Genomic DNA, 144,179 nt, shown 5'->3' with positions numbered 1-144,179 from the left:
CAAGATTATGATTATTATTTATTTTTTTTTTGCATCATATTTTGCTTCATCATTCGTATTCATAAAATACATGTAGCTCTGAGTTTTAACATTAATACCGATTCTCATTTACGAGAGAATTGTCAATATTTGTCATATTCAAAACTTTCTTTCTTGTCAGGTTAGAAGACGGGGACTATCACTGCAAACAACATGACTACCAGGATGAAAATGGTCCACATTTGATCAACTATACAGAGAAATATGTCAGGACTTCATACTAACTATTAATACTAAATTTCCGTATTTTACAGGGGGATAGGGAAAAGTCGAGTCTGACTTTGGTCTCGAGCCCAGGGCATTTGGCGTAGAGAGCCATTTCTTTTACCTCTGAGCAAACCTACCAAGACTTAAGTTACCAATAAAACAAATGTAAATAAACCCGTTGGCTTATTCTTTCCTTGTGAAAATTCGTTATTATCTCTCTCCGTATATTACGGAGTGACATGTCGGGTAAATGATTGAACATTATCAAGCAGCTAGCCGTGCATTTTTTTTTTTTTTGCCTTATATCGTTTTTAAATGGTTTTTGTTGTATATCATAATGGTTTTTTTTAATTAAATGACCAATAGGTGACGAAAAAGACAACCGTTAGAATATGTAGGCTACAGTTACAGTAATCATAACTACACCTAATGCGAAAGTTTATATTCCTAATGAAAGGCAAGCAATAAACATCCGTGTTAAAACGCAAGAACTTTCGCTCCCGAATTTTAAAATTTCGCTTTTTTTTTTTTAATTTTGACAGTCGTTAGTTATATGAAATAACAGCAATAGGTCGGCGCTTGCGATTTTAATTTGCTGCAATTTGATACAAAAAGGTAAAATCATGTAATTGATTAAGTAAGCGCGTAAAATAATTAAGTTTTGTACAACAAATTAAATTGATCACACCTAATTAAAGAGGCCGAGTAATCGGCAAGTACCCGACAAATCTACCTTAAACTTTTATAATTGATTTTTTAAATTCATTATGGCATTAAAATATGGACATTTGCCTATATTTTTATGCAGAGCTTTTCATCTACAGGAGGTAGATATACCCAAATAAATAAGCATGGCTATATATTTAGCCGTCTTAAGATTACCCATTGCTTATCATATCAATTGCTCACAACGTACCTCTGCAAGCAGGCACTGCCTCAGAAGCCGCAGTGTAGGGCAGATCCAGGAGCTCGAAGCCGGCGTCGCATTTACACTTGGAAGTTACGCATTTCGCATTATCGGGACAATTGGCATCAGCAGTGCAATCTTTGAAAGCCAAAGAATATTTGGCTTGTACGCAAAGTACTGCAAAAAGTAAAAACAGTCGTAGCCCTTCCATATTTTTTTTCTCTCTGGATGACAACTTGCCTCAAGACGATCGGATGCCGATGTGCCTGCCTATCGTGCTGTACATGGCCCTTTTATAGCAGTAGCTTTGTCATGACAAACTGTTTTTTTTGTACCGCAATCCACCCTACCTCGTTAACAAATAATGCGCACGCATTTCCTTACCAAACCCCGAATTGGAAACCCAATAGGAATGTCCAGGTAATATTAGGTTTAACACCGACACGAATCGACGGTTTTGTTAGATATTCAGGCTATATTTTTTCTATTCATAACACACTCTACTATATAGAAAGCTAACTCGGCATCGACATCAATTCAAGGAACTGAAACAAATGAATATTTTGGTTGGTAGCATGAAGCGTGAAAAATCCCATAAGCCAACAAAAGTGTGAGAGAGGGTTAGATAGAATATAATTTGTGTTGAGCAACAACTGCAAGTGTGGATTTACACCAAATTTTTGTGCGTCGTTTACACATGCAAACTTAAAAATGATAACTTGGAAAAATGATATTGCTCTCTTTGGTCTCAAGGTATGTTCGAACCTATTTGACGTAATGATTTCCGAATACAATTATTTTATAGATATGATATAGAAGTGTTTAAATAGATGTTTATACATTTGCTCATAGAAAATTGCATGTGTATATTAGATGCCGCTCAGGGTAGAAAGTATTTGTATAACTGATGCTGATAAACCGACTATTGTAATTGAATAACTAGTAATACCTCACCCAAAACTTTTTTTATCGATATGTATAGGTGATATTGAGTGTTATCCATTTTACCTCGAAGCTCGAAGCAAATGAATCTTCAATTTAAACATATTTTATTGAGTAATCAAATGGATTAGGCAACAGGCAAAGCCTATATAAACCCTCTCCAAATACAAAGTCAAGAAGTGGTGTTATAAAGTAATAGAATATAGTATATAGTATGTAGTATAATTTACCAGTTTACAGAGTGATATATTTGTATACAAGACAAAGGATAATTGGATAATAAATAATAAGCTTGACTTTTGTCATATGATGATAAATTAACTTGTTGTTTTACATATACACAACTGTACATCAACACATTCATTCCTACATTTATAAACCCATCATCTCATTCATTCATACCGACAGACAGACATAGAATATTGGTGTCATGATCCAGCCCATTTGAAGAAAGAAAAAAAAATCAAAAACGCTTAGAAGCTATAATATAACTATGAACATAAGAAACAATTTTACAATTTAAGTTGTATGAAAATTCAGAACTACCATAAAGAATATAGTTAATATGAAAAGGTACACTAATATCATTAAATTGATTAAAAAGTTTAACTCTTTGTTGAGTGTATCTTGGACACTCAAGAAAAAAATGTATATTATCTTCAGATTCAGACCCACAGTTTGTACATTGACTATCAGCAGTTAAAAAATCCTTAAATAAATGAGCATTTAAATTGCTAGCTTCTTGAATCTTCCATTAAACATAAAGTGGTTTAAATGCAAATTCTAAATTATTTCATACTGATTCGAACTTATTTGATTGTAATATAAATACAATGGAATTGGGCACAAGTTCTAAAACTTAAATACGAAGCCTCCCCCTTAAACAATAATTAAGGTTGTTGTTAACTCAGGGTTAGAGTTTGGATTGTTAAAAAGTTCAATTTAATGACTAAAATTTGTTCTAAGCACAAAAGGTATTTATGAAATGAATTATTATTGGCATAATATTCAACATTTTTACTTTATTATGGAATAAGGCTCAAACAAAAATAGACTTTTAGCCAAACAGAAGAAATTCGGACTAAATTTTTGCAGATTTTGGTTTCCGCTTAAACAATTTTGGCAGTACTCTATTATTAAAAATTAAGGTTTCATATTTTTGTTTATATAATTTTGCATATTTTCTGTTGGTTTTACATCACTTATTCATTAAAATAATCGTATAACACGAATAGCAATAATATTGAAAAATGCTTAAAAAGGATAAAATACACCATATCTCAAAATTTTGATCATTGACCTCGAATATATTTTATGTCGAGAGAATAAAGGCAATGTAAGTTGTTCAATACTATAAATGTTTTTGTAATATCATCATTCAAATTTTTGTAAAATTGGATCAAAAGTGGTAAAGGATTTTAAAACTGATAGAGGAAATTCGGACTTGAATATTTTTTTTTTAAATTGTTGCTGATATCTTTTAAAGTGATTTGTTATTTGTAATATTTTTACAAATAAGAAAATCTCAGTCGTAGTGAAAAATTTAATGGGTTTTTTCTTGATTTTTCCAAAAATATCCAGTGGCATTAACTCAAAAAGAAGGTCATTGGTAAGAGTTGATCCCTCACCTTTGAATTCAAAGGATAAATTTTAACTATGTTTAAGCATTAAGCATTGCTTTTGATATTATTTTACATTTTGTAATACTATATAATCTGTTAATGTGATAAAGTTTATAGTCATTTTGTTTTTATTGACCAATTTTGATTCATCTATGGGTTTTTTTTTTTATCATTTTAGAATCAAGCAAAGCAGTGAGAAAGATGTTATTTGTTATTTAATTTTCATTTCCTAATACATGTACCAATATACTGTTGAATAAATTTCAAATCTTATCATGTTGTTGTATAAAACAGTTTTATGAAAATGAATTGTTAAATATACAAAGGCCAATCCATGAGGAAGGCAAAGGACACATTGCCACAATTTTTGTGCCGCATTTGTTTATAAAAGTATATGCAATAGAATGAATTTTACACTATACGATCTTGATACTTGTGTTGGCACCTGAAATACTAGTAATGTCAATCATCCAAAAACTACTTTGAAATAAGAATGGGGACCTAAAATGTCCATTTGTTTTATTTCTGACCCATGTCACATGCCACTTTGAAAATATTGTGCCCCGAACAGACATGATCATTTTCCTAAATTTATTCCTAAAATTTGGCATGAATGTTGATTGGTTGAAGAAATCAAACAAATACTAATAATTTGAACTATAATTATTTAATTATGATTTCAATACACTATGAAGTTGAACACATGTAGTGACTATAAAAGTAATATTTAAGCCAAAGTTTAAAAAAAGCCTTGTTTTACTGGTGGCTTCAAACTCCAGTACATAATTAACACAGCAGTAGATGTTAAGATTGAAACAAAATTTGGGAGTTATCGAATTAAAACTCAAATAAAAAATATTTTGAGTGCCATCTTTCCAAACTTCACCTACAAATAGACATACTTTTAATGTCTCATGTAAAAGCAAACAAAAGTAGGGGTCACATCTTAAAAAATTAAGATATGGCATGAAATAAGCTAATTTCGGGCAAAAACGGGAGTAAATTTTTTTAATTGATTTCTATGAAAAATAAGCTAAATATGTCATAAAATATCAATAGAAATATCAAAATATTGATCAGAACAACATGAAAATATCGTATTGCTCAAACTATCTGGAAGTTTGGTCTGCATTGAAAATTAGGAAGCTAACAGTACTTTAAAACTATCGAGTTAGGAAAATTTTCTTCTTGAAAACCTTCCGCCACAAAATATAGTCCCTTACTAATCTCTGTAAATATGTACTAGTAATTTTCTTTAAACAATTTTATTTAATGTGGTTTATTTGGCATTGTAAAATATACATGTACAAATAGAAATAATATATGATACAGAATTTCTAGAGTAGAGGTAACATAAAACAGTTGTCCTGTATATATTTTACATGTAGGTATGGAGTATATGTTAACATCTCTACTAATAAACTTGTTTTTCTTTCATTGTATTTTCGTTTTGTTAGATTAGTTTTTGTTGCTGTATGGCATGCCATTTGTAAAACCGCCAAATGCGCCTATTGATTTTTCGTAAGCTTTCGTTGCTTCATTTGACCGGGGAAGGCTTGCTAGCATTTGAAAAGACTGGCGTGGAATTCGTCGTTTATTCAAATCTGGCAGATAGCCAACGGTTAGATAATGTATTGAGATGAAACAATCACGATAGAATCGGAATATTCATTGGTAGTATGCAGTGACTGAGCAACTGATAATTCATTACGTTATTTGAAGTTTACTCACTCTATACTACACAACTTTGCTCATATGTGACTGCAAGTAAAATATGAGAGAGACTGCAGAATGCATAATTAGGCTATCATTCTGGCAGATAAAACTATTTTAAAATTTTGTGGAGAAATTACTTTAATGTATTCGTAAGCAGAATATTTCTAAAAAAATCCTATGTTCATTATTTTCCAACAAAACAAAAATACCAATACAGTCTAGTCGACGCTAATATTGGTTCCATCTTTCGATTGGATAGTCTGCCATTGATTTCAAAGCTACCGCTGAAGAAATGGCGCTTATTTAATTCTGGCGACGGAATACATACTACTACAAAAATATCTTAATTGTTCGTACCATCAAAAATCTGTCTGTTTTCAAATATTTTAAATATAGTTACGTTTCTTTTGAAAAACAATGTTTCTGAATACATCATCTACTTTATCGATTATTTTCAAGTCTTTTTGGCGGCAATGATCTGCCCTAAGGCCCAAAGACTGTTTAACTTCATAGTAACAGTTTACCAGGGATATAACAATGATTTCTGTTATCGATTTCAAAATATTTCATATACATGTTAAAATATAAATAGTGCCTGTTTGGAAAGGTAACAGTTGACATTCACATGCCCCGAGAAAACATACGCAAAAAGGAGGTTGACAATGGTTTCCAGGGGGTGTTAAATTTAACTGCTACCTTCTCAAACAGGCACTATTCATTCTATTTTACTGAATGTCTTACTTCTAAACAAAACTTATAAGACTTCTTGGGGATTGACGTTGATTCTACGGCGAACTGTACGTGCAAAATTTACGCGCATGCAACAATTCGTTGTGTTACCCGTTGCCAAGTTTTTTGCTAGCTAAAGGTAATAGAACGGATTAAAAACTGCCTCAAAGCCGATCAGATTTCAGAATTTAACATGAAAGTATAATAAAACACAATGTTTTACAATTATTTAACGATAAAGTTGATTCTTATATTAAAAGCAAAATTACAGGAGTTATTTTGAATGGATTATATTTTCAGGAATCATCTGAGCAGTCTCTCTGATAACCAGTTTAAACCGGGTTTGAAACAGCTGTTCTTCCTGTTACTAATTTTAGTTACTCCCTCTGTGATCTGCAATTTATACCCATTCATTTAAAAAAAGAATAAATTTCTTGAATAAAATAACGTTAATATAAGCATTAAATAATTTATTGCTGACGTTGTCCTGTCAATAAGTGCCGTCAGGTGAGCAAATTATCATAACGCGCTATATAACACGCGTTGTTCAATTAGCCCGTTGATACGACGACGTCAAAATAAACCACTCAATGCTATAATAAGTGAACAAAGTTGCAGCAAATGTTTTCAAAGACAATTTGAAAGTTGAAAATAACAGTTTTGAAGAGTTAGTTTGCATTCTCACTTGATTATCGTTCATAATCAGTTCAGTAGCAAAGTAGATGGATGGATACAAAATCATGAAAAACCTGAAAATTTCAAAACGTAAACACAACATTACATGAACTTTGTTAATTATACATATCAGAGAATTGTAAGCTTTGTAACTCACTTATAACTTATACAATGTATATATGGAGAAGGCTTACACAGGCATTGCCTGCTGCCTAATCCATATATGTAAATGTATATTTACATAATAAAATATGTTCAATTAAATAACAATTTATACAATCAATTGGTTTTAAAAAACCATGATGTATTTCCAAGCGACGAAACTACATAAAATGCAGGTTTTGACATACACGAAATATTTCATCATAATCTGGAAAGATATTGTGGAAGAACAACACAAAGTCTTATAGAATGCCTAAAATAGAATGAACATATCTTGAACATAACTGTTAAACTTTAGATAAAAGTGATGGGTTTTAAAAAACAAAACATTTTGTATTAATGTCAACGAAATTTCCAAAAAAAAATCTGTTTTCAACTCTAAAAAACCGGAAATTGTTATAGTTTGTGGACATACTGTTAACATATGTATTAAAGAAATAGAGTTTATAAGATAGATACAAGCTGATTACATCCAATTTGAGAAGTTTCCAATTACATTAAATTACTTTTTCCTCTTGTTATCATTATTACATTTGATTACTTTAGATTACATTACCAGTATTTGGTCCGAGGGGGGGGGGGGGATGATTTCTTGTTGTTTGTTAGTTGAATGTTTAGAAAAGAAACGATGTAATTTTTTTAACAAAAGTTTTAATTCTGATATCAAGTTTTAAATTTTTACAAGCTTTTTTTCATGTCACGATATTTACATTTTGATAAAGGTTTTGTAAGTGTGTGTCCGTTGCCATTTGAAATGGGATTTGTGAAACCATCTTTTTTAGAAGCGGAAATATCCCTGTCTTTGTTCTAAAAAGAAAGACGTGCCTTTATCTATCAAATAATACACAATTTTTTTTTTAATTATATAACAAAAATGAAAACCGTTTACACATAATTGAGCATATTGACATGTGTTAACATATGTTATTTCTACAATCAACACAATGATTGACTAAGCATGCTTTTATATATTATATAATAGGTTTCAATGGTACCTAAGCTGACTTAAAACACACTGTATTATTTTAGCTGCTAAAAACATATTACATTAATGATGTACATTCCTTACTGAAACAATATCTTAGATTATTCACCTAAAAACTCTGATGAATTTTTATTTCAAGTATTTAATTTTACTCTAAAGACTTGTAATCGTAAAAGTACTCTAATATGAATCATGATTACAGGCTTTTTTAAAATAATAATCGATTAAATTACGATTACTTGTAATCAGAAAACTGGATCATTATCGATTATTATTACTCACTGATTACTTATTATTACTCAGGAACTTGTAATCTATTACAGTTGATTACGATAACTGATTATGATTACCCCATTCCTGATCATAGTAACAAAATATCACAACCCTCTGTATATGACTAAAGTAATATTTAATCAAATATTTAAAAAATTAATGATGAGACATTCATTAATTTCAAATTTACAGGATATATAATCCCTATCCTCACAATTCAATTTTGTTAGATCAATGGTAAATTTCCGTTATCATAGCTGCATAATGACCAAAGAAATAGTTAAAGCAGAAATGACATTTTACAGGTGTTTGTACGTAAATCAAAGTAGAATGATGTGCTTATAATTATGTTTATAATAGGAATATTTCAAAAAAAAATTCCCTTAGCTAGTTTTTATACTAATGAGCAATTAAACTACATGTTAGCTCTTTTTTTCATCTAAATTCTATAGCTTTAAAATTGATGAATTTTTTTTAAAAAAATAACACGCATGTTTATTACCTACTTAGAAAACTATTACATTTTACATATCTATGCATTATCACAACTGTAATTACCACGACAAATCAAAGGATCTGAAAGAATCCATCTAAAAATATATAAAAAAATTTCCCCATATTATTTATGATTCCATGAATGTTAGATGTACATACATACGTTATCTATACAAAACAACAATCATTAAAATATAACACTAATGTATATACATTTAAATTGTACTTTAAAAATTTTAGGGTAAAGGCATTCCTGATGCTGTCTCTTTCTTCTTCCTCATATATTGACTGCAGTATTTCTCGCAAATGGTCATCTTCTTCTGGTTCATTCTTGATATCCCTGGCTTTTGCATTCAGAGAAAGAAGGATATGCTCTTGGGGTAGTTGGTATGAGAAAAACTGCTGGTAACAGCATAATTCTGCAAATGCATTTAGCATGATGTCAATTTTCATTCAGCCACTGCCGAAAATTATGAAAAACAAATTCAGTATTTTATAGCTCTGTGAATTTATTTATATATGATAAAAAAAACCGCACCTTTTTTCAATACTACCGGGTTTTTTATCAACAAGTATGCATATGATTTTTAAAAAGTCTTCCTTTTATTCAGTATTTTATTTTCAGGTTTATATTTTTTCGCAGCGATATTTGAAGCCAGGAGCTATACACTAGTGTATTTCTTGAAAGACTGGTTTTATCTATCTGACCAAGATCTTGCCTGATCTGGACCTTACCTTGTTTTTGCTTTACTTTGAACTTGCTTGACCTTGACCTTGATTAACCTGACATTGCTATGACCTTGCCCCTTGACGCTGGAAAAATAGCTATGGTTACCATCAACGAAATAACTTGATAGATTATTATTCTTTTCATCGATTTCAATTGTTTTGTATAAAGCGTTTTAAGTCGAAAGACTATTGGTTATTGAGACTGAGTATGAGTAAATAATTTCATAAATGAACATTCTTCAGAACATAGAATTGAATGCTCCGTAGCCTTGAATATTGCGTGTAATGTGTTGTATTATTGTCATGCGGGTTATGAAGGTAGTGATCATTGCAGAAAAAAAGGTTTACCGGGTTATATACGTTTCTGCAATGTTGCCACCTTCATATCCCGCATGGATCACCAATGAAAGCATTTTATTGTTTGAATAAACGGAAATGAACAATAGATGAACAATCTTTTTTTTTTAATAAGAAGTCAATCTTTCTGTCGTGAGTGTGATTTAAAACTTCTTATATCTCAATTTGTGAAAACATGTAAGCTAGCTTATATACCAATAGTCTGGTTGCTTCTACAGTTGTAGATATTGATATGTAAAACATAAAATCGTTGCATCTGATGGGTTTTCTATAGTAATTTAGCGAAGTGGGGGTCAACTGGTTGGGTTTATTTAAGGAATGAATTCAAGATTTATTTGTTTTATACGTTTTAAACCATTTTATATCGAAAAGAACTAATAAATATTGAATTCATTCCTTATAATTTAAATTTTTTTATTCTTAATTGTAGATAAAAACGATCATTTGACCTTTAAAATGAGGTAAAATTGTACAAAATTCAAACGTAACGTCAGGCGTATTGATACTTTTTTGACGTTAGTCTAACTATGACGTTGGCAACATTCTTTATACGATATAAAATAATTTTTTAGCCAATCAGAAAGTTCGCTACTACCAGAATTAAATTATTTATCTTTAAGAGAGTTAGATGGTTGTGGCCAATTTTAAAGAAAAATTTACCTCCTTTTAGACGAGGAGCTTTGCATGTAGATATAAGAAAATATTAAAAATTTAAAACCAAAATATTTAGATTTCTGAATGTGTCTTATATAAAAGAAAGTTAAACACTGATATGACGTGTAATGTGCAGACCAGAGAGAGAGAGAGAGAGAGAGAGAGAGAGAGTGTTTAAAATCTTCTACACTACAACAATTCCTTCTCGTTTATGCAACGACTGGCATTATTTATTTGGCAAAACAGCTGGAATGATGGTGCTGATCTTCTCATGTCCAGTGGTTATGTATTATATGCATTGGTTAGACATTTGGAAGCTTTCAGTAAGAACTTCTACTCAGATGAGGACTTTGCGGCAGCATTCAACACAGTTTAATGAGAATCAAGTGATCTAACATTTAGTAAACTCAACCTTTTAATTAAAAAAAATATATCTAAGGAATGAATTCAATATTTATTTGTTTTATACGATATAAAATGGTTTGGGGCAGTTTACGCTTTATAAACCGCGAAGCGGTTTATAAAAAAGCGTAAACTGTTTCAAACCATCTTATATCGTATAAAACTAATAAATATTGAATTCATTGCTTATAATTTAATTTTTTACTCTGCATTGTAGATGAAAACGGTCATTTGACCTTTAAAATGACGTAAAATTGTACAAAATTCAAACGTTTTTGACGTTATTCCTACTATGACGTAGGCAACATTCTTTATACGATATAAAATAATTTTTTAGCCAATCAGAAAGCGGGTTACAACCAGAATTAAATTATATTCATATAGTTAATTTTTAGTTCATCTGAGCCAGAGGCGAAAGTGAGCTTTTCTGTTAAAACTTTATTTTTTATGTATTCAATTTTGCTAGCTTCTGGGATTTTTTTCTGACAGTTTTTGTCAATAAATTTGGAATTAAAACCGATTTTTTATGCAGTATTTTGTCCCCTTGCTCCTATGCATGTAGCTCCTGAGAGTTTTAAGAATATTTATTCCTACATGTATATGGGTAAACCTTTGAAAAGTTGAAAACTATTACCGACGTTTTAAGCCGAAACTGGCTCAAGATCTTAAATCCTCTTCGCCATCTCAATAATAAAAAATGGCGTCCATACAGTGTACATTGTGCCTTTATATTTCTATATTCAAAGCTGTACAAAAATCATCTACACAAAAAACTGCCTATTCATTTATTTCAAATTTCATTCAGTGACATAGTCAGAATTATTTGTTGTAGTTTGAGGATCTTGAAGCCCTTGAGGACATCTATCCAGATATGGACGCTAGCGCTGCAGCTTCTGCAGCCAGTCGGACTAGGAGAAGTGCCCCTCCCCCAATGATCGGAGTGACGACTCCAGATTCTGACCTCTTGGTCGTGCCAGTAGTAGCAGTTGTAGGCATTGTTGTTGGTGGCATTGGCTCTGGATGAAATTAAATTCATTATAAAACATAAGATTTCTTTACTATTAAATAAGATTTTCTACAGACACAGAAAAAACATAGATGTTATCATCTGCATTTTATGAAGATGACTGCGTAACGGTGTCGATGACATTCGATTAGACCTCTTTTGCAATTGACCATTATTTTCATGTTTTGAGTACATATAATTATAGAATATATCGTCAAAATATAAGCCTTTCTGTGGCCTCTCGACTAAAAACATATACAATTTGTAGATTTTAAGTATTCAGGTGATAGCTCTACAAGTTCTATTATATTCAGACAATGATTATCGTACCATTTACATGAGCTCCATAAACAGAAAACACACACCGCTGTGTGACATATGTCTAGAAAGACGACAATCTCATAGTGAAAAATCAATTTTAGCTCATTCCTTACACGTGTCAACCGCTAATAGTGGTCTTAATATAGATTCTCATTTTACAATGTTCCCTGTGAAACTGTGTCTTTCTTTATTTTCTCTCGTCCGAAGGCGTTATTTCACTGCCAACAGGCTGACCAAGTTTTGGTTTCGACGTCTTATGTACGTTCTAGAATTAGCTTTTCACAACACGTTCATATTTATGCGCGAGTCAAAATTCGCGTTTACTGACTGACTCAATCAGAAAATAAATTAAGTAGAATTTTTATTAAATATTTTTAGATGCATTTGATTAAAACTGTTTAATTTGCAGAAAGTTTATAGATATTGTAGCTAATTTTAAAAAAAGCAAACATTTCCTTCTTTTAAACTTTTATTTATAATGGCATATTAACCATTAAGTCTTCATCATCTTTTAAATTCATAATAATATTATTTGCATTTTCTTCAAAGAAAAAAATGTAAAACGTTGAATTAAATTAATAATGAATTAAATGTAAAAAAAAAAATGTAAAACGTTGAATTAAATTAATTACTGAATTAAATCATTACGAAAAAATTGAGTGTTTGTGTAATTATGACAATTGTTATTTAAGGAATAAGGCATCATTCTTTGAGTATTATGATGTGATAATTTTGGTCGAGCGTGATCAAATCCAACAAAGCCTGAAGGGCTTTATGCTAGATTTGATCACGCCCCGACCGAATTTATCACCTCACAATATTCAAAGAATGATTCCTAATTGCATTTATATAATTTTAAGCCATCGTACGATTGAATATTTAAATATAAATAAGCAAACCCTGATGGCGCCTCAATTTGACGTCTTTTGAAGTTATGGGTTTTATAGTACAAAATCGATGAGTAGTGTTATCACAGGCAAAGACACATGAAAACGTAAATATAAATATATATACACAAACTGTAAATTATGAAATGATCACAGTGGGTTCTAATTTCGCCCTGTTCACGATGTATCATTTTCCCACGAAATTTTACACAAATGTCATTACCATTGAAAAAAAATGTTCAAAGAGAAAGAGTCTCTATAACTCTATTAATTAGAACAAAAATTTTCATCGCTTGGATTAGGATTTCCCTTTAGAATATTTTGATATCATTATTTTCTATAACAATTTCCTGTTAAAAATCAAAGCCAATTGTAACCCTAATATAATGTTTAAGAATTATGTTTGAACCCAACAGTGCAATCTTTTCTTTTCTTTTTAAACCAGTCATATCTGACCGGTGAATTTTTTTTTTAAAAAGGGTAACGATTTACGAAAACTGAAGGTAAAAGCTTAAGGAGGCCAGCTGGTCAACAAATTAACCATCATATCTGCCTTAATCTATTGAAAATGATATTTCTTGTAAAAAAAAAATCCAAACATTTTAGGTTTAAAATTTGAACATTTCTTGGTATCTTTATACAAAGCTCTTTGTCGTGTGGAGGTAAATATACAACCTAAAAATGTCTGCGACCACCCAGCCCTCTTAATAATAAAACTTTAAACTTTTAATTGCTTGGTTTGTGGGGATTATTTTTGCATCATTATATTTACTTACTGTCGCATTTTTTCTTCATAGTATCCCTTGTCGCATATGCAAACGGCTACATATCCGTATTCCTTCTCGTAGCTTACACATTGTCAAATCACACACTCATCCATTTTGTTGTCGTATGGACTACAACTTCCGATATCTAGGAGAAAGTAAAGAGAGAGAAATATTTCTACTTATTGTATTCTTTTTTAATCTCTTATTGATAACAATAGCCGAGTTCTAGCTGAAAGTAAAGAGGGAAAAATATATTTTTACATATCGCATTCCTTTTTTATCTCCTATAAAATAATGTTATTGAAACATCATGAAATGGATATCAAAATTGTTTTTCCAATTTAAAGTCAGAACAACTGAGAGCATGAATTATTTGACTTGTTTTCTCTTTTGATTTTCGCCTTACCATTTTCTGATTACTCGATAACAATTAAAACCTATAGAGTCTTCAAATGAAAAGAACATTTATTCAAAACCATATGGATCTACATCAAATTTCTACACTATTATTAAATTGATATTTTCCATACCACAGCAAACCGTCACAGCTTGACCATCCTTAGTTACTCCGGGGACATCGATCTCATCAAAGCCCTCCTCACACCTGCATCCAAGATCTGCTCCAGTTGATTCCTTTTCTGGTATTACCTCCACACATTCTGCATCGTCTGGGCAGCTGGCATCATCTTCAGCATCATTACATGTGCCGAATGCGTCAACAGAAGCCGAAGCCGAGTAAAGAATGGCGCAGAGTAAGAGACATTGAAATCCACGCGTTTTGTCAGCCTTACGTGTATTTTGAAGGAGATCCCACTGTACACTGGGTTTTTTTTCTCATTCAAAGTTTCGGGGTTTTTTCAGAAGTGCAAGATACTGTGCAAAATATTTGGAAACTCTTGAAAAGCGCAAAATTAATTTTTGAAAATTGTTTAAATAGAAAGGCATGAAGAGAAGGAAATAAAATAAAATAATATATGAGGGCTGCTCAATAAGATAATCAAGATGAGGGCCGTTCAATAAGATAATCAAGATGAGGACCGCTCAATAAGATAATCTAATCTATGAGGGCCGCTATGAGACCGTTCAATTTCAGTCATGTAATCTATGTTGGCTGCTCAAATACATAATCTATGGTGGCCGCTAATTGAGATAATCATAATCTATCAGGGTCGTTTGTTAAAATTAATTATTAATTAATTAAATAATCAGTTAATCAACACAATTTTCAAGTCGTTTATCCCATTTATAAAATGCACGTTCATACAATTATTTGTTAAGTTTTGAATATTGTCTTCTGTGGCATATCGTATTATTTAGGTCCAAAAATCTCTGCCCACGCAGTTTTGACTTTATATTTAAGGGAATGAAAGCGACATCCATGGATACAAGATCCTGTTTGGGGGGTTGGGGTGCTAAAAGAGCTCAAAATATCAATCTTTAATCCTCTGTGATTTTAATTGTAAAACCTTTGTTCTGTAAAAATAGCAGCATCTAAAGACCTTTTGGTCTCCATCGCAGATTTTCCTGTATGCAAAATAAATTATACGTTTTTGACTCATTTGTCAAGCGTAGTTCGTCCATATTAGGCGATAAAACATTCAGAAATTCTTTTATCTAATCCAAACTTTCACAAAATGACATTCCTGAGTTATTGTTATGTAATGAAATATAGTTGACTTTTATGTGCTTAAACGGTACATTTTCTCTATAAGAAAAATGCGAACAAAATATAAAAAAAATTAAAAATGACATGCTCCGTGAAGCATATCTTATCAAAAAAATTAAGCTCTATGTTTTTGTAGTGGGTTCAAAAAATACCAATATTTTAATATTTCTTAGAAAATACGTCAAAGGACTTTATATGATATGGGCCTAAAATGGCCCACTAAAATGAACATCATAATTTTACTGTAATTCTTTGATTTTTTAGTTCAGATATATATGTGATGTGTTTACATTATATTCATTTTGATTCAAGTGCCCACAATACAGAAATATGACATCATAAAGACAACCTTTTCCCGCCATGCATTTTTAGCATAAAACAGCTGGTTTTCAAGCAGTTTTTCTTTTAGAAAACATAGAGCGCATGCTTGTACAAACAAAATATTTTAATCAGAGATGTATCTAGCCAAAACTAATAAGTGACAAAAAAATTATCTTGTTCAAGCATGCGCTCTATGTTTCCCATTCGTAAAAAGATAAGAAAAATGTCAATTCTTGACTGATTTTGATTGAATTCTAAAAATAGCGTCACTTCTGTCGTCATATACTGCCAGTAAGAGCAAAAAAATCAAAATATGAAAAATAAATTTTATATCAACTCTTCTAAAAAAGAAGTTAACTTTTTATTGTACCCGAAACACTTAAAAAATGGCGAATTATGGGGGCCAAATTTACCTCATATCATATATAGTTTTTTATATCTGAAAAGTTTCGCTAGTAACATGCGAATAGTCCGCTCACAATCGAACTTTTCTAACAACCCTCGTACAGGGAATATAATTGTTAAACATACAATTAGTTCCGCATACGCCTTTTAAATTTCTTTTTATGTCATATAAATTATTATACATTTTCATACTTTTTTTACAACGGGTAGAGTTTTTTCCAAATAAATCTACACTTTAGATAACATTTTTATAACTAATGATCCGTAGAGACACATATCAATACAAATTTGATTTACCTTTACCTAAAATTGCTATTGAAACTTTGTTAACTTTAATGTGAACCACATGTAAAGGGTTTTTTTTCACTTTATCAACCCTTTTAGAAATAATCACTTTTTGATATATTCGATTTATATTCGATGTTTGTTTATTATTTATTTAAGATATATTACTCACACAATTGCTCAGAAAAAAATTCTAGTTCTATTCATGATCACAAATTCAACATTACTAAAAATGTTTAGAATATCGATGTATATCTATTACGTAGATTAAGAACAAAACTAATTTAAAATTATTTTCAAAAAAACAACCTTCTCTCAGAAATGTAAGTAAGAAGTATTCATATACCTACGCTACCTGCATTCCTAATCTTTTTTCACGAAACTTATGTCATTCTTCGATTGACAATTCAGTCACCTATGCCCATTGCTTATATTATTACAACGGTAATTACTTTCATGTGGTTATTGTTCGTTAATGATCACACAATTTCCTTTCAGATTATGAAGGTGTTTTTCATTTTCTTTTTAAATTACAAATCAGTTATGCAACATCTGCACAGGTTTTTGACCACACTCGTGTAGACCTGGCAATTTCGGGCCGATGCAATTGTAAAATCGCGATAAAATTTAGTTTAGCAAGCTGTGCATAAATTTTGTAAATCAAATATCGTTTCTAATAAATAAACTATATAAAGTGTTGTTAAGAATTATTCATGGTGAATTTTCAAGTACAGTTCAGAAGATTCCTACGCTAGTGCAGCGTCATTTTCCCGCCATATGTCGACGAGAGAAGACGCATAACTTTTAACAATCAAGTTTGTGGCAATGCATTTGTGTGTGCTTGTTTCGGATGTAAAAAAAAAAAACTATGTACAGCGATTTCTTAACAAGTTCGGTGTTTTAAACTTCAAAATCAGCTAAGCAGAATGAAAAAATCAACTAATTTCAAAGTCAGATATCCCGAAGACGGGGTAACCCATTTCTTTTCTTGTTTACAGTGGGTTTTCTCTTTATAGTTAACGTGACGAAAAATAACCCGATGATATTTTTTCTTCAAAGAGTCCAATATTTCTACAACTGGGGGAGGGGGGGATGGGCATTATTCCATGCCGGAAAAATGAGCATTATTACTTGTATAATGGTCATTATTCTTCTTTACACCGGATAATTATGCCAGTGCCAAGGTGACATAAGCTGTATCTATCAAAAAATTCAAACATGCCATATGATAGACCATTGCTTATAGAGTTTTTAAACACTATTGTTATCAATGTATCTCGCCTGTCAGGTGAGATATTTACCTTTAAACAGTAAGTTCCAAATTGAGAATAAATTTTCCAATATAAAAAACAAAATTTCCCATCGGAATAAAGGAACTTCCTAATATGTGATACCAAAATTCGCTAGGATTTGAACAAAACTCCCATAGAATTTTAAACTTTTGATTTTTAAATAAAAACTACTTGTCTGAATGAAGTTCCTACAGGAAGTACTTCTTTTTTATAGGAGATATAATTTATATAGGACTTTTTAAAGAAAATCCTATAGGATTTCATTATTTCCTGTCGGAGAATTATTTCTCCGATGAGAATTATTATTTTCCTATAGGATATTTATTTGGAGTCCTACATCATCATGATTATTTCGTGCAGTCTGTAATTTTTCTTAGGTTGCTTAAGATTTCAACCTTTCGATAAACTTGTTAGACTTGATCACTTAGAAATCAGCCCTGTCAATTTCTATAGAGCTATGAATCACAATCTTTTTTTTTCAAATCGCATTTGATATCGATATATTCAGTAATTGATTCCAAAATTTGAAAATAGCACGAAATGTGGTAATCCTTCCTTTAGAAGGACAATTGTTTACGAATGTTAAAAAGAAAAGGGAAAAACTGTAATAATCAAAAACTAATTTCTTTATAAACAAAAATGAAAAACAATTGAAAACAGAATATTAAAAAAAAGGTAAATTTTCTGTAAAAAGCGTCATTTTAAAGCTACTGGGCGTAATATTTCAATTTGTGAATACCAAAAAAAGCATGTTTGCCATATTAATTTAGTTTGGTTGTTCTTGGATTTGAAAATGTAGACATGTAAAGCATAGCATGTGTTTTCTTTGGTAATTCATAGGGGATTGACACGAAAGAGAGAGTTAATCGGTTATGAAACGTTGGATTTTTAGCTATATAAGGATGGTTATGGTGTGGATATTATAAGCTATTTAATTTCCTTTAATCAAAAAACTCTGTATAGAATTCTACAACAATTATTGCCGAGATCAAAGAGATGCCACGGACATTATTCCCCAATATACCACGAACGTCATCAATAAATTATCAGATCTTAAACATATAACAAACTCGAGACGATCATGAGTTTATAACTTAAAAACTTGCTCTTTATAAAAAAAACATTGATAACACGGGTAAGTGTCCTGTTGAGCGATGTGTACTCCATTTAGTGTTTATTTCAAAAAGCTTATCGCGGCTGTTCAGAGACCCTCACCAAACACATTTTTCACTGCTTGTTCGTCCAATAAAAAAAAATAAAAATTAAAGGTTAATTATCGAATTCATCAATCTAAATTAATAAAAGAAAATTATAAAAAATTTAAGTGTGTTTTTCATTCATCGAAAAATATATCGTCTGCATTCGATTCCGATCGATAGTTTGCGATCGATGTACTTGTAAACAAACATGCCGATGTACAAACAAGCTGATGATCCTCTGCCTATTGGAGAGCGTTTTTAATATAAATCAGAACGGGGGTACAGATTATATATAATTATCATTAGCCTAATCGTACGTTTGCTCGGCAATATGTTATTGTCTCTTTGGTAACCGGTTAAATTTGCCGTATTTCGGAATGAGTTAGAGACATCGCTAACAAAACCTTTGGGGTTACGCGGAACAGCCGTCTCAACCAATCAGATTCTATGACCTACTTCCTCTCTCTATAGATAAACCGATCATGCAGCTGAAAGTCGGAGCTGTTAGTAGAAGAAAAAAGTTCTTGTTATCGTGAATGTTGTAGAATAACCTCCGAGGTCGAAAAATGTCTCGGCTTTTATATTTCTAAATAACATTTATTGACCTCGGAGGTTATTCTGCAACATTCACGAAAACTCGTACATGTACTTTATTTCTTGAATATAAAAGGTAATGCTCAAAAATAATTAAAGCTAAATATTTTGATATTATCTTTATAACCAAGTATTCATGAATTCAATTTTGTTTGCGTCTAAAAAAATTTTTTTATACTTTTTGCCAAATAGTTTTCGAATCAAAACCGATTTTATGTGCAGCATTTTGTTACCTTACGTAGTTCTTGAGAGCTTGAAGATTTTTTTTGTGTGTGTATATGAGTAAACCTTTTAAAAGTTGAAAGGTTGCTTCTCAATGCAATTATCTGCATTTTCAGCCAAATCTCAAGATTTTAAACACTTTTCGCCATTTCAATAATAAAAAATGGTGTTCATACATGAGGCCTTTATCATTCGATATTCAAAGCGATACAAAATTATCTACACAAAAAACTGCATATTCATTTATTTCAAATTCCATTCAGTGACATAATCAGGATCATTTGTTGTAGTTTGAGGATCTTGAAGACCTTGAGGACATCTATCCAGTTGAGGATGCCAGCGCTGCAGCTCCTCCAGCCAGTAGGATTAGTATGACTATGAAAAATGCCCCTCCCCCAATGAACGGGAAGAGGGCTCCATATCCTGACCGCTTAGTCGTGCCAGTAGTAGTAGTTGTAGGCATTGTTGTTGTTGTTGTTGTTGTTGTTGTTGTTAGTTCTGAAGTGAAAATTCATTCTAAAACGTTACATTTCTTACCATCAAATGAGATTTCAGTTTTTTCTAAATGCATTTATTGTTTGTTTTCTGCTTGATTTTTTTTGAAGTTTTAAAATTCTTTATTAAGTATTATATTTTTATTTTCATTATGAAGAAAGAAAAAGAAAGTTGATAAGCATTTAATTGAATTATTGCTAACAATTTGTTTTTGTTTTAAGAGATAGATAGATAGATAGATAGATAGATAGATAGATAGATAGATAGATAGATAGATAGATAGATAGATAGATAGATAGATAGATAGATAGATAGATAGATAGATAGATAGATAGACATATTTTTTTAATAGAAATGATATAAAATTCATAATTGAATAAAGACAGACATCTAAAAATGGTAGGAACGGGGCATTGTTCTTGGTTAAGTCGGGTTACCCTAAACACACAACATTTTTTTTAGGCCTAATGTATACCGCATATATATCTTTTGCCCATTTTGCAAGGACGTTTACGGAGGAAGAGTCTATATTCATATGGATAAACATTTTCATCACATGGAATAGAATTTCCCTTTAGAATATTCTAAAAACAATTTTTTCTGTAGCAATTTCTTGTTTAAAACTGAAGCCAACTAACAATAAATATGATGTGTAGATTTTTCGTGCAATCTGTTCTTATACATCATTTGCTGGAATGTCGAATTTTCTAAAGGGTAACAATATATAAACTGGGGTGTAGAAGCTTAAGCAGGCTGAATGATCAACAAATTAATCATTATATCTGTCTTAAACTTTTCAAAATGATATTTGTGCTAATAAACTTGCATAAAGTAAGAATTATCCAAACATCTTAGCTTTCAAATTTGAACATTTTCCGGAATCTTAATACAATACAAAGCTCTTTTTTATTGGAGGTAATATATAGCTTAAAATGGTCGCCACCGTCCAGTCCTCTGAATGATGAAAAGTCTAAACTTCTGAATTGCTTGATTTGTTTGGTTTTTTAATTATTATGTTTACTTACTGTCACATTTTTCTCCGTAGTATCCCTCGTCGCATTTACAGATAGCTTTATATATTCCATGTTCATCCTTGATTATGACACATTGTCCATTCCCACAGTCATCCACGTTGTCTAACGGACTGCAAACGCCGAGATCTACGAACAAATTAAACAAACAAATATACATTTACTTTATTTTTATCGCTTTCTTTTATAATTTATCGATGAAAAAGCAGTAGAATAAATTTAACGTTACTGAAACTTCATGAATGGCAATGAAAATTGTTTATCCTATTCAAAGTCAGAATATTTGATAGCAAGGAAAACTTGATTTGTGTTTTTCTTTTGATTTTCCCCTTACAATATCCTATTCATTCCATATCATTATATAAACTGTAAACTGTCAATAAATAAATGTAAAAATATTTACTAAAAAACTATAGTTCATCAAATTTTTCTACTTAGGCATTGAATGCTCCTATAACACAACAAGCAGTGCAAACAAATTAAACACAGCGCGTAAGGGCGTCATGATAATTTGTCTGCACCGCTTGGTGTGTTTTAAGACCGACGACATCCAAAACTAAGCACTCAATGCTTATATTTATATTCATACTAACGTCTATCATATATGAAATTTTTGTGCATTGTCGCTTTAAAGCCATAATATACATTCATAGACGGGAATATGAAATCCATATAAACAGCCATATTAACATATTTTTTTGTTCGCTTCCGCGACTGAAAATATGGTGCTAGAAACTTTATCGACAAAAAATCTTTTTAACTGAAAAATTGATAAAATTTAGCGATAATTTTCCATTAGTACATATCAAATTGATTATGTAAATTGGAACGTTTCCTTTTAGTCTTACAATAATAAATATACTCAAAACGCGTGATGACGTTTATATTTGTGCTCGTGGTGCATGAATTACTAAAGTCTATTCAAATGAAATAGAACGTCGCAGATATCCAATGCAAACATAAGAGGAAATGTACATTGAATGGAAATATATTAGCAAAAAATTTATATTTTCCATACCAACACAAACTGTCACTGCGGTTCCACCAGCAGTTAGGCCCGGTACATCGATCTCATCGAAACCGTCCTTACACTCGCATTCAAATTTGGCGTCGCTATCTTCATCCTCACATGTGGCATTGTCTGGACAGCTTGCATCATCATTAATATCCTTACATGTTCCGAACGCGTCAACGGAAGCCGAGTAAAGCAAAACGCAGAGTAAGAGACATTGAAATCCTCGCATTTTGTCAGCCTTGCTAGTAATTTCAAAGAGACCCCACGGTGCACTGTTGTAACACTGTGCTCTGCGTGCATTTATATACACATGTCACCACAGCGGTTATTGGAGGAAAATATTAACTCAGTTTCTCTCCAAAAGGGCATGTAATATTTTTACAAACGCATATATACCAAACCCTTTTACCTGTCATCAAGTGTACATTTCTACGTATTTGTACATATTCATCTGCTTATGTAAACGTAATCTTTATGTAGTTTTGCAATGGGTATACGTAGCATTTATAATGTCAGAGATAAAAGGATAAAATTATAAGTTTTTATCAACCAAAGGTCTTTTGGTCGGTTGGGTTTTTATGAAAGTGCAAAAAAATTCAAAAAATCCTCATAGGAGTAAAATTAATTTTTTTTCCGGTTATAATAAAGGAGTTTTGAAGAGAGAAATAAATTATGCAATATGAAGTTCAATATTAAATAATCAGTATGTGTGTTGCTTGATAAGATAATCTACCAGAGCCGTTGAACAAGCAACTCTATGGAAGCCGCTCAATTGATAATCTGTGGCGGATGTTCCACAGAAAAATCCATAAGGTCGTTTAATAAGATAATCTATGGTGGCTGCTCAATAGGATTATGCATTTGTTCGCTCAAAAATGTAATCTATGGTGGCCACTCAACAAAATTATCTAAATCGAAAGTTTGATAAGATAATCCTGCGGTTAATCTATGGTGCTCGCTAAGTAAAAAAATCTTTTGTGGTCGCTCAACAAGTTAACATATGAAGGCCACTCAAAAAGATATTGCATGGGGGTCGTTTATTAAGATATTTTATGATAGCTGTTCAATAAGATAATTCACGAGGACCGTTCAGTTCCATACATGTAATCTATGTTGGCTGCTCAAATCCATAATCCATGGGGGTCGCTCAATGAGACAATCATAATCTATGAGGGTCGTTTGTTAAAATTATTATTTTCCTATAGGATATTAATTTTGGAGTCCTACACCATCATGATTAATTCATACAGTCCGTAATTTTTCTATGTTGCTGAAGGTTTCAACCTTTCGATTGACTTGTTTGACTTGGATCATGCAGAAATCAGTCCTGTCAATTTCTATAGAGCTATAAGTCACAATCTTTTTTCAAATCGCATTTGCTATCGATATATATATATATTATACAAATATTGACTGGGGTTGAGGGCAACATTGATTATATTAGCCCCCGAGGGACGAAATATTGCCCGACGCGAAGCGGAGGGCAATATTTTCGTCCCAAGGGGGCTAATATAATCAATTTTGCCCGAAAACACAGTCAACATTTGTTTTGTTATATGAAGAAACAAACCAAAATTTAAGAAATTAATTGAAAACAGATCGCCGTAATTTTCTCAGCTCAACAAAGAATTCACGAATTCAATTTTGTGCAAAGTTCATTTCCAAAATATCATCAGCATCAAATGGTCACTTGTGATATTCCGCCGACCGTAAGAATTATCAGACAGGTGTTCTACCTGATTTTACTTCACAGTAATTCGCAAATCCTTATATCCGTTATGATAGCAAACCGTTGCATTGTGCGTTCGTTGTTTACTTGCCTTGACGACTGTCTATTATGACGTCACCTTGTTTTGGAGTCGCGAAGAATTATTTACGTCACCGTTTACGAATCAACAAATCAGAGGCGATTATTTGAAATAGAGGGAATGTTCTCTAGATATTATTCCTAGCCGGTCAATATCTAAAAAATATTGACCGGTCAATATTTTTCGGACGAGCTGATATTACAATTATTGACTACTAGTATTCGTCTATATAGAGTTATATAGTGAGAATATACTACTGAATATAACATATATAAATATATATATATATATATATAGATATATAGATATATATATATATATATATATATATATATATATATATATATATATATATATATTTATATATATATATATATATATATATATATATATATATATATATATATATATATATATAGATAAATAAAGACTTGGTACAGCAAAAAATACTTAAATAAATAAAACACAATGCGACAGTCCAAATTCTTGGTACAGCAAAAAATACTTAAATAAATAAAACAGAATGCGACAGTCCAAATTACTTGGTACAGCAAAAAATACTTAAATAAATAAAACAGAATGCGACAGTCCAAATTACTTGTTACAGCAAAAAATACTTAAATAAATAAAACAGAATGCGACAGTCCAAATTACTGTCTGAAGAGCCGACATGGCTGAAAGCGCTAACAGTAAACAATTTATTTAATTTGGACTGTCGCATTCTGTTTTATTTATTTGAGTATATATATATATATATATATATATATATATATATATATATATATATATATATATATATATATATATATATATATATATATATATATTTTCAGTGATTGATTGCAAAACTTGAAAATAGCACGAAATGTGGTAATCGTTCCATTAGAAGGACTATTGTTTACTAGTGTTTAAATAAAAAGGGAAAGAGGTAAAAACAATATAAAAATTCCGTAATAATCAAAAATTAATTTCGTTATAAACAAAAAAAAACAATTGAAATCAGTATTTTAAAATAAGGTAATTATTCTGTAAAAAGCATCATTTTAAAGCTACTGGGCGTTATATTTCAATTTGTGAATACATCGAATGGGTTTTCTTTGGTAATTTATAGGGGATTGACGCGGAGGAGAGAGTTAATGGGTTATGAAATGTTGGATTTTTTTAGCTATATAAGGGGTTTATGGTGTGGATAGAGTGTCATAAGCTATTTCATTCCGCAATCGAAGAACTCTGTATAGAATTTTACTACAGTTATTGCCGAGATCAAAGAGATACCACGGACATTATTCTCCCATGTACCACGAACGTCATCAATAAATTATCAGATCTTAAACAAATACCAAACTTGAGTCGATCTTGAGTTTAAAACTTAAAAACTTGCTCTTTAAAAACAAATTGATAACACAGTTAAGTGTCCTGTTCGGTGATGTGTACAGTATTCCCTTAAGTGTTTATTTCAAAGAGTTAATCGCGGCTGTTCCAAGACCCTCATCCAACACATTTCACTGCTTGTTCGTCCAAATAAAAAAAAAATAAACGTTAATTATCAATTTCTTTAATCTAAATTAAAAAAAAATAATAATAATTTGAATGTGTATTTCATTCATTGAAAAATATATCGTCTGCATTTGATTCCGATCGATAGTCTGCGATCCATGTACTTGTAAACAAACATGCCGATGTACAAACAAGTTGTCCCTCCACCTGTTGGAGAACGTTTTCATTATAAATCAGAACGGGTACACATTATAGATAATCATAAGCCTGGTCGTTCGTTTGCTCGGCAATATGTTATTGCTTCTTTGGTAACCGGTTAAATTTACCGAATTTCGGAATGAGTTAGAAACATTGCAAACAAAACCTTTGGGGTTACGAATCAGATTCATCTCGCTTTAAAATATGATCTACTTCCTCTCTCCATAGATAAACCGATCAGCTGATAGTCGGAGCTGTTAGTAGAATAGAAAAAAGGTTTTGTCATCGTAAATGTTGCAGAATAACCTACGATGTCGAAAAATGTCTCGGCTTTTAATTATATTTCTAAACAACATTTTCTTTCTAACTAGATATTCATGAATTCAATTTTGTTTGCGTCTGAATTTTTTTTAAAGAATTTTTGCCAATTAGTTTTCGAATTAAAACCGATATCATGTGCAGCATTTTGTTACCTTATATGCTACTATGCATATAGTTCTTGAGAGCTTGAAGATTTTTTTGTGTATATGGGTAAACCTCTTAAAACCTTTTAGAAGGTTGCTTCTCAATGCAATTATCGGCGTTTTAAGCCGAAACTCAAGATTTTAAACCCTTTTCGCCATTTCAATAATAAAAAATGGTGTTCATACATGAGGCCTTTATCATTCGATATTCAAAGCGATACAAAATTATCTACACAAAAAACTGCATATTCATTTATTTCAAATTCCATTCAGTGACATAATCTGGATCATTTGTTGTAGTTTGAGGATCTTGAGGACCTTGAGGACATCTATCCAGATGAGGACGCCAGCGCTGCAGCTCCTCCAGCCAGTAGGACTAGCAGAAGTGCCCCTCCCCCAATGATCGGAATGAGGGGTCCATATCCTGACCGCTTAGTCGTGCCAGTAGTAGCAGTTGTAGGCATTGTTGTTGTTGTTGTTGTTATTAGTTCTGAAGTGAAAATTCATTCTAAAACGTTACATTTCTTACCATCAAATGAGATTTCAGTTTTTTCTAAATGAATTTATTGTTTTCTGCTCGATTTTTTTTGAAGTTTTAAAATTCATTATGAAGAAAGAAAAAGAAAGTTGATTATCATTTAATTGAATTATTGCTTATGAATTGCTTGTGTTTTATGCCAATATATTTATACGCAGTCCAATTGTAAACAGGAAAACAATGATGGTTTTAATCACACTATGTTCATGATGAATCATTTCCCCGTTAAATATAACATAAACGTAAACATTACCATTTTTCAAAGACGTTTAAAGAGGAAGGTATATTAATAAGAATAAATATTTTCATCACATGCAAAAGGATTTCCTTTTGGAATATTCTTATATCATAATTTAATGTAGCAATTTCTTGTTTAAAACTGAAGCCCACTAACACCTAATACGATGTGTAGAATGTTTTTAAAACCCAACTGTGCAATCTGTTCTTATACAGCACATGCTGGAGTGTCGAATTTTTTAAAGGTAACAATTTATAAGCTAGGATAAGGAAGCTTAAGCTGGCTGAATGATCAACAAAATAACCATTATATTGTTTTAAACTTTTCAAAATATCCAAACGTTTTAGATTTCAATTTTGAACGTTTTCCGGAATCTTTATACAATATAAAGCTCTTTTTTATTGGAGGCAATACATAGCTTAAAATGGTCGCCACCGTCCAGTCCTCTAAATGATGAGGAGTCTAAACTTCTGAATTGCTTCATTTGTTTGGTTTTTTTTTATAATGTTTACTTACTGTCACATTTTTCTCCGTAGTATCCCTTGTCGCATTTACAGGCAGCTTCATATATTCCAAAATCATTTTGGAAGATTACACATTGTCCATTCTTACAGTCATCCACATCGTTGTCTAACGGACTGCAAACGCCGAGATCTACGCACAAATGAAGACAAAAAATATTTAAATTCTTTTATCTTTATTGTTTTCCTTTATATTTTATCCATGAAAAAAGCAGTAGAATGAATTAATGTTACTGAAACATCATGAATGGAAATGAAAATTGTTTATCCTATTCAAAGTCAGAATATTTAATAGCAAGGAAGAATTGATTCGTTTTCTTTTTTTGATTATCTCCCTACAATATCCTATTCAACCCACATCATTATAACTGTAAACTGTCTTTAAATGGATGTAAATCATTTACTCAAAAACTATAGTTCATCAAAATTTTCTATTTAAGCAATGAATGCTTATTTTTGAATGTCGTCGGTTTTTTAACACACCAAGCGGCGCAGACAAATTAGATACCGCACGTAAGCGCGTCATGATAATTTGTCTGCAGCGCTTGGTGTGTTATAGGACCGGCGACATCTTATATTCATATTCATACTGATATCAATTATATATTAAAAAAAAAATTGTGCATCGTAGCTTTAAACCATTATATACCCTCTTAGGCAGGGATATGAAATCCATACTAACAGCCGTATTAAAATTTATTCTGTTTGCTTACGCGACTGAAAATATGGTGCTAGAAACTATATAGAAAAAAATCTTTTTAACTGACAAATATATAAAATTAAGCAATTATTTTCCATTAGTACACGCATATCAAATTGGTTATGAAAATTGGAACGTTTCCTTTAATCATACAATAAGAAATATACTCAAAAAATACGTGATGACGTTTATATTTGTGCTCATGGTGCATGAAACAGCTAAGTCTATTCAAAGGAAATAGAACGTCGCAGATATCCAATGCAAATATGATAAGGAAATACACATTGAATGTAAATATATTAGCAATAAATTTTTATTTTACATACCAACACAAATTGTCACTGCGCTTCCACCAACAGTTAGGCCAGGTACATCGATCTCATCGAAACCGTCCTCACACTCGCATTCAAAAGTGTTGTCTGCATCTTCATCCTCACATGTGGCATTGTCTGGACAGCTTGCATCATCATCAGTATCTGCACATACACTGAACGCGTCAACGGAAGCCGAGTAAAGTAAAACGCAGAGTAAGAGACATTGAAATCCTCGCATTTTGTCAGCCTTGCTAGTAATTTCAAAGAGACCCCACGGTGTACTGTTGTAACACTGTGCTCTGCGTGCATTTATATACACATGTCACCACAGCGGTAATTGGAGGAAAATATTAACTCGGTTTCTCTCCAAAAGGGCATGCATATTTTTACAAACGCATATATACCAAACCCCTTTTACCTGTCATTACGTGTACATTTCTACGTATTAGTACATATCCATCTGCTTATGTGAACGTAATCTTTATGTAGTTTTGCAATGGGTATACGTAGCATTTATAATGTCAGAGATAAAAGGATAAAATTATAAGTTTTTATCAACCAAAGGTGTTTTGGTTGGGTGGGTTTTTATGTAAGTGCAAAAAAATCAAAAAATCCTCAAAGGAGTAAAATTAATTTTTTTCCCGTTATAATAAAGGAGTTTTGAAGAGAGAAAAACATTATGCAAAATGAAGTTCATTATTAAATAATCAATATGTATTTTGCTTGATAAGATAATCTACCAGAGCCGTTTAACAAGCAACTCTATGGGAGCTGTTCAATTGATAATCTGTGGCGGATGTTCCACAGGATAATCCATAAGGCCGTTCAATAAGATAATCTATGGTGGCTGCTCAATAGGATTATGCATTTGTTCCCAAAAAAATGTAATCTATGGTGGCCACTCAACAAAATTATCGAAATCGAAAGTTTGATAAGATAATCCTGCGGTTAATCTATGGCGCTAGCTAAGTAAAAAAATCTTTTGTGGTCGCTCAATTAGTTAACATATGAAGGCCACTCAAAAAGATATTGCATGGGGATATTCTATGATAGCTGTTCAATAAGATAATCCACGAGGACCGTTCAGTTTCATACATGTAATCTATGTTGGCTGCTCAAATCCATAATCCATGGGGGTCACTCAATGAGACAATCATAATCTATGAGGGTCGTTTGTTAAAATTATTATTTTCCTATAGGATATTAATTTTGGAGTCCTATACCATCATGATTATTTCATACAGTCCGTAATTGTTCTATGGTTGCTGAAGGTTTCAACCTTTCGATAAACTTATTTGACTTGGATCATGCAGAAATCAGTCCTGTCAATTTCTATAGAGCTATAAGTCACAATCTTTCTTTCAAATCGCATTTGCTATCGATATATATATATATATATATATATATATATATATATATATATATATATATATATATATATATATATATATATATATATATATATATATTTATATATATATATATATTCAGTGATTGATTGCAAAACTTGAAAATAGCACGAAATGTGGTAATCGTTCCATTAGAAGGACTATTGTTTACTAGTGTTTAAAAGAAAAGGGAAAGAGGTAAAAACAATATAAAAATTCCGTAATAGTCAAAAATTAATTTCGTTATAAACAAAAAAAAACAATTGAAATCAGTATTTTAAAATAAGGTAATTATTCTGAAAAAGCATCATTTTAAAGCTACTGGGCGTTATATTTCAATTTGTGAATACATCGAATGGGTTTTCTTTTGTAATTTACAGGGGATTGACGCGGAGGAGAGAGTTAATGGGTTATGAAATGTTGGATTTTTTAGCTATATAAGGGGTTTATAGTGTGGATAGAGTATCATAAGCTATTTTATTCTGTAATCGAAGAACTCTGTATAGAATTTTACTACAGTTATTGCCGAGGTCAAAGAGATACCACGGACATTATTCTCCCATGTACCACGAACGTCATCAATAAATTATCAGATCTTTAACAAATACCAAACTTGAGTCGATCATGAGTTTAAAACTTAAAATTTGCTCTTTATAAAACAAATTGATAACACGGTTAAGTGTTCTGTTGGGTGATGTGTATTCCCTTAAGTGTTTATTTCAAAGAGTTAATCGCGGCTGTTCCAAGACCCTCATCCAACACATTTCACTGCTTGTTCGTCCAAATAAAAAAAAAATTAAACGTTAATTATCAATTTTTTTAATCTAAATTAAAAAAAATAATAATAATTTCACTGTGTATTTCATTCATCGAAAAACATATCGTCTGCATTTGATTCCGATCGATAGTCTGCGATCCATGTACTTGTAAACAAACATGCCGATGTACAAACAAGTTGTCCCTCCACCTGTTGGAGAACGTTTTCATTATAAATCAGAACGGGTACACATTATAGATAATCATAAGCCCGATCGTTCCTTTGCTCGGTAAAATGTGATTGCTTCTTTGGTAACCGGTTAAATTTACCGTATTTCGGAATGAGTTAGAAACATTGCAAACAAAACCTTTGGGGTTACGAATCAGATTCATCTCGCTTTAAAATATGATCTACTTCCTCTCTCCATAGATAAACCGATCAGCTGATAGTCGGAGCTGTTAGTAGAATAGAAAAAATTTTTTGTCATCGTAAATGTTGCAGAATAACCTACGATGTCGAAAAATGTCTCGGCTTTTAATTATATTTCTAAACAACATTTTCTTTCTAACTAGATATTCATGAATTCAATTTTGTTTGCGTCTGAATTTTTTTTTAAAGAATTTTTGCCAATTAGTTTTCGAATTAAAACCGATATCATGTGCAGCATTTTGTTACCTTATATGCTCCTATGCATATAGTTCTTGAGAGCTTGAAGATTTTTTTGTGTATATGGGTAAACCTCTTAAAACCTTTTAGAAGGTTGCTTCTCAATGCAATTATCGGCGTTTTAAGCCGAAACTCAAGATCTTAAACCCTTGTCACCATCTCAATAATAAAAAATGGTGTTCATACATGAGGTCTTTATCATTCGATATTCAAAGCGATACAAAAAATTATCTACACAAAAAACTGCCTATTCATTTATTTCAAATTCCATTCAGTGACATAATCAGGATCATTTGTTGTAGTTTGAGGATCTTGAGGACCTTGAGGACATCTATCCAGTTGAGGATGCCAGCGCTGCAGCTCCTCCAGCCAGTAGGATTAGTATGACTATGAAAAATGCCCCTCCCCCAATGAACGGGAAGAGGGCTCCATATCCTGACCGCTTAGTCGTGCCAGTAGTAGTTGTAGGCATTGTTGTTGTTGTTGTTATTAGTTCTGAAGTGAAAATTCATTTTAAAACGTTACATTTCTTACCATCAAATGAGATTTCAGTTTTTTTCTAAATGCATTTATTGTTTGTTTTCTGCTCGATTTTTTTAAGTTTTAAAATTCTTTATTAATTATTATATTTCTATTTTCATTATGAAGAAAGAAAAAGAAAGTTGATTATCATTTAATTGAATTATTGCTTGTGAATTGCTTGTGTTTTATGCCAATATATCTATACGCAGTCCAATTGTAAACAGGAAAACAATGATGGTTTTAATCACACAATGTTCATGATAAATCATTTCCCCGTTAAATATAACATAAACGTAAACATTACCATTTTTCAAAGACGTTTACAGAGGAAGGGTCTATATTGATAAGAATAAATATTTTCATCACATGCAAAAGGATTTCCTTTTGGAATATTCTTATATCATAATTTACTGTAGCAATTTCTTGTTTAAAAACACCTAATACGATGTGTAGAATGTTTTTAAAACCCAACTGTGCGATCTGTTCTTATACAGCACATGCTGGAGTGTCGAATTTTTTCAAGGTAACAATTTATAAGCTGGGATGTAGAAGCTTAAGCTGGCTGAATGATCAACAAAATAACCATTATATTGTTTTAAACTTTTCAAAATATCCAAACGTTTTAGATTTCAATTTTGAACATTTTTCCGGAATCTTTATACAAAATAAAGCTCTTTTTTATTGGAGGCAATATATCGCTTAAAATGGTCGCCACCGTCCAGTCCTCTGAATGATGAAGAGTCTAAACTTCTGAATTGCTTGATTTGTTTGGTTTTTTTATTATTATGTTTACTTACTGTCACATTTTTCTCCGTAGTATCCCTCGTCGCATATACAGGCAGCTTCAACTATTCCAAACTCGTTTTGGAAGATTTTACATTGTCCATTCTCACCACAGTCATCCACTTCGTTGTCTAACGGACTGCAAACGCCGAGATCTACGCACAAATGAAGACAAAAAATATATACATTTATTTTATCTTTATCGCTTTCTTTTATAATTTATCGATGAAAAGCAGTAGAGCGATTTAACGTTACTGATACATCGTGAATGGAAATGAAAATTGTTTATCCTATTCAAAGTCAGAATATTTTGATAGCAAGGAAAACTTGATTTGTGTTTTTCTTTTGACTTTCAATATCCTATTCATTCCATATCATTATATAAACTGTTAACTGTCAATAAATAAATGTAAAAATATTTACTAAAAAACTATAGTTCATCAACATTTTCTACTTAGGCATTGAATGCTCCTATAACACAACAAGCAGTGCAAACAAATTAAACACCGCGCGTAAGCGCGTCATGATAATTTGTCTGCACCGCTTGGTGTGTTTTAAGACCGACGACATCCAAAACTAAGCACTCAATGCTTATATTTATATTCATACTAACGTCTATCATATATGAAATTTTTGTGCATTGTCGCTTTAAAGCCATAATATACATTCATAGGCAGGAAATGAAATCCATATAAACAGCAATATTAACATTTTTTTTTTGTTCGCTTCCGCGACTGAAAATATGGTGCTAGAAACTTTAATGAAAAAAATCTTTTTAACTGAAAAATAAATAAAATTTAGCGATAATTTTCCATTAGTACATATCAAATTGATTATGTAAATTGGAACGTTTCCTTTTAGTCTTACAATAATAAATATACTCAAAACGCGTGATGACGTTTATATTTGTGCTCGTGGTGCATGAATTACTAATGTCTATTCAAATGAAACAGAACGTCGCAGATATCCAATGCAAACATAAGAGGAAATGTACATTGAATGTAAATATATTAGCAAAAAATTTATATTTTCCATACCAACACAAACTGTCAATGCGGTTCCACCAACAGTTACGCCAGAATCGATCTCATCGAAACCCTCCTCACACACGCATTTTAAATTGCTGTTGTCATCATCCTCACATGTGGCATTGTCTGGACAGTCTCCATTATCTGTACATTCCGGCAATTGACCGAACACTTCAACGGAAGCCGAGTAAAGCAAAACGCAGAGTAAGAGACATTGAAATCCTCGCATTTTGTCAGCCTTGCTAGTAATTTCAAAGAGACCCCACGTTGTACTGTTGTAACACTGTGCTGTACGTGCATTTATATACACATGTCACCACAGCGATAATTGGAGGAAAATATTAACTCGGTTTCTCTCCAAAAGGGCATGCAATATTTTTAAAAACGCATATATACCAAACCCTTTTACCTGTCATTAAGTGTACATTTCTGCGTATTAGTACATATTCATCTGCTTATGTAAACCTAATCTTTATGTGGTTTTGCAATGAGTATACGTAGCATTCATAATGTCAGAGATGAAAGGGTAAAATTATAAGTTTTTATCAACCAAAATGTTTTTTGGTTGGATGGTTTTTTTTGTAAGTGCAAAAAAATTGTGCAAAAAAAAATCAGAAAATCCTCATAAGAGTAAAATTGATATTTTCTCTGTTATAATAAAGGGGTTTTGAAGAGAGAAAAAGAAATTATGCGATATGAAGTTCAATTAAATAATCAATATGAGGGTCGCTTAATAAGAAAATCTACTAGAGCTGTTTAACAAGCAAGTCCATGGGAGCCGTACAATTGATAATCTGTGGTGGCTGCTCAATAGGATAATACATTTGTTCGCTCAAAAGGGTAATATGTGGTGACCAGTCAACAAGATAATCTATTAGAAAAATTTGATAAGATAATCCTCAGGTTAATCTATGGTGACCGCAAAGTAGGAAAATATGTTGTGGTTGCTCAATAAGTTAATCTAACTAATAAGTTAGTATGAAGGCCACTCAAAAAGATATTGCATGAGGGTCGTTCAATAAGATATTCTATGACGGCTATTCAATACGATAAGCTATGAAGTCTGCTTAATATGGTTATTTATAAGGTCGTTTTACAAGATAATCAATGATGGCTGATCAATGTATAATCCATGGTGGCCACTAGATAAGTAATTTATTGGGATCGTTTATTAAGGTAATCTGTTGGAGCCATGAAGCGAAAGTTAAATCATTTGTGAAGGCATTTTATTCAAATAGCTAATAATAGTCGCACGATTAGATTTCTAATAAGATCATCTATGAAAAAATGGGGAAATGTTTTAATTAGATCAAAAATTTGTATATGAAAATTAAGTCAAAAATTACTATGAATGGCTTATCCTCCGAACCTTTTAGCTGTAATGTTGGAGTACATCACGGTGAAATTTTGACGCCATTTTTTTTTTTGTATCTAGAATATATTAATTACTTAGAAAAAATTCTTGAATGGTAAAAAATATAACTGGGTTACATAGTGTTTCTAAATGTATAGATGATGAACTGTTTTTGTATTTTAAAATATGTATTCTTTTTTTATGTTGACGACACTGTAAATCTTCCTGAAACGCCTGATGATTTACGAAATGTTCTGAATGAATTAAGATATTATTTATATTGTGAGCAATGGAAGGGTATTTCCTAAAGGTTCAATGATAAAAGGGGTATTTCACTTCAGAAATGAAATATAATTGAAAATATGAAAGAGTTTAAATTCCTTGGATTTTTTTTACGTTCAGGGTTTTTCAAAAAAGCAAGAACACATCTATGTGAACTGGCACAGAAGGCCATGTATGGGATCATCAGGAAAAGCAATTTAATTTACATGTCGACTGTCAATTAGACCATTTCGATAAAGTAATAATGCCAGTATTATTATATGGATGTGAAGTACATGTATGCGGCTATGGAAACATAGAAATTATAGAACTTATTCACTTGAAATTGTTAAAACACATACTGAATTTAAAAAATTGTACTCCATCGATATCATGCATGGTTTGTGGAGAAACCGGAAGGTTCCCGTTATCTTCAAATATTTATTAGGTCTTTCCACCTTTCAGGTGAAAGACCTTTTGTATTTCTTATGTTTTTTATTTTTTTTTTTTTCATCTCTTTTTTCCAGGGACAGCTTTTTTATTTCTAGAGATATTGAAACAATTTTTACTTAATGTGATTGACCATTAAAAGTTCTGGTACCGAGTGACCCTTTGCTTGTTGCCATTTTTGTACGAAAAGCTTGTTATCGCTACCCCTCTGAAACCGTAAGAGATAGAGACTTGAATTTTTTACTCACGTCTGTAGTTCACTTAGACGCTTTTTCAATCTGTTCATACCAAAAGGGTCAAAGACCCCCTTCTATCAGTTATTGCCCCTGAAATTTAAATTTCCATAAAATCACTTCCAACTTTTTTACTATTTGTCATAGAGACTTCGGACCACTTGGGATGGAAGCGTCTACATTAACCGATCAAAATGACATAAAGGTCAAAGGTCAAGGTCATTTAAACTCTTTTGTTTAGGGTGATATAGAGAAATGTTATCAAGGATTTAGTAGGATGTCTTAAGACATTTCAAAATGTAGCCCTTCAGCTCCTACATTGAAATAGTTAGTGAGTTATTGCCCATTTTGTACGACATGCTTGTTATCGCTACTCCTCTGAAACCATAAGAGGTAGAGACTTGAAACATTTACCAATGTCTTCAGTACACTTAGAAGTTTCTTCAATCTATGATCCCAAAAGGATCCAACGTCCCCTTCTGGCAGTGATTCCCCTTTGAATTTCATTGATTTCACAATCACATACGAATACCCCCCCCCCCTTTTTTTATATGTGACTTTGACCTTTGACCTCTTAGAACTGGTGTGTTATAGGTATCTGCAATATATATATATATATATATATATATATATATATATATATATATATATATATATATATATATATATATATATATATATATATATATATCTATATCTATATATCTATATATATCAGATTCATTTATATGTACAATAAGCTCTTTCAAACACAACCCCCCCCCCTTTAAGTTAAGGTTTGACCTTTGCTTTTGACCTGACTTTGACCTTGACCTTTAAGTAGTGATGTGTATGTACAATTAGCTCTTTCAAACACACATAAACCCCCTCCCCTTATTTTTAGGTTTGACCTTGACCTTTGACCTGACCTTGATTTTTTACCTTGACCACTTAGAACTGATGTGTAATAAGTATATGCAACATATATATCAGATTCAGTTATATGTACAATTAGTCCCCCCCCCCTTCCCTTCTTTTATACAAGGATTGAATTCTTATATGAACTTGACCCTCGATATTTGAACTTGAAATTTAATATTTCTTTCTAAAATAACACCAAACAAAGTGTTACAACCGTTTGACAGAATTTTTTAAAAGTCTGAAACTCTGACTGCGTTTTGACTCCAGACAGCGTTTTAGACTACGCCTCCGAATAAAAATTCCAGCTCCAGTAAATCTCTAAGTAGAACTTGGCGAAAATTCATGGGATTGTTCCGCACACCTGAATCTGAGTGCCTGCCAAATTTCAAACGAAATGAACCATATTTCAGAAAGTTATCCACTCCAGCGGCATCAAACTATTATCCCGGGAAACGAAATTTCAACGCTTCTATAATTGTATCTAATAAATTCATGCTCAAATTTTACTGACAATTTGTGTTTACTTTTTAATCAGCAACCTGCGACGATATGTGTTGAAGTTCTACGAAAGATAACTATTCCTTCCCAGGCCCCGATTTTATATAAGGAATAAGGAATCATTCTTTGAGTATTATGAGGTGATGATTTTGGTCGGGGCGTGATCAAATCAAATAAAGCCCGAAGGGCTTTATGATAGATTTGATCACGCCCCGACCGAAATTATCACCTCATAATATTCAAAGAATGATTCCTTATTACTTTTATTTATATAATTTTAAGCCATCGTACGATTAAATATTTAAGTATAAATAAGCAAACCTGGCACCTCAATTTGGCGTCATTTGTATTATGGGACCTTATATAGTACAATCTTATCACAGGCAAAGACACTGGAAAATGTAAATATATGAATTTAGTTTACATTTCTTTCAGTTTGTTCATTTCCCGACTTGGCTGAAATACATGATTAGCCTTAATTCAGTTCCGATTTTCCGTACTTGTAATCCACAAATGCAGGACAGGAAATAGATTTCTGAGCACGTGCATTTCAAATCAACAGGAGAATGCGTGTCAGTAGAATGCGTGTCAGTTAATCCGACGTGGCCTTCCAACATCTTCAAATAGCCGCTCGCGACAAGATTTTGACATCGAAAGTGGATTTCTTAGTCGATGCTATCCGGCCACATTGTTTACAAGCAGCACTGATTTTTATTAACAATTTGATAAGAGGCTGTAGTAAAGTTACGATGGATTTCACACTTAAGAATCTCGTAAGAATCTTTGTGAAACCCGACAAAATCGTACGTTTTCTCTTACGATAGATATTAATCGTAAGAATTTTTGTGAAAAGGGCTACTGAACCAATCGCTTAGTGCCTATCTATTCATTACTCTTCTCAATGTCGTATTAACACTTTCCGGAATGTAAACAATTTTAACACGGCGGATCTAAACCATACGGGTGTGTATTGTTTTGCATTGCATCACATTCAATTGACAGCCTATAGTATTTAAAACACGCATTTGTTAAAAGTCGCCGTGGCCTCGTGGTTAGTGTACAGGTATTGAAAGTTATTGGTCGCGGGTCCGAAACCCGTCGTGGCCGTTTTTTGTTTCCTCTTTAAATTGAGTCAGAAATTGTTTTTTCTCTAATTACTCTTTAATTATCAACATTTTAAGGATCTTTTAAAACCATTTTAAAAGGTGGAAAAGCCTCTAATTGTTCCTTAAAGAATTAGTCTACTAATGTAGAAACAAGCCTTATCTTTATTAGGTCTTTCCACATTTCAGGTGAAAGACCTTTTGTATTACTTATGTTTCTTAATATTTTTTTCTTTTCTTTTTTTCCAGGGACATCTTTTTTATTCCTAGAGATTTTGAAACAATTTTTTCTTTATGTTATTGACCATTAAAAGTTATGATGCCAAATGTCCCTATGCTTGAAAACTCTCAGAACTTACAAAGTAATTGCCCTTGTGTACGAAAAGCTTGTTGTCGCTACTCCTCTGAAACCATAAGAGATAGAGACTTGTAACTTTTACCAATGTCTTTTGTACACTTCAATTTCTTTCTTCTTCAATTTCAAGTTTTTCAATCTATTCATACCGAAAGAATCTGAGGCCCCCTTCTAGTAGTTATTGCCCCTGGAAGTATTTGAATTTCCATAAAATCGCTTCAAACTGCTTTATTATTTATCATAGAGACTTCGGACTACTTGGGATAGAAGCGTCTTCCTTGGCCGAACAAAATAACATAAAGGTCAAAGGTCAAGGTCATTTGAAAATCTGTTAATTAATGAGTTTAAGATCTCTTATGTTTAGGGTGGTAGTGAAAAACCTTTTCATGGATGTAGTAGGACAAAATAACATAAAGGTCAAAGGTCAAGGTCATTTGAAAATCTGTTAATTAATGAGTTTAAGATCTCTTATGTTTAGGTTGGTAGTGAAAAACTTTTTCATGGATGTAGTAGGACATCTTAAGACATTTTAAAATATAGCCCCTTGGCTCCTACCTGTAAATATATACAGAGTTATTGCACCTATTGTACGAAATGCTTGTTATCGCTACTCCTCTGAAACCATAAGGGATAAACTTTTACCAATGTCTTTATTACACTTAGAGGATTCTTCAATCTATTTATACCGTAAGGATTTGAGGCTCCCTTCTAGTAGTTATTGCCTTGAAAGTATTTAAGTTTCTATAAAATCACTTCAAATTTTTTTTATTAATTGTCATTGAAATTTCGGACCACTTAGAATGAGAGCGTCTACCTTGGTCAAACAAAATGACATAAAGGTCAAAGGTCAATGTCATTTGGAAATCCGTTAATTAATGAGTTTTTAGATCTTTTTAGTTTAGGGTAGTACAGAAAAACCTTTTCATGAATGTAATAGGACTTCTTCAGACATTTCAAATATAACCCTTCAGCTTCTACCTTTTATCAATTATAGAGTTATTGCCCCTATTGTACAAAATGATTGTTATCGCTACTTCTCATAAACGGATAGAGGTAGAAACTTATAAATTTTACCAATGTCTTCAGTTCACTTAGAGATTCTTCAATCTATTCATACCAAAAGGGTTCGAGGCCCCCTTCTAGCAGTTATCGCCCCTGAAAGTTCCCTAAATTTGTTTAAAAAACCTACAACTTTTGAACCTTACATCGTAGGGCCTTCAAACCACCTTAAATTGAAATGTTAACCTTTACCAGTCAATATGACATAACGGTCAAAGGTCAAGGTCAAGCATAAAAAATTGCATATTTAAGTTTTTGATATTTTTGTAAAAAGTAACGCAGAGAAAATGTTTTAATTAATTATATTGAAACAAAACATAAAAAATAATAAGGTGGAAAGACCTCTAATTGTTCGAGAACAATTAGCCTACTAGTTCTAGAATGATTTCATACTGGGCAAAATTGTTCTCCGGTCAAGAAAATAAAAGTGTTCATATACTGTACAAGGACTTGTTGACTCAATATAATAATGACATTTTTAAGAACCCATGGATTGATTGTATACATTCTAGTTTTGATAGCTGGGGGTTTTCGAACATATAGAATGAACCATATATTGTAAAGGTGAATTGGATTACAAAATGCTGTCAAGCAAAGACTCAAAGGCCAATTTGTGTAGAAATGTTCGGCTGAAATTGCAAATTCTTCCAAAGGTCACATATATAAAACTTTTGAATTAACTTTTGATTATGAGAAGTACTGATTGTGTATTTCACCATCAAAACTTCAAAAAAATAAAAGTAAAATTTCGAACGTTAAATCACCGACTTCCAGTTGAAATTGATAAATGGTTAGGCATTCCTCTTAATGAAAAATGCAGTACCTTATGTAATAATAATCAAATAGCCGAAAAATGCATTTTATTTAGAATGTTATGCTCTTTCAAGTATCAAATAAAAATACTTGGAATCTAGATTTTTTGAAAGAACAAACACCTTTAAATTTTGTGAATTATTGTCTACTTTAAAAATTTAAAAACTCTATTCATACATGAAATGTTTGAATCAGTCTCCTTGACATTTGTACTTTTTTCTCATTTTTCCCCTCTGATTTGTAATGTGCATATACCTCTGACACTGTATTTAAATTTGCAAATATGTGTGTATATGCACCTACCTCCTGTAATTGGTGGCCGCTCATTAAGACAATTTCAATCTCAAATATAATCTTTGATGGCCGCTTGATAAGATTATCTACATTTATGAGGGCCATTCAATTACATGTAAATATTAATTAAATGAATTCCTGTTAGTTGTAAGGAATTTATTTATTATTGCCATTATTTGTTTTTGACTTCATTGGCTTACTCACATATAAAACTAAAAAACTCCTGGGTTGACACCATCAGAAAATGATTAGCTGTAACTTAAGAAACCTGGGTTAACACCGTCGGGTTAATAATGGTTCCCGGGTTGACACCATCGGGGTTAAAGAGTAGTTCCCGGGTTGACACCATCGGGATTTAATGGAATGGAACCGGGGTTGACACCATCAGGTTTAAATGCAGGGACCCGGGTTGACACCAGCTGGTAGATATAACTAATTACATAATGCATAGAAATTTATCTGAATTGGGGGTAACCAGGCCAGATTAAAAAAGAAAGTTATTATAATTGATTGTAAGAGCCCCAACGACTGCATTGAGAACAAATTAAAATACAAATGTCTTATCTAATGCATACAAAAGGTGAAGCATGGGGATGGTGGGTGGGATAATTAAAATTACAATGCGTCTGCTTAGCTAGGGTCCAGACAAAGGAATGATGCTACAAGTAGTTACTGAAACTTAATACAGCTTAGATAAGAGAATCACGTGGTGGCTGACCACCAGAGATGTAGCTGCCCATTACGCAATGCATTACCTAATTTGGACACGGAATTTAGGTATCTGCAATAATTAGGGACCCATTGTCTGGTCTAAAAAATATTACTCACAGAGTGACCATCATGCTTGTTTGCATATAAAGTATAAAACAAAATCCTACATTGTTGACTATAAAATAATATCCAGCAAATGATTGTTTAAACCTAAATACATGTAGACTACACATTACATGAAGAATGAAAATATACACAATAAAAAATCCACAAGAAAATAATTGGTTTTTGTTATACTTTCATGTTAAATTCTGAAATCTGATTGGTTTAGACGCAGTTCATAATTTTTTCTATTACCCTCAGCGTTAGCAACGCACTTAGCAACAGGTAACAGTAAAAATTGTTACATGCGCGAAAATTATGCGCGTACGGTTTGCCGTAGAATTCACGTTATTCCTATGTAAAAGCAGTTAATTTTTCTTTAAAATTAAGACATTCAGTATAACAAAATAAATAGTGCCTGTTTGGGAGGATAGCAGTTGAAATTGACACCCCTCAAAAACCATTGTCAACCTCCGCTTCGCGTCGGTTGACAATGGTTTTCTCGGGGTGACAATTTCAACTGTTACCCTCCCAAACAGGCACTATTTATATAATATGCATTTAAAAAAAATTTATACATAAAAAAAATCATTTTATACATATATCAAGAGCAAATCAAAGTATGTTGAACAATTTATTAAACCTAAACATGAAAATACTTTACAATTATTCAACACCAACACGCACAACACATAAATCTACTGACAAAGCATAGATTAAAAAACATCACACCAAAAAAAAAAACATATTTGGCCTTCTCGGGGGCTACTCACATATAAAACTAAAAAAAAATTCTGGGTTGACACCATCAAGAAATTATTAGCTGTAACTTAAGAAACCCGGGTTAACACCGTCGGGTTAATAATGGTTCCCGGGTTGACACCATCGGGATTTAAAGAGAAGATCCCGGGTTGACACCATCGGGGTTAAAGAGTAGTTCCCGGGTTGACACCATCGGGGTTAAAGAGTAGTTCCCGGGTTGACACCATCGGGATTTAAAGAGTAGATCCCGGGTTGAGACCATCGGGATTTAAAGAGTAGTTTCCCGGTTTAACACCATCGGGATTTAAAGAGTAGTTCCCGGGTTGACACCATCGGGATTTAAAGAGTAGTTCCCGGGTTGACACCATCGGGATTTAAGGAATGGTTCCCGGGTTGACACCATCGGGATTTAATGGAATGGAACCTGGGTTGACACCATCAGGTTTAAATGCAGGGACCCGGGTTGACACCAGCTGGTAGATATAACTAATTACATAATGCATAGAAAATTATCTGAATTGGGGGTAACCAGGCCAAAACGAATAAACATCATATTGTAGTGGATACTGATATTTGATGTGAGCGAGTTCTGGAAAGAACAGGGGCGTACAAGGCGTTGTATATCCCCCACTCGGAGCAATGAAGACGATAGAAGTTCAATTCAAGTTAGAATATTAATTTTTGACTTCTATGCATTGTTTTCATTATGAATTACACGATGGAAGTCAATATTGTGATTTCATTCTATTAACACGACAGGTATAGGTTTCAAAACTAAGCTGCACATCGCTTTTTGCCTAAATCTTGAACCATTCACTGTTCTTAATTGCAAAAGTAGGTATGAATGGGTCCTGACTCCATCCTAAAAGTACTTTTATTCAAAGAATTAGTATATATTGATTTTTATTATAGATTTATTAAAATGGAGTATAGACCCATAATGGGTCAAATTTGTGATTTTCACCAAAAACGTTTTACTTTATCAATAATTGTCAGAGTTAAATTTATTCACACGTACTCTAGTGTGTCAACGTAGCTCACTGTGATAGGCGGAGGTTAGTAGTCCATCCTTCTACATGAGAGGGTGTTCGAATCGTATAGACGGCGTTTTATTTTTAATTCGTTTGCTTTTAAGTAAAACATGTTTTGCTTTTTTATCGGATTATTATGAAAGAAAATATTTAATACCATTTATATAATGACAACAATTACGTAATGTTCATAATCTGTACACATAATGTCGGATAAAGATAGCGCTAGCATTGGTGTGAGATCATGCTGTAATACTTATAAAGCATCAAATAAAACAAAGGAGATAAGTAACAAGTGCATGTATCATTGTATATTATGTATTTGTAAGAGAATGCAGTTCCATATTATACATGTGCATGCACAGTTTCAAATATAAAGATTTTTTATATGTTCATATGCCATTTCCAAATCCTGGGTACGGGGGATTTGTCAGGCCTTGTACGCTCTTGTCCTTTAATGAGCAATGTTATTTTTGCGTTGCAAACTGGGCAGTTCGGATAGTGATGAATACGGTGTACATGTACTTTACGTCACTTCCGTATTCACATTGAGATGACAGAAGAACAGTATTGTTTAGTTTTTTGGGGGTTTTTTTCATGTAGCGACTTTTAAGAGATGTAGCGCATTTTCCCATCACTTTGCTCGCATCCGTGTTTGAACGGAAAGTACCTTAAACTAAAATTAGATACAAACACATGTACCTGTCGCTTCTTAATTTTCAATTTTATAATAGAGAAAGTTATCAAAGAATTGCAATTAATTAATTACGGAAATCTACACCGAGAAACTGTGTATATTAGAAGCATTTTAACAAGAGCTTGGACTTTGGGTAGCTATGTCAAACAGTATTTGTGACGTAGGCCTGTCAATTTCATTGTTGGCCACTCAGCCATGACTCTTTGACATCAACGAGATTTGTCTGGCTTTTGAGATAAGACTACACAGTCAGTGTATATAACTATATTTCGTTTGAAACCAGCGTCATTTTGAACTTTTTTTTTGACGTTACAAATAGATTATTACATCCTCGATTCCAGCATATGAGGAAGTCAATTCCAACGTATGGGGGAGTCAAATCAAGCGTATGGGGGGGGGGGGGGGTCGATTCCAGCTTATGGATGAGTCGATTCCAGCTTATGGATGAGTCGATAATTCCAGCTTATAGGGGAGTCGATTCCAGCATATGCGGCAGTCGATTTCAATGTAGAGTTGAGGAATCGGAGTTGAGACCAGCGTATGGGGTAGTCGATTTCAATGTATGGGGAAGTCGATTCCGTCTTTTAGGGGAGTTGATTGAAGCATATAGGGGAATCAATTCCAACGTATGGGGGAGTCGATTACCGTGTATGGGGGGGGGGGGGTCGATTCCAAAGTATTGGGGGAACCAATTCCAGCGTCTGGGGGAGTCGATTCCAGTGATAGAGGTGTCAATTTTCCCCGCCCTTTAGACAGTACATATGTAGGTATTCAGAACATGCCTTGTGTAGGTATTAAAAACAAGAATTTTCAAAACATATATACCGAAAACAGCGATAATCAAACTTTGAGTTGATCATAGATCCAAGTGCGTCTAGTAGTCTCAAACCCTGCGAAACTATGTTTGGCAGATTTTAAATCCCCGGTAATCAATTGGTCAAAATATGTCTGATTTGTAAAATGTACGATTTGCTTTGGGTTACAGACATTTGAAACAGTCGAATAAATGCTCATCCTTGTAAGTGTCATAATTAAATTCTAACAAGTTCAAGTTCAGTTTATTCGCTCAAAACAAATTATTTGGTACAAGAGGAACATATATATAATACACACAAATACAAATCGTCAGAGGTACAGACAAGCAGGTACATTTTCATACAGGGAAAAAATATAAAAAAAAGGACAGACTATAGAATCACTACCTATGTAAGATTTTGGTATAAAGGATCATAATAGGAAAACAACTAAGAGGAGCAGACAGCATCAAAAATATTTGAAATAAATACACATAATTTTCTTACCGATTTACAATATATAAATAGTGCCTGTTTGGGAGGGTAACAGTTGAAATTGACACCCCGAGAAAACCATTGTCAACCGACGCGAAGCGGAGGTTGACAATGGTTTTCGAGGGGTGTCAATTTCAACTGTTATCCTCCCAAACAGGCACTATTTATTTTGTTATACTGAATGTCTTTTTTAAAATTTTTAAGAAAATTTTACTGCTTTTATATAGGAATAACGTGAATTCTACAGCGAACCGTACGCGCATAATTTTCGCGCATGTAACATTTTTTAATGTTACCCGTTGCCAAGTGCGTTGCTAACGCTGAGGGTAATAGTAAATTTTATTAACTGCGTCTTAACCAATCAGATTTCAGTATTTAACATGAAAGTATAACAATTGCAATTGTTATACTTTCATGTTAAATACTGAAATCTGATTGGTTAAGACGCAGTTAATAATATTTACTATTACCCTCAGCGTTAGCAACGCACTTGGCAACGGGTAACATTAAAAAATGTTACATGCGCGAAAATTATGCGCGTACGGTTCGCTGTAGAATTCACGTTATTCCTATATAAAAGCAGTAAAATTTTCTTAAAAATTTTAAAAAAGACATTCAGTATAACAAAATAAATAGTGCCTGTTTGGGAGGATAACAGTTGAAATTGACACCCCTCGAAAACCATTGTCAACCTCCGCTTCGCGTCGGTCGACAATGGTTTTCTCGGGGTGTCAATTTCAACTGTTACCCTCCCAAACAGGCACTATTTATATATTAGTCATGAGTTCAGAAAACTTAAAAAAAAATTGGTCTTTTCCAATATTTTGTGTTTAGGTATTTTTTCCTTATTTCTTCTAGTGCCGAACATTCTAAAATATGATGAAATTCATCACCAATGAGACCTTTATTACACAAAAGACATAACCTCTCATTCAAAGGAATGTTATACCATCTGCCTGTCACTACAGGAAAACGATGGTTTGATGTACGAAATTTAATGAATTGTTTTCTTAGTTTTACAGGTAAAATATCAAGATACTTCTCAAAGCCAAAATATGGTTTTAAAATTTTATACACATGACCTCTGGAAGAACATTTATATCATTGGACCATATTTGCATAAATTGATGTTTTAATCTTTGGTTTACAGTGGCAGATAAGCATTTTATATTGACAAAATTATGGTTCTGCCAGACATATTGTAGCCCGCACATGTTCAAAATTCTTTGAATACAATCAATCCATGGGCTTTTACAATCGCTATTAAAATGTTGTGAAAATAAATATCTGTACACTGTATATACAATTTTGTTCTCAGGGCTTATAAGCATTTTTCCCCAATATGTAATTATTCTTGTATAAACATTAATATTCAACGGGTAGCGCCCTGTTTCTCCATATATCATAAAATTCGGTGTTGTGCTTCTTAAATTAAGTTCTCTTTTCAAAAATTTCAGATGTACACGTTCAATAATATCTAGATTTTCAAACCCCAAATTTCGCAGCCGTACAATAAAACTGGTAAAACAACCTTATCAAACAAATCAAATTGACAATTTACTGGTGAATTAAAATTTCTAATTTTTCTTATAACACCATACATAGCCTTTGAGCCCGTTCACACAAATGCTTTTTTGCTTTAATAAATGAACCAGTTCTTGACAGAACGATACCCAGGTATTTGAATTCTTTAACATTTTCAATAACTTCTCCTTTATAATAAAAAAGCTTTTTCGATGTTGGACCTTTGGAGAAAACCATTATTTTTGTTTTATTAACATTGACATTAAGCTTCCATCGAGTACCATAACTATAAAATTCGTTGAGGGCATTTTGAAAGTCTTCCGTAGATTCCGCAAATCTTAGGGAAAATAAATAATCGGGGCATTTTCTACTCAGATGTTTTGTAGTGAGGGATGTAATTAGTACCGGGGATTACTAAGTATTTTTTTTACAAAGGGACCAACGCAAAGTTTGAATATCGCTGTCGTCCGTGCGGTCAGACACATAAATGACAGAGATTGGAAACTGATAGAAATCTCGCGAAATCTCGCGGTCCTTATTATATAAATAGTGCCTGTTTGGAAGGGTACCAGTTGAAATTGACACCCCGAGAAAACCATTGTCAACCGACGCGAAGCGGAGGTTGACAATGGTTTTCGAGGGGTGTCAATTTCAACTGTTATCCTCCCAAACAGGCACTATTTATTTTGTTATACAGGGCTGCGTTTTACAAAAGAACTTACGACTTATGACCAAATGAATGAATGCTAATTATTCCTAACTAATCAATGTTTTATTTTAATGATCGTAGAATATAATTATGAAAAATAAAATAGTTGTAAATAAATGGTTTTATATAATTTTTTTAATGAAAGACCATTCTATGAGACTGACATTTTTTACGACTTTGTCGTAAGTTATTTTATAAAACGCAGCCCTGAATGTCTTAATTTTTAACAAAATTTTACTGCTTTTATATAGGAATAACGTGAATTCTACAGCGAACCGTACGCGCATAATTTTCGTGCATGTAACATTTTTTAATGTTACCCGTTGCTAAGTGCGTTGCTAACGCTGAGGGTAATAGAAAATATTATGAACTGCGTCTTAACCAATCAGATTTCAGTATTTAACATGAAAGTATAACAATGTAAATTATTCCCTGTTTAAATCAGTATATCTTTCTAATCAACAATTATATCGAAATACATGTATAAACAGCTAAAACATTTACCAAAACATTCAAAATATTACATTTTCATGAGTTTATGTCTTATAAACTTTCGGTTGGCTGTAGTTACCATGGTGGTAACTTTCACAAATATGGGAAAGTTGGTTGTTCCTTCTCGGTTACGTTTCAATATACAATTATAATAAACTTATTATAGTTACCTACACACTCGCACAAAGCACCAAAGAAAGAATATTGATGTTTAAATATGTATGTGATTCAATACACGTCGGAAATGATATATAATACAGTAATTTTATGCGAGGACTTAAAGGTTTCTCCCCGCGGGGTTAGGAATTTACATGTAGTACTGGGGATGGCTAGTGTACCGTTTACAAGAGACCTGTTTTCAGTAATTTACCAGGGCGGTCCGGACCTTTATTGCATATCTTAAGAGAATGCGAGACGTATTACATACACAGTTATAGATATGTGTCAGATTGAACAGGTATTCATAACAATTAACCCAATGTCATATATTTTTTAATCGGGGGATTGATCAACATTAAACTTTCGTTTGAATTCACTATAGATTTTGGAATGTTATCCACTTCATAGTCTTGAAAATGCAATGTACTCGCAAATGTTCCAGCTTTCCTGTATTGTAATACATGTAGTCGTGAAGTCGAATAGTAATCATTAAATACATGCAAATGATTCATCTGATGTTACAATTTTTTCTTTTCCACAGGTCCCTATCCTACTCTACAATATCACATCAAGGTAAGGCGGTGCGATTGCCTTCATCTATCTGACTCACTCAGAAAAAAACATTTCCATCGAAAACGACTGCGCAGAAAAAGGGGTGCACGCAAAGGAATGGAAAAAAAACGAGTCGAGCAGGCCACCACAAAGATGATTGATGTGAAATCGTGTTGGTTTATTGTATAATCGTGTACGAGTGATTGATCGGCGTAAGATCATCCTCATACCCTTATACTTGGTACATTATGAAAGGTAGTCAGACTGTCCTAACCTCTTCGTATAGGACTGGTGTGTGTGTGTGTCTCTCTGTCTCTGTCTCTGCCTCTCTCTCTCTCTCTCTCTCTCTCTCTCTCTCTCTCTCTCTCTCTAAAGGCCACTTTGTCTTTCTTCTTTTTTTTCTCATATTTTGTTGAATTTGTTACATATTTCTAATCTCATTTTGCAAAAATAAAATTAAAACAGCATAAGTAGACTATTCCTCTTCCAGTGAAAACTGCACATATAACGTCTGTTGAGTGGGGGGGGGGGGGGTGATGTCAATAGCTTACACCTATGCCATCCGCAGATCTAGAGGGTTAGGAGGGGGTCAGGTAGTCCGGAACCAACTTCCTGTCCCTGAATAATTCAAAATATTTAAATCTACATCGTAAAGTAACCAAAGATAAGCATAGAACCTCCCGCAAACAAACTTATCCATCGGAACAACAACCCCCACCCACCCACCCACCCCCCCATCCAATTCTCGGGGGAGGGGAGGGTTCCTAGATCCGCACATGCAAGCTCAATATCGCTGATGAGTAACTTCCCTTGGTCTTTATCTCTGCCTGAAAACAGTCAATATGTGAAGACGCTAGCAATAATGACCGAGTAAAGTTCTGGCTCTAAAAAATTTCGATTGAATTGGTAGAATAAAAGTATTACAAACAAATAAAGTCTTACACACTTTAGTTTTTAACAGAGCAGATCAACCAATTACACATAATATCTCTTCATAATATACCATCGAGACTTGTGTACACTTTATCCTTCACTTCATCCTCTTCTTTCAGTTGCTTATAGATTAATGAATATTTTCAATACGAGAGAAAAATCAAAGTCAAGTTTGAAGATGCTACCTTTCGTTATAGATACAAATGTATCTTTTTTTCTTATATTGCTCAAATGCATTGCTGACCAAACAAACAATGTGTGCATACAAAGTCTGCCTAATTCACCACTATACACGTCACTTCCCAACAGAAATCAAAGCACATACTAACTTGATATCAATTTCTTTGCCTATTGTTTTAACGAACAAAAAGTACATAGTAGTTTCGACGTCATTTCTTAAATTCGAGTTATATGATATACAAACATGCAAAAAAAAAAACCCACCGAAAACTGTGTCTTCAATTCATCTAGAATATCAAATATTTGCCATCCACTCAAAATCAGTCAGTGATAATAAAACTATCTAAACAATCTTTGTCGGTTTAAATGTGGAATCTCGACGTCTAATTTCATTTCCTTCTTCTTTAAACCAACGTTTTTAAACAAATGTCTTTTGCTAATTAACAAGTTATAATTGTCAATACGTTCCTGCCTAATTAATTAGTCATGAACTCAATGGTAATTAAAAATTGTTAATTAGTAAAAGACACAGACAAAAATTGTCAATAAAATGCAAACTGGCTTTCTGACTTTGAAAAAAACAACCTCAGATATCATACGTATTGGTATAAACGTTAAAATCAAGATAGGAAAACCATCTCCCTTAAAATTTTTCAGCTAAGCTTTATTTATTGCAATAAAACATATACTTCAGAAGAAACATATGACCCTGTCGAGCTTACATTGCCAAAACTGGCGGTCAGGTGGAGACTCCATTTTGTTCCAAATGTGTATAACATCCGGTGAGGTAAATCTTTCGCGGTGTTTCTCCGAGTTCTGCCGAAGAGGCACGACAAAAACCGAGTTAAATTGACGAGAACGAACTATCCTTTCTGATATATTTCATTTTATCAAATAAAATATACAACATTTTATAAAATATATTTATTTGATAAAATGAAATATATCAGAAAGGACAGAACGATAACATATTTTGTGAACAGACTATTTTTGTGAATCTGAATGCGTGTTATTGGAGCAAAAGATTATTTAATCTTTCTTTGTATGTTTAGACGATGCCATTTTAAAACTTCATTGTGAGATCAAACATAGTTTAATATTAAAATGTGCATTTTTTCCCTTGAAATAACCAATGGTCAACAGATAATGTACAAAGGTTTGTATATAAATCTTCAAGTACACAGGTAATAAAGAACAATCCCAAGCTAAAAATTCCTCCATGTTGGCCGACGGTCTTTGAGCTGATAAAAAAATTGTCAAAGACTTTCCAGCTCTGAGGCTGGCTGCATATAAAAGCGGTGTCGGTTGATTGGTATACATTTACAAGTATTTGGTTTTAGCATAAAGTTTTGTCGTCACTTTAATATGTGTGTGTGTGCGTCTGTGTGTAAGTGCCTGTGTTGGTGGGGGGGGGGGGGGGGGTATTGTTGGCTTGATATCACACTGCATAATATCAATTAAAAGTAGAAGTGGTCAGTAATGATGACGTCATCCTCCTGGTAGAGGGATCAAGCTTCAACAACGTGACTCGTGCTTCCGGTATCTTGAAAGTTTGTCGTCAGAACGTCTGAAAATATTGAACATAAATGGAGTTATATTGAACCTAAAATTGTACACAACCTTTTTCTTCCTCTACAACCTTACCTATACAGGTGTTTGTACTAATACACCTTTCTCGAAGAATGTTGTTTATTCTAATTCACTAAAGGGGTATGTTGGGTGCAAGGGTCGCGTTTGATTAATAAGTTAATACGTAAAATAATAATTAGGTTAATAAACAAATAAGAACAGGGTATATAGCGGGTTGTATATATTTCCATAAATTAGTTTATGTAAACATGAATTTCGTGATGTAAAATGATTCTCTAAGGCGCAGATCTACCGATATTATACACTTCTGAACAAATCACGGAACAGTATTACATCATATGCAAATTCGCGATCGGGAGTTCTCGGCCGAGTTCCAAGTGGGAGGGTCCGAGGACTTGCAAATGTGATTTGCATAACAGCACTTGTGCTCCTCCTACCTCATATAAATACGCGATGGTTTCTATCTAGAGAGAGAGTGTGTGTGTGTTGGGTTTTTTGTTGATGTTGATTTTTTTTTAAGTACATAATGGAAATAAAAATGTTGCATGATTCTAGACACGGTATTGTGAATTTGTTACGTTAAATTTTTCGTCTAAAAACATTTTTTTTATACTTTAAAAAATGACTTTACTCTGTTCTTATGGCGTTAACCAAAACTTTACATATTTTGGGTTTTTGTGGGTTTTTTTTTTTAATTTACTTCGATGGTATTCTTTAAGTTTTTATTTTCTTTAGTTTTATCTCTATGACATCCTTTAGAATTAATTTTTCGTGTTCAAATATTGTACAAAGTGAGACTTTTAAACGGGTGATAGCATTATAAGCAAGATGTACTATCGGGCAAATGAATAAGTCGAGGCGCATGTCCTATGCAACCTTAAGCGGACTCGATTGTCGAGGCCATATTTAGACTGTATTGATCTGCTTTAGAAGAAAATCTCTATATAAAAATATAGGTAAATACCCGGATTTAAAAGGAAAATTTTACGGACTTTATCTTAATGATTTGTTTAAGATAAACAAACCATATCTTAAACTGTTAGGTACATCTGAAGGTTAATTTGTCGACCATTTTGCCGTTTTTAGGTGAATCACAGATGTCGACAAATATACACAATTACAGCACAAATTTCGCACCCAAGCCATCAAATTAAACAACAGCACAAACATAAATACTACTAGGCCGATTTTTACAATAAATTCAATGCGCATTTGCACCATTATATTCAACAATATTCTTTGCGGAATCTTGAAAAGTTCCCAACCCATTTAAACCAACGTCAACGTATTTTGTAAGGTGTAATTCGGGAAAGGGGGCCATGAAACACCAATGGCAAAGAAAATGATCGCTTAATTTCTCTTGTTAAGAATTAGATGACGTGTTTTACTTTTCACCTAGATATATTGATAATGATTATTTAAAAAAAAACGTACATGTACCATAATATTGCATCAATTTAGATTTAATTAGAGGACGATAGAAGTTCCAAAGCTTGCTTTCAATTCCTCACTTATAAAAAAAAAACCAATGAAAATATGTTAAAATCTTGAAAGTCAACCCAACTTATGATTTGGTGGTTAACATCTACAAGGCAATGATTTTCAACAGCTAACAATTAACATGCGCGGATTCAGAAAAAAAAAAATTCCGAAGAGGGGGTTCCGAGGGATATTTAAGTTTGCTCCAGACGGGGGGAGGGGAGGGGGTCGGAGAAATATTTCGGTAATTTAAATATTAAAATTTAAGGAATTTGAATTTTCCAAAGGGGGAGGGGGGTCCGGACCCACTGACTCCTTCCTCTAGATCAGTGCATCATTTACAGCAAACTATAGTACTTGTATTTTGCTTTGGAACCATTATTTACAAAATAATGAATTTTGATTTTCACTAAAAAAAAATTAAGACTGCTTCATATATATATATATATATATATATATATATATATATATATATATATATATATATATATATATATATATATATATATATATATATATATATATATATAGATCTTGACGTGAAATCAAAGTTAGTGGAAAATAAAACAAAGGAATCAGAAAGATTTCATAATAACGAAATGAAGTACCAAAAACTGTTACTTTTTGGTCAATTTTTCAAGCATAGATAGTGTCATACTTTTATGGCTCGTTTATTCTCAAACTATATATAGTACAAATAATCAACTATGTCAAAATTATAACAAGGTTGACAATGAATATTCGCAATACGGCACTTGATGCATATTAAATGTAATATTATTATTAAAGCTGTGTCTTTATTGTCGACAAACACACTTAATAATGAATATCATGTTAAAGCACAGGTAAATACTCAGTACATATTAGTTAGTGTATTGATAATAGACTTAGATTATGTTAAAGCACAGGTAAATACATACTAGTTAGAGTATTGATAATAGACTTAGATCTTACAAGCTATTCGATACCTGTGCATATATAAGTACATGTATTTCAAAGTGACTGGGTATCCTTTAAGTAATTTCATTCAAGATATCTCGAAAATTCTTGCAATATCTATTATCTGTAATGTTTGTATAAAAAAAAAAAGTTTTGAAATTCAAAAATAAAGGGAAACCCAGACGGAAAAAAAGAAAGGAAATTTTCAAATTAACGAGAAAACAATAATTTTCACGAATTACATACATTTGAAACTCTCTACTGAATTTAAGGAAAATTAGGTACCTCTATTTTGTGAATACTCCTTTTTTTAAAATTCCAGATATTTAGCACAATTTAAAATTCAATGCGGTCTTATCGTCCAAATGACATGACGCAGATTTAGAAATAAAATATAAATAAAAAAGCATTGTCTACATTCACTGTACTTTACCTTCAGTTTTTGAAATGCATTTTTGAAAGAATTTTGAAAATTATGAAAGTTTTAAAACAAGGACTATGTTAAATCTGTGAAGATTTTTTTTTTTGGGGGGGGGGGGGGGTCATTCTTGTCAATATTTCAAAATCTACCTTTCCCTCTAAATCATTAAAAAAAACCTTTCCCGGGGGGGAGGGGATTGATCCGAGGGATAATTTAGTTTTTCATGGGGAAGACTATTTTTGGTTACCCTCCAATATTATTTTACCCCAACCTGTTATAATCTCTTTTATAATGAAAGTATTCCCTCCCTCCCCCTCCCCCCAGAGCAATGAATCTTTCAATCGGAACTTCTCGAGGTTTTCGTACAGGCGGAAAAATGTACAGGACAACTCTCTTCACGGACATTGAAATAGATAAACTTGATTTAATATATGTTGAGGTAAAAGCTAGATAAACATCATTATACATCATCATACAGATTAAAACATACCACAGACATGTGCGGATCCAGAAATTTTAATTTTCTCCCGAGGAAATGGAAGAGGGATAGAAAAGTAAAATTGGAAATGTTATTAAATGAAATATTAATAAATAAGATATTCCAGAAATATTTATACGCCTCTAGTTATTAAATATTTCAAATTGATGGGATGGGGGAGAGGGGCTACATTTAGTACAAAATTCAAACACCCAATGATGTTAAAACTCCTTGGAAAGAAGAAAATTACAGAAAAAATTCAAGTTTATTAAAAATTATCACCTTAACTTTTTATTACAAATTAGTTTGACATAATTCATAATAATCTTTATTTGAAATAAAGACAATACTTTTACTGCCTCTCCAAGCCTTCTTTCTGTGTCTAAGTATCTAGTATATTCTTATATCTTTTTACAGAACTTAATTTTAGATATTGAAAAATTCTAGATGTGGCTATAACCATCCAGCCCGGCCTCTATTCAGTTCAATTTTTATTCACCTAATGTCGATTAATTTAATTTACTATAAGAAAGTAGGGTTTAAAAAAAAGACTATTATTACGTAACCATTGCATTTCAAATCCAATTTTAGCCCCCCACCCCAAATCTAACCCAATTACCGCACCCACCCCCACTCAAACACACGAAAAATACAGCATTTTCAATACAATATCATTAAAATAGTAACGATTTCTTCTGAAATTTACACAATTTTTGATGAAATAAAGACTAACAAATTTGAACTTTAAGGGAAATAAACATCCACTGGAATTTGTTCTCTAAAAAAAAAACGTAAAAATGAGTTTTAAAGCAAATTAACTTATAGAAACTTAATTCGTACAAACCTAACTCTAGTCTACGTCGGGGAAATGGGAAGAATATAAAGAAAATACAATCTGCCCTTATATCTAAGCGATTGTCACATTTCTTATGAAACAACATTAGACCAACGTGCGTAGATTGTTCACGTGTATAGAAGAATTGCGTAGTTTTTGAATAATTCATATATCTTTGCGGTTTGATCGGGATGCATGGCAAAGCCCCGCACAGAAAGAAGGAAAGGTATCTTTTGCGACTGTTTTGAATAGGAAATGCAAATTATTGGGAACAGGCCACGAATAATTGGCTGGCTGCTGAGACTTGAAAAGTATATATATGTACAAAAAACCATGCAACGGAGTACCGTAAGATTTAGAGGTGAATCTTTTGTTGGCGAACTGCACCGTGAAAAAAGTATTCACCCAAAAAATAAGCCACCCGCGCAATTAAAAATGAGGGGATTCCAGTGGCTTTTAGTATGTGCTATATTATGTGTACAGCTGAAGTACTACTCCTCGCAGCAGGTTGTAGAATTCTTTGGTACTTGTACTAACGATGACGAATGCCCCGATTATGCTCAATGCGAAAATGCTGGCGGTATTGGAAACCAATGCCGATGCGAAGATGGCTTTGATGCTATTGATGGAATAATAACTTCGGTCGGGAATGCTGTGACTGAGTGCAGAGGTATCTGATATTTCATATTATACATTCTGTACATTTCTACGATTCTGCCGTTTTGTATCAAATCATGATGTTATAAAATTGCAAATAACGAACTTTTATTTTTATTTTTTTTAATAGTCTGAAGTACGTGGAGTAAAACAAGATACATTATGTACAACTGCGGATGTTTTAGTATAAAGTCAAGAATGCTGTCTTTTTTTATTTCAGACCTTGGGCCTTGTTCGCCATATGACAACAAAGAGACAGACTGTGGCACAAACGGACGATGTGTAACATACACTGATAATTACAACGTAGTCAAGGCCGCATGCAAGTGTGCAGTCGGCTACACCGGAATCAATTGCGAAAGTACGTATCGCAGGTCAAAGGTCAAAACATGGACCTAAATACCCTAGAAACATTTATATTCGTATTATAATATATATTTTATTGTCATACCTCATAAAAATAAGTTTACATGTATTCAACGCGTTATCTGAATGGTTCTAAAGAATCACGTGTCAGGGCAATAAAACTTCATATTTCCCTGTCATCATCAACTTTTCATCGCATCTCGTTATTGCTTTACTTTTTGCTTGATATTTCAATAATCGCTCAAACTACGTTCATACACTAACATGAAAAATGTCCAGATTATCCGTTTTGAAACGCCCCCGGCCCTCTACCGCTTCAGGTTTCAATACCCATCCAAAAATACAAAGTCTAAGCGCGGGGATTTTGCATTGCATCAGCCATAAATAAGTCCGGATGATAACGTTGAAAAATTGCGCGAGGTATCCCGAGAACTTCCGAATGGAAAAAAGATGTAAACATTTCCCATTATAAATCTCCGTAAGAAATTTGTTTTCGTTCATGTGAACTTTATGAGTGAAAAATGATAATTGTTCAATGAAGATATCTTGGATATATTCCCTTTCATCGATTTCAACTGTATTTCTTTCACAGGTATGTGTATTTTTATTAAATATCAAAATTAAGTGATGGAAGCAATATCTTGGGACAGACTATAGAACCCGATGTATCATAAATAATCCCCGTCGTTCGGTATAATAAACAATTAATTGCAGGAACATTCAATAATAACATGCAAACATTTATCTAAACCAAAAAAAAAATAGCTTTTTTGTGAATTATGCGGGATATGAAGATCGGCATTGCAAAAAAATACAAAACCCGCGTTAGCGGGCTATGTTAATGTTATTCTGCAATGATCGCCGCCTTCATGACCCGCATGAACCATCAAAGAAAGCATTTTATTGTTTAAATTTACTGCTCTCTTTTTTTAAAAAAAAAATATACATTGATTGTAAAAAAGTAAATTAAATTAACTAAATTATTGCTAATGTACAACAGTACGTTAGATAAAAGAAACAGCAAAATCGTCTCCTAAGGAAATCTTGGGTCTTATTTCGTGCAGTCCGTGATTTTTCTAGAGTCGCTGTAGGTTTCTACCAATTGATAAACGGGGCGTGTAGATTCCAGTCCTCTGAGTTTCTGTTGAGCAATGAATTAACAATAATTTTCCGTAAGAAAAGGGGGAAGCATACTCGGTAGATGTAAATATATAATTATAATAATAATAATAATTACACATATACAATAATTGAAAATATATATCTAAATACTGTATATACTTTAAAAAAAAAAAAAACATGCAACACTGCTTTCAAACTTTTCAGGGCCTGCAACTATTTTGCCCCCTATATTTACTACCCGGCGACCATTTGTAACCACCAGAAGACCGGGATCAAACATCGGGGCCATCATCCCAGCCATTGGAGGGGGAGTCCTTCTGCTGGCTCTACTCGCCGGAGGGGCCGCCGCCCTAGCTTCCTCCACTGGCTAGATGCCCAACTCAAGAAAGATCACTCTGCTAAAATTGCAACAAACGATGTACGCGACTGTTTTCTTCTGTTTCTGTCACTGAAAGAAAATTAAACTCATGAAAAATATAAAATGTTCTGTTCTTAATTGTAGTGTTATGTGCATTTACATGTTCATGTAATTACATGGATTACAGGTTTATGTAATCAAAGTTTTTCGGAAATAATTTCCCCAAACGGGCCAAAGCTCCAAAATGTTGATAGAAATGCATTAAATCTGCTGGATGTTTCATTTTGCTTAATTTTCCGGTATCATCTATAATATAAAAAATAATTATAATGCACCTTTGCTTATTTTATTATATATTGCTTACAGAGTCATCTTTGAAGAAAATTGAAAGCCGAAAATTCAAATGTAATTTTAATGGAACTGGAATCAAAAACGCGAATTTACACATGCAGAAAAAAGGTTAAACGATATTTTCTGAAATTCTTGAGGATATGGTCGACAAATTCTTCAATCACGACCAGTTCTATTCATCTATCAAAGTTTTAAAAGCTACCATGTCCAATTTCATACGGTGTGGTGTTCTCCTTCCGGTTTCTGATAGAAGTACTTACCCGTATATATGTGAAAGAATCATTAATTTTCTTATCAGTATAGAGTTATGTCCCGTTGCTTTCTTCTGTGTTTCCACTAAAAGAAGTCAATGATTCTAAATATTTACATTTTCCAGTGTCTTTGCCTGTGATAACACTATGTACTGATGTTGTACTATAAAACCCATAACATTAAATGACGTATAAATGATGCACCAGCGGGGTTTGGTTATTTATATTTTAAATAATTAAGGTACTTCACTACACCCAGACATACTTTTAAAGACACTACGCTACAAGATGGCGATTTAAATCTTTTGTTAAACTGTTTATATTCGGTTGTATATCGTCGTAGATCAGTGCCTAAAGTCTTGGGCTTTTTGAACCGCAGATCATGAGTTCGAACCCACCTGGAGCTTTTGTTCATGTTTTTCGAAAATGTAATTTTTCATCCAAAAGTGCATTTTTTTTTTGCCTATTTGACTTAAATACTTCGAATCCATTATGATATCTATCATAATCAAGAAATTTTTCTGCTGATATCAGAAAATATTTCAAGGTGTACTGAGCCACCTTAATCGTACAATAGCATAAAATTATATAAATAAAAGTAAAATGGTTTCTTTGAATGATTCCTGATTCCTTGAAGAAACACAAGGGATGAGAGTGTTTATCAATTACATCTACAAAAAGAAGCGCTAGAAAAGTGGTATGCCCCGAATACAGGTATAAAGACCGGTTGAGATCTATACCACAATAACCTGTACTATGATTGTAAACTGTCACACTATTTAGTTCATTACTTTTAAAAAAGGAAACCAATTCGAAATCAATTTTAAAATATCATACTGGAAAAATAAATACAATTGGCGAAGAGCCATGATATAGATGCCCAGTGGGCAAGCAAAAGCTTCTTTTCAATGAATGAATCAAATTTTATTTTTTATTTTTTTTCTATTTTGTTAAAGTTTCAAAAATAAAGAACAGCGATAACTTAGAAGAAAAGAAGAGGGGTTATATAAATTGAGATTAAAAAATAAACAAACCATAATTGCATTATACATATATAGGTAAATTATGTCCCATTCACTGCCTCATTTTGCTTTTAACATATTCTACTTTTGAATTAATTGTTCTATAATGTGAATATAGAAACATGCACTCCCATTTCACCCCCTAAAAATGGTAAAAATACGAATAATTCTAAAACATCTTCTCTAACATTCCAGGTGCTTGAGGACAGGCCCGACCCTTACTCATTTTTTTCCTCATTTAATTATCCTTGTATGATATATTTCTAAACTAATTTATACCTTTGTTCCGAAAAAATTACCTAATACCGGCATTTGAAAAAAAAAACCCATATCCATCGATATAAAAAAGATAAATACATGTACCTAGCTTTCCTTACAGTTATACTAGATAATACTTGCAAGCTAAGGAAAAAAAATAACACGATATCTTTTCAGATAAACAAGAAGCGATTGATACAATGCAGTACCACACTAATGTACTTATTTTTTTTTTCATGGAAAAGCCCGATTGTTATTAACAAATAAACGACAGTCAAGTGGAAAAATGTATGCCAAATCACAACCAAAGCAAAGAGCAATTGCTATTGCAGTCCAATCAAAGCAAACAGATTCTGGTATCGGCATCCGCTGTGTGGATCATTATATAGTTAACACAAAGAGTTCCTAGTAAATAGCGAGTCTTTAAAAGTTCAGAAGGCGTGGATACAAACTATGTAGACTTTATACCAACAGATAAAAAGGCTGTGAACAGTCAATCTATACTACTATATTAAAATGATAGACTCGAAAATCGGAAGAGTACTGTATTTTGTTTTATATACTTGTATTAATTTTTTAACATCATTGGTACTTAGAGATTACCAATAAGATTTTATTTTTTTCTAAATAAGGCTTCGCTAATTAATAATCAACGTAAATTCCTTTTAAAAATCCGGAAATCGTCTGAATCATTCGGATTTTACAATCTTTCGCATGCGCATTACATTCACGCTAAATCACGGGATGCTCTTTAGTTTATGCTTCTACAATATCACATGTACATGGATAAACTCAAAAACGATAATACAGATACGTGTAAATTTTCATTAAAAATGTTCATGAAGAAAATACGGGAGATAACTCTAATTCAGTGCGTTTAATATGAAAAATTCCGAGAGTTCTGAATGTCAACATGGTGTGCGAATTGGTGTATCTATTTTGTAAATGCCCGACAGAATATCATTATGCAATGTCAACCCGTGCACGCACGGGTCAAAGTCTAATTGAATTAATTAAAAACAAATTAACAAAAACAAGACGTCCACAGGCAGTGACGGTCACCTGAGTACCATAGCCGTAGATCTTTGCTTTATTTTGAAGACAAAACCCTAATATAAGACCCCCCTCTCTCTCTCTCTCTCTCTCTCTCTCTCTCTCTCTCTGACTGTTATCCCGCTTTCAAAAAAACATTCATTCATGAAAAGGGAGAGTAGGGGGGGGGGGGATTAAAAGAGTCTGTGGAATATCTGATTATCTATAACTTAGCTCTAGGGACAAAAAATGTAAACTTTGTAAAAAAAAAATGTCACCCCCTAAAAATGGTAAAATACGAATCATTCTAAAACATCTTCTCTAACATCCCAGATGCTTAGGATAGGCCCGACCTTGACTCATTTTTTTCCTCATTTAGTTTATCCTTGTGTATCAATATATATTTCTAAACTAATTTATACCTTTGTTCCGAAAAAATTACCTAATACCAGCATTAAAAAAAACCCATATCCATCGATATAAAAAAAGATAAAAACCTAGCTTTCCTTACAGTTATACTAGATAATACTTGCAAGCTAAGGGAAACAAAATAATACGATATCTTTTCAGATAAACAAGAAGCGATTGATACAATGCAGTACCACACTAATGTAATCATTTTTTTTTTCATGGAAAAGCACGATTGATATCAACAAATAAACGACATTCGAGTGGGAAAATGTATGCCAAAATCCAAAACAAAAGCAAAGAGCAATTGCTATTGCAGTCCAATCAAGCCAGACTCTGGTATGAGCATCCGCTGTGTGGATCATCATATAGTTAACACAAAGAGTTCCCAGTAAATAGCGAGTCTTTAAAAGTTCAGAAGGCGTGGTTACAAAATATGTAGTTATACTAACAGATAAAAGGCTGTGTACAGTGTATTTTATTAAAAATAAAATAAACAAAAACAAGATGCCCACGGGCATTGACGGTCACCTGATTACCATAGCCTTTACACCGACATGTCAAAGAAGTTTGTTTGGATTTTAAGCTTCGCATCATTTAGAAGACACAACCCTAATCTAAGACTCCTCTATACTCTGTCCCGAGTTTTTGCTTCCACCACTTTTTGCTTGATATTTCAATAATAATAAATACCTTTGTGCTCAAACTACGTTCATCCACTAATATAAACAATGTCCAGATTATCTGTTTTGAAACTCCCCCTCTACCGCTTCAGGTTTCAATACACATCCCGAAATTGAAAGTCTACGGAGATTTTGCATTGCAACAGCCATTACTAAGCCCGGATGATAACGTTAAAAAATTGCGCGATGTATTCCGAGTGTATTCCAAATGGAGAAAAGATGTAAACATTCCCCATTATAAATATCCGTAAGGAATCTGTTTTCGTTCCTGTGAATTTTTCTGAGTGGAAAGGGATAATTGATCAATGAAGATATCTTGGATATATTCCCTTTTAACGATTTCAACTGTATTTCTTTCACAGGTATGTGTAATTTTATTAAAAATCATCAAAAAGCGATGGAAGCAATAACTTGGGACAGACTATAGCTCTCCGATTGTTACCCCACTTTTAAAAACATTCATTCATGAAAAGGGGGAGTGGGGGATAAAGAGTCTGAGGAATCTCGGATTATCTATATAACTTAGCTCTAGGGACAAAAATGTAAACTTTAGGTAATAAGAGACCCGCAGACCTTTAATGGTCCGTCTTTATAAATATTTACAGTTCAATTTATAATTCACATAAAACGCATACAGCTATTTTCTAGAAGTAATTTATATTATTATACTTTCATGTTAGATACTGAAATCTGATTGGTTTAGACGCAGTTGAAAATCCGTTCTAATACCCTCAGCGTTAGCAACACACTTGGCAACGGGTAACACAACGAATTGTTACATGAACGTAAATTATGCGCGTACGGTTCGCCGTAAAATTCATTTCATTTCTATATGGAAGCTAAAATTTTCTCTAAAATTAAGACATTCAGTATAATAAAATAAATAGTGCCTGTTTGGGAGGGTAACTGTGGAAATTGACACCCCGAGAAAACCATGCATTTCATAGGTATTTAAGAAAACAAAAACGTTTTCATTTGATAATTTTCTTCTACCCATATAGGAGGAGCCAAGTAGCACATGGCATATGTCAACCTCCGCTTCGCGTCGCTTGACAATGGTTTTCTCGGGGTGTCAATTTCAACAGTTACCCTCCCAAGCAGGCACTATTTATATAATGTGCAGGATATTAAAGATTTCCTAAAACAAAACACATATTTAATTCCATACTGCCAATTGACAATTTACCATATAGTTTGCAAAATGATGCTAAAATTGTTAATGGATAACACACAGCAATTACCCTTCATACAAAAAATTCTACCCCATGGCCTGGGAAGTGGATTTCACAATTAAAGATTATGACATTTTGAACTTAATAACAATGCATGGCTTTATCTCCCGCAACTATGATCATGCACAAACAAAATTTAAATCAATACATTTTCACTGTGTGGCCACATTGGCCCCGTCCTAAGACATGCGTTCGTGTAACAGGAACCATGAATTACACAGTTTATGTAGAGGACTCCACGGATATCATAACCATGTATATAGTTTTTCTCAGATATATTTATAGGAGTAGGGAAAAATTTTTTCTAAGATTTAATACATTTTACTACATGTATATAACCATACTTGCCCCGTCCTGCAGTCTTAACCCCTGGCCCTGGGACCATAAATTTCACAATTTTGGAAGAGGTCTACGTGTTTATCATAACCAGTCCTTTTGTTTTTTCTTCTATATTGCCCCCCCCCCCCCCCAAAAAAAAATGGCGCCCGGGAGTGGTATAGCCATAAATTTCACAATTTAGATTCACCTTACCATAGCGATGCTTCACACCAAAATGGTAACAATAAGCCATGTGATTTTCAAGAAGTTAAAAATATAAAACTGTTAACGCACGACGGACGGCACACAAAGACCAATTGCAAAGGTCACACGAGTGACTCAATTGACCTAAAAATGATAAATAATAAATATTAGGAATGACAATCTCTAACCGATTAACCGGTCGGAACAACGATAACCGGTTACCAAATCAGTAATCGGTTAGTCGTATAGAAAAAAATAATGTATATTTTCATGCAATTTCAAAATAAATTCTACTTTTTTTCAAGACCTTTATATATAATTAAGTTAAATAAGAGACTGTTAAAGATCCCAGGGCTAAGCTCTTTGAGGAAAAATGGTCAGCAAGCGTTAATTTTCATTAATAAGCAAAACTTTGAATGACAAGAAACGTTTGTACTGTTGTTTCGTTGACTATAAAAAGGCGTTCGACAGCATTCAACACAATAAACTGTGGCATGAATTGGTTAAAGCTGGTATTAATGGAAAATTCTTTAAAATTATTAGATCTATGTACATAGTGACATCAGAAGCTGTGTGAAAGTTAATGGTCAATTTTCCGAATATTTTCCTTTACAGTCAGGTCTTATACAAGGTGATGCACTCTCACCCATGTTGTTTTCATTATTTATTAATGATCTAGAAAATGAATTATTTTCAAACTGTTGTCAAAGCATTGAGCTTCAAGATTTGAATCTATTTTTACTTTTGTATGCTGACGATACTGTGTTATTTTCAGAAAGTGTAGAAGGGCTTCAAAAAATGTTAGATACACTAAAAGCATATACAGATAGTTGGAAGCTAGAGGTAAATGTTAGCAAAACAAAAATGGTTGTTTTTCGAAATGGTGGTAAAATAAAAAGCTCTGAAAAATGTTTTTATGATAACACAGAGCTCGAAATTGTTGACGTATTTACTTATCTTTGTGTTAATTTCAAGTATAATGGCAAATTTGACTCTACAAAAAACTCAATTGCAATACAAGCAAAAAAAATGTTTGTTTTTACTGTTGAAAAGGGTTAAAGAAAATAGTCTAAATGTTGAGACCACGCTCTCTTTATTTGATACATATATTAGTTCTGTTCTGAACTATGGGTGTGAAACTTGGGGTTTTCATAAAGCCCCACAAGTTGAAAAAATACATACTGATTTTTTTAAAAGAATTATGTCGCTTCGAAAATCTACAAATAATTTTATGGTTTACTTTGAATTTGGTAGATATCCTATGTATGTACAAAGAAAACTTCGTATTTTGAAATACTGGTGTAGCTTGCTGACAACAAATAATTGTATACTTCAGAACTGTTATAAGGAATTGTTATATGAATATGAAAAACAACAGCAAAAATGTAAAAACTGGGTAAGTCTCGTTAGAAATGAACTTTATTGTCTGGGACTTGGAAATTATTGGGAACAACAAGAAGTTACTAATGTTAAACAATTTGTTCTACTAGTTGAAGAGCGCCTTACGGACGCGTTCATACAGAATTGTTATAGTGTTTTTGAAAATTCTTCAAAATGTATAGTGTACAAGGAAATAGCTTCACATTTTTGTTTACAGAAATATCTTTTGAAACGACTGTCACATAAAGAAAAGTCTCTGTTATGTAAATATAGAATATCAGCGCATTCCTTAAACGTTGAAAACGGAAGGTATAAAAACATACCTAGAAATGACCGTAATTGTACTTTGTGTAATTCTCAAGAGATAGAGGACGAATTTCATTTTGTTCTGATATGTCCTGCTTTTTCGAATATTCGAGAAAAATACATAAAACCCTACCACTATAAGAAACCTTCCTTTTTCAAATTTATACAGTTGTTTAGTTATGATAATTTTAAATCTACTCAGAAACTTTGCCAATATTTATTGAAAGCTTCGAAGCTGAGAGAAAACTTATTATGTTAATCACTTATGATGTTATCTGTGTTACGTATATTTACATATCTATTATATATTAATAATATTGTACACCATTTGATATATATATCATGTAGAATCCCCCGCCATTCGCCTGTTAATTGTATGTATTATATGCCTATGAGCCACATGGCTCCTTTGGTCAATAAAGAATAAAGAATAAATTATAATGATTGTTAAAACAATAATGATTGTTAAAACAAGATGTCACTGCCTTGGCTAGTCTGTTCAGCTTTCCATACATCATTATATGTACTAAACCGTAATAATAGCACTATTGAGTATCGTTACAATTCTCATTATTGTATCTAGGTATATAATGTTAATTTTTTCCCCTTTCATTCACGACACCAATTTATTACTTAAAATGCAACAACTGTTGTAAGGCGAACACTCATTCATTCTTTATTTCTTTAAGCTTTGCGGGTCATCATATTATACAAATAGGGTATACACAAGTAATACAGGGCATGTCTGGATTCGGCAGATCATTTGTACCTTATGGAATATTTTAAAAACACAACGAGAAAAGCATTCAGGGTACAAGCTCATTTTCGGAAATAAAATGCAAATGTTAACGTAAACGATGTGAAGGATTATATCTATATATATATATATATATATATATATATATATATATATATATATATATATATATATATATATATATATATATATATATATAAAAGCAACGTCGCAATGGCTGGAAACGATGTCGTATATTGCGCCGAATGGCAAAACTCGTTACTTATTTTTTTTTTCTTAAAAAAAATAAATAAATAAATAAATATAGCATGGTTTTTATTGGTTTTCATGGGGGGGGGGGGGGGGGTTGACAAGTTTTGTGTTCTGTCCACGTGATTTGGGAACAACCCTTTTATATATATATCTGATTAAACTTTAGAATTCTGTATAAAATCGTTTTCAAATTAAAGTCTCTGTTATTCAAAAGACAGGTTGAAGGTATATTTTCTATCTATTACCACTGAACTTAATTAAAGGGGCATGGTCACGATTTTGGTCAAAAATTATTTTTCCGATTTTAATATTTACAATGCTTCAGAAAGGCATTTTAATAGGCAACCGAAGTTTGAGTGTCATTTGTTGAGTTATAAGCGAGTTACAGAGCTTGAAATTCTTTGTTATGTAAACAAAGCGTTTGTTTACATTTTTAACGTTGAAGTAAAAATTTCATTTTTAAACCTAAAACGAATGTATTAAACGTTAGGAACTGTTTATCTATGCTTAAAATGAATAAAAAGATAGACAAATAAGCCGGAAAAAGATTTTTTACTGGTATATTGAACCTATGTAAACAAAAACAGGGCACGAGCCTTGTTTACATGACGAAGAATTGTGAGCCCAGTATCTTGCTTATAACTTTACAAGTGACTCTCAAATTTTATTTGATCATTAAAAATGCATTTCTAAAGCATTGTAAATAGTAAAAACTTAAAAATAGAATTTGACCAAAATCGTGACCATGCCCCTTTAAACTAAATACTGGAATGGGTATTATGGTGGCATAGTTCTGCCACCACATGTCAGATCTTGATGTCGACTTGTCAGATCTTTATGCCGACTTGTCACTTATTCACGTGTTTAAAAATTCAACACTAAAACGTTTACATGCCAAATTTGTGCTGTCGTGTTGACATGACATTTTCTGACAAGTCGACATAATCATTTTCAAAGTCGACATCATTATTTGACAAGTTGGCATAATTATCTGACAAGTCGACATAATTATTTGACAAGTCGATGTATGATTTTTTTTCTTCAAACTATAGTGGCCATTTTGTTTTTTCTGTCAGATAATTATTTTTACTTGTATGATCTTTATGACGACTTGTCAGATAATCATATTAACTCGTTATATCTTTGTCTACTTGTCAGATATTATGATGACAAGCAAATGGCAGTTAGTGGCACCAACATGCTTTGACAACAAAATATTTCGAGCCAATATGCATGATTAATAACTGACAAGTCAACATAAAGATCGGTTAAGTTGACATAAAGATCAGTTAAGTTGACATAAATATCTGACAAGTCGACATATTCATCTGACAAGAGGTGGCAGATCTGCCACTGTAGATTATGTAAAACTTCAGGGATATTACAGGTTATTTGTTAAGAGATTTGCAAAAAACACCCCACATTTACTTCAATTCTTTCCCCCAATATTTCACTTTAAAGAAGGCCTGGCTCTACCGTCACCAAAATTTTCAAATCACTCAACTACGTTCTCAACTCAAATCCTTAACAGAAAAGTGTTTACATTTGAGGTAAAAACTACGACTTGAGGCTGAGTATTGACTTGAGGAAAGTTGGTGAAGGTGGGGACTGGTCCTCTATTTGAACAAACTTGAAAGACCCTCATCCAACGATGCTGTGCCGAGTTAAAATTGGCCGAGTCGGACCGCGGGTCAACTCATTGAATTTTTCTCGTTTTCGTGAATTTCTTACCGTTATTTTATGAGAGGACGCAACCTTTTCTTTGCATATATTACACAAATATATCATCACAATTACGTAATTTAGATGCATGCGTAAGGATTTACACGATTTATTTTTTTTTTATTCAAGGATAAAAATATAAAAGAGCTATTCGGAAAAGGTCATTAGTAATTTTTTTAAAATCCATGTCTGACCCACAGGCACATCGTTATACATTCTTTAAGTAATAAAAGATTTATACTATACCCCCAATACAGAGATACACTTTTATTATGAAAAAAATATATATTAACGTCCGATGCCTGTGGTCTGACTATCGGTGTCTGGCGATTATATGTACAGAAAACAGAAGCGTAAAATGATATCAAAGAATGATTTATTCCAAATTCAAAACTGATTGAGTGGAATGTCAACAGTAATGAAAGGACAGTGAGTACAGTACTGAAAGGCATATACAAGTAGAGGACCATCTCAGTATATTTTTTTACTTCAACAAAAATGACAAATTAGTAAAACTTTTTTCATTATTTATGTTACATATATTAAGCCACTTTGAGCAAGTGAATCTTACGTATTTTACATTTGCTATATCAGCTCTTGAATACAAAAAGTTGTTAATACTGGAATATTTTTCTTGTAAATAAAAAAAAAATCATACTCAAATAATTGATAAAATCACAGAAAATAGAATATAGAACAGTTACTACAAATGAATTCAATACACATGTAGAAACACTGCTACTGCAATCTCCTATGTCCAAAATGTATTATTAAGGTTAACATTTTATCATTTAAAACATACATAATTATAATCAAATGACATGTTTAACACTTCAAATTCTTCTTATTTATAGTTAAAATTAAAACTTCTGGAGTAAAAACCAAAATCATCCCAGATCTCCTTTTGAAAAAAGAAATTGGAATCGCAAAAAAAAAATGTCCTTAAATTTTGATGCATGTACGGTAAGTCTTAAGTATATTGTGTTAGAAAATCTACTGCACAATTTACTGGAGAACTCGATCCAACAAGTTTTTCTTGTGCTCTTCTTTGTGACGAACTCTCCAATCAGAAGCTGAAATATAAAAAGTCACTTTTATTTAGTAAACAATGCAACTCGGATGGAACTGCTTTATTAGTTAAAATGAGGAACTAGAAGAAAAAGTCTACAAAACTTACAACTGTCAATTGCTACAAAAAGCCTACAAAACTTACAACTGTCAATTGCTACAAAAAGCCTACAAAACTTACAACTGTCAATTGCTACAAAAAGCCTACAAAACTTACAACTGTCAATTGCTACAAAAGCCTACAAAACCTACAACTGTCATTTGCTACAATCATTTAGGTCGGATTTTACCCCGGAAAATTTTAGGGGTAACAAAAAGTAAGTGCAGGTCTATACAATGTAGCTCCAGGTCTGAAAAAATGTGGACTGACAACCTCTGAGCAAGTTCCTTACACTTTCAAAAGTTGTTATTTATGGCACACAAAAACTCAGAGGGAGAGTTTTGTATTAAAATAATTAAAAGAATAGTTTTCAAATCTCAAAGCTAGGATTTATTTCAACTAATAGATTATGGTAAATAGGAAACACTGGTGTCTGAAATCTTTAGACAGATTTAATGTGTAAAACTTTGACCATCCACCTTCATGCACAGAAGATCAAAAACCAAAAGCATTGAGGGAAAAAAATCCACTATGTTCTTGAAAATTGTTATTTTTCTACAAGTTTGTTAGCTGTTACAAAGTTTTCCTAAATCTTTCTCCCTTGATAACTTGAAAAGAATATTCTGAATCAGCATTATGTATTAATACTTACTCTGACACACTTTCCCACAGTAATACCTTGCACTAGAGATTCCTTCCAGCTTACACCTAGAACCAAACAGAATATGTGGATAAAAGACAGGCCATGTCAATACAGTAAAACAGTGTTATAGCTAACACGCTTGTAATGAATTGATGCTTACAGCGAAGTGATTTTCATTCCCTGTGACTTTATTTCATGTTGTTAACTTAAAGTATATAAGGAATTAAGCTTATAATGAAGGAAATTCCATTGTCCCTGGCACTTCCTTATAAGCATAATTTACTGTATCATATACAGAGTTTCTTCACATCTTTTTTTGAGCTACATGACTGTAAATATATCTAAATACATGAATAATTCATTTTTTTTGCACTGTTAATTAGGCAAATCCAACAAAAAAACAATTCATCTTATGAATTGGTATATGTAAGTATTAATTCACATTGGGATTCTAATTTGACAATCTTTTATTTCATTTTATCACTTAACAGTACGTGTACAGAAACATCTGACTGAGAGACTTTACAATTGGTCTTACTATAGCTGTAATAATGTAGCCCTCTCTGGTTGTTTTATCTGACTTTTCTCAACCAAAAAAAATAGATAAAAAGGGAGAGTGCTACATTTAAGGTACTTCACTACACCAAAACTTTTACTTTTTAAGACACTATGTCACAAGATGTAAAATTGCACATTTTTTCGCCTATTTGATATATATACTTCTTATCCACCATGCTTTCTATCATAATCAAGTAATTTTCTGCTGATTTGAGAAACTATTTCAAGGTGTAGTGAGGCACCTTAAGCAGATAATGGTCTTACTTGAGGCACTTTTTGTAGGCTTTTGGGGCTGGCTCCTCAGATCCACAACATGAACACCTTTTTAAGCTCCTGTTGGATTTCTCGCATTGTTCAGGGTTGGGTTCCAGAGGGTGAGGGATTTCTCCTTTGCTGTTGGAGTCTTCCTTATTTTTATTTTCAAGGTCTGGTCCACCATTAATTGCACTGTTTTCTGGTTCTGTACCAGTGTTAAAGTTTGATTTGTCTCCTTTTATTGCCTCAGGTTCCTTGATGTCAGATGAAGTTGCTGATTTCTCTTCTTCTCTTTTGTTTTGCTTACTGTCATTTGAAGTATCTGATTTCTCTTCTTCTTCCTCCTCTTTGGGTTGCTTGATGTCATTTGTTGTTGCTGATTCTTCTTCTACTCTGGGATCCTTGATGTCAATTGATTTCTCCTCCCCATTGGGTTGCTGGATGTCATCTGAAGTATCTGATTTCTCCCCCTCTATGGGTTGCTGAATGTCATTTGAAGTATCTGATTTCTCTTCCTCCTTCTCTTTAGGTTGCTTGATGTCAGTTGAGATTGTCAATTCTTCTTCTACTTTAGGATCCTTGATGTCAGATGAAGTTGCCGATTTCTCTTGTTCCTCTTTGGGTTGCTTGGTGTCATTTGAAGTTGCTGATTTCTCCTCCTCTTTAGGTTGCTGGATATCAGTTGAGATTTTTGATTTCTCTTCTTCTTCCTCCTCCTTACATCTCAAATTTTGTACATTTTTCTCCAGCTTTTCCTGGCCTTGTTCTAATTCTCCATTCTCTGTGGAAGATGGTTTACCATGATCCCCTATAACAAGTCCATTTTCTTTTGGTATCTCTTCTGAACTCTCTTGGCCTGATAAGGGTGATTCTTTGTAATCCTGGTCTATGGAAACCTGTGCAAGACCTGCAGTCAACTTCTCTTGGCACTCCCTGTTTTCATTTCTTTTTTCCAACATGGTGGGTTTATCATTCATCAGCAGACTTGACTGTTCTACTACATGACCTTCACCCTGACCTTTGTTCTTATTCAATTGATCTTTGTCTTCATCTGTCTTTGCAACATCACTTTCAACCTTGCCCTTGACCTCCTCTATTTTAGTAGCCTCAATTTCAACCTTGACCTTGAATTCCTCTGTCCTAGTAGCCTCTTTTTCAACCTTGACCTCCTCTGTCCTAGTAGCCTCATTTTCAACACTGACCTTGACCTCAAGCCCTGGTACATCTGATTGTTCCATTAATTTAGCAGGACTTCCCACTTCTGCTTCAGAAGAATCCCTACCCAGTCCCTCATGTCCAGCGCTTTGGTTCTTAATGCTGTAGTCATGATTCTTATCAGTCTTTGATGTAGCTTTTTTTGCAACAAAACAATGGCCGAGTTCCTCATCAGCTGACTCGGTTTCAGTGCTTTCCTCAGTCTCCTATTCAATAATAAAACTACATTTATGTAAGGGTAAAGAGGTGTGAAATAATTTTCAATGAAAACATTATATATAGTGTAAATATTTTATGCACATTTTGTGTAGAAAACATATTGATGATAATTCATCATAATAAATAGGTTGAAAATCTTTTTTTTCTTAAATTAGATAGAGGTAAAAATTCTCAGCATTTTTGAAATAGAAATAACTATAATTACCCATTCGTCATCATCATCATCATCATCATTGTATATGGTATCGAAGCCTACTCCTTCCATTCCCAATATTCCACTCTTATCTGAATCCTCCTTTCCTTCATTTCTTTTTGCCTTAGCATTGTCCACAGCACCCTTTTCAGTCAATCTAACTTTTGAATTTTTGCCCTCAACTTTCACCTGTGACTTCCCACAGATTTTCCCTTTTGCATCACTGTATTCTTTCTCTTTCACTTTTCTGCCATTTCCAGATTTCTCTAATGGTTTCCTTATAACCTGACTTAATTCATTCTTTTGATTTTCTGATTCCTTTCCTTTCTTCCTCTGTGCTGTCGTATCTTTTTGTCTATCTCCTTTCAATTTATCTTCATTCTTGTCATTCACTTTAACATTTCTTTCTTTTTCAACTTTCCCTTTCTTTGCAGCGATATCATTAACACCATTCACTTTACAACCCTTTCCAAACCCAGCAGCTCTTTCTGAATCCCTTGTCACTTCCTCATCATTCTGAAACACTATTTCCTGTAAATCTTCTTCATTCATAACGTAGTTGATTATATCGTACAATTCCTCCCTTGCCTCGTTCACTTCTTCCACGCTTTGCATTTTGGCCGTGATTTCCTTCAGCCTCTGCTTGTGTTTTTCTTTTAATTTCGCGTGATTCTCAAACTCCTTGAGCAAAACCTCTTCAAAAACTGGTTTCCTGTCGCTGGCCCCGACTCGCAGATCCATGCCTTCTCCTTGTGACATCTGAAATGCTTTCATTCCGCATCGGTCGAGCTCGATGAACCTCTTGAAGGTTCCACACTGACAAAGTCTCCTGTTTTTTTTACACCTCAGACAGAACACTCTTTCCCGTGGCATTATGTTGTTCATGGGTTCTTTGTCAAAGAATCCGTGGTTAACAGTTTCAAAACCTATAGACTGAAGACCTTCCTCTGTTAAGAATAAAACATTTTAGTGAACTAAGATATTGTCTTCCAATAAACTGGCAAACTTCATTATCTTGAAATAGATGGGATTGTTATACCCCTGTAAAACAGTTACTATTAATATAACTCTATACGAAAAAAAGTCCAGCATTTTGACCGTTGGACTGGAACTGTTGGATTGGAACTGTTAAAATCAACTGTTAAAAAAGACTGTTGACCGGTGACTTCACATTCTGCGAAAACATGTTATTGATTAGAAGGGGTATAACAAAACAGTTGTTGACTGTGTCTCGAGCAACAGTTGATCTGTCGGACCAGCTCGCAAACTGTTGCCCGCGGCCTTCAGCAACAGTTTGCTAGCCGGTACGACAGAACAACTGTTGCCCTCAACCCGTGTCAACAACTGTATATTGTTATACCCCTGTAAAACAGTTACTATATAACTCTATACGAAAAAAGTCCAACATTTTGACTGTTGGACTGGAACTGTTAAATTGGAACTGTTAAAATTGACTGTTAAAAAAGACTGTTGACCGGTGATGTCACATTCCGCGAAAACGTGTTATTGATTAGAAGGGGTATAACAAAACAGTTGTTGACTGTGTCTCGGGCAACAGTTGATCTGTCGGACCGGCTCAAAAACTGTTGGCCACGGCCTTCGGCCTTGGGCAACAGTTTGCGAACCGGTCTGACAGATCAACTGTTGCCCTCGACCCCAGTCAACAACTGTATACTGTTTAAAAACCTTCAAGATATCTGAGTATTTGAGACATCGAGGGAAAAATATTTCTGATAAAGAATCAATTGCAAAAAACCAAAGAATGAATGAAAAGTTTACCATTTTCCTTGGGTATTTTGAAAAAGAGCTCAAACGTTTCTGGTTCTTTTTCAATTTGACTCCAGACAGGGGGCTCCTATAAATATACATATTAATTATAAATAATAAAATCATTACTATGCTGACTGTTGAATTACATGAACAACACATCTATGGAACACAGAACAAGGAACTTTCTATCTAAAAACTTTGGATGTATAACACCATATACCAGATTTCCAGTACTGTAAATTCCTAATTAATTGCAAGAAATTAATATCCACGTAAAATCATGAGAAGCCTGTCTCACAAATTCTAAAATCTCGCTTTTAATTTTCTGGACACATTTAAACTACATGAAACTATGACAAAATTTTGGCATTTGCGACTTAATGTTCTAGCGATTAGATGGAAAATCGTTGAATCACGGAATTAAGTACTCGCGTAAAATAAGGAATCTACAGTAGTTGGCACCAGAGGACTACCATACAATTATGTGTCGTTACAGAAGTGTATCATATACAGTATACTGTAAAACGAGAAAATATGGCACACAAATTTTAGTGCTTTGGGGCTACAGCTCTTGAGCTCTAATATTAGTAGTGCGCCAACAGATTCCATTTGTATTCATTTTTTTCAATTTTGAAAACTTCAGTCCTTACGTGTGCTTTTACTTAAAGGGGCATGGTCACGATTTTGGTCAAAAATTATTTTTTCGATTTTAATGTTTACAATGCTTCAGTAAGGCATTTTTAATAGGCAACCAAAATTTGAGTGTCATTTGATGAGTTATAAGCGAGTTACAAAGCTTACAATTCTTCACTATGTAAACAAAGGGTTTGTTTACATTTCGAATGTTGAAGTGAAAATTCCAGTTTTATATCTAAAATAAATGTATTAATCGTTAGGAACTGTTTATTTATGCTTTAAATGAATAATAAGATAGACAAACCAGCTTTAAGAAGATTTTTTACTGGTATATTGAACCTTTGTAAACAAAAACAGGGCACGAGCCTTGTTTACATGACGAAGAATTGTGAGTCCTGTATCCTGCTTAAAACTCAAAGACTGGCTCCCAAATTTCATTTGATTATTAGAAATGCATTCCTAAAGCATTGCAAATAATAAAAACAGAAAAATGAAATTTGACCAAAATCGTGACCATGCCCCTTTAATATCGGACAGTTGATTCTGTGTGTAAATATACATAGTTAAACAGTGTTACAGGGTAATCAATTAAGCTCTGTCCATAAACTTATTAATAAGTTGAATTTTATTGTTTTATTAAATCATTATCACCTTTAATATGTATACGCCAAATTTTCTCGCTTTACAGTATCCACTTTTTCCGCATGTCACAAAGTTTGGGAAAATTGGGAAAATGTGTAGCTTTTTTCATTTGTGTTTGTCATTCTTTTTTATAGTGTCAATAGCAGCTATAATTTGTGTGTGAAATATTTTGCCATCAATAAAAGTGATCGCAAAATAAGCAAAACTTGGATTATCCCGAAAATTTCTTGATTTTCAATAATGTATCAAATAATGTATCAATTTTATAAATATTAATTTGTTATCTCCTTAAAAGAGAAACAAACAATTTTATTGCTTTAGATATATATAATATTTCCTTAAAATGTCATTAAAATGTGTAATAAAAAAAAAAATACTTACTGAACTTGCTCGAACCACGTTTTGATCAATTCTGCAATAAAAGATAGGTCCTAGATTAAAGGTACTGATACAGTAAAACACGCTTATAACGAAGTCCCAGGGACGGCCAATTTAACTTCGTTATAAGCGTAATTCGTTATATCCGTCAAGTTTACAACATGAAATAAAGACTTGGGGAATGAAATTCACTTCGCTGTAAGCGTCATTTCATTTTAAGCGTGTTTGCTATAACCGTGTTTTACTGTACTGTGAAAACATCATTGTTCATGGGGGACCAATGTTCGTAACTTTCGTGGAAAACCCTTCCCCACAAATTTACATCCCCATGAACGTACAAATAGTTAGTCTAGCATTTGTTCAACATTAATAAAGATCATCCTGAACTTACTACCAATTGAAAGAAATAACCTCCTTACAAATTAGGAAAATTTTGGCTACCCTTAACCAGAGACATAAATAACAGAGATTGGCAGCTGATCGAAATCTCGCGAAATCCTGCGGTCCCTATTGTAAAGTGTTCCGTTTATAATTAAATCAGTATATCTTTCTAATACACAATTACATCAAAATATAAACAGCTAGAACCTATTACCATAACATTCAAAATATTATATTTTCATGAGTTTATGTCATATAACCTATATTAAAAGAGGAATTTTAGGAGGCAGTTGGCTACTCGTCGTCTGAGATTTTGCCGATGTTTTATAGCTGGCCAATATATTTTCTATATATTAATCTCATTTTTCAATTTTTTGTTTCAAAAATGTCTAAAACATATGTACACTTTTCATTAAAGATTTTCAGATCATTATGTCAGTTCACTAAAATGTAGTTCTCAAAGTAAGGTTGGTCCCGTACCATTTTTCAACAACAAAACACGCTAATGGCGGAGTTGCCAATCTACATTATTGATGTCTCTGCCTTAACATTGGCCCCCACAAATAAAAATGATTCCAGCGTAAAATTAATATATAACTACAACTATGACAAAGTTGGAACAAAATACGAGGAAAACAGTTGCACTTTGTGACAAAATTGCACATGATAAGCACAAGAAAGCTAAGCAAAGTATTTGAAACTACTTAAACAATTTTACCTGTTTCATTAAAATTCGTCAAAGTGCCCCTGAGTATGATAATTTCAAATTTGTTGAATTCTAAAGAAATCTGTGCATATTGATGTTCAGCACTGTTGGACAACATTAAAATCATCTCCTAAAATTGCATCTATCAAAACCTATTTCTATGACTACTGTAAACCAAGTTTTATTCACTACAACTTTTAGTTCATAATTTACCAGATAAATAAACTGGTTCACGGCGACTTATTTTTCATGACCAAGCCTTATTCACACTCATGTTGTTATTTTACCAACACTTGTACAGTAAGGATTCACCACGACGAGGCTGTTGTAAATTTCGCAAAAATTTTTTGGCATTCCAAAAAAACTTTACAGTGCAACAAACTTCATTCTCATTGCTAACAGTTTCCTTCTGCCTTGATTTTGTTAACTACTTACATGTATGATGTTGGCTGGAATGAGCTCGGATTTCCCTCCGGATTTGATTTGGCTAACTCCTGTAGAGAAAACAAAAGATGTATTTCAATCTCCAATTCTCGTCCTTAAATTCTGATGAGCAAGCTAGGTATCCCCAAGAATTTTAAGTCCCAACAGACTCAAAATATGACTGGACCTAAAATGATCTCTATGCATGCCAACTATCCTCATCATTAAAACAATCTTCAACCCTTTTTCTCTCTTTTTATCAAAATATAGTTTAATTTGGGCAGAAAAGTGCTCTTTCATTGGGTGAAAAAAATAGTTTATATCATGTAACAAATGTTGCCTTTGTCACAATAAGACTATTGCTAAAATGTATCAATCTGCTAAACGTAATTAAATTAAAGGTTAAATGAGGGTTTTTTCTACAATCAATATCAGAGAAATAAATTATAAGGAATGAATTCAATAGCTACTAAATCTATACTAATCTTATATAAACTGGGTTGGGGCAGTTTATTAATAAGCTTTTTAATAAACCATTTTAAAGTTTATAAAACATAAACTGCCCAAGCCCAGTATTATTCATATTGATTGGGAAGTTATGGAATGAATTCAAATGCCACAATCCTTTAACCACCCTGCCCTTCTAGCCTGCTCCCTCAGCCTCCCTGGCTCTCTTTTCTCTCCCATCTAAGATCTTTATCCAATTTACAGAGCCTCGATCTGTTACAATATAATCTGAATCAAAGCTTACATTGCCATAATTAGATAAGTCCAGTAACATTCTGAAGACTTCCCTTCCATTTTCATCCTGTGGAGAGAGAAAACAGAAATTATATATTATGTATAGCATGAAAATCTAATCCATAATATGCTTACCATTTGTTAATAAAGTTCTACAGAACAAAATTTCTGTTACAAGTTACTGTAATTCTTCTCATGGCTTTTAACATAATTTACCATCTTACTTAGCCTAGATTCAATGTCTAGTAGAGCAATTCTCTTTTAAATTTTGTCATTTTTCACCTCTACTGGGCTCCAAAATTTATTTTTGCAACATGATTTGTTGTAACCGTAATTTTTGCAAGAATTTGTTTTAAGTTCTTCCTAGAATGCCACAAAATTTCCCTGTATCTGAGATTTCACTATAATAAAAATGTTTACAAAATGAGTTTCACTGTATTATTAAACAACAAAACTACCAACATTCATCAGTCGTTTGATGTTTTCGCCTTTGATGGTCATCAACACTCTCTCTGGCTGTTTAGCGACATCTTCTCCCTGAAAGTTAATTACAATCTCTTCAGGTTATGTCATAAGTCAAGATATTTTTAAATACATCAAATTAATTCTAAATCCAGCATTTTTGGATGCTTTGTAAGGAACTGCTTAATCCATAAAATATGATTACAGTGGTTAATTTCTTTTTTTTAACAATGTAAAAAGGAAAAAATAAAACCTGCAAAAAAAAACTACAGAAGAAACCTGAACTTCTCTTTACTGGAAAAACCTATCCTTAAATTAGAAAATCTTCATGTTGTCTATGAGTTGATACTTCAAGTCAGCATTCTTTTAACTTAACAGAAACTCATCAGTTACACAAGTGGACAGACAAAAGCCCTGTTTTTCTTGGTCAGTATTTCTTATGGAATAAAGAATCATTCTTTGAGTATTATGAGGTGATAATTTTGGTTAGGGTGTGGTCAAATCCAATAAAGCCCAAAGGGCTTTATCATAAATTTGATCACGCCTCGATGGAAATTTAAAATCATGTCATAATAAAAACTCCTTATCAATTAATTTTACATAATTTTCAGCAATTGTACGATTAAATAAATGTGAGAATACTGACATAGTTTAAATATCGATTCTCAATTCTTTTAATTATGTAAACTCCTCTTGCACCAAAACAATATGTCACTTGAATTTATTAGGGCTGTGACGATACTGTACTTTCGATTTGGTACATATCACGATACATGAGATGCGGTATGATATATATCACGATACATTGCAACTAAATGATAACATGAATAGGGTTAAAAATGTATTCAATCTGTTGGTGTAGTACCGCATGTTCAAAGTTATTTTGAGATATTTTAAATGAGCATTGCACAATTTACAAAGTACTTTAGTCTGATATACACTACTTTTTCATAAACAAGTAATCCAAAAGTTTTCCACAATCCAGATTTAGCTTCCTCACAGTTTTGACAACTTTACAAGGTTTTCCGCCATCTTTGTACTTTCATATTAGGTGCGGACTAAAAATAGCAAATATATGAAGCTCGGATATTTTTGGAAAGTAAAAAAAAGTTTGCTTAGGTATCATTGTATTAATGGTAAATGTATCCATCCAAATATCGTCAAAATAAATACCGTGATGCACTGGTGCATCGGTGGATCGTCCCATCTCTAGAATTTATTATACTATGCATTTCAAAATCAAACCTTACACTGAAAACTGTAAATAAATAATTTTGATAGAGGGAAAACCCAACAATGAATGCCTGTAAAATCTTGCCTTAATCATGGATTGTTTCTCTTGGTCTGTGAGTCTGTCCTGGAAGTTGAAGCCCTTGATGATGACAATGGTCAGCCCGTCCTGGGGGGGACAGTCGTCTGGGAGGATACAGGCGACCACATCATCCTCCTCCATCACCCAGCCCGGGCACGGGCGGGTCTTACGCCTCCCCACATAAAACAACACTGTAAGGTATTGGAGAATATTGAACAAAATGGAAATAATGTAAAACAGCGCTGCAACATAAGGGATAGTATTTAACAAAATGAAAATCATGTAAAATAGCACTGTAACATATCGGAGAGTATTGAATAAAATGGAAATCATGTACATGTAGAACAGCGATGTATTGAGTCATAGGGCATTGTACAAAATGGCAACTTCACAAAACAGCACTGAAAATATGTCTTAAAGCATTTTACGAAATGACATCGCACTGGAAATAGGTCCTAAAGTTAGAGCACATTTTACAATTTTTTTTGTGGTGGATTTGCAGTCCAACATTATGTATACACAGTAAAAATACTAGTAATTAGCATGACGACACCTACATTTAAACATGGTTCTCTTCGCGATGTCTTCGTCAGGGCCCGTAACTTTGATGGTGAAATTACTGGGATTTTCCTTCTCCTCCGCGGAGTAGTTAAGCACACTGGCACACCAGCAGTCCCCCTCGTACCACTCCATACGGTCCGGAAGGTTATCCAGATGTTTCCGGATCATCTGAGCGCTCAGGGGGAAGCAGTTCTGAGAAATGACTACCCTTGGTCTTGGAGATCGGCCCTCCTCACCCTGAGATTAAATTCATTAATTGATAATATTAATTTTTGATCAAGCCAGAAATTCATTATATCATATTTTTTCAAATCAAGAAACAATAAGACACATGCAGTTGTTATAAATATCCTCTATCAGTTATAAATACCCAGTTTTTTTTTTATTTTGTTAACAATTTTAACTGTTGGTCAGAATAAACTAACTTCATTGTAACATTGTTTGACATGATTGTCTACTCAAGAATTAAAACAATTTTCCTACAGAAATCCAATTTAGGACTATGTCCAGGGTGGTTACAATCAATGTTGGAAAAATAAACATGTGTTGGGAAAACTTGGAAAATCAATTTGATCAAAGTACTATTAGTACATGCTAGATGTCCTACATGACCCTAAATAAAACTTATAGGCTGATTTTCTGCTGAACATGCCTCCATTAAGGAGGAGATTCATCCTTCTTGTCCATCATATTTCTCTTGGATCCACCCCTATTACTTTAGCCCTTATGAAAGCCTCTGATCTCTTTACAGTTCAAAGTAATTTGCAGTACAGACCTCATTTGTATTGACACACGACTTACATTGTTATTATTTACTCCGTTGCAATGAAATTTGAAATATGGCCTATAAAAAAAATTGTGTGTTTAGGGTAACACTGATGAAAAAATTAGGTTAGGTAGGTAGGGATTTTTTTTATATTTTATCATATTTTTTTCTGCATGAATCCTAAGAATGTTTGTTTGTGCCATGTTTAAAAACGGATTTTTTAATAAAAATAATATAAAATTCACAATCGGATAAAAACAGACAACTAAAAATGGTAGAATTGGGGCACTTTTGTAGGTTTGGTCAGGTTACCCTAAACACACATCTTTCTTTTTTTTAGGCCTATATGATACTGTGGAATCATTAAAATTTGTGGGGGCCAATTTTTGTGGATTGCTTTAATTTAACACGTAATTTCTTGTATTCTTGTATACCTTCACAAGGAAATATGACTTTATTGCCTTAATTTATAAATTCGTGGAGGATGTTAATTCATGGATGAGAGGTACCAACGAATTCCATGAAAATTGAGCCACCATGAAATCTAATGGTTCCACAGTATGCAAAATCCTATGAACATGATTAACGATGTGAATGTCCAAAAAAAAAGAAAAGGAACATGAATTACACCAGTCAATGCATTATTTACACAAACCAACTGAAAATGTACAAAACCGGTAAAACATCCTGGTAAATTTATACTATGGCAACATAAGAAATACTACACATCGATCATGGGTGCTCGGTATGCAATCGAGAGTAACAAATGAGAAAGGGATTACATGCCCTTATGCCGATATATTGGTAATAAGAAAACTAATATCATTGCGAATGGCTACTAGTATTTATGAATCAACATTGGCTCCCACGTAAGCAGTGAGCAGGTGTCCCTGATTCCTTACAGTAATGAACTTCATGCAATTATCACCATGCATGCAGACAAAAACCATGGACATTCTTCTTACATTTTAGGAATATGTAACTAAACAAACAGCGGACCCCGATTACTAGGGGGAATTAAAAAACCCTGCCTCCTTAATCAGTTATCATAATCTTAAAAATCATGAAAAATTCAAAGATAGAGGCTGGTTTGTAGACTGTACAATATGATAATTTGAATTAAGCCATAATCCACTAGGATTATTACCGGTACCCATTATAATCAATTAATCAGGATTTTCTAGAACATGCTGCAGACCTTACATGAACTCTGTGCCATGATTCTAATATTTCAGGCTTCAAAGGCAATGGACTCCTTCAGTTGTCAGTTAAGAAGCAACGATTACCAACAGCATGAGATCGTGATTACAGACTGATACTGTCAGATACAGAATCTTATTCTATGGATAATTCAGAGAACAGATTCTGTGGGCAGATTCAAAGAGATCATCTCTCAGGTTTGGTAAAAAAAATCTCTTTTTGAAATTTTCATGAAATTAATATAAATTTTTTGTTGTTGTAATGGTTATTTTCATGTTGTAAAATAGCCTTGAAATTACCTAGTAGTTATACAACCATAAATTTTAAAGTTGAATATATACTGCTAACACTATCTAAAGAAATTTCACTGCTCTATAGAAAGTAAATATTACTGTTCAGCAGATTTATTTGAAAATATTGCTTGAACTGATTGCACAGAGCTTCATTTGAGTACTGGTGTACTGGTAATGGCGGAAATTAACTTCAAACTTAAATAATAAATCATTCATAGTCACCAGCTGTATTGATCAAGGTCAATGCAAAGCTTCACAGAAAAAAAATTAATTATTTCAGCACCGAATCAAACCTGCATAACTTTTTCAATCAATCTGAACTAACTAATTTTTGATGAAATTCATCTTGTTGAAAATCAATAAACCTACAACTTTGAGATTGGTCATGATCATAAGATATTGAACTGATGGTTTGATATGTACTGAATTTTCAATGTGCCATTATGATTAAGTTTTGATAGAATAGCAGATAATCAATAAAGGTTTCTTGGCTTCTATTTATCAATGCTCTCATTCATATGGTTTTTTTTAGCAAAAAAAACAACAACTTATAAATGCTGTTTCTGTAAGTAGAAACAAGATGTTTGTTAAAAAATAATAAAGCCAAGGGAGGAAAATATTATTTTAACTTTGAACTCATCAACGACCTTGACACTATATAATTGCTTTTGACCTCATCCATGACCTTGGCTCCATAAATTAACTTTGACCCTACCAATGGCCTTGACCCTACAATTTCAGTCAAACAAATAAACGGCCTCGTAAAGCCCATATCTTGTCATTAAAAGAATTACAAATATGGAAAATGAAATGAACAGTCAGTACTGTATCTGTGGACGTGAAGCAATTGGGTTATAACTTACAGATTACATGTGGTACATAAATGACACTAATTAACTTACCTTTAAGGCTTGAACAGTTATTGTCAGCTCTCGTTCTCCTGTAGCCTCGTTTTCAATTAAACGAGCTCTATATCCACCAAACCGGCTATTTTTTGGTAAATCCTCTCTGGCCTGCATCATACCAGCCCTATAGTCTTCAAGGGACTTGATCGTATCGGCTGAATTTTTTTTCTTTTTCGGGCTTGGGCTGTTATTAACACTCTCTTCCTCTTGTTGAAGGGGCACTACTGATTGCGGCCATCTTGCTCCGGCCACCGTAGACTGTGGCATATGGACCATTTCTTTTTCACCCTCGATGTGCGCCACCAGATCATCTATCTCATTATCCACATCAATACCTGCCAGTTTTGCCTTGTTTTTCTTCTTGCGCTTTTTCTTCTTTTTATGCCCCTCGGCTTTGCACTCTGCAACTGAAATGCTGTCCATAGGGTCACCTTTCCGGCTACTCAAGATCAAGCACTCCTGACACTTGTCTGAATCTGAGCCATATGCAAACTTAGCGTAATGCAAAAAGTCTCGAAAATTATCCCCAGTCAGTGAATCTCTCCAATCCGACAACTCGTCCATGAAGGGGGCATACAGAGGATTTTTATCGTCATTAAAACGCGGATCCCCTAGACTCCAGTAGCTTACAAAACTTGGACCGTTTCTTTTGCCGTTAAATTTTTCATGAAAATATTTGGTGCTGCAATCGTCCAGGCATTTTTCACACATGATCACATTGCTGCATTTGTTACCGTTTCCATTAATAAGGATTTCCGACGGAACCCAATAAGACTCATCTCCCTCGTCCAAAGTTGGAGCATCCAACCATCGCCTCAAACAACGAATTGCCGATCCACCAAATCGTAAATAAATGGGGCTGACCACATAAACCTTCAAAGCAACAAAAAGTGCTTAGTTTAGCAATACCTGTACTTGAAAAATTCTCTGATAAATTTCTTCATATAAAAGCTACATGGTAAACTTAAAAAAGAACATGTAGGGATATTCATTTTTCATTTTTCAAGGCATGTGCAGGTGTAAAATTCTGAGGTAGGAATCCCCATGATGATATAGAAGATGCTATGATAACAGCACTGGTTATAACAACAATAATCATTAAAAATCTTATTTTCACTTTTACATAAATCTGTTAAAAATGTTAAAAAGGTAACTCCTTGGGACTTGAAATTTATTATTTCTTTATAGCCAAGATTCTTCATAATATCCAGATACATATAAGCATGTATGTTTCAAATTCAAAATATTGGGGATGTTGAAAAGACAAAGTGGAACCGTCTTTATGACAAATATATCATTTATAATTCATATTTCCGAGTTAACTTTGAGACCTATATAGCTGAGATAGGAATTAATGAAACTCATACCTTTAGATAGGAACTTTTTTGATCTGGTGGACCAAAGAATCTCCTGAATAGATCCCTGAAAATAAAATTAGAACTCAGATGGAGAAAAAGGTCCATGCTTATTATTTCCTCAGAGAATGTCACAATACTCTGGTTTCATCAATTTTCGTTGAATACCAATTTTCGCGGATTTCGTTGTTAAGTTGATCCACGAAATTTAATGTTCATTGAAGTTCAATTTCAACTAACATTTTGTATTGATAGGATCATTGGCCACGAAATTACGTATCCTTGAAACTGTGGTTTTCAGAAAATCCACGAAAATTGATACCCACGAAAATTAATGAAACCACAGTACCATATTTGTGGTAGAATTGAAAGGATGGGGTGGTCAACATATGAACCTATAAAACAGATCTACCTTAACTTTTTTAGACCTGATATTTTTAGCTATCAAGTATTGGGCCACTCTTAAAAAATGTTTGTTTGGAATTGCCGCCTGGGGTTTCTAGACGCAGGAGAAATAGACAGATTTTTTTTCCAATTTTTTCAAAAATTTAACTAATTAAAAACTTGTAAAAAATAAAAATCTCCAAATAAAAAAAATTCTTTGTTTTTTGCTAATAAAAGTTTTTCAGCAGGGGATATTTCAATGAGGCGGGAGGCAGTTCCAAAAAAATAATAATTATATTTTTGCCTTATTTAGTAAGTTTGAAGTTTCATAAATTTTGAACTTGATTGTTTTCTTAAATCTTTATACAAAGCTCTTATGCGAGTACTTAATTCCGAAATTCAACCATTTTCCATCAAATCGCGAGAACATAAAATTGCAAATTATATGCCAAAATTTTATCATAGTTTCATGTAGTTTACATATGTTTGAAAATTCAAAGCGAGATTATGAAATTCGCGAGACGGGCTTGAAGCGAGATATATATTCCTCGCATTTAATCAGGATTTTACAGTAGTCTAAATATGGCCACAACCATCCAATCCCCTTAAAAGAAATTCGTAACTGTATTTGAATCATTCATTTCAATAACACATTACAAACCTTGTATCTCTCAAGTAGAATGGATCTTTGGCTAAAAAAATAAAATAAAAGTCAAATATTCGTATGACAGGCTATCAGATAAAATTAAACTACAAAAACATTATCAACCAAGTTAACCTCTTGAAAAGAGGTTTAATAACCTCTTAAAAAGAGGTTTAATTCTTCAAAGTTCAAACTTAAGGATATACACTTGCCAAATGATTTGGAATCTAAATCTTTGAATCTTTCTCGATTCTGGGCCAGTTTAGCGATGTCATCAATGAAGCTTCTGGCTTTTCCCTCTCTGCCTGAAAATTACACAGATGAAAATGTTCCATTAAATCTTTAAAAAAAAAAAAATAAGTACATCACAATCTCCCCCCTTCCAAAACATCCTTAATATATACACATTATCAGAAACTTGGAATAAGCTGTTCACCTTCCTCTAACAAAACTGGATATGCTGAATGAAATAATAATAAAAAGAATACAAACTGAAATCAATCAATCAAACTAACCTTCTACAAAGTTTTCATGAATAAAAATGAATGCTTGGTCTATGAAATCCTCGAACTTCGGAGAGTTGTTGGAGATTTCCTTGATCACGCCGTGCCGATTGGTAAAACTGCGAAAGGTTATGGTAAACTTTTTCCAAAATGTCACTCCCTGAAATTAGAAATCCAGCAGTTTTATTACTTATTACATGTAATATTAAACATGTTAAAGAATTTCAAGCCATGAATTTTACAGTGAAGACTGCACACCTTTGGCAGGTCTGTAAAAAATTCATTCAAGATTATTTAGCTGCTTACACACCACCAACATATGAGTAGTGAAAACCAATTTGAATGGACTTTATTTGCATTCCAGCAAACTATGCAGGGATCAAAAGAACATTGTTGTTGCAAGTAATTCAAACTATGAACCAGTTTTCTTTTGTCTCTTGTTTTTAAGCTTAAAAATATATAGACTTAATCATAGTAATTAAAGCAATTCATCACCATTTATCCACAAAGTAAAGTTGTTGCAAATAAATTAAAGTTATTCAACAGTACTATTATAGCATTCCTTACCTGTTCTTTCCACATACATCTGAAGGCTTCTTTGTGCTTACTGAAGAATATGAACTCCCCTGGAGATATCTCCATATCGAAGAGGTCAAAGTCGGTGTCCGACAAGCGTATCTTCTTCATGGTTGACCTCACTCACTACACAGACTGAAGGTCACTTACTAGGTTCTTCTTACAATCACTATGTGTACAAAGGGTCTTAATACATGCACCTGTAAGATGAAAATAATCTTCTTCTTGAAATGTTGATAACGCTACCTTGAAATCTATAGTCTGTGACTCTGTCCCAAGTTATTGCATTTCAAGACAGATAATCTGGACATTTTTCATATAAGTGGATGAACATAGTTTGAGCTTAAAGGTATTTATTATTATCAAAATATCAAGCTAAAAGTGTTGGAAGCAAAAACTCGGCATAGAGAAAATTCCTGGCAGTAATTAAGGACCAATTATTATCAAGTACCAATTTTTATCCCTGCATTGAAATGTTGCATCTTAAAATGAAAATTAAATGATGAATGTAAAACTAATTTGCAAAAGAAATGTCATCTTCCCCATTTTCTTACAGAGAAAGGAATTTAATATATTACATTATATATATTGCTGTGGGAAAGGGGAGAATCTATTCACCTCAACCTTCTTCAGTTCCAAAAACGGACTTGTATCCGGGCTTGCAGATCAATATAAAAGCCCATAAAAATTTCATACAATGATCAAAAAAATTGAATCGATAGTTCATTTTTTTCTACTATTGATTTTTTTATTTGAGTCTTTAATTCCTAGAACTGACTAAAACATGTAACGCACGTGTTCGCCAATCTTCTAACAAGAAATCGCATTTAAAATGATTACCTAACATATTAAAATATAACTCTTTATATCTCAGCATAGAACATACAGTTTAATTTACCTGTCCTCCTTGCCGTGGTCTACACTTTCTTTATTTTCATTTTGTGTCTCTAAGACTGGGTTTGGGGATTTCCAGTATGACCCGGAAGTTCTCCTAAATGAAGAACCGTAAAGGAAAGAATTTCATTTCCGGTGTTTTATTACTATTTGTGGTTTCAAAGTGCAAAACTTAATGAAATTTAAGTTTATGAACGGAAACGCAACATCAACATTGTCATTTTATGGACAGATATATTGAAAAATCACACAAGCCTGTTGGATCTTTTTCTAAAAATAAAATATGTATTCCATTTTTAACACACACTTACGTACATGTATATATATTAGGCACTTCCAATCTAAATCGATGTACAAAAAATTTTCATCTCTAACTATAAAATTCCCATCTAAAAATATCTTCCTTTATTGTGTTTATAGTGTATGGATTACTTTTTATACACTCGATTAGGCCTAGATGGAGAGCCCATGTATCGGGGGGGGGGGGGGGGGGTAATTACAAGTACATGTAGATTACGTGATTCAAACCGTCTCAATGTAAATGTCTTTAAGGCCTAGTTTCTGCGTATTTTTTCTTGATAGATATATATATTTTTTAATCTATTTCTTTTTTTAGCATTGCTGCTTCATGACTTTTAGAAATCCGGCAGAAAACGTGATGCGGGGGAAAGGAACGATTATGACATCACAATATAAGTAAACAAATTATTGACGTCACGATAAACATACAACAACACCATAGAAACTTACAGGCAAAGTAAATAGCAGCGCGTTCATTTCAAAGCATATCATTTCGGAGTTTTAAAAATGGGGGTTGCAATTTCGAAGAAGAAAGTGGTCAATTCGTTTGAAAGATTAACGAAACAGACAGCGACAGGCTATGGAACGCTGGAAGGCAAGTGTGAAATGATTGGATTTAAATACTACGATATGATTACCAAAGAACAATTAACTCTGTACCAAGCTCTTGATGATATCATGGCTTATACACGTTCACACAACATGAATCCTAAGGAGGTCCAATACTGTTGGCTATCCCTTCATCTGGGACTTGGTTTGTGTTTCCAGCTTAAAGTAACGGACAGTAAACCCATTCGTCGATTTTTGTTGGAGCTTCTTCAGTACAGTCGCGGGATCGACATGGGCCTATTCATGAGAGATTTCATGTACTACGATAATCTGTCAGTGTCTAACGAAGCCCTGGACAAAGCTTACTACGTCATTAAAATGGCTGCTGGTTTTGTTGTGGATTTCACGAACAACGAGTTAGGAGAGAAACTATTCAAGGGCCCGGCTAAGACTGCGTATAAGGAACTGATTCAGCAGCGTCGGGCGTATTATCTGGATGTCCCTATCGGTCACCCAACTCTTCTGATGACCAGCAATACCTCATCTGATAACCATATCGGAACACAGTGTCTTACTTTGGCGTGCGAGAATTTGAAACCGGAAGTTGTTCTACTTCTGCTCCAATATGGCGCCTCTCCACACGGAAAACCACTCGAACACGTTCTCCGAAACCTCGGATCCCAACAGATTATCGAGGAAGCGATAGGACAGGGCATATCCGATAATCCCATGGAAATGTTAGAAAAATGTTTAAAATACCTGCTGAGAGCGGTCAAAAACCTTCACATAAACTTCGATGGTCAAACCGTGGCGGATTTGAAGAATAAGTCCCCCCATATTTACTACATGCGGGAGAGCGCCGCTAGATATCTGCCAAGTGACTACTATAAATCGCCTCGGAAGCTGAAACAACTGTGTCGATGTGAAATTCGAGATAATCTCCTGAAAAATGACCAGTTGCCTTCAGGATTTTCCAAACTTCCTGGTCTTACGGACCATCTAAGCCAGTATTTACAGCTTGTGTGTTAGGGCAATCTCAGTTTTACACCAGTTGTCGAACACAAATCATTCATTAAGTCCAAATTATCTTGTTTTAAAGTTTGAAAGGGACATGGTCACGATTTTTTGTCTAATTTTACTTTCCAAATTTAATTTTTTTTAATGCTTAACTAATGTCGGCCAAAAGTTTACCTTCAGCTTTCATGTTATAGGTGCAAAATACAAAGCTCACATTTCTTTGTTGTCTAAACAAAGTTCGTGCCATGTTTTTTGTTTGAATAAGATGTTCATTTTAATTTTTCTATCTGTAAGTTATTTATGAACATAATTTAATCGTTTCATGTGTTTTTGCTTCTTATTCTGCTTTAAATAATGTACTTTCTTTTTACAAATCTAGATGTGAACGAAAAAAAAAACATGGCACGAGCCTTATATAGTTGTTTGTAAACATAATGAAGAATTGTAAGCTATGTGTCTCGCTCGACACCTGACGCTATAAGTTTGGCGGAGCATTGACAATTCAAGCATTGTAAATGTTGAAATTTAAAAAAGTAAAATTCGAAGAAAAAAATTACCATGCCCTTTTAATTCTTTTTTTTTTTGGTAAAAAGATGTATTTTATAACGATAAGAATAAACTACAGCAGATGTGTAATTATGTTTTGGTTTTTCCTTAAGAAATTCCGGCCCGACAACTTCCGTCCGATATTATTAAAATTATATGAACATCACTAACAATTTTATACATAACAATCTCTATACAATATGAGATAGATCTGTGTGAATCTTTATCGATGTCAAATTTGACCCAGTCTTTTATAGGTACCCGAATCAATGGAGATTCGACTTAATTACGTACCTCTTATTGCCACGCATGCAGTCAATCATGTACGTGAATATTGAACGAGAAGAAACACAGCGCTCACGCGAATTTCACGGAAAAATCAATTTGCACATCACGTGGGAAAAATTATTCTGTGAGACAACACAAAATCATATCAAACGTCTAATAGTGTATATATACATGTACAGTCATGTATATGGAGGAGAAAATGCTGAATATATGCCTTTGATTTTCAAGTTTTTCTTGAGAAATACACGATTATATCGATAAGCAGGTTTTTTTGTTGGTTTGTTTAGTGTGTTTGTTTGTTTGTTTGGTTTTTTTTTTTTTTTTTGGGGGGGGGGGGGGGGGTCCTCAAAATTGACATTTATTTTTGGGTTATGCATAAACATCAACCTGTATTTATAACACCTCCATGCGCTTGCATCTATCTTTTGATAAATCAGAAATATTTTTTTTTGGGGGGGGGGGGGGGGCAGACTGCTACCAGTCACTTGCATTAACTTTTCTTTTTGGCTGTAATTGCACAACACAGAAGAAGAAACTTTGTAGATATTTCTACATCTATCCTGCACAATGATTCGAATGTTGGTCAACAAAATTCTTCATATACATGCGCGGGAAATTCGAATTTCTTGAATTAACATTGCAAAATTACCGAAAATATGCCTCTGACACCCCCGGCAAACTCATATATCTCTCTGTCACCCACCCCCCAAAAAAAACATTTTTAAAAAAATGGGGTCCGCGCATGATACAAGATTTATTTCGGTGCAGTTTCCTATTCATTGAAAATAAGATTAAATCATTTTTATGATAAACATTTATAATACACATTTTTAACTTCACCGGACAATTCATGGGGAAAATATGATTCCAAAGGTGGGTTAATTTCCTCTATGATGTACATGTATAATGAGTAGAAAACCCTGTCGAATTTGAATGCAGAATATTATATTTCCTATGAAATAAAAGGGAATTCCTATAGAATAATTTAAGTCTAACAATCAGGACATAAATATTGATAAATTTAGAATATAAACAATTTACCAAAAAATCCAGATTTACCGGGGGGGGGGGGGGGGGGGGGGGGTTATAATGCAGTCAAAGATAGCTTATTTTCAACTCATTCCGTTTTGGAATTTTTTCTAAAAATAAACTTAAATAAACTCAACACATTTTCAAACCAGATTTCAACATCTAAGAGAACTGAAAAGCCAAGAGGCCCGTGGGCCACATCACTCACCCGAATAACATTATCTGAGTTGAACAAGCATCCCCTTCCAAAATTACAAGTATTATTAGTCTCTCTATCCCCACTCAAATCACTAACCCTCCTCACGTTAAATATTCAGCCATAAATCTGTGTATTGGCCTCAAATTTTTGCAACTGGCTTTTAGGATTTGAGTCGAGAGTTGAGAACCAAGTTGAGCGATTTATAAATGTTGGTAACGGATATAGATTTCATTCAATTGTTAATATACAATACTGTAAAAATTACACTTTTCAATTTCTAAGACATTGATAGTGACTTTCAACAGTAATTTTTTTTTATGTTCTATTTCCAAAATAATACAGAAAGTTTGTATTCTTTTGTTAATCATTTAAAAAAAATCCATCAAAAGAAATGTAGAATGCAGATCGGGAGAGGGGAGTTACCACACCTATCCCCCTCTGGCTATCTCTAAATTTTGGAACACAAAATATATTTTTATACTTTTCTACCAAAGATTTATTTTGGTACATGCAATAGAGAAAAAATAATAAATTATTACATAAAAGACAAAATCATACAAAGAAAATAGTAAATTATTCATTGCCGCATCAACAGGTCACAATACATTATAGAACCGTTACAAGAGGTATACAGAACATGTAAATGGATACAAAGCAAGCATTATAAGTTATAGACAAGTAATATCAATGTTTTGAGCAAATCACTTACAAAAATTACAATGTAATATAAATTCATTAGAGCATTTATCATTACTAACTTTCAACTGAATGCTTTCCTCTCACTTATCTCATCAGTCAATAAAATGATTTAGTATTTATAAAAGCAATGATATATTTAGATTTTTAGGCATTTGTTTTCTTGCCTTGTAATTTGAATTTTATTCCCAAAGACTTCTTAAGCCATGTTTTAAAATACATGTACCGGTACTATTTCCAGGATCCATGCAATTTTTCTCTGTAACACTGCTTTTAAAAGCAGGGAAACAGAGAAAAATTAAACAGGTTCCTGTGTTGATAAAAAATACAAGCACTATGTAAACATATAAATATAGCAACAATAAACGACTAGACAAACAACTAAAAAGATCTCTTAGAAAAGTATACATGCAGGGAAATAGTAGCAGGTTTTTTTGTTTTTTGTTTTTTTTTTTTTTTCATGCACCCCTCATTGTTAGTGGGCAAACTTTAGACTGGGCGAAATCAAAACAATTTCTGGACCACTGTGTTAATTAGCAAAGAGTATATATTTCTTACTAAGCCCAGGCGAATTTAAGAGGGTCAAAATCATTTGGAAGTGTAGAAGGGCGAAACTAATATGAGGCAAAAATAACTATATTAGATACTGGCTTAAACTAAGAAAGGTAGCTAAAGGGTGAATGCAATTACATGTACTACATACGAACACCAAGAGAAAATACATTATGCATGTATAATAGCAACATCTTTCTGAGAGTAAGGGTTGTGGCCCTTGGCTAGCAAGAATAAAATTATCATAATCAATTATTTTAATTATCAATCTCATTTGACCAAATTGAATATAACTAAGGTCATATACCAGAATTCATGACATGACTTTGTTATATTTCTTTTTTTTTAAAATGCACCATTCATTGCACAAATCACAAAACAAGAAGTTTATAACATCCATATTATATCCAAAGAAATATAATCAATATCATAAAATTGAAATTATTAACACCTTTATCAAAAAATAAAAAACTTTCCCCTGACTTATTTTAAAAACATTGTCTTATTTGCAATTGTACATGTAACAAGATGAACATTTAATTGTCAATTAAGACTAGAAGATTTTACAATTAATGACACATAATGAATATTAAACAAATTTACGTAAATTTAATACACTGTGGCAATGTATAGATACATGTACATTGTATGTTGACCCTCAAAGTTTGAAGACAATAACAGAGGAAGATGACAAAAGGAAATTGGGTGAATTCATGTAAAAATTTATGATGTTGGCAAAATACAGCACTGCCCGTATGATATAAGTTTTGATTTTTATATGGCATTCTACGGTAAACCTTGTTTGAATGGAATAATTTTGACGTCAAGTGGAATAAAATCTTTGGAACAAGAATTCACTATTCCCTTTATAAAAATGAAAGTCTCCAAAGTCTCCCTGCTTAATCTGTTGAATATTCACATAACCTTACATGTATATTCATAAATTAGAAATTTTCCATCCAAAAAATAAAGAGACTAGACAAGTATTAAATGTAAAAATCTGTAGAAACATTAACGAAAACGATCTTACAGTTGTAACCATATAAGTTTTGAATAAACAGTCAGTCTTCTTTCAATCCTGCATGCCTATTTGTTAAATGAAAGGTGGCACTTCTCCCTTACTGGAACACCCCCTCCCCCCTAAAAATACCTCTACTCAATACATGGTAGATTTATAGCATGGATCAAAAAGATTGTTAGCATTTATTAATTACTGAAAAAATAGACTTGGAATTAATGCATAACTACATGACACAATGACACATGCAGTTATTTAAACTGGTTCACTATAGTTTTTTATCATTCAACAAATATTAAAAAGTCCCATACACATACAATTTCAGTGGATGATGCACCAATAATTTGGATCACAGCTGTATATTGTGCCCGTTAAACAGACATATTCTTTGTAAATGACTATGGTACCTAGAACTGAATGTACACTGTGAGCTCCAGATATACAACACACCATATTCAAAATCAATAATGTCAAGCAAGCATAAGTTATCAATACAATGCCCAGGATATTAAATTTTAAAAATTCAAATTTGCATGACACAATTATTCATACATGTAACAAATTGGTATATCAATCCATAGGCCAGGACTTTTTCTGAGATGTATCTTTAGAAGATTATCATTAACTTGATTTGCCTAGTTGAATTTAGAATAGCATAAACATTTTATCTTTGGGAACTTATATAATACCAGTCATTTAGCAGTAAAATATGACTGAATTCTCCATATTACATGCGATCTTGTATAAATCTTAGAATAGCGATGAAATTCTTTCTTTGGTAACCTTGACGCTGGGTAAAAGGAACATAATTGCTTACTTAATTGACAGCAAAGATATGTGTAACTTATCTCATTTAATCCCTCTGCATTAGTAGATTTTTTCTTTTCTGCAGGGAACTTTAGATGAAATTTGCAAATAAAATACACCTCAAGTCAATCTAATGCTTGGATAGTAACCAACGTAAATGGAAGACTAAGTAAGAATTTAAGAAATAACCTTGCTGTAAAAATACTGCACATGCTTAAACAACTTTCTGTAGATTAATTAAGTTCATTACATTTGCAATACTTTCATCAACAATATATCTACCGGTAATAGCTGCAGGTTATTTGATGGAGTGCATAATTTTCTCTTATTTTAGAAGAGAAGACCAGATTGCCAAATTTAAGTTGCTGAAATTAAACTTCTGTTCACTTGTCAAAACTAATGGGTTAATTAAAGTTACCTTCTTGATCGATGTAAAAAGCAATCTCATAATTTGAAAACTCAACATGCTCAATAAATGAACATTTTACTACTATGAGCACAAAATTGAGTGAGGAAATTTCTGTAATAAACATATATTTTACTAATAATGATAATTTCAATTTTTCTAATCAAAGTAGAAGCATGTTTATAATATCATGGTGATTAGGAACACTGCTAATTAAAAGCTTTGGATTTTTGCTAAATTTAAATGACTGTATAATAAGCTCACATTCTCTGGTAACATATAATGCTTGAATTGGCTTCATTTGGTGATAATACACTTGAAGCATTGTATGTTACCATGCAGCCCCAATGTATTATTACAGCTGTTAAAAGTACATAATTATTCATATATACTGACAATACAATACCCCATGTGTCTTTAAACACTAAATTATATGAACTGGTTCTTTCATTAGCCACATATATATACAAATATGTAGTCATATACATCATGTACATTATTTAGTAAAATGTAAAAAATAGTAAGATCATATCATTCTTTTATCATAAGGAAAATTTGTAGTTAAGGATTTGTTAAGTACATAAAATTTTGTGTAAAAATTCATATCATTAAGTAACAAGCAACAACACTCAAAAACTCTTTAACAAATTCAGCTTGCGGCAAGATTGCTTGAATTGGCATTCAGATATTTCTCCCCTAGGATGACCCGGACACACCCATAAGAATACATGGGGACTGGGATAGTTCCACACCTCTTCCACTCACTCTTCACGGGATCGTAGAACTCGATGATGTCTGTGTACAGGTCAGACTGGGCCCCCCTACGCCTCCCCCCAAAGGCGTACAGTTTCTCATCGAGAACCGTCAGACTGACAAAGTCCCGCGGACACGTCATGTCAGGGAGAACGTCCCACGTCTTGTTGTCTGGGTGGAATTTGAATGATCCTTCCAGTCCAACTACGTATATAAGGTTATTGAGAACGGCCGCACTTACGCACATGTCCGACGCCGGCAAGGACTGTTCCAGAATTGTGGCTTGGCCGGTCCGCGTATCGAAGCACTGGACTGTGTTTGTCACAACCTCTTCCTGGTTTTTACCACCAAAGAGATAAATACATGTTCCATAGGCGACATACCCCATGTTTTCCACAGGATTTGCAAGATTTCCATACAATTTCCATTGGTTGTTTCCGGGTTTCCAGACCTCAATTGAGTCCAAGACGCTGTCTTCATCGAAGCCCCCCAACACGTAGATGCTCTCATCCACAGCGGCCATTGCATGGCGTCGTCTGGGCTGCAAAAGAGTGATTCCACGAATCCAGGTCGCAAAGTCGTAATCAAACTTCCAGAACTCTCCGCTCCTTAGTCCCCCAGAAACGTAAATATCGTTTCCAACCACACAAGCTGCAAATTCGTTTCTTTTCTTAAATGGTAGCTGCTTCAAGGCAAAGAATTCCCTGGTGTCTGGCTTGTAGCACTCCACATCATTGCTCAAGCCATCCGCGAGGCGACCTCCCAAAAGCACAGCAACCTCCATGTGTTTGGAGGACCTCGGAGTGATTTGGTATGAAGGCAGCAATGGCCTTCTGGAAGGCAGGAGGTGGTAAATCATGGCATTTTCTAGTAACTCTTTCCCCTCGTCATCCGCCAGATAGGCAGATTTGGCCACCACACTTGTGAGATAGCTTGTCTTCATCTGGGGAAACTTCACACAGCTGAGAATTTTGTAGATGTGATGTTTCCTCTTCTCTCTCTCTTCTTCAAAATCCAGCCATCTCACAGCAAACTCAAACACTTGCTCCTCTCCTTCACAGTCCAGCTTTGGGTACGAGAGAATGTCTTTGATACAATCGGCTGAAAGTCTACAGATGTCTTCCTCTTGAGACACAACACCAAAGTTCATACAGACGTACTCCTTCGCGTAATTGTATAGATCTTTATGAGCATGAGAATCGGCTAGAGTAAGCGCAGCCAAACAATTATTTTCCGTCATGTGCAGGCGGAAATGCCTCACGCACAAGTCAACCAGCGCCGTGACCTGAAACATGCAGGACTGTCCGAAAAGTTCCTGTAAAATACAGGATGTGATTTCCACTTTCCCAGTGTAAATGAAATGAAGAATCTTCTCAAACACGTTTTCGTCCACCTCCTTCATCTCAATACAAGATTTTCTGCTTTCCTCCATTCCGGACTCGAACATGGATTTGAAGTAAGGTGAGCCAGCGGCTAGAATGATTTTGTGACAGGGAAACGACTTCTGGCCGACTTTGAGCATGACATCACTGTAGCCTCCCTCGCGCCTGAAGTACTCAAAGTTTTTGATGAGGTTCCCGGAATGTTTTTCACTGGAATAAGACGAAGAGACTTCCTCCTCTTCTTCGGAATTCATCGAACACCGGGATTCGGACCGATCCATGGTCCCGAATTAATCTACAATATATAAATTTCTAATTGTGTAAAAATGTTTGTCAGTACAGTTCATCTCTTATTGTCTTAATGGTTTCAAGTTGTCAGGAAAAATGTTACTTTGAACGGTTTAATACGCATACATGCAATTTAAACAATTGTTGTCTGATCTCTCATTGTTCGTAATAAATGTACACATCCAATGATTGAATGAATGTATAGACCTATATACAAGGAAATCGTTACATACATGTAGTTTTATCCCAATGCATAAATTTATAGTTCCTTTTAGATGAATTGCCTCAATTTATAAATATGAACACTTTTCAATAAATTTTATTCACTGGTATCTTAAATGATTGTGGTTTTTCAATAGTAAGATTTTATCTGCCTGGGTGTAAATCTTATTGGCAAAAATGATTTATAATCTTAAAATCTATAATCTCAGCATGCTCAAGACAAGGTCTGTATGCAAGGTCTTTCAATTGCCGGCCTGTTTTTGAGCAATATATCTAGTGCAATGTAATGCAACCTAAGTTAACAATGGAGTTCATAATACCTGTGAAAAGTTTTAATTAAAATAATTTGAGTAAAAATGCATTTTTATATTAGAATTTTTTAAAAATATTTAAAGGAAAATATTGTGGTATGTACTAGTATACCTATTGTTACACAAATATTGTGATATGTACGTATTGATAAAGAATTCAAAATAATGTTTGTCCCATCCCTGGTTTTGGAGGTTGTGAGTTCAAACCCGGCAGAGCGCTATACGGCTGAATACAGCAATTTGAAAGTTAATGCAGAGATGCAAGAGATTAAGAGACCAAATTAATCTCCTACCCACTTCAACTTCGAACATTCCTCTAATTCTCTATTATTACAAAATGTTTGTGTGTTACCTTTACAATACATGTATCACCAAAAAGGCAAAATATCAAGTGGTTATATGTTTATTGCTTGATGTCAGGCATATCTAAGGTTTAAAAGTTGCATTCTCCGAAACAGTGCAGACAACGGGACAAGCAATATCATGATATTTCATAAAAAAGATTAACCGATGCATGTTTAAGATGTTAGCATTTACATTCACAATTGATGAAAATGTTTAAGGCATGTAATAACAACAGCGAGCAAGAAGGACGTTCACCATGCAGTGCACGTGTGTAATCCTGATTTAAAAATAGATCAGCATTCCACTATATTTGAACGGTGAAAAAGGGGTAGGGGGTCATCGCAGCAAGTTGTAACATATTATCTATTACGCCCAATACGGTACAATGTAATTAATAATTGGTGTTGGATTATCAATTTTTCAAAGGGAGTCATCAGTTTGGATTAAAACAAATATATATTTACACAGCTGGAATGTTTACTGGAGGAACTAAATCGCCGAAGCGGGGTGTGACCCGATTTTCGTTCAGTTGGGCGATTTCATTCATCTTCAAAAGGGATCATAACTCGCGTGTCTTACTAAATGTACATTATTACATTTAACAATTACTAATCAAGTGTGTTTCTTAATTCGTTAGATTTCTTCCAAAACATCCGATCCAAAGTATAATATACATGTATGTAGCTATTATAATACAAATGTCAAAAAATTCATCTGACCCCCTCCCCATGGAACTCTGCCAATGGATGAGTTCATTTGTTGCGTGAACAGTAATAGCAGGATTTCGTGCTATAATGTCTCATTCATAGTTTTTGCGCACCGATTAGTTGACGAGTCCGTTGAGATCATGCGAATACTCCAGAGCACACCATGTGTTTACATCACAGGCACGTAGCATCGGGGGTTGGGGTGAGGGGGGCTGCTTCCCCCTCCCCACTTTTTTGCAGCTGTCACTTTTCTTAACTTTATATGATAAATGGAAATATCATGGATTTGCCTATCAAGATGATTTTGATGAAGCTGCCCAAACACATTCGAAAACAATACGTGTTTGTATACCATCATATTTCATATGGTTGGAAATTTTAAAAAATGCCTTTTAGTTGATTTTGCATCTTAATATCGATATAACAAATACAATTTAGAAAAGAACGACTATTTACTCTCCAGCTTTCAAGCTTACACGCACATATATGATATGTGTACATTCCTAAAAAATTGAGTTAATAAAATAAATGAATTTCAAGTGACATATATGTACATGTTCTTAAATTTGCACTTTCCGTTTATAGCGAGTGCAGCTCCCCGGCGCGCTGCGCCGGCGAGCGAAGCGAGCTCTAAGAACCAGTGTGCGCGGGAAAAAGAACGAACTAAACCTACAGTTCATCAAACAAAATTTTTTGTCTACGTCCCATAATGCTCTCTAATGTTTTCACCCGTGGTGCTGTGCCAAAAAAGGCTGACTTTTAATTTGTAATTTACGGTGTCTTAAGGTTTGAAGACACGTTTTGAGTACCGCATATGCTTTGGCAAGACTCAAGAGATTTGTTAGTTGCTTCCATACCTTCGTATTGAGTCGAGATACGTAAACAAAGACGAACAAAGTTATGGATGACGTCACAGTGCACTCGCGCTATATTTCCCGCGATAAATTTAGAGGTGGATCAAACATCTGTTAAGCGTGTACTAGCTATTTCAGTATAGACTGCGATACCTGTCTCATTGACATACGATTTGTTTTTTGTTTTTTTTTAAATATAGAGATTATTTAAGTATAAACTAGCAAAACCATACTTTACTGTCATATCAATTCATTTTTGAGCTAATTGTGTATGCATGTATAGTAGGCAGGTAAGTATATGAGTATATCAGAAGGGAGGAAATAAACAATAGGATATTTTGAACAAAATAAAAAGGAATAAAGAGAAAAAATAAACAGTTAAAAAATTTATGTAGATATTGCATATAGTCAAACCATTAAATTTAAAAGTGGGAAATTACACACCTATAAACATGCAGGAATGGGACTCTCTCTCTCTCTCTCTCTCTCTCTCTCGGGAGAGGGGTAGGGGTTGCGCTGTATTTATCATGACCATTAAAATTAGTACATTTGCCCCGGCATACTAATTGTAGAGAAATAACCTCTCAAAAATTTTTTGACATTCGTTGATAGCGAGCGCAGCGAGGCGGCGCGAAGCGCCGCTCGCATAGCGAGCTCCATAGACAACGTGCACGAACGGAGGAAATTCGAGTTGAAATCTGCACATTGTTCAAAGAAAATTTTATGAGGCCACGTGAAAACGTTCTACTATCCCAGTGATCCTTTGCGGTGCATAGCAACATGGTGGAACAGAAAGTGTTTCTACGGAAAATTCTTACCTCTACATCGCATACATCATTTTCATTTAGCAATAAAAAAAATTCTTCTAAAAACATTACAGTAAACAACCCATAAGCTTACGTAAAAAAACTGAACTTTTGCTGACATATGACGTCATTTCCTTCCCCGAATTTGTCCGACAATTTACGAAAACTGTCGAGCGCAAAAGAATGTTAACTATGACGTCACAAAGATCTCGCGTTTTAATTTCCCGCGATACATTTAGAGGTGGATCAAGCATATGTACTAGATCATGTAGGAAGTACTCAGTATCAGTGTTAACGGTGACTCTTTGGCTGATAGTTTTGTTTTGATGATTTTTCTTTGCTTAGTAAATACACATGCAAGTTCCATGCTAAATTTATTGTCATATTGATCCAATCATATATGCATACGTTAGGTAGGTGACAAAAAATTATTAAGAAAGAAAAGTCTAATCATTATTAGATCTTCGTGCAGCCACGTCATTTTGTAATGAATAGATAAATGAAAAGAATTAAACTGTTAAAATATCTACCGGTACATGTATTTGTTATATAGTTGCATATGTGGTCAAATAATATTGCATATCACACACTAAGAAAGGGGTGAGGGCACATGTCTACAACGCTTATATAGCGTACAAAAATTAAAAAGAGTTAAAACAAAATTAATGTCACTGAGGAAAATAATTAAAACACGGGTTACAACAAGGAACAAAATGAGAAATAAACAAAATTTATTTTTACTGATTTTAATGATCATTATTAAAAGGTAAAGAAAAGATAAAACATAATTATTTCTACATAAAAAAAAAACGGCGTTGTGTTTATCAAAATATTTTAATACAATGTAAGTCTGTTTAACATTTTATTAATGCTCAGTGGTAGTTTGTTTAAGTGTATAAAACTAGGAAGGGGCCATTGGAATAAAAGTTTGATAATTTCGGGTTCCTTGCGGTGGTAAAAGTTTTCGAGACAAAGCCAAAGTTTTTTGGTTAGGGCAAGTCCACGGGTTGCATTTAACAATGATGACAGATGTGTGGTTCCTTCTGCGCTCGCCCCAACGGTCACACCGTAAAACATATTACCTAAATAACACTAGGTTGAGGGTATGTGTAATTCTTGCTGCGCTCGCCAGAACGGTAGCACCGTAAAACATATTAAATCTATGCAGCGAAAATTAAATTCATTTCTAATATGATAGCCTAATTGATACATGCATGCTTCCATTAAATAATCTTGTTTAGTCAGGCAAGCTTTTTGGAAAGCTCTTACTTGTTTTCACTTTATTTTCACAATAGTGAAACCGAAAATCAGTGTTGTTAGGTCGTACATAAAATTAATGTTTCACACGTGTTATTTTAACGATATTTTCATAAATAGTCAACCAATATACTCGTAAACATATAGTGTTTGTCCTTTTACCATGCTAAAGAAGTTTACTAAGTACTATATGTTTGATTAACATTCGTGCGAGGGTTGTTTTTTTAAATCTTGCCAATAAGCTGAACATACATACACACACGCGCGCACAGCAGCGATGCTATATCACCTTCGAAACAAGTTGCACGAGGGGATGATATTATTTTCTTACTTACAAAGTAACGTCAATAGTCTGTCACTGTCAGTGGAATATTTCTTTCCCTGTTCAATATCATTTCGATCCCGATTCGTGCATACAAATAAGGACAATTATCGAGCCCGATGAAATATGAGGGATAATAATCAATAAATTAAATTAGATGGACTGATTATTTTGTACAATGTTTAAAAATATTAAAAAGGATTACTAAAACATTTTCATACTATTGTGGAAAAACGAATACTATGCGGGACCCTACATTTTTTTCGTAGAAATATTTGGCCAATCAAATAACAAACCGGATATTAGCCACAACATTCAAATGCGCGCCATTTTTTGCATTGAGGAAAACACAAGACATGTTCTCGTTATATTTCCCCCAATAGAATGCAGTATTGTCGATGATTGTTAAGGAAAGAAAATGGGAATAATAGAAATCTTTGAATCTCGTGTACCATGCTTGTCGGACATCCTGGATCTGCAGCGAACTTGTCAGAAGAACCAGTTGAAGTTTTCCACAGACACCAACCGATACTTGCTGTATTTAACCCTGAAAAAAGTGGGGCCATTTGTTGCACAAAAATTAGTTAGCAAATGTGAGTTCAGTGCTATTTGAATGTAGCATTTGTATATATTATAGACATTTGTATAGTTTCATTAATATTTAATTATTAACATTGAAAGGTATCTTTCTACCTGTTTTTTTACTGTACATTCAGTTCACAGTTGAGAAGAAATGTATGTGGTATAGACAAAATGTTTCTAAAAGAAAGTAAGTTGTTTTGATTAAGAATTTTCATACCCTCGCAACCATGAATCAATGCAGATTTCTTTTTCAGTTCCAAGTGAGTCTTTATATTATCATTTAAACATTGTTCTTTTTTTTATATTGAATGATAAGAATTACAAACCATGCTTTACTCTTTTGTCATGCACAACCTTCAACCAGTTCAAGTAAATTATAATATCTCAGGCAAATAGCAGGAGTAGGAGCCCCCCCCCCTCTCACTTTTTCCCACAGCAAACATTTTTCTTAAATTGACTATATAAAAAAGTGAACTAACATTGAGTTGCCCCCCCCCCATTTTGGTGAGCATGTAAACAATTGAAGTGTAAGGCAGGAAATTAACAGTAAAGGACTATATATGATAAGGACCCAAAATGGCCCCCTAAAATGAACATCATCATTTTACTATCATTCATTGTTTTCTTAGTACAGATATGTATGTGATGTGTTTACATAATATTCATTTTGGTTCAAGTGCCCACAATTTAGAAATATGACATTGTAAAGACAACCTTTTCCCACCATTTTTGCATTTTTAGCATAAAACTGCTTTTTTTCAAGCAGTTTTTCCTTCCGAAAACATAGAGCGCATTTTTGAACAAATAAAATATTTTAATCAGAGATGTATCTAGCCAAGACTAATAAGTGACAAAAGAATGTTCCTTGTTCAAGCATGCGCTCTATATTTCCCAATCGTAAATAGATCAGAAAAATGTCAATTTTTGGCTGATTTTGATTGAAATATACAAATGGCGTCACTTCTGAGGTCATATACTGCCAGTGAGTGCAAATAAATCAAGTAAATAGATGAAAAATATATTTTATATTAACTCTTCTAAAACATTAGTTAACATTTATTGTACCCAAAACACTTAAAAAATGGCAAATTATGGGGGCCAAATTTAACTCTTATCATATATAGTTCTTTGGAAATTGAAGATATACAGGTACAGTACGGTTTTAAACTCAGCCGACCCCTTCTTACACATCCTCATGTTTGTGTACCAGTATTTTTAAAATAAAATAAATCTGTTTTTTTTCCCATGCAGTGGTGGAAAAAGGTGAGATTAAGTGGGACGATGATGATAACTGGGAAGTAGAACAGATCCTGGATCATGTAGAAGAGGAGGTGAGATTTCAACAAGCTGACACCTGTTGAATAAAATGAATACTGAAATTTCTCAACATGCTCAATTAAAATATTGATCTGCCTAAGTGTACAGATGTTGCATTGAAGTAATTGCTGTACACAATGTGTCTCTAACATATTTTGCACATGTTTCATATCATCAGATTTTAAGTTATCAGTATTGAGTACTGGCAAATCAAAGTCAGTTGAATTCATTTACTTTAAAATCTATTTTGATATCAAACTTAAAAGACAATACTGAAAATCAATATTATTATAGCAACCTCAAAATTATTGATGGTAGACTAGAGAATAGATTTATCTGTTGTATGTGTTATGAAAACTCGTGTCAATCCATTGATTTATCAACCAAATATGCCTCTTTTAAGGGTAAAGATTTCTACCTCATAAAGTGGAAAGGTTGGAGCAATGCTTACAATTCTTGGGAGCCCAAAGACAATCTGTCCTGTGAAGACCTTTTATCAGAGTTCAAAGAGTATCAAGCTAAAGGCAAAAAGCGCAGGATGGTGGATAATGAAGATGACCTGGCCCGTCATCCCAAGCGCAACAGAGTAGATGAGATTTTCCACAAACTCGCTCCAGTGCGAGATACTTTGTCTCCGCTGGGTCTCATGTCCTTGTCTAGTCCCACCAAGAAAGGAAAGCGTCCGGTGTACAGGGGAATTAACGGAAATTACGGAGAACCCAGGAACGTGCTCCGAAAGGCCTCTGCCCCGGGCATGAAGCAGCTAAACCCAAGATCCAAATTCTACAAACAGAAGCGAGTGGAGGTGCAGAAAGCCCTGAAAGACTGGGAGAGACATTTGAATGGAATTAATTCTGATCCTGCGGGGATTGTGGTTGAAAACTTGGTCGACTTGGAGGGTCCCCCTGAGAACTTTGTGTACATAAATGACTACCGCTCCGGGGAGGGGATCACCATCCCGGACGACCCGATTGTTGGATGTGAGTGCGAGGACTGCCACAGTAACCAGAAGACGTGCTGTCCGGCCCAATGCGGATCCACTTTTGCGTATTACAAGAAAAAGAGACTCCGGGTCATCAGGGGTACCCCCATCTATGAATGTAACAAAAGGTGTAAGTGTGGGCCCGAGTGTCCGAACCGCGTCGTCCAGCAGGGGAGGAAATTCAAGGTGTGTCTGTTCCGCACGGCCAACGGACGGGGCTGGGGTGTCAAGACGCTACAGAAGATCAAGGAGGGCTCCTTTGTGGTGGAATATGTAGGAGAAGTAAGGAACTTGTTTTTTTTTTGGCTAAATAAGTTTTCCAGATTTTAAAAATTCATTTTAAACAAACTGCACCTGTTGAAAATGAATTATTTGACAATTAGTAAACCTCTTAGTGATGTTTTTCATGTATTCATGTTGCATACTGGTAGGTGTTTGAGGAATATGATTACAAATATATTATCTTCCAAGAATATGTTGGTAACAGACTTGTTGGGTGTTGTACAGGTAATCACTGACAAGGAGGCTGAGCGGCGAGGGAAGCAGTACGATGCTGTGGGCAGAACCTACCTCTTTGACCTAGATTACAACCCCGGGGACTGCCCTTTCACGGTCGATGCTGGGTACTATGGCAATGTGTCTCACTTCATCAATCATTCAGTAAGGATTTTTTTGTGCACCTTTTGAGACCTAGTTTGCCTTAATCTCTCTGCGTAACATTGTTTAATTTAGCACCAGGTTGCTTCTTCACAGATGAATTTCTAGTGAAAAAAAAAGAATTAAAATTGATGAAATTTCTTAGGCATTGAAGAGTATGTTCAGAATGCTGCTTCGTTGCTGTTATTGCTATATTATTGCGAAGGGGAATAACCCCATTTTCATTTGAAAAAACATTGAGTTATTCCCCTACCTTCTTGCCATGCTGTATTTTGTTTTTTGCCTAATTCAAATGATTTTGTTCAAAACCTATATACTCGTACATATATATGCTCATGAATTTAAGTTTGTTGATACATGTGTAAATATATTTGACAAATTCTTAGCTGAGGTTTCCATTTTTATTATGTGATTCTAGATATAATGGCATGTGATGAAATCTTAATCATGAGGGAAGCATGAGATTAGTGTGCCAAGTCAAGTTTAAAGCTTTATGTGTTGTTTTTGCTTAATTTGTCCTTGCTAATGAAAATAAAACCCTGACCAGTTTTGGGTCTCAACACCGAAGGTCTAATGACTCATTAAAAGGTACATGTAACTTGGCCAAATTTTATTAATATGGTTTATACGAAGGTTTCCATTTTATAGTGTGACCCCAACTTAGAAGTGTTTGCTGTGTGGATCAATACTCTAGACCCCCGCTTACCTCGTATAGCTTTGTTCTCCAAGAGAGACATTGAGAAAGGAGAGGAGCTGACTTTTGACTACATGATGACAGGTAAGTGTCACATCACAGATTTGTTAGCTTAAGACGGCTCGATGGTTGTGGCCATTTTTATAATATTTTTATCTTCTTAAGAAGAAGAGTTCTACATAAAGATATGGGAAATAGTCAAGTTTTAAAGTTAAAATAGTTGGAATTTTTCCTTTACTTAATGATAGTTTGATGACCAAAGATATCATCTCTAATTTCTTAAGAAACATCTGATGGAATTCTGTAACTGTCTAGGTGTTTTTTCTCTTTTAAAAAACCTGAAAGTTTATGTTACTAAATATCAATATTGCAATTAACCATGTCCCATTAATAAATTCACAAAATTTGATTCATTTTGTTTTTTCAGAAAAATATCAGTTTTCTTTATTCCATATTTTTGACAGAGTATTGAAGATAATAACCAGAATATTAAGTATTGCTATTTTAAGCCATAGTTGATGCTGTATAAGTTTGCAATTACAAACAGGACAATGTTAAACACCTCAATTTCATTGTACCCTTGTACATTCTTTGTTTTAGGGGACACCACAAATGCAGCCCCTACTCTGGACAATGTGGACATCACAAAACAGGCCAAACTTCTGCAGGCTTCCAGTGCCCAGTCAGTGGAGATGTCAAACGACCCCAACAACCTGGTCAGCGACGACAACACCGCCACAGAGGACGAAGACACCGCAGACGACACTCAGGGGGAGACCGACACCGCGGTGGAAACAGAAACTGAATGTGATACCGCCGACACTGATGTTGAAAAAGATGAAGGTAGCAGCCAAAAGAACCGCGATGAAAGGGAAAGTGAAAGCCAAAAGAACCGCGATGAAAGGGAAAGTGAAAGCCAAAAGAACCGCGATGAAAGGGAAAGTGAAACTAGTAGACCAGAAATGGTTGCCACTGGTGATGCTCCGAGTGGAAGCGTGGGGAAAAACGTGGAAAACGCTCCAAAGAAGACCCCCGAGAAACTGCTCCCTAAGTCTGTTACCGACCAGTATAAGATAGTGTGTCAGTGTGGGGCCAAGAACTGTAGGAAGTACCTGTTCTAATGGACCACTACTATCTAATGTAGCAGTCATCTTTTTTTTTAGTCAATTTTCTTTGTGGCATTTAATTATTTTCATAAAAGGTTTCAATGTAGTAATGAAAAATGACATATTTGTCGGAGAAATCGTTTGATCTAAATAAGACATTTTCGTTGATCTTATGAGATGAATGGTGCTTTGAATATCAGATTTTTTAAAAGTAAAATAATTGTCTTAGGGGTTGAGAGATCTAGAATGTGTGCCAATTCAATAACAAATATTTACCATATGATAAGATGGTTAGATGAAATGAACGTAGCTGTGCATGTAGAATTGAAATTAGATTTTTTCTGTTATATGTGATCTGAAGGTAGAAATTTGTAAGAATGGAATTTAAAGAGACTTACAAATAAAAGAGGAATTTGTTCATAATTAACAGGATCTTTTAAAAATAAATTACTGTTAATGAGTAATATATTTTACGATTTATTTCAAAAGAAACCTTTTGTTAATTTTATAACAGAGGATTAAGGAATTCTTATCATGGCTCAAGGCTAAATTCCGTTGTAATATTTATTTTGTATTTTATTATGAAATTTGCTAGCATCAGTCTGATCAATATGTAATTATATGTATAGTGAATAATCATTTGTAGCTGCAATCACTGTCTGTGTTCTGATACTGTAAAGCCTCCAAGATTAATTTAAATGAATTTGATAGATTCATAAAGACATTACACAAATATAATACAACTATAAATATGATTGTCAGATGGATGTAAAGTGCATGGAAATGTAATACACGTGAAATGTTTGTCGAGTGAAACATGAAGATGCAAGTTTACCGTAGCTGATATTTGTAAATAAGTGTTTAGTGTGTTTTCTATTTTTCTCTGCATATTGGAATATTGTAATAAAGAACATGTCTTGAAGTTTAGAAGTTTGCATGATAGAACACAGGTTATAAGAATGTGTCAATTTCTAGTGTAAGTAGTTTAGTAATTTGAGAATGTCGTGTCATGGAGGGGAAAACAGCACAGTTTTATGTTGCTTGTTACGTAGATTCATCATCTCTTGTGTATCGTCTATCTTGAGAAAAATCTTTGTTGGATTTTTTTTATTGGCAGGGAATTTAAAGAAATACATGTATGTTTGCTCATTATATTAGATATAGTTTTCTCATTAAAGTTATAATTAATATGAGATATTTGTGTACTTGTAACATATTATATTGTAAGCATGTTTCAAAAGGAAAGTGTCAGAGCAATTGCATGTAAATGGTAGATAAGTAAATGTAAACATGTACACACAATTTTCCTTGAATGAAAAATAGCCTTAGATAGTCATATATACGTTTGATTGTATATGTGGAAGAAGTAATAATGTAATGTTGTGAAAACTGCTCGATACTGGGTTCATTTTATTGTGCATAACAATTTTATTTTTCAATCTCTGATGCCGGGTAATATTTGTAACAGCTTGTGGGCCCACCCATGTTTCCTTGTTGCTTCAATTATAATAACATGATGGGAATGTTTTTGAGAATACCAACAGATTGAAAGTATTTAAAAGAACACATGACTGTTAACTTATTTTAAATGGCTATTCCAAATGTATTATGTTTGAATGACGTTTCTAAAATAAAAACTTGTTTAACTTTGAGATGTCGTGCTATTGGTATTTCGGTGGGAATAAATTTGATCACTTGGAAAGGATTCTTGCAATCTTGCTGTAACATAAGGAGAAGAAAAATCGATCACTTTGCAAGGAAATCTTTCTACATGAACAACACTACAGTATAAACACAACAAATTAAAATGCTGTGGAGTCATCATGTTCATGGGGGACCAATCTTTGTTGGTGTCGTAGGTAACCCTTGTCCATGAATTTACATCTGGTGATACATTCAATTTGCCAACAAAAATGAAGATCTTATGAAAAAATCAGACATCTGGTTTGAAACAGTTGACGTTTTCTGAATGAGCAAATGATATCGATCCAAGATGCGAGCATTACATGTATTAGCTGCAGGGGTGACAGCCCTAGACATGTATCTGCTCCATTCAAGGAATGCTGTGTTATAATAATAAAAAAAAACTAGAAAGAGGTGCCTTCAGCACTAAAGATCCATACAGGTGGCTATTGGCCCCTCCAATTTTTGTCTTGCCTTCCACTTTTTCTTCTGCTCCTCCACTTTTTTTGCCTCTCCACTGCTAAATGCTCGTGGAGTCATACAAACGAAAATGAAGGGCATGAAAGAAAAGAAATGAAACTGGATATCTCTGCCTTACATACATGGCAAGGACTTGTTATATTTGTCTTGTCTGTTTTATTTTCTTTTATCTGTCACACTTTTTGCTTAGTTCAAGGATAGAGTGCAAGATTTTTCATCAAGTTCCAATATACACAAATACATACTTATAGATAGATGCAACCAGTTTAACTGGATCATTATTTTCTGACCTTGACCTTTCTTATTACCATACCTTGATGTTATTATTCCTCATATTTTGAATTAAAATCAGTTTCATAGACGCCATAGAAGAATTTCTATTTAACTTTAATTTGTTTAGCCTTGTGATACTAGTAGATACATGTATATGCATGGTTGTGAGCAATTGAACAGTAACATTTATTTTTTTTACCTTTCGCATGTCCTTGACCTCACTGGTCCTTATTTTGAAAGAAAGTGAGTTTAAAGACTTTGCTCAAGATTTTTTATTAATACATGTATTCAACTTTTTTTTCTTCTGACCTTGACTTTTTATTTGGCCTTAACCCTGTGCATTTCTATTTTGTATACTGGTAAACTTAAATTTAGAAATTCATCTCACTTACCATCAGTACTTTTGAGTCAGCACAACTGTGTGGTCATCCCTGCTCGTGAACAGGTTGACAAAAATTGATTGATAAGGGTACAAACTTCAGAGCCATAGATCATTTGACCTGAATTGAATCCTTGTGTTCCCATGAAAATAAGAATCTCAAAGAAAATGTTGTAAAAAGAAAATATGTTTAATCACATAAATCACAGTATTGGAATCTATATAAGGGCCTTTTTAATCACAGATTGAAGGGTAATGAAGGCAATCTTGTTACAATTGCACAGGCATAGTAAATGCAACAGTCTTTGATGTTTAATGGGCACTTATGAAGTATGTACATGCACACATTTGTTTTTCTTTACTAATTATCACATTTTTATTCTCAGACAAAATATTTCAAGTTGGGGAAAAAAAATCACAACTGAACATTTTCTCTTGACTGTAAATTCACAATTTCTGTTGTGCACATTTTATATGCTAAACATTGCATCTCATCAAAGAATAACAGTATTACTTTTAAACTGTGTAAAATACATCTTGAATTCCATAATACTCATGCACAATTCTGTTTAGATGAATATATATATAGAACTTGATCATATTACCACAATATAACATTGGAATACATGTAAAGTCTTTCATTTGCTACATGTAAATACATTTATTCATTTACTCATTGTTCAACATTTTTATGAATCACATGTTTTGGTCAGAATGGACCCATCTTCAAATCTCGTATAAAGTCAAACCAAAGCAATTAGAGACTTAAGATCATTTTTTCCAGTTCTTTTAAAGGAAATCTGAGAAAAAATTCAATTAAGTCTGACAGTAAATAATTTGCAGACAAAGAAGAGAACAATCACTTCAATATATATCACATTAAAACAATCACATAAATAAAGTAAGGTAAATTAATTCATGTATGACGATAACGAGTGACTATCTATGTCCCTGATTTGATCACTATGGTTTCCTGGGATTTCGCCCTTCTAGAACTTCATACATGTCATCTAACGACTTTGTGACACACTCGATGAATCCTGGCGCGTTCCTCGCAGGAGGGTAGCTGGTCACGTTGAATCCTATTCTGCTGTCTTCTATAGAGTAACCTGTCAAAATGAAGAGGGGGAGAATTTAGCTTACTTGGGTATAAACAATCTTACTTAATAATAATTCTTGCTAAAAATACAGCTTAATCACTGCGCATGTATTTACATTGTGATATAACATATAAATAGATACCGGTACAATCTGTTCTGGTCTGGAATTTTTTGTTAGTTGGGAGTGAGTGGAGTTGGGTTAATATTTAACAAGATCAGAGCTTTTCATTAGGACATGAACAAAATTTTCATATTGATGATTTGTAAGATAAACATCAACAACAGATATTAATAAGGGATTTTTATCAAACACAGGATAAATACCTGGTACATCTAAACAATAATATTTTTGATCATAACTGAGTCTCTTTAATTTATTAGCTGTTAAAATTCTCTTATTCAACCCCCTCTCCTTATGTTTCTAATTTACCAGTACCTTTCATCCTCCCTTTATCCATTTCCCTTAGACCTTTACTATTTTTTATTCTATGTTGACTCACATTGAATTGCTCTTCTGTTCTGTTGATTACCGTAAATAAAAATAGTGGACATGGAATGATGGGAAAACTCACCCACTCCAAACCCGTCGGGAGTCACTGGGGCGAATCCTCCAATCAGAATGGCAGGACTAGACACCGTGGAGGTAGACAGGATGATGTGGTTCAATTTCTGGTAGGCGGGGTCAGTGAACAGCTCGGGGACCCGCCCACCCTCCTCCTCCACCAGGGTCTTCAGACCGAACAGGTGTCTGTCAAACCCCTTACCTGTGTTAATGACAAAAATCTGTACATGTATGACATGTTAGTGTACGGTACATAGAATCCTTAACATATTTTCAAATGGTTTTCATTAAAGACTTAGTACAAAGCCACACCAAATAGTAACAGTTTAATAAATCTGACCTCAAATTTGAAATCATAACCTTTGACCTCTCATGTAAAATTCAAACATCGAAAAAAATGTTTGCATGGACTTGACAGAGCAACAATTAGACATTATGACGGACCAAGAACAGAAAGTACATGTATAAAATTAAACAAAAATAAGTATTTCAAGTTTTAAATGGACAGCAGTGATTGATAGAATCAATACCCATTGCAGCATTCCTGGTGAGGGTGCCATGCTTCTTGGAGCATGCCAGCATGGCGTTCTTCAGCTCCTCCGTGGATGGGATCGGATGATCATCCACAAACAGCATGCACGCCCGCTTGGTTTCCGCAGTTGCGGGGCGGATTGTTTCCGTCCTTCCATGTTTAAAGGCGGAGGTGCTACAGGACTCGTAGGTGGCCACAGTTCCTTTATATTGTCTGTAGTACGCCATCTGTTTCAGGAAGAGATGTAAATTAACTTGTTAAAAAATAAATTTACATGGAATTGCCAAATGCAAATTTAGAACCTTTATGATAGATCTCTACATTTATGTGTTTATACACTATATTCAAATAGTTCTGTCATTTCATCATAATTCATTTAAAAACCCAATTTTAGTGGATTTCATTGTTGAGCTGATTTAGGAATTTAAGTGTTCATCAAAGTAAGATATCTGTCAATATATTTATTGCTTGGACACCCTTAAATATTTATTAAAATGTACATCTTTCCTGGAAATCAAATCTGTACATGTATTACATATAACTCAAGTATTTGAAAAATTTTGAGTTTTTTCACCTCTAAATGTATAAAATGTAGTTACCTGGATAGCTAGTTGCATCAGCGAGTCTGGGCCCATCCCACTCTTCTTGACGTAAGATTTGGTGTACTTCTGGTACTCTAAGTGGTCCACATCCAAACTCTGCATGGTCGCATTGAACTTCTTCACTGACTGTTCTACATTATCCTTCATCTCTTGGTCCAGTTTGAATTCTAAACACACATAACATGTTCTAAAATGTATATGATGCAATTCATTGATATGTTTGTTAAACCATACCTCAATTTGGAGATAATGATCGGCCTGATATAAAGTTTTTAAAAATTTACTGAGAGGGTACTTCAATTCAAACCCATTTCCATGCTCTTGTAAAGACATGTACAAAGTCGAGAATTAATTCCCAATATTTATTCATCTATGCAACAAAATTTTCATAGTTTTAAAACAGAAGAATTGGTCATTATATATGCAGATGTTTCTCTGATTTATTCAATAATTTATTTGACATATTTGGCTGGGAGGAAAAACACATACTTTAGATGATCAGGATCTGTCACATTTCAAATACATGTACAGAATTATTTGTGTGGATAACTGACCCAGTTTCCTGACATTTCCTGCATTGGCTGGTACATCAGTGGATGGATGAACTACGGATTTGTCTATGGAGTTGGCAAAAACCTCGTTAAAGTAACGCAACACTGCTACACCGTCACCCCAAGCATGCTCAAAGTTAACGCAGGCGTTGCCACTTCCTGTCAGGATCAGGGATAAGCTTTTGTCAAACCATCTGAAAAATAGCAAGAAATATTACCCAGTGAGACTTTGTGATCATGTCACAGACACCTAAAAAGGTTTGATGGTCTATGCTGTTTTTCAATATTTTCCTAATGAAGATTGATAATAAAGATTTTGATTGGCTTTATATGTAAGCAAAATGCAAGTGGTTTCTACTATAGAATGCCTTGATGCCATTCTGATAAATCAATTAAATTTCATAAAATTAAATCAAAAATGTGTTATAAAGACATATTGACACCACTGACTCCCTAAGCTTCAATATCCAGATTTATTGGGAAAGAAATAAATTACTGCTGTACTTTTAATCTGAGTTCCAAAACCTCTGACCATTAACTCTCAACCATATCAATCAAAGTTTTTCATATTCAAATGATATCATTCGCCCACTAATTACATTTTCCAGTAAGTTTCTTTTCTGATACATCATACATCAATCAAAAAATCTTTAGTTTTATTTCTTAAATAATTTGTAATTATGTACCAGCCCAACTGAAAATTAAGTCCTTTTTGGCAGTTGGACAGACTGTTATTTCAAACCTTAGCAAGTACAAATATACAATTTGACATACATGTAGCCTGCTTACTGCTACCATGCAGAAGAATCTATTCATATGAAGTTTCTTTCTTCCCTCTCCAAATTTTCTCTATGTCCCCCCCCTCTCTCTCTCTCTCTCTCTCTCTCTCTCTCTCTTTCTCTCATATAATTTATGTATATTATTAAAATCTCTATAATACCCTTGAATAGATATATAAATAAATAAAGAAATCCGCCTTACATTCTTCCTGCCTCTCCGTGGAGGAACTTCCTGGTGACATCATTAGGATCGGTCGGCTGATCGTCCTCCAGACAGAGGGTGAACACTGCAGAGTCTATCAGCTTGAGTGTCTCCTCATTCCCTGTCAGCACAATATGAGGATAATGTAAATATAAATTCATTTCATTCAAGAACTATTGAAGAAACCAATGTTCCTCCTTATTCTTAATTTGCTTTGTAACACTGTAACTGATTTGAAGAAAATAAAATGGGAATAGCTATGAATTATACAATATTAATCAAAACCCAAATTACAATTCTTTGCACTGAACATGTATATACTGTAAATTCCTTTTTTTACGCGGGTACTTATTTCCATGAGTCCACTGTTTTGTATCAAATCGCAATCATGAAACTTTTTTTATAATTTCCTATTGTTGAATACTGTCTAAAAAAAAATAGCGAGATTTTAACATCTGTGAGGATTGCTTCTCACGATTCTACGTGAAAATTATTTTCTCACGCTTAATTAGGAATCTACAGTATGGTATGAGAGACAATGCACATGTACATAAAAATTATGAAATGTAAAGCTTCATGTATATAAAAGATATGAAAGTATTCTTTACTATAATGAAGTATCAGTACATGTATACTAGTCATGTTTATCATTTTGTTTATCAAGGATCATTATAACATGGAACTATACTTTGTTCTACAGTGAACCTTACCCAGACCGATAAGCTTGTCTCTGTAGGTGGCCCATGTGTCTCGGTTCTCTGCGGTGAATACCCCCACAGGGTGAGGGGCCGGGGGACTGGAGTCCTTCATGACCTGGTGGACACAGGACATGATGACCTCCGGCTCCAGAATGTTCCCTACAAAAGTCAAGGTCGATCCATTGTAGCAAGCCACATGTTTTGTGTCCATTATACTTTCATTTTTGTTTTGCAGTAGAATGGACAAAAACATGAGACTTTTGTGGCTTGTGACAATGCAGCAAATCTGGCTACATATATGTAATATATTCACCCCCATTTTATATTTGCCTTTTTGCCCTTGTTATCAGCAGGCAAATTAAAAACTGAGCAATTTTCAATGTCTCAAATTATTACTCTTTCAGCACAACTATATATCTGGGTGAATTCAAGACGGGGTGAAACCGTTTGCAAGTGAAGAAGGGCAAAAATAACACAGGGGAAAAAACCCTGTATACAGTATACCAAAATTTGACTTTATTTAAAAATATATAATACATTATTATATAAAATTAATTCATGTACAAAAATCACCAATTTTTTTGCACATTATCAATACAACAACTACAACCATTTGAAAAATTAGTAAAAATGACAGGAAATTTTTTTTGGAGAAGAAATTTTGAAACAAATAACCTTTGGAGTCCAAGACATCGAACACGTAGAAGTTTCCATTCCTCATGACAAGGAGATGTTTGGCATCTTTGTCCACCACCAGTTCATCCTTGCCTGGTCTGTGCAGATATAAACACCGAAACAGGACATCAATGACTGTAGTAATACTTTTTATTTTTTATCAAACCTATGCTCCTAACATATATAATAATATCAATAATATAAAGTCCATGTTGCTGTACCAGGAATTTGTTGCTGTGAAACATATGGTACTAATAATAATTACAATCTACTTCTACTGCTTTCCAACCTACTTTTTGTAAGCTGATTCAAGAATACATAAACATGGGTACATGTATAAGTTTAAAATGAATTCAATGGATAAACATGCAGAAGATTGGATAGGAGTGTGCTAATTTATTTTACTATTTTACTCAAGGGATAGGAAGATTGGTCTAGATTTTGAATTCACTTATTCACAAATGTTTGCAGTTTGACAAAACAAACACAGAGTATAATATTATACAAAGTGTGATCTGAATTCACTCAAAAACTATGAACACTACAGCATTCACTTAATGTAAACAAACATGACATTGTATAAATATGCATATTTTAAATTACTCTAAAATGTGGTAATGTACCATTCACAGAAACATACAATGTCCAGAAAAATTCTCCATGTATATTACCTATGCTGAGTACATGTATTACTTACCTTGGAATACGCGTTGAATTAAAGAGGTTTTTGTACTGACTCATGTCCAAGGGGAAAGCCTTATACAAGTAGGCTCCATAGAAAGCAATGGAGGAGGGAATCATTCTGTCAGAAAAAAGAATCAATTATCTTATGTATGACTAGCATCGGCTGACTTGTGCATTTTACATGATGCATTTAACTTCTCCTGCTTCAGCCATGGATATTTTTTTATATAAACAAAGCTACTTTAATAAAACAAATTGATTTTTCAACATTATTCAATCAGATATTAGAAAATTAAATCAAAGAAAAAAAAGTTTGATTAAATTTTCAATAAAATATGTCAAGATTCAGTGTTTGAACAATTGAACAATGCATGCATAATGTAGTTTTATTATTCCTGCATTTATTCCAAGCATGTGTACAATAATAATCATGATAATGCTCAAAAGGTCACTTGCTTTCTGAATAGAAACTTTCAGTGAAGATTACTTTAACCATATGCAGTGCACAGATGTTACTAAGGTTATGTTTTTCTTTTGAAAAAATCCCTACTTGTTACACATTCAGTCATGTATCCTTTGTAACAAAAAAAGATGGACATACATGTATCTGTTTACCTCATGACTTTTCTGAATCTCATGTTGTCGGATTTTCCCGGATTGAGATGAAAGATATCAGGTTCTAGAATGTTGGCACGGAGGGTCTTCATGAACTTCAGAGACGATACGATCATGTTTGTTGAACGAATCAGCTGTAATCAACAACAAAATACAACTTTCTTTTTAGGCCAAAAAAAATTAATCATTAGTTTCTCGGGCCAAAATTTTGAAATTTTGATGAGGCAGGCAGGTTTTTTTTTTTTTTTTTTTTTTTGTAAAGGACAAAATTTACAGTGACGGTAACCCATATTTTATGATTTATTCATCAAGCTGATACATTGGCTAAGTTTAAATATTTCTTTTAATTTGTTCTTTTTAGTTTAAACTGTCTCTGTTTCCTTTTCAAAGGTTAAGTTTTTGCAGATGAACAAACAATGGCAAATGGTGTGTGCCCCTGCTTCATTTTGCAGCCCATCTTTCCCCTCCACAGTAATTACACAAGTCTGAACTGAAATAGGGGACTTCTAATGGCATTTCACTATCTGAATTTGCCATATAAAAATTTATCAAATAAAGCATTCTTATTAATCTTCATTGCCTTGAGTACAGAAATCAAGGAAAAGTAAATAAGTCATCAAAAAAATTTCAAACAATAGAATTGTCCTTTGTTCCTGCTACTAGGCAATATCACAGAGGCTTCAATTTCTGAAGATAACAGAAATTTCAGTGGTAGTGTTAACAGGGACCAACATGGGCAGATTTAGTTTATGGAGACTTCACTTCTGAAATTTTCCCTCACAGAAAGATAGGGAGAAGTTTGAGAAATTAGGTGGACTTCCATTCTTTGACAATGGCATAATACTAAAGATAATATTTGTATACACAGATTCAACCTTAATTTAAATTGGATTAGAAGCAAGTCAATTAAATATAAAAATAACTCCTAAAAAATTAAAATCTTATCCAATTTTTTAAATTTAATTTATTAGGTGTATTCATACATTTTGTAGATGAAATGTTTCGAAATTGTGTTGGCTAAATGACAAATAAAACCAGTCTATGTGTTTCAGTGTATTTTGGAGGTATTAGTCCAACCCTTTGACCCAATTACAACCGTCATATAGTTGGATCTGTTTAACTTTAAAGACAACTGTAGACAAACGGTTTTATGATTATTTTAGCATTAACTTGGCAAAGTTGTTAACTATAATCACAAGTTACCAACCAATTATAATATCAGCATCTAAAGTTATAAACATCGGTTGTAATTTTCAGTGCACAGTAGCTAGGGACCTATGTGGTTGCATCAACCTTATTTATAGCCTAACCTCTAAAAATAAGACAGTCGCTAGTTATTAATCACAAAAGGGGTTAACTAAGGCTATGAAAATGTCTTTTGAATTTGATAATTATCATTTTATTGCATTACTGGTTAACTTTCACGATCGTGAAATCAGCGGTACATAGAATTACCGAAATACCCACGATTTACCGAAATACCTGGTGAAAACACCGAAATACCCTTCAAAAACACCAAAATGTCCATTATTACGCCATAAAGAGTGTATGTCTAGTATTTTATATAGATAGTTATTGTAAATAAAGTTTATTTTTGGAATAAATGTATATATTTATTATAATACTTGAACTTGTGTTATATACGTGTGCAAGAGAAAGGAGCAATTCTGATAGGAATTACGTCTTTAAAATAGTTGCTCTTTTTATAGTTGCTTCCACTCTATATGGATTTTTGATAGTTATTATATGATATTACAAAATAAAAGCTGATAAACTGTTATTTTCAATTCTTAGGAATAAAATTTCACACCTCTATTCGAGTGGAAAGCAATTCATGCAAGAGTTAACGTTCTTAACCCAATGTCTACACGTTAAAAATCGCTATTTATGTCAAAATAATTACATTATCAAACTGAAAATTTGGGAAATACATTTAAACACTTAGATTTAAACTATGATGTTAAATATTTGTGCTCAAATGAGGCATTTTGGTGTTTTTGAAGGGCATTTCGGTAAATCACGGGTATTTCGGTAATTCTAGTTACCCTGAAATCAGAATACAGGGCAACTTTTACCTCACTTTCTGAGGAAATTCTGGCGAAGTTACCGACCACAAAGCGAGTACTTATATTTACATAAACTTGTGTTTAGCTCAGGAAGCCCCATAGGTTTGTCACTGGGTAGATGTGTCAGATAAAATAACGTTTTCACTGACACTGAGTGACAGAGACAAGCGTTTATTCTGAGCGTTTGTTTACATTGATTCCATAATATAGAAAACCGATAATGATAAGATATGAAAAATCCGGAAAAATAACGATAAAAAAGTTTGATGCGGCGACAATTTTACTGATGCGGCGGTGCCTGAGAAACAAATCATTAATTTTTTTTGGCCTTATATTATATTTAATTCTATATAATATCACTGAGACATTATTGAGACCTGTATGCACATGCACTGTATAACATACATCAACTTATAACAAAAAACCCAACTATCTATATTTATCTATCGTTAAATATGTCAATTTTCTTTTGACATCTTCAAGTACTGTGGAATCATAAGAATTCTTGGTGGCTCAATTTTCGTGGTATTCAGGGGTATAGCCCTCTCCCACGAATTTACATCCTCAACGAAAACGAATTTTGAAAGAGTAAGTTTTCTTACTGAAGCTGAAAATCCACAAAATTACATCCCCACGAATAAGCAAAGAACCCAAAAACCACGAAAATTGACCCCAAAGAATTTAAATTATTCAACAGTAACCAGAAAACTAAAAATAGAAAATTGTATTGTATTGTAAAATACAATATTTCTGTACACAAAACCTGCAACATCTTCCTTCAGACTGTTAAGTCATAAAGAGGAGAAAATGTAAAAGAAGATATTTTTAAATTTTCCAGATAAGTTTGTTCATATCTAAATGGCAAACCTTCCATTATAATTATAAAAGGAGTTTCTATTTGCACACAAACAGCCAAAAGATTTTTTCACTGATAGATATATATATTTATAGAGAGCTTAATTCACATGGACAGGTGTCTTAATTTGATACCTGGTTCTGGTATTCTGGACGGGGGTCATCTTGGAAAGAGATGAAGGGATTGTAATTCAGGACTATTGGCAGCCGAGACTTTAGATACATGTCAAACCATGGTTCTAAAAGACAAAGATAGAAAACATGTCTTGAAGACGAACATGTATTAGTTTTTGATTCAATTTGATTCATTTGGTTGCGATGTAAAATAGGAATGTTTGTTTGATATAAAGAGATATAAGTAACATCTGGCCACACACAAAACAAACCTGGAATATATATATATTTTTTCACAAAGTATAACCAAGGAATTGTATTCTGAATTACTGTAAATTAAATTAAGCTTGTAGAAAGAATTTATGAATTGTTTCTGCATTTTTGCAGCACACAATTAGAAGGGAGATAACTTTGATAATATGTCTCACTTCTGATACTTACTTGTCACGTAACTTGTGTGTTTGTTTTGTTTATCTTTTGCAACCAATCTCTTCTGAAGATCTGTTAGTGGAGGAAAAAGAACAAACTAATGGTTATTCAGTATCTTAAAAAGAAAAGAAAACTTTGTTTATAAAACACTGCAAAAGTGTTTTTAATACCAAGCGCAACGAGAGGCGGGCGAAGCCCGCCTCGCGAAGCGAGGATTAATGGTAACACGTATATATAAGAAAATCAGTGAAAAATGAAAGTTGAATCAGGGGTACTAAGGCCAAAAAAAATTTCTTCCAGCCCTGGGCGCCGCCATCTTGGCAGCCATTTTGTTTTTAAAAAGTTAGTTCGATCATTGATTGATCACTACTTATCGATGTTTGTTGCCCCTAAACTCGATTAAATAAGTTCCAGTGTTTCAATAGAAGGTAATTCGAATTAAAAGAAATTAAAAAGGAAACAAGATAATTTTCAATAGTGCTTTAATCAAGAAACACGACATGTTCTATGTATGTCTTATCAAATTATCAGATGGAAAATAAAAACATTAAAGTCAAGGAACTGATCTTTTAGATACCGAATAAAGTATTTAATTTTATTACAGCGGCATTCATATGAATTAAATTGATAAACAATGAAAGAAGAAATAAAAAATAGGTCGGAATAACGTTACTCTCTTTGGCTATTTCCGAAGACAAAACTTGAACGTTTACGTCTGAAATATGACGTCACAATGTAGACTGAGCACGCGACGTTTAGTAAAACTTGGGCTAATGATTTGAGTAGGCAATCAGGCGGATCCTACTGTGTGCGTTTCAAATAAATTCTATTCTACAAAAATCAAACTGCACTGTGTTAAATCTGCGCTCGGTCCAACGGTCACACCGTTTTCATATTAGAAACGGCCATAAATGTATTGAAAATAATTTTTTTTTTAATTTTATGACCTCTCAGACATGAATTATAATTTTTGTACATTCTATATATAGGGCAAGCATTAATGATTTTATGTTATTATGTTTGATGTACTCGGGGAGACAGCATTTTTTTTTATTTTCATGAACATTAATAACAATAATCTGATAATCAAACTTTTTTTTCATGAGAAAGCTACACAAACTCAGTATTATTAATACAAAAACATAATTTAGATACTGGCGTCCCAGTTCTCGCCGAGTACCATTGATAAAATGATGTAACTGAATGCACTCATTTTGGCCTTGAGTATTCATGTACAACTTTCAAATTAAAAACAGGTACATGCTCTACTTCATCAGATTTTTGCTTGTTTTCTTTAGTTAGCAGACAATTGTACCTGGACCATCTGTGGCCTTAAATTTGTTCACAATGTCGACTGTTTGGTCATATTCAGCATCTGTCAGGATTTGTCGCTGACTCTCCAGGTATTTCTTTAAGGTATCCTCCAACTCTGGAACTGGGAGCCTGGGAAGGCTGGCCTGAAAATGGTCTGTGCGCAGAATGCTTCTGTGTAGAAAATCTTTATCATCTGGGGCAGTGCTGTCCAAATAGAAAAAAAATCATATAAAAGTAAATGCCAGTAAGATCATTAAGGAGAAAAATTCAGAAACAATCAAAAAAAGTTTTTCTTTGAGTCTTGACACCCATCAGTTTTGATATAGTCAACAAATGCTTGACATAGTACCTGTAATTTAGTGATGGGTTTTCTTGATTAGCAGTGAGATGCTGAAAAGATAAGCGTAAGTTAAAGTATAATCAACTGAATGCATTAAATAAAATCAAATAGCAAAATCCAACCGGAAAACAATGAAGAACCTGTAAAAGTTGTAATTTTGTTTTCCTCAACGCGTTTAGCCTGTGAAGTTTCAACATTCTGAACTGTCGACCGGTGGAGACCTCACACAGGAAATCGCCTTTGCCGAGAAAAACTAGAAGCGCGAAATGTCGTTACTATTTTTCCGGCAAACAAACGCAGTGTAGGGAAAATAATTTTTTTTCTTCTAAACAAGATTACGTAATTCATCGCGCTGTTTTGCTATTTCTCATAAAATCAGGTTTTCTTGACGGGAAAGGTCTTGGTCATAAATAAAAACCACGTAAGCTTCACCAGGCCATGCGAATAATCTTCGTGAACTTTCTCTCGATCGGGCTCGGGAGTCAAATATTTTAAAAATAAAAACAAACTGAGCACCAGGGATGGCAGAAAACTGCGAAGAAAAGGATATTTTGTCGTATTCCATCTGCAAATATTCAAGTTTTTCATACAACTATGTCCCAGAGTAAGTGTTTTTTATTCTCATCAATGAATTCTCCTCATAGCGGCTAAATGGAATTTGTATTGTTGAAATTGAATTAGGAGTTTTTAGGACGAACATGATGCAGATGTATGTGTATCTGCATCATTTGAAGATGGATGTATTAAAGATTTTCTAGTCGATATAAACAGTTATCTAACAGGATAGGATATAGTCATAAAACTCTTGAAGACGTAAAGAATTTTTCATTTTATGTAAAAAAAAAATCAGCCCAGTCCTATAATTTGTAAACATTGTGACCATTAGGCGGAGAGCAAATTTTTATGGTTTGAAGCGCAAACAGTGGGATCCACCTGCCTTCTCAAACCATAAGCCAAAAGTAAACTTCTATTATTACTTTATTCAGTATTTAAAAGTGGTTCCTCTTTTCCATCTAATAATTTTGATAAGAGACACGTACATGAAACTAGTCTTATCTCGTGATTAAAGCACTGTTGAAACTTATCTAGTTTGCATAGTCTAATTATTTTCATTTAGATTACTTTTAGTTGAAACCTTGGAAAAATTTTAATAGAGTTAATGGACAATACAGGGCTCGAAGTTGCGACTAAATAGGTTGCATATGCGACTTATTGATAAATTAAAAGCCAGTCGCCATTTGGCTACCAAAAATATCCGCCCAATTCATTTTCAAAAAATTTACATCGGGTCAAAAATCTTTCAAAATAAACAAAATGGCAGACTATTTAAAGAGACAGTACGGCGCGTTTATCAAAAACCCGACTTGAAAAAATTTTCCGATCAGGTTTGGTATTTTTGTACTATTCATGAATGTATAAACTTTCAGTAAATTACAAAGTTCTCCGTGCAATAAATCTAATTATATCATTAAAATTAATAATTACGTATAACCTATCACATAAATACATTGCAACGTGTTCGGGGTTCAGCCTTCTATAATATTACACATGCGTATTTACTGTAAACAAAACACATGCAGGGCTCGCGAAGAATCTCCTGGACAGGTTTGTTGATAAAAATATGTCTTTTCTACTTCTCATATGTAAAAACTGTTCAAAGTTTTTAAAATAACCACAATTATTATTTTGTAAGCATGTATTCTTCGTGTTTATCATAGGAGTTGCTACAACCTAAATCTATTTTTATAAATGAGGCCCCTTGAGGGGTATTTGACATATATATGTCTATTCATTTTAAAATGAACCTGAATTGGTGAACCATTTATAAATTATCGAGAAAGAAAGGATGTGTTTCATTTAGGGAATCGCTTTAACCTCCTTTTCCATGATGACCGTAGTGGGACGAAGATCTTGTATTTTTCAGCACGTGTCAATTACTGTCAATCAAAGTCCACGTGATACAAATAAACGATATAAGATTATTCAGGTTTGTACGACCCTTGAATTTCCGGAAGCTCAAAATTACGTTAATTAAGTATGTGAAAGGGATTTTCATGTATTTCAACTTTTACAATAAACGTTATTTCTTATTTCCTAACTATACAATAGGTAAATCTGTAGTTATTCACACATGTGTTTTCAGCTGTACTGTCTCTTTAAACAACATGGCATATTTCAGTCCTATATTAATATATATACGAAGAAATGACTTCATCCAATGGAAGTTTTATATGTAAAACTGCATGAGACAAATATGTTTAGTAATGTCACATGTAACACTTTAACATAACAAAAAGGTAAACTTATTTTGTTACGCCAATGTGAAAGAATTTCAGACAAGATATTCCTTTTACGTATCCACTCAAAACAATAAATTCTGGAGCTTTAGTAGTCTTTGAGCCCTGCAATAAATATTGAATAGCACCGGCCATTTAATGCATGAGTTAACTTTGTTAAACAAAATAGTGGCCAATATGGCAAGCGTGTTCTATGGCAATGCCCATGAACCATTTGAACTGGAAGAAATTTTTTCAGCTCATAGTGCCTTTGATTCAACTTTTATTTTTCAGTGATTTTCTTAAATATTTGTATTGCCATTAAGCCTCTCTTTTCAAGGTGGTCAAATTGTGCAGAGCATTGTTACATGTACTTTGACAATTTATTGTTGAATCAAGTCTGCTTTTGTAAGGTTGACTTCACTATGTTGATTGAGCAGGCCACAGTTAGCGTAATGAATAAACAGTTATCATCGATGGCACCAACTGTGTATGTTTTCCAATGAATTTGATAGTGAGAAAATGATTATGCTAATGGATAGAATTTGCCCTCCAAGCAGTCACACTGTAAAACATATAATTATTAACATTCTTGCTATGTTTGTGAATGATAATCTTTTGATTCTGATCAATTAGCAATCAAAATGTTTGGATTTGAACATTTCTATATTCCAGGAACATTTACAGTGACAGTCCCAAGGATCAATCTTCACGCTGGTCCTCAGACTCCAACCAACCTCCCCAGGTACGTTACCCACATTGGTGTCCAGTCAAGGTGTAAAAAGAGGTCATCTCGAACACAAAAAGTCAACTCATATACCCACATTGGTCAAGTCGTAAAAAGACCATATCGTATACAGGTCATCTCGTACACAAAAAGTCAGCTCATATACAAAACACAAAAGTCAAATTTAGTGCTTGCAATTTTACATTTCTGCGATTTGAAACAAAACAGTAGAATCGTGGAATTAAGTATTTATGTAAAATAGTGAATTTACTGTAAATGATAAAACAATGTAATGTTGTTACCAGAGAACAATTATATATATATAGTATGCATTGCTCCTGTGACTCTTGTTTTAATTAAACGTATGTGATCTTGTTTCTGAGTAGTTCTTGACCCTGAAGCTTGATCGACCGGCCATTGTGGAGAACATCACATTTGGGAAATATGAGAAAGCTCATGTGTGTAACCTAAAGAAGTTCAAAGTCCTGGGAGGTCTGAATGATGAACACATGATTGAGTTATTTGAAGGGTCAGTTCACTTTAAATATTCAATTGATGTGGTTGAATTTCATCATAGATCAGTGGTTAAAGTGTCATGCTTGTGAACCGCAGATCGTGAGTTTGAATCCACCTGTGAATTTTGCTTATGCAATACTCTCAGAATGTTTGATGTTTAATAGCTATATATTTCATTTACAAATCCTTTTGGTTTTTTCAGGGGTTTGAAAAACGACCATATAGCAGAATCTTTTACACTTAAAAAAGAAATTCATGATAATTTATTCCCCTGCAGATATATCAAGATAGGTATGTGCAATCACAGATTGTGAAAATGAAAAATAATGTCAAACTGAAATAGCTTGCATATCAGAGATTTGTCAAAGTGAGTTTAAAGTCTCAACAAATGTTTATGTATTGTAACTTTGATATCTTGAGTTCTCATACTTGTAATCACTGTCCCATCATGTTTGAGGTATCAGGGTTTGATTGTAATTAATCTTTGAGATGGAGCAGCAATGAAGTAATACATGTACATGTATTGATAAATGAAAAAAAAAATGAAAATTTAAACAAAAATTGTTTTACATTTTTATTACATTTGTATTACATTTCTATGATTACAGTCCCTCTCCAAGCTTGGGGCCCCTCCTGTTTTAACTTCAGTATCTGGTATGTAAAGTTACGAGGAGAGAGTAACTGGGATGTTGTACAACCATGTTTACAGTGGCTGGTTACAGTAAGTTACGTTACATCTGCCTTAGTAAGCTGTTAAATTAAATTGTAAATGTAAAGCAATCATACAATCATGTAACATGTCTGTTCAACTTTACAAATCTTGAAATGCAAATTGCTGCAATAGCCCCATATTAATTGTGTTCATTTTTATATAATTTTTGAAGCATGGCAGGTTTGAAACTTCAAGTGTGATGAACATTCAAGGTTCTTAACAGCTACATTCTGATATCTGTACTATAATATACATTGTATTTGTTACTTATGTACCTTTTTTATCTTACCTGTCAAATGCCAGTGCATTCTAAGATTTCTGTTACTTTTTTTTTAGGATTAAACTTTTTATCATGTTTAATTATAGGGATTTTAATTAATTTTCCTATTGCAGTTCCGGGAGAAGGAGGCCATTCGGCTGTGTCTGAAGCACTTCCGACAGAGGCAGTTTACCGAGGCGTATGAGGCGCTCCAGAAGAGGACCAAGGTGTCCCTGGAACACCCAATTCTCACCGAGCTACACTCCATGCTGGTGAGGTCTATTGGCTGATCATGTGGAAAATTAAAATATTAGTAGATGAAATCAAATAATTCAACTGATACATGTAGTTTATAATGGGGGGGGGGGGGGAGAGGGAGAGATATATAAAAATACTACTGTTTGTGGTTTTTAGTTTTATATTAAATTAAAAGATTTTAGTTTTGTGATTTTTGATCAGATAATATGAAGGTAATTTTGGATTCAACATTTAAATCTAATTGAGATATTAAAAAAATATATAATTTTAATGGATCTTTTTTTTAACGGAAGAAGATTGTAGATATTTGTAGATATATTTTGTCCACAAATTGTTGTTTTCAAGGTAAAACACGGTGATTTTGAGAAAAGTGAAGATTTATTATGGCAAGCTGCAGAGGGTATGTTTGATATACCCTCAAATATCTCAAACAAAACTTTCCCCCAGTCAAATCCAAGCTGAACAATTTTTTTTTATGTGGCATTCTCAACTTTCTCAACTATTCATCAAATTGTTCTTTACATAGCCATGATGTTTTCCCAATTTTTTACTCTGTACATTTATTTTGTTCCTTATATATGTACTGTACTATGTTCAATACAAGTACAATTGAATATTCCTTACAGAGGGACTGTTTGACCAGTATATCTGCGACCAAGACTATACACCCAAATGGACCCCGATAGAACCACTGCCTAATGGTAAAGTTTGTAGATCATACATAATGATTTCAAAAATTTCCAGTTTCAAAATATTCAGTGTCAAAAACATAGATTCTGTAAAGACTATAAGAGAGCTGAATGTTTGTGTCCATTCTTGAGCCCAATGGTAACATTTGCTGATAATGCATTTCAAAAATTTATTGTTTCAAAATGTGCAATGTAAACATGCATACTTGATTCTGTATTGGCTTTAAGGGAGATGGATGTTCAAAGCCATTCTTAGACTATATTGATCTCATTGAGATGAAGAGTTCTGCATAAAAAAATATAAAATTTAAACTTAAATATTTACAGTTGAACTTCGATATCTCGAACACTGATATCTCAAATACAATGGATATGTCGAAGTGATTTGTAAGTCCCAACTCCTTATTTTTGTAAGCATTTTACTCTCGATATCTCAAATACGCGGATATCTTGAAGTTTTTAAACAGTCCCATCAAGTTCAAGATAACGAAGTTTGACTGTATATTATTTTACCTTTACAATGAAAAGTGTCATACCGGGTATTTAAAATTCAAAGGTAGATCAGATGGGTAATTTGTTAAGCATCCTGCATCCTCACTAGCCATTATATTCAGTTGGTTGTAAATGGCATTTATGACAGTTTTTGGTTTAGCAAATGAATATACATACATTTTTTTCTTTAATGATTTTAAAAATATGCAAATTTTATTTAATTCAAAGGAGATAATCCCAGTACCTACCAGCCAGGGATGAGAGGGGGACACCAGATGTGTCTGGATCTACAGACTGGTAATGATTAGCTCTCTCACAGCCAAATTCAAATCCATTGTAAAGATTCATTATTTTTTTCTCGTACATGTACAAACAAATTCTATGTGAAGAATATTAATGATTGTCAAACTGAAGAAATGTTTGAGGAAAATGTTTAGGAATTTATTTGAGACTTAAAATCAACAAATTCGCAAATATGCAAATAGGTTCCAAAACAGGTATTTTACATGTACTTCACCTAATAGTATTACATGTACATAATAATGTGTTAGATCCATTTTATCAAAAGCTTGGACTTTTGGTGAAATGGAACAGTCTAGTTTACTCATCAAAACAAGCTGTCAAAATTTAAGTATGTTCTTTCTGATTCGCTTAGAGAAGCTCATAAATATTCATATTCATATATTCATATATATATTTCATATTCATTAAAATATGAAGCTCTGCAATATGAATTGCGTGAAATTGACGCTGTTTCTACTGAAATATACAGCCCTGGATGAAGTTATTTTCTATGTATTCATTTCTGTAGCTAATGACTGCACATTTAACCATAAGTAGACTCTGCATTCATCAAATCAGAGTTTGATACAGACTGCCCATAGTCTAAGCTCTTGTTAAAATGGCTCTAATATACATGACTGTACAGTAACACAGTTTTTTTTTCTGTGTCTTGTTTCAGAGAGTCTGTACCTGTTTGGTGGGTGGGACGGGAACCGAGACCTGTCCGATTTCTGGGTCTTTTCTGTCCCGACCAAAGAATGGACATGTTTAAGCAGTGATACACACAAAGAGGTAATAATGAAGGGATTTATTTATGCCATCAAGGTACATGTGTATGTTTAGCAAAATAATATTATGATGAAATCCTTAATGGAATTGTTTAGTTTTGAGATGGAAATATATGTATTATTTTGATTCATTAAACTTGAAATGTCAAGAAGTAACAGTAGTTTAGTAGTTTGACAATCTCTGTGGTTGTCTTATGATGCAATTTTTGTGCCTTCAAAAATATCTTTCTTTTTTTTTAAGGGTGGTCCAAATGCAAGATCCTGCCACAAAATGTGTTTAGATTATGAAAGGAAACAAATTTTCATCTTGGGAAGATATCTAGATGCTTCAATGAGAACTGCTGAAAATCTCAAGGTATACAACATTGGAGTACATTCATTGCAAAAGTACATACAGTCAAACTTCGTTTTCTCGAACTAGATGGGACTGTTTAAAAACTTCGATATATCAGAGTATTCGGGATATCAAGGGTAAAATACTTAAAAGAATAAGTTGTTGGAACTTACAATTAACTTCAAAATATCCATTGTATTCGAGATATCAGTGTTTGAGATATCGGAGTTCAACTGTAATATACAGTTGAACTCCATTATCTCGAACACTGAGATCTCAAACACAATGGATACATGTATGTCAAAGTGACTTGTAAGTCCCAAACACTTACTTTTTAAGTATTTTACCCTCTATATCTCGAAGTTTTTAAACAGTCCCATCTACTTCAAGATAACAAAGTTTGACTGTACATCCAGACACATATTTATTTCTGTATGGTGTACATGCTTATACTGAGTTACTGTTTTGTGAACTATGATATAAACCAGTGCCAAACCACACACATATTTGTTGCCAAAAAAATGCAACCCATGTCTAACCGGATTGTAAAAATTGTCATATCATAAAAATTATATCAAATGTATTTACATTTATTTTTGCATTCAATTTGGTAGAATTAATTTACAAGTGACATTTTAATGACATCACACAACTCTTATCTAGTGGCATATGAAACAAGATCACTATGAATGTTTTAAAGTACCACATTACCTCACTTTTGATTTTTCAGAGTAACAGCAATGTGACATCATTATATTATGTATGATATTGCTTCATTATTCTTTAACAAAGTGACTTTAAAATATTTTCTTTATATACCAATATCTTACAGGGGGAATTTAACATGTACAACATTAAGAAAGCTCGGTGGTCAAAGAATTAACCATCAGATCTACCTTGAAGTTTAAAAAATAATTTGTTTAGCTCTAAACTGTTATTTAGTAAACTAAGAAACATTTCGTATTATATTTCTTAAAAATATGAATATTTTCCAAGTTACTATTCTTTTACAGAGTGACTTTTACATGTACGACATCACGTCTGGCCGATGGACACTGATTACTGAGGACACACATACTATGGGTGGACCGCGACTCATCTACGACCACCAGATGGTCATTGACATCCAGAAACAGACGCTCTACCTTTTTGGTGGCCGGGTACTAAGCAGGTATTTAACATACATCTTGGGGGGGGGGGGAGAAAACATCTTCATAGTGTACAGGTATGCATGTGTGAAATTTTGGTCTCACACATATACATTTCAAGAAGATAAATATGCATGTAGAAAAATAATAGTACAGATTTATTTGAGAACAACATATCAGAGTTTCTAACATGATCCCAGTTTTTGTTTCAAGTGAAAATTAATTAATGTCAATACTAATTCTGAAATCAAAGAAAAAAGATGCAATCACAAACTTCTTCATGAGAAAATCTTTAAAAAAAATACAAAAAAGTTTTTTTTAAGTGGAGATCATTTGTAGATGTTTATCAGTGTTGATTTTGAAATATTCGTGACGGTGTAGGATATAATAAAGGTATTGTACCTGAGGCATGATCGGTAGAGCAGGAGTTCGCGAGTGCTCACCAAAATTTTCTGTACCTGCAACACATTTTGGCGAGCGCTCGCGAGCACCTTCTCTGCTGAACATGCCTCAGAGGTTCAATAGAATGCAGGAATTTTAAGTACAGTATTTCTGCACATGCCTCAATAGAATTCAGGAATTTTAAAAACAGTTAGTTTTTGAATGATCTCCTACAGTGTAGGATCAGACAGAAGTGGAGAACCTTCGTTCAGTGGACTGTATGCTTACCACATTCCCACCAACACCTGGTCCTGTATCATGGAGGACAGCCCTACCTTAAAATCAAGGATAGGCCACTCTATGCTCTTCCACTCAGTGAGTTCGTTTCTCATTTTTAAAAGTTTTTTAATTTACATGATTTATTTCAAAATTTTAAAAAAAAATTATTAGTTTTAAATACACTTAACAAAAAAAATACAAAATTGAGGGCTCCCATATCCCATGCCGTTTTTGCTCAAATATGAATCAAATTAGTTATATTAAAATGAACACTTTATATACATGTAGCAGTAAACAAGACTTTTTCCTTCTGGCAGCGTCTCTAAGATTTTTAGTGAATTTTACTTGCAGAAAAGACGGTTATTGTATGTGTTTGCGGGTCAGAGGTCAAAAGAGTATCTAAATGATTTTTTCACCTATAATGTAGACACAGGACAGATAGACATTATTACAGATGGAACCAAAAAGGATTCAGGAGGTAGAGTATTTGTGTTGTAGAGATGATAGGGTAAGGTAAAACAGATTTATAGAGGGTGGGTGGTCAACAAATTACCCATCAGATATCGTTAAATTCTATATTTGATTTTTTTTTTTGGAGAGAACATATTTTTTCTTTAGTAAGAAATGAAAAATTTAATTTTGAAATTTAAATATTTCTGTATGCTGAGCTTTCTTCTCAATGAGATTAAGAGGGCTCAATGGTTGTGGCTGTTTTTAAACTTTATTTATCTCCTTTAAAAAAGAGCTCCACTTAAAAAAATATTGGAAAATACCAAATTTGAAAGGTAAATAATATGAATTTTTACTGTATTAACTTACATATTATAGCTAAACAATTCACATCTTAAAATTTTAAGAAGATATGATGGTTAATTTGTTAACCATCCAGCCTCCTTAGTAATAAGTTTTAAAAAGGGCAAGAACCGTCCAGACCTCATAACTTGAATGTGTCAAACAACTTTGCTTCTACATTGTATTATCTCTTTACTATGGTATGAAGATAGTAGAAGAAAACTAGCTCATGTGTGTTGAATGCATTTGGTGTCGAAAATGACAACTTTTACTCTTTGGCATGAATTTTCTCCTTTAGTTTTTTAATTACATTTATTTAAGAAATTTAAATGTGTTTTAATTATAATTCAAATAAAAAAACCCATGGTAGTTTAATTTTACACTTTACAGTAGTTACTTTGGTTTCCTGGAAAATTAATCAATGACATGAATTTCTTTCATCCTATTCTTTGATTAGAATTTGCATGGCTTCCATGTTCATTGGAGAATGGTCCGTTTTCTCTGCTCCTCTATCTTAATTTCAGTTTGGGATTTATTTTCCATTGTTCACATGGACGTTGATGGAGTCAATATGATTTCAATCTTGATTCTTGGTACATGATGCTATGACAAATTAATCCATGGCACACCACACTGTCCAAGAAAATTAGAATCGGCCATGTTTTGTTGTTTTATTTTTAGTTCCTTCTGCTGGTTTTACTCAAAGAGCAACGATAGACCCTAATAAAGATGAGATTCATGTGTTATCGGTGAGTATGTACAAAAAACTTGAAAATTCTCAAATTCCTCAACAATACATTGTATTGTGTTTTTGCAAGTAACAGCCATTTTGTAATTTATTCTAATAAATTTTTGAATTATTTGAAACTTTAATTGCATGAAAAATAAAAAATAAAAACAAGATCTAATCATGTACAGTGTACCAACCAAATTCATATCCCAGTGAACTTTTTAACATCGGTGTCCTTTACTTAATATATTTATATTAAGAAAGGTCAATCATTCAGAATTATTAACATCACTGTGTTTTTATGTTTACAATGATGCAACCATCAAACGATGAGTGTCTGTGTTAATCATTGGAAATACTGGTATTATAAAATGAGTTGTTAAACTTGAATGTTTACAAATGATTTCTTACTAAAAAATAGGGCCTTAATAAAGAAAAAGAGAAGAGAGAAAACGTCAAGAATTCTTTCTGGGTATACAGCATTAAAAAGAACCGTTGGTGAGTAGCATACCTAGAGAAATAGTTCTAAGGGGATTTTTCATTGGATCATATACGGTACCTGTATTCATACTGTGTTAGATTTATGCTAAAGTATTTGGTTCTTAAAAAATGCTTGATACATGGGCAGTGTCAATGTACATGGCTATACAAAAAATACTCAAAAAAAATATTCTGATAATTAGAAATTTTTATTTTTTATTACCTTGATTTAAAATTTAGCATTTTCTATCCAATGTGCCCAAATTTCTTTAATACTTTAAAGGTGTCTAAAGATTTTTTTTATATTCATGAAAGAGTGTTGCAAAACTATCAAACTCCCAATTCTAAACAGAGCATTCCTACTATCATTTTACACATGAATCTTAATTTCAAAGCGAAAATCATGACAGACACCTTTCTTTGATATTCATTCATTGATAGCTAAGAGTTATGATAATGATATGTTAATCAGATTGGTATCTATGCAGGTCGTGTGTGTATAGAAATGAGAACACAGGGCAGCAGTACTGGACAAAGATGCAGAACCTGGAACCGGTGCCTAGGTTTGCCCATCAGCTGGTGTACGATCACATTAGAAAGGTCAATGTTTATTCATGAAAAGTCAATGTTTATTCATGAAAAGTCAATGTTTATTTATGAGCAGTTAATATTACTTAAGCACACATGAATGAATATTCATGAAGGATCATTTCTTTTTAAAAAGAGACTTGGACACGATTTGAGATCAAGTTTTAGAATCATGTTACAAGCGAGAATTCATAATGATTGTTATATGTATGTAAACAAAGCTCGAGTCTTATATTTGTTTACAAATACCAGTAGTGTAAAGAAATTACCATATCATTTCTCTGCCAAAATGACTTGTACATGGCAAACAAAATACATGTAAAGTGATTCAATGTGTTCTTAATTAATATTATTAACAAAAGAAAGCAACATTTGTCATGATTAAAAGTTATAGCAATGCAATCAATGCTTATGTACACAATAACAGACTTGAGTTATGTTACTCTGCATCTTGCTTGTAACTTGATAATTGACTTTCAGATTCTGATAAAGCATTAAAAATACACAAATTAATCATTCTAGACATCAAAACTAAAAAATTATAACTTTGAAATTCATGAGCTTTGAACCTTTCAGGTTCATTATTTATTTGGTGGCAACCCGGGTAAAGAGAGTTTACCAAAGATTCGATTGGACGATTTCTGGGTTCTCAAGGTGTGTTTATATACTTATTGTATCTTGTCAAGGAAATTTTTAAATTTTTTATAGCATCTGATTTTGGAATTCTTATAGATTAAACTTAATCCTACAAAGCTATCTAACAGTGAACATTCAAATTAAAAGTTTAAAAGAATTTGTTGTTGTTTTTGTTTTCGTTTTCCACTGAAGATAATCCTTGTATTAATGACTTAAGGTCAGATGACACGTTCCTCGAGAATCTTTTTTGTATCTCCTCATAATAAAGAGTTCCAATAAAAAATATTAATTTTATAATTACTTTAAAAATGATCAAAATTTACTTGAATTTGGTTGTATGTCTAGATGGTCGAGTGGTTAGAACCGTGGCCGCTCACTGCCAGAAGCGTATAGGTTATAGAGATCGTGAGTTCAAAGCCCCGCCCCGGCGGAGATATAGTTCTAATATAGTGAATTTCGCTGTGCTGTAGATGTATTTATTTTTATATCAGCAATTCAAATGTATTTTCAAGAAGATTGTATAGGAAATTGCATACTCTAGTATTTTGCAGAAATGCCTGGAAAGGTACCCTAATTTTTTGCAAGAAAGCTTGTCAAAGTAGTAGTAAACCATTAACAAATTCCTGGAAAAAGTTATCGAAAATTGAGGAACGTGTCGTCTGACCTTAATAGAAATATGAGAATTGTTCTGAATTTTTTATATCTGAAGATAAACTTGTATTTGTTAATCAGAAGTGGGATCGCCGTACCCATAAATTGATGTAAAAATCTCTTTTCAGCTGTTTCACCTAATGATATTTTTTGCCCTTTTTTCACAGCTTTGTCGCCTGTCTACGGAGCACCTGCTGCGTCAGTGCAAGTACCTTCTCAGGAAGTACAAGTTTCAGGAGTTAGCGGAGCGCGACCCTCATGCCGCCATGTTGTATCTACAGAACGACCTGGCCAGTATTGTTGACCATAAAAATATTCAGGAACGAGAAGAGGTCAGTACATTGTGTTTGCCTGCTCTTTTTCTGATTGTAACTTTTGATAGAATTAAAAAAAATAGATAATCTCATTGTTATTTTTTACACAGTTATTAAGCTGTAAGTTATAACTTATGTAAATAAATTTCTTCCATGTGTAACTAACCACTTTTACAGTTTATAAACAACTGCATCCAAAAAATTGTCATTCTATAAAATATATTGACAAAACTATTCAAACTTTAACAGATGAAAAAAAAAACTTGAGATATTCTTTTCTTTTTTATGTGTTTACGTTTGAACCTCAGAAGTGAAAAAGATTAAAATGATATTAGATGATGAAATTAATATTTTTTTTTATTAACCGGGTTTTCCAACGGAAAAATCCGGTTATTAAAATGGTGAAAAGGGCGGCTGCCAAAAGGGTACCCTCATTGTACGGATAACTCCTCCTACAGTTTTCAAGATAGGAAGTTGTTCTTTTGCAGATCAATTGTACTTATATTAGAGGTGTGCATATTGCTAGAATTTTGATTTCCGTTAATTTATCGAAAAAATACCAGCTTTTGAACTTAGTCATTTTTTGGCAAAATATTGCATATAGGGTACCCTCTTGTACGGATAACTCCTCCTACAGTTTTCAAGATAGGAAGTTGTTCTTTTGCAGATTAATTGTACATATATCAGAGGTGTGCATATTGCTAGGATTTTGATTTCTGATTATTTATGAAAAAAATACTAGCTTTCTGGGTTGACATGGATTAGGATTCAGTTCACATAAAAGAAAACCCGGTTTGCTGTCACATTGACAGCTTTTCACTTGTTTTCTTTTAGTTTGAATCTCTAGCATCCACTTTGTTCCGATCTCCAGGAGACGAGACAGAAGGAACAGAAGGTGAATACATGTATAAGTTAGTCTTAGATTTTGAAATCAATTGCCACAACATGTTGTTGGCAAATAAATATATAAAAAGCTGAGATTTAATTGGTAATAAAAACTTTAGCTGAGAATATGATAATAATGTACTTGTAAATTTTTTACATTATTGTATGATTATTTAAAATCATGGAATTTGATATTTCTATGAAATTTGTTGATTAATCTAATATTTTGATATTTTTATGACACTTCAGATGTAAATAAAATTAATCTTGAGTTCTTTAAATCTTAAAAAAAAATTCTTAAAACTTCAAAGCCTAGATGCATGTTTTTTTATTCATGTACATAATTATTTAATCATTTATAACATAAAGGCTTAGTACTCAAATACGACTCCTTTACAGAGACCATACTAGCGGACACCAGTACCCATCACATGGCCCGGACGGAACTCTTCGATCAGCTGGTCGCATTCTTCCCGGAACACATGTCACAGCCCAAGGGGAACCTCGTGGACCTTATCCCACTCACATGAATAAAGCCCTCACCCTCTCCTCACCCCCCCCCCCACCCCCACCCCCTCATCAAGTGATTCATATTGTTCAATGAAGGCAACTGTAAATTGAGAGAAGAAAAATTGTCATTTTGTTCAACTACAGCTTGCAAGTGCCAAAAAAATCGACTTGTAAATGGACATGCATGAATATTTTTTAAATGAATTTATTATGAAAGGTCTTGTTGAAGTATTAATTAAAAAAAAATAGTATAGATTTTAATGGCAGTTAAATCACAGTAAGCTGTGAAGTTTATTGCTAAGTACTCCCTGTCCCTGTTAAAAGTAAAGGGAGAGGATAGTTGTGTTCCTTTAATCAGCTGATTGACATTGATCTAAATATTATGTATATATGTAAATGTGTACATATGACTAAGTGTTACATTTGATCAGTGACCCTTAGATGACATTGCATTGATATAATAAGTACTATGTACTGTTACATTAAGGTACTTGTACTTGCTGGTCCTGCTTTATTTATTACAATGTTTACTGATGATTTCAGTAATGTGTGTATGTGTCTTAATGTCACAAATAAATGAGTATAAATGTCTACACCATTGTATTATTTCGTTTTACAGTATGACTATAGTTAATTAAGGAGGCTAGATAATCAACCAATATTTCCCCTCAGAGCTACTTTAAAATTTAAGGCATGTATTTTAAGCCCTGAATTTCCAAATATTTCAACTTTAAGATTTGAAAGTTTCGACTCTATCTTTATACATGGCATTCCTTCTCATGGAAATTATGTCACTATGTAAAGTATGTTTTTTTTTTCCTTTCTCTACTATTTCCTGGGTTTTTTTTAACATCGCAAAGAAATGTCGTCAAATTCAAGGTCATGAAGTTCAAGGTCAAGTTGGCCATTCCAATGTATACAATTATTTCATGTGAAATATAGCTATATGTCTCGTTTACAGGTGCAGGAATTCATCACATATAACAATATAACATGTCATCCATGTGATAAAATGTTTGTTCAACCTTCTTCCCATTAGTATGATAATGTGCCGGAACTGAGGTCTTTGAGTTAACTTTCATGACTTTCCACGATTTAGGGGTAACATTGCTTCTAACATGTATGGTGTGTTAGATGAATTTGAATTTTTTTTTTAACTTTTAAATGCTGTTGGAGTCACGCTCGCGTGTACCTTCATTTTGAATGAGTTAGATTTGTGCATTAAAATTCAGGAATTTTTTTTAAAATTTCAAGGTCTCCAGATAGCAAGTGCGGATCTAGGTGTTCCCAGGGGGCGGGGTCGATCCACCCGATTACCCTCCGCCTTGAAAAATCAAATTTCTTATTTACATAGTAAAATGACGTATTTTTGATCCGATTATGAGAGAGTAGATAGTTTTTAAAAATAACGCTGACTGTGTAATCTTAATATGAGAATTGATAGTATAGTAAATAATACTTTCAGTTATACACATATTTTTGTACAAAGCATGTGTAAAAACATGCATAAGCAAAACTCCAGGTATTTGACCTTGAATGCAAAAGTAAGATAAGTTTTGTTTACGATATTATTGTTATATATTTTGAACTTATTGCTGTGCATTGCTATATATCGACATTCTATAAAGTGATATTGACCTCAATTCAAGACTCCTTAAGGTAGTAGCGATAAGTTTGATATTTGAAAGGTGAATGCTTTAGAGGTACACGCATGTGAATGTTTCGAGTCATGTATTTCTGCGTTTTTGCGTTTTGACAAAAATAATTTTTCGAACGTATCTTGACTTCATGTAAAGACAGATTTTTTTGTTTATGAATAAGAAGTTTTTATTTTAAAAAAGGGCCGGGTCACGGTCATCGCTATTTTTATACTTTGATATTTTCTTTATATGGAGAACTGTGCGTAAAGAAATAGAAGAAATAACAATTTTTCATTCAAAATATTAGGGATTATTCTGTACCAACTTAAAGTTTAATAATTCATATTTAAAGTTCAGAGTCTATCGATTTAATGGCGAGTTTTAAGTTTCGTTGACCACCAAGCCAATTAATTTATTTTAGAATTTTTTTTTCTACAAATGACTCTATAAGGTGAGCGACTAAACTAACGATTCAGTCATTATAAGTCCTTTTCAAGTTTTAAACGACTACGACTATATTGAATTAATAGGGCTGGGAGTTCGGGACCATATTTAGACTATTTTAATCTCCTTAAAAATGAGAGCTCTATATAAATGCATAAGAAAACATTCAAATTTTAAAGTAAAAATAAATGAAAATTTTCTTCTTCATCAAATGATACTTTATAGCGAAACATATCATTTCAAAATATGTACATTGTAAAATGGATCTGAGGATTAATTTCAGAACATAAAAACGTCAAACGAACATTTTTTCTTTATCTATTCCACCTCCTGGATGCGTACGTGGTTCTAGATTCTTTCTCGGTGGGGGCATAGCGAATAGCGATAAAAATGTCTGGCCTGTATACTAACCCCAGAGAAGTATTACCCGTGTGTAAGGAACAGGTAAGCACAGGTGTCCCAGTTACAGGTACAAATAGGTCAATAGGTGTATAAGGACTGTCAGGTATGATATCTGCATCACTTGAAAACAATGCTTGAATTATTTATTGCATTGTCTGGCGGTTTTAGAAATAAATTTGTTATAATTAGATCGATCATAAATATTTTTGTATTGTTATATAAAAAAAATTAGGGTATCTTTATCCCCCGGAGCGAAAGGGTATGATTAATAATACATATATGAACCAATTTTCATAGTTAGATCGATCATAAATATTTTTGTATTGTTATATAAAAAAAATTAGGGTATCCTTATCCCCCGGAGCGAAAGGGTTTGATTAATGATACATGTATGAACCAATTTTCATACGTTTTTGTATATTACTTTTTTATGAGAGAGCGTATATATATTATGCACTTATGAAGGAGAAAGTATTTTGAACAGCTTTGTTATCTTTTAATATGCGAGAAATCTAGAATTCAGTAATCTCTTTTAATCATTTTCGATCTGAAATATGGATATGTCGACTAAGACTTCGAGCAAAATGTACTGCAATTTTTAAAAAGGTGGGTTTTTTGTGTGTGTATATATATATAGTTTTTGACTATATTGTCCCATTTGAAATGGAATTCAAAGATTCGTCTTTTTTTGCTTGTTTGATATTTATGCCACATGTACCGTAATCTTACATTTAACAGTATTATAGTAATCCATCATCAATATATAACATAAACTAAATAAAACTCAAAGATTTTTTTTTATTCACAAGTTTCTTACTTTTGCTTTTAAATTACATGTATATATGCTTTTTTATTGTTTTTTTTTTTAAATATTATTTTTAGTCCTTTTTGTAAATTAATTTTATATAATTTTAAAGTTGTATTGATTGACTAATAGTGGTAAATCTAAAAAAAAAAAAAAAAAAAAAAAAAAGAAATAAAGAAATACGTTTATGTATTCTAATAATAAATATGATTTCAGAGCAACCATTAAAAAGTTCCGATAATTTGTTTTGATTCAATGTATCAAATTGAATGTCAAATCTCTCATTGACCAAAGACATTGCGGGCCAAATTCCGACCTCCTTTGACTGAGGGTAGAGCCCGACCCCTACAACACTCGGTCACCCACTTGAGTATAGTAACTCTATCACATTCTTATCTGTTTCGTTTGTGTCCTCTGCGCTCATATATGATCAAAGTACTGAAAGTACTGAGAGACGGAGGCATCATTGCGGAGGAGATTAATCTAATAATTCCAAGTACCGAAGTACCGACTGGAGTTGATTTCATCGATTGATGTTTATCTTAAAATCAACGATATGTAATTTCGCATGCCAAGTTGTTTCTTATCCGTAATTGAATAACGCATATTTTCATAATATGAATTTTCGGGCTTTTCCGACAATTTTAAGAATTCTAGGAAAACATCATATGAATCATGTTGCGTTTAGAGTATCAATTAAGAGTTTGCATTACTAAATACTACAGGACAGAAACTACTTTGCTAACATATTCATGCTCTTTTATGGAATATGCAAAAACAAATTACAAACAAAAAAGTATTCTGTTACTTAGTACTATACCTAATGATTCACAATATATACTAAAATTTATGCTATATAATCAATAAAAACTTTTGAACAGTGAACTTTTTCATATGAAAAAAATCGTCCATGCTTAAAAACCCCCTAATGTTACATGTAGGTAATACATGCATGATCTCAATCTCGCATATTTGTTGTTCTTTTTTTTTCAGAATGTACGATTCGATTGTAGAGAGTGATCAAATATATTTCTAAGCGTTTCAAAAGGTTATGGAGATGATATATTTATATATAAGAGACGCTACAACTCATTTTGCCCAATTTTGCTCAAAATTACCGTTGATTTAATCATTTCAGGCGGTCCAAAAAGTAAATATTGCTAGCTAAGCCTTTTGATCAACAGCTTTGCGCATCAACTGTAAACATTTCATCGTGACTTTCTGCAAGGGATGAAAGTATTACGAATTTATACAGATTTTACTTGTGGTGTAAACAAAATTTTAGAGATATAAATTTAGAATTTCGGAAAAATATTTAACACGCAATTGCGAGCTTTTTTTGGCTGTAAAAAGATTCAGTCTTTCAGTATATGCACGACTTCTATTCTTTTATCTAACTATGTTTCAAAAGGGAAATATCCAAGATGAGAAGAGTTCTCTGTAACATCTCTTTAAAGCTTAATTTAAAATAATATACCGCAGTAGATCTTGTAATACCCCGTACTTCACTTTTGAAAGAAAATATGTACATTCTGTCAAATGTTTTTACACCTTTTTCACGCGAAACTCTCTTATCAGCTTGCAAAAACACACTGACTTCCCAACTTACTTTGAAATCGACAGCGCTGGCCAGACAATGCAGGATTAATCAAGCTTCACAGCATGTGGCCTGGGTACTCTACCTATGCACAAACTGAATGTGTGGGGGAGGGGGGGGGGTTGCGTTAAAGGGTGTAATCTGGATGTTTAATTTATTTGTTTCACTATCCTTATAGTAGGTTTAGTATGCATGCCAAGTAAAACGAAACTAAAATGTGCCATGCTAAGATCACGGTACTTAATTGGGGGAATACTCAAGTTCACATTGCAGTAGTTCAACCTGTTGAAGGATCGATGCCGGGGGGCGGGAGTGTAGCTTTACATAGAAAGATATATCTCCGCAGGAGATTAATTGATAATTCGCAAGTAATATACGATACAGACTAAGAACCACACCGTGTTTATCCATTGAATCTCATAATTATTCAATATTTCGGTCAACACAAGATGGTTCTTGAGGAATCCTCATTGTTTGACGTCACGGACAGGAAGCTGTATCAAAAGTATAAATAACCACTAAACGATTTCACACCATTGCTATTCTTAAACTCATGCATATTCATACTTACTTGGAATTTGACATATGGACTAAAATTTTCGAGAGAAATTATGTCTATTTATCGCAATATGTATAGTTCTATTTACTGTAATTGCACATAAGATATTTATTTCAATAATGATATTAAAATATGAATCCCAAACGAATATTGCAATTTTTGCCGCTAGGTGGTGTCCGTCAAATCCACTATCGACGTCACATGTGAGCTGACCGGTAGCAATAGAGGAGGCTCATAGAGCCTCCGTCTAAAAAGCATAATCAAAACTCTTAGATAAGATGCATTCCAAGCTCGAACGGTCGTTGAATTCATCAGAGAAATTCTATCATCTGAAAGACGGGGTTGCAAGGAAAATTTAGAATTTAGGACACATCAATATTGGTATGAGTTTAAATGCATGTACATTGTACTTGAATTTTGACGAAAACTAGAAACAAAGTTTTCCCTACATGCTGAACTTTAGATCTAGAACATTTTACAAAAAAAAAAAATTAACTAAGTCACGGAGATGTATATATCTAGATTACACCATGTAGAAAAGTATTTGATGGCAATCCAATTTACTTTCTCTTAAGTGGTGGGGCACTATATATC

At 33.3% G+C, this 144,179-nt stretch overlaps 11 protein-coding genes across 11 annotated transcripts in view; 4 read left to right on the top strand and 7 right to left on the bottom strand.

Annotated features, from left to right (window-relative positions):
• LOC128160545 (protein draper-like) overlaps nucleotides 1-1,431 on the bottom strand; it is a 2,562-nt gene extending 1,131 nt beyond the window's left edge. Inside the window, exon 1 of the mRNA XM_052823884.1 lies at nucleotides 1,163-1,431. Within this exon, the coding sequence (XP_052679844.1) occupies nucleotides 1,163-1,364 (202 nt within the window). The 5' untranslated portion in view covers nucleotides 1,365-1,431. The remainder of the gene's footprint in view (nucleotides 1-1,162) is intronic.
• An 18,709-nt stretch (nucleotides 1,432-20,140) lies between these two features.
• LOC128160546 (slit homolog 3 protein-like) lies at nucleotides 20,141-22,718 on the bottom strand. The gene is made up of 3 exons (XM_052823885.1): nucleotides 22,404-22,718; nucleotides 21,380-21,514; nucleotides 20,141-20,357 (listed from the first exon to the last, which is right to left on the bottom strand). Exons 1-3 carry the CDS (start codon nucleotides 22,627-22,629, stop codon nucleotides 20,179-20,181), a joined length of 540 nt encoding a protein of 179 aa, XP_052679845.1. The 5' UTR covers nucleotides 22,630-22,718; the 3' UTR covers nucleotides 20,141-20,178.
• Nucleotides 22,719-26,613: 3,895 nt separating this feature from the next.
• LOC128160543 (slit homolog 3 protein-like) lies at nucleotides 26,614-28,949 on the bottom strand. The gene is made up of 3 exons (XM_052823882.1): nucleotides 28,691-28,949; nucleotides 27,660-27,797; nucleotides 26,614-26,857 (listed from the first exon to the last, which is right to left on the bottom strand). The coding sequence occupies exons 1-3, from the start codon at nucleotides 28,914-28,916 to the stop codon at nucleotides 26,697-26,699; spliced, it is 525 nt and encodes a 174-aa protein (XP_052679842.1). The 5' UTR covers nucleotides 28,917-28,949; the 3' UTR covers nucleotides 26,614-26,696.
• Nucleotides 28,950-31,820: 2,871 nt separating this feature from the next.
• Nucleotides 31,821-34,121, bottom strand: LOC128160544 (delta-like protein B). The gene is made up of 3 exons (XM_052823883.1): nucleotides 33,832-34,121; nucleotides 32,809-32,949; nucleotides 31,821-31,984 (listed from the first exon to the last, which is right to left on the bottom strand). Exons 1-3 carry the CDS (start codon nucleotides 34,049-34,051, stop codon nucleotides 31,821-31,823), a joined length of 525 nt encoding a protein of 174 aa, XP_052679843.1. The 5' UTR covers nucleotides 34,052-34,121.
• Nucleotides 34,122-56,394: 22,273 nt separating this feature from the next.
• On the top strand, nucleotides 56,395-58,634 carry LOC128160541 (uncharacterized). Its single transcript, XM_052823879.1, has 3 exons — nucleotides 56,395-56,695; nucleotides 56,903-57,043; nucleotides 58,375-58,634. Exons 1-3 carry the CDS (start codon nucleotides 56,461-56,463, stop codon nucleotides 58,539-58,541), a joined length of 543 nt encoding a protein of 180 aa, XP_052679839.1. The 5' UTR covers nucleotides 56,395-56,460; the 3' UTR covers nucleotides 58,542-58,634.
• A 10,429-nt stretch (nucleotides 58,635-69,063) lies between these two features.
• Nucleotides 69,064-89,551, bottom strand: LOC128160547 (uncharacterized). The gene is made up of 19 exons (XM_052823886.1): nucleotides 89,447-89,551; nucleotides 88,491-88,583; nucleotides 87,584-87,792; nucleotides 87,029-87,176; nucleotides 86,726-86,818; nucleotides 86,532-86,562; nucleotides 85,499-85,553; nucleotides 84,129-85,004; nucleotides 80,964-81,204; nucleotides 80,413-80,597; nucleotides 79,095-79,169; nucleotides 78,643-78,699; nucleotides 77,904-77,962; nucleotides 76,385-76,415; nucleotides 74,735-74,810; nucleotides 72,968-73,902; nucleotides 71,338-72,749; nucleotides 70,525-70,580; nucleotides 69,064-69,777 (listed from the first exon to the last, which is right to left on the bottom strand). Exons 3-19 carry the CDS (start codon nucleotides 87,701-87,703, stop codon nucleotides 69,710-69,712), a joined length of 4,518 nt encoding a protein of 1,505 aa, XP_052679846.1. The 5' UTR covers nucleotides 87,704-87,792; nucleotides 88,491-88,583; nucleotides 89,447-89,551; the 3' UTR covers nucleotides 69,064-69,709.
• On the top strand, nucleotides 89,294-90,364 carry LOC128161047 (uncharacterized). The gene has a single exon (XM_052824300.1). The coding sequence runs from the start codon at nucleotides 89,294-89,296 to the stop codon at nucleotides 90,362-90,364; it is 1,071 nt and encodes a 356-aa protein (XP_052680260.1).
• Nucleotides 90,365-92,975: 2,611 nt separating this feature from the next.
• LOC128159433 (kelch-like protein 24) lies at nucleotides 92,976-103,258 on the bottom strand. Its single transcript, XM_052822531.1, has 2 exons — nucleotides 103,154-103,258; nucleotides 92,976-98,323 (listed from the first exon to the last, which is right to left on the bottom strand). The coding sequence occupies exon 2, from the start codon at nucleotides 98,307-98,309 to the stop codon at nucleotides 96,543-96,545; it is 1,767 nt and encodes a 588-aa protein (XP_052678491.1). The 5' UTR covers nucleotides 98,310-98,323; nucleotides 103,154-103,258; the 3' UTR covers nucleotides 92,976-96,542.
• A 157-nt stretch (nucleotides 103,259-103,415) lies between these two features.
• LOC128159432 (histone-lysine N-methyltransferase SUV39H2-like) lies at nucleotides 103,416-110,130 on the top strand. Its single transcript, XM_052822530.1, has 6 exons — nucleotides 103,416-103,733; nucleotides 104,974-105,053; nucleotides 105,443-106,303; nucleotides 106,529-106,681; nucleotides 107,327-107,456; nucleotides 107,973-110,130. Exons 1-6 carry the CDS (start codon nucleotides 103,559-103,561, stop codon nucleotides 108,491-108,493), a joined length of 1,920 nt encoding a protein of 639 aa, XP_052678490.1. The 5' UTR covers nucleotides 103,416-103,558; the 3' UTR covers nucleotides 108,494-110,130.
• A 1,332-nt stretch (nucleotides 110,131-111,462) lies between these two features.
• LOC128159551 (carnitine O-palmitoyltransferase 2, mitochondrial-like) lies at nucleotides 111,463-123,803 on the bottom strand. Its single transcript, XM_052822664.1, has 15 exons — nucleotides 123,552-123,803; nucleotides 123,421-123,461; nucleotides 123,073-123,275; nucleotides 121,770-121,829; nucleotides 121,350-121,453; nucleotides 118,294-118,427; nucleotides 117,692-117,796; nucleotides 116,995-117,092; nucleotides 116,332-116,478; nucleotides 115,622-115,742; nucleotides 114,644-114,834; nucleotides 114,087-114,256; nucleotides 113,486-113,714; nucleotides 112,966-113,157; nucleotides 111,463-112,402 (listed from the first exon to the last, which is right to left on the bottom strand). Exons 1-15 carry the CDS (start codon nucleotides 123,606-123,608, stop codon nucleotides 112,257-112,259), a joined length of 1,998 nt encoding a protein of 665 aa, XP_052678624.1. The 5' UTR covers nucleotides 123,609-123,803; the 3' UTR covers nucleotides 111,463-112,256.
• Nucleotides 123,804-123,869: 66 nt separating this feature from the next.
• On the top strand, nucleotides 123,870-138,733 carry LOC128159550 (muskelin-like). Its single transcript, XM_052822663.1, has 21 exons — nucleotides 123,870-124,015; nucleotides 126,363-126,432; nucleotides 126,801-126,943; nucleotides 127,133-127,221; nucleotides 127,539-127,651; nucleotides 128,036-128,173; nucleotides 128,505-128,559; nucleotides 128,786-128,860; nucleotides 129,569-129,637; nucleotides 130,302-130,414; nucleotides 130,652-130,765; nucleotides 131,758-131,915; nucleotides 132,510-132,648; nucleotides 132,904-133,030; nucleotides 134,026-134,093; nucleotides 134,496-134,572; nucleotides 135,043-135,154; nucleotides 135,719-135,796; nucleotides 136,597-136,761; nucleotides 137,578-137,638; nucleotides 138,028-138,733. The coding sequence occupies exons 1-21, from the start codon at nucleotides 123,933-123,935 to the stop codon at nucleotides 138,156-138,158; spliced, it is 2,178 nt and encodes a 725-aa protein (XP_052678623.1). The 5' UTR covers nucleotides 123,870-123,932; the 3' UTR covers nucleotides 138,159-138,733.
• The last annotated feature ends 5,446 nt before the right edge of the window (nucleotides 138,734-144,179 follow it).

Source organism: Crassostrea angulata, chromosome 8 (assembly GCF_025612915.1).
Source record: "Crassostrea angulata isolate pt1a10 chromosome 8, ASM2561291v2, whole genome shotgun sequence".
NCBI lineage: Eukaryota > Metazoa > Mollusca > Bivalvia > Ostreida > Ostreidae > Magallana > Magallana angulata.
The sequence above is the reverse complement of the archived record's forward strand: the minus strand, read 5'-3'. Positions and strand labels throughout refer to the sequence as shown.

Coding starts and splice junctions, on each gene's coding strand:
- LOC128159432 (XM_052822530.1), top strand. CDS start 103,559: ATGGGAATAATAGAAATCTTTGAATCTCGTGTACCATGCTTGTCGGAC. Junction 106,304..106,528: donor TGGTGGAATATGTAGGAGAA/GTAAGGAACTTG, acceptor GGTGTTGTACAG/GTAATCACTGACAAGGAGGC. Junction 106,682..107,326: donor CTCACTTCATCAATCATTCA/GTAAGGATTTTT, acceptor TCCATTTTATAG/TGTGACCCCAACTTAGAAGT.
- LOC128159433 (XM_052822531.1), bottom strand. CDS start 98,309: ATGGATCGGTCCGAATCCCGGTGTTCGATGAATTCCGAAGAAGAGGAG.
- LOC128160544 (XM_052823883.1), bottom strand. CDS start 34,051: ATGCGAGGATTTCAATGTCTCTTACTCTGCGTTTTGCTTTACTCGGCT. Junction 32,950..33,831: donor CGCATTGACAGTTTGTGTTG/GTATGGAAAATA, acceptor ATTTGTGCGTAG/ATCTCGGCGTTTGCAGTCCG. Junction 31,985..32,808: donor CTACGGAGAAAAATGTGACA/GTAAGTAAACAT, acceptor TTTTCACTTCAG/AACTAATAACAACAACAACA.
- LOC128160543 (XM_052823882.1), bottom strand. CDS start 28,916: ATGCGAGGATTTCAATGTCTCTTACTCTGCGTTTTACTTTACTCGGCT. Junction 27,798..28,690: donor CGCAGTGACAATTTGTGTTG/GTATGTAAAATA, acceptor ATTTGTGCGTAG/ATCTCGGCGTTTGCAGTCCG. Junction 26,858..27,659: donor CTACGGAGAAAAATGTGACA/GTAAGTAAACAT, acceptor TTTTCACTTCAG/AACTAATAACAACAACAACA.
- LOC128159550 (XM_052822663.1), top strand. CDS start 123,933: ATGGCAGAAAACTGCGAAGAAAAGGATATTTTGTCGTATTCCATCTGC. Junction 124,016..126,362: donor TCATACAACTATGTCCCAGA/GTAAGTGTTTTT, acceptor TCTATATTCCAG/GAACATTTACAGTGACAGTC. Junction 131,916..132,509: donor GGTGGCCGGGTACTAAGCAG/GTATTTAACATA, acceptor GATCTCCTACAG/TGTAGGATCAGACAGAAGTG.
- LOC128161047 (XM_052824300.1), top strand. CDS start 89,294: ATGGGGGTTGCAATTTCGAAGAAGAAAGTGGTCAATTCGTTTGAAAGA.
- LOC128159551 (XM_052822664.1), bottom strand. CDS start 123,608: ATGTTGAAACTTCACAGGCTAAACGCGTTGAGGAAAACAAAATTACAA. Junction 121,454..121,769: donor ACACACAAGTTACGTGACAA/GTAAGTATCAGA, acceptor TTTGTCTTTTAG/AACCATGGTTTGACATGTAT. Junction 114,257..114,643: donor AGGAAATGTCAGGAAACTGG/GTCAGTTATCCA, acceptor ATGTGTGTTTAG/AATTCAAACTGGACCAAGAG.
- LOC128160547 (XM_052823886.1), bottom strand. CDS start 87,703: ATGAAGAAGATACGCTTGTCGGACACCGACTTTGACCTCTTCGATATG. Junction 79,170..80,412: donor AGAAACAATCCATGATTAAG/GCAAGATTTTAC, acceptor ATTAACTTTCAG/GGAGAAGATGTCGCTAAACA. Junction 78,700..79,094: donor ACATCAAACGACTGATGAAT/GTTGGTAGTTTT, acceptor CTCTCTCCACAG/GATGAAAATGGAAGGGAAGT.
- LOC128160546 (XM_052823885.1), bottom strand. CDS start 22,629: ATGCGAGGATTTCAATGTCTCTTACTCTGCGTTTTGCTTTACTCGGCT. Junction 21,515..22,403: donor CGCAGTGACAGTTTGTGTTG/GTATGGAAAATA, acceptor ATTTGTTCGTAG/ATCTCGGCGTTTGCAGTCCG. Junction 20,358..21,379: donor CTACGGAGAAAAATGTGACA/GTAAGTAAACAT, acceptor TTTTCACTTCAG/AACTAACAACAACAACAACA.
- LOC128160541 (XM_052823879.1), top strand. CDS start 56,461: ATGAGGGGATTCCAGTGGCTTTTAGTATGTGCTATATTATGTGTACAG. Junction 56,696..56,902: donor TGCTGTGACTGAGTGCAGAG/GTATCTGATATT, acceptor TTTTTATTTCAG/ACCTTGGGCCTTGTTCGCCA. Junction 57,044..58,374: donor CACCGGAATCAATTGCGAAA/GTACGTATCGCA, acceptor CAAACTTTTCAG/GGCCTGCAACTATTTTGCCC.